The 144,179-nt window shown below is 38.6% G+C and overlaps 3 protein-coding genes across 4 annotated transcripts; 1 reads left to right on the forward strand and 2 right to left on the reverse strand.

The window, feature by feature from the left end:
• Positions 1-5,482: 5,482 nt before the first annotated feature.
• Positions 5,483-15,752, reverse strand: LOC128368932 (noelin-3-like). Its single transcript, XM_053329858.1, has 6 exons — positions 15,684-15,752; positions 12,389-12,532; positions 10,833-10,988; positions 8,528-8,747; positions 7,395-7,501; positions 5,483-6,160 (listed from the first exon to the last, which is right to left on the reverse strand). The coding sequence occupies exons 1-6, from the start codon at positions 15,750-15,752 to the stop codon at positions 5,483-5,485; spliced, it is 1,374 nt and encodes a 457-aa protein (XP_053185833.1).
• Positions 15,753-24,094: 8,342 nt separating this feature from the next.
• Positions 24,095-107,428, reverse strand: LOC128368593 (collagen alpha-1(XI) chain-like). The gene is made up of 67 exons (XM_053329441.1): positions 107,205-107,428; positions 101,437-101,601; positions 98,406-98,619; positions 97,072-97,234; positions 87,677-87,805; positions 83,859-83,948; positions 83,451-83,549; positions 80,700-80,996; positions 79,494-79,559; positions 78,507-78,548; positions 78,071-78,133; positions 75,429-75,503; positions 74,784-74,867; positions 73,470-73,526; positions 72,741-72,794; positions 72,510-72,563; positions 72,094-72,147; positions 71,903-71,956; positions 71,090-71,143; positions 70,913-70,957; positions 70,057-70,110; positions 69,911-69,955; positions 67,116-67,169; positions 66,150-66,194; positions 65,711-65,764; positions 65,572-65,616; positions 64,702-64,755; positions 64,563-64,607; positions 63,606-63,659; positions 63,395-63,502; positions 61,926-61,979; positions 59,452-59,505; positions 57,922-57,966; positions 57,556-57,609; positions 57,257-57,301; positions 56,828-56,881; positions 56,624-56,677; positions 55,539-55,592; positions 54,949-55,056; positions 54,081-54,170; positions 51,590-51,643; positions 48,086-48,193; positions 47,891-47,998; positions 47,136-47,189; positions 46,598-46,651; positions 42,644-42,751; positions 39,735-39,788; positions 39,085-39,138; positions 38,926-38,979; positions 38,613-38,666; positions 35,667-35,774; positions 35,439-35,492; positions 35,203-35,256; positions 34,760-34,813; positions 31,665-31,718; positions 29,576-29,683; positions 29,248-29,301; positions 28,825-28,878; positions 28,124-28,231; positions 27,699-27,752; positions 27,572-27,607; positions 27,412-27,465; positions 26,944-27,205; positions 26,650-26,762; positions 26,242-26,310; positions 25,805-26,038; positions 24,095-24,970 (listed from the first exon to the last, which is right to left on the reverse strand). The coding sequence occupies exons 1-67, from the start codon at positions 107,317-107,319 to the stop codon at positions 24,824-24,826; spliced, it is 5,463 nt and encodes a 1,820-aa protein (XP_053185416.1). The 5' UTR covers positions 107,320-107,428; the 3' UTR covers positions 24,095-24,823.
• A 29,675-nt stretch (positions 107,429-137,103) lies between these two features.
• Positions 137,104-141,990, forward strand: amy2a (amylase alpha 2A). 2 transcript variants are annotated; one of them, XM_053329437.1, is made up of 10 exons: positions 137,104-137,134; positions 137,634-137,808; positions 138,208-138,354; positions 138,776-138,973; positions 139,217-139,447; positions 140,232-140,365; positions 140,563-140,785; positions 140,891-141,012; positions 141,315-141,440; positions 141,761-141,990. In XM_053329437.1, exons 2-10 carry the CDS (start codon positions 137,641-137,643, stop codon positions 141,948-141,950), a joined length of 1,539 nt encoding a protein of 512 aa, XP_053185412.1. In that variant the 5' UTR covers positions 137,104-137,134; positions 137,634-137,640; the 3' UTR covers positions 141,951-141,990. The 2 variants fall into 2 exon arrangements, with proteins under 2 accessions (XP_053185412.1, XP_053185414.1); XM_053329439.1 differs by having other exon boundaries at positions 137,105-137,143.
• Positions 141,991-144,179: the final 2,189 nt, after the last annotated feature.

The following is a 144,179-nucleotide window of genomic DNA, read 5'->3' on the forward strand; positions in this document are numbered from 1 at the left end:
AAACCACATAAAGTGAACAGGATCATCTGCAGATTCTATACCTGATATGTTATGATCCACTAAAATTAGTCAAAATATTAGATGACTAAATCCTGTTTTTGTTATGTTTGCCACCATCTTGACTGGACACACCTGACAGAGATTCTTAACTCTATTAAGTGCACTCATCTTGTTTTTTAATTTACAAAAAAATACTTTTAACTAATTTAATCATTAATACCCTATGCACATGTTTATTGTTTGAGTTGACACCACTGGAAACAAATTGAAAAATTCAGGTACAACACATATTGTGTTATGTCAGCTGACAACCAGCATACCATACCCTTCCTATCTTTAGCGATTTGCCAGTCTTTGAAAAACCAATTACTCACCCTGTATGTTTATGTGCGCAATTATTGAAAAGGTTCCTTTACCCAAGCCCCCACATGTTTTTCTACACTGTCTGTGTGTACCGTGGAGAGGCTTTTTACATTAAAACAACTCACACTGAGCTTTTATTTGTAATGCTCCCTGCATGTTGTCTGTCGTATTCTTATCTGGTTCATGTTGTTATACTGTATCTCCATAGGAACCATTTACAAGAGTAAAGCCCGAGTCAAACTGTATCACCATTTGTTTAAATGTTATGTGATTCCAACAGCAATTCACCGAAAGTTATTACTGTCAAAGGGAAGTAATATGCTTTGTTTTTGGTAGATTTATCCCCCCCCCCCCCCCCCCCACCACCACCAAAATAAATACATAAATGAATGAATAAAAACAAAAATCAACAGCAACTGATTTTTGAGGCAGCAGAAACAAGCAGAGTGAACACAACACTTACAATCATCTCGTTTTAAGCTGATATGTTGAAGTTGTTGGCAAACAGTTGCTTATTTACACATTTGTCAGCTACTGAGCAACATTTTCATTCATTTAGAGTCGTGTTTCTATCCATGTGATGAATGAAAGCGAATATTCACCCTCTTTTAACTCAGTTTCAGGTCTCTGTCAATTATATCTGGCCTTCTGCTCCATACTCACCAGCTAGTTGCTAATTGTGTCTGTTTGTCATTTGGTGTACACTGGGTTTTTAGAGCTTTTTATCTGAAAAGAAAAAGGACACTATGAGAGCAGTGAGAGTGAACCAAAACAGTAAAGTTGTGGGCTGGAAGGCTAAATAATGAGATGTCCAGTCAAAACTTGAGTATTAACTTATGTAGAAATGCTCCATGCAAGTTATAAGTCAGTTCAGTCTGCTCTGAATGCTTCTTTTGTGACATTTGTTTTAATACCTACTACCACACTAGTTTATTTTGTGGTGGATTTCAATGACCTGACCAATCAGTACAGAGTGGTTTCCTCTAGAAAGGAGGGTTAAAAATGACAGGAGCTGAAACGGCCTGTTTCAGACAGAGGCTGAACTGAGGGGCTACATAAAGGGCCAATGTGAGTTAAATAAGAAGTTTTTGAACTTTAAATCATCAATCAGATATTACAGTTGAGTCTGGTAATTTGTATTATATATCCACCCTAAAAGTTTAACTCCAAGAGATCAGCCTCCTGCTTCATCAGGACTGTATGGATTAGGTACGGTCAAGGGTTAGATTAAAATGGCCTCAGTGGATTTTAAGTATATGCAGAACGATAAGTAACATCAATTTTTCAACTGTGTCCCGATTTGAAATGAAGATTAGATGAGTACTTATATAGTTAACATATGGCGTTTATTTTAACACTGCCATTTAAATTTCTTCTGAACTGATGGTCTAGTTTTACAGAAGTTTACTGGTAGTTCCCCGTGGACTGTGGGACTGCACATACATTCGTGGATCCACATAAAAATTGCACATTATTTTGTTCACCCAAGTAACAAAATAAAAGACAGAGTGAGTTTGCTTCACTGAATCAGGCACACTAATGATGAAACTGGATGTCGGCTGTGACAAAAAACAGTGGGTTGTGGTTCATTTAGCTCAAGTTGGAGCTCCAGGTGGTGGTATTGGATTTATTTCCTGCAGGGGATTAAGAGAAGTAGGAGTACCACCTCCCTCTATAGTACAACTGTTATGTTGTAAGATGTGAAGTTCTTGTAATTTCAGAAATATAAAAACAAGAATGAATGCCTCTCAATGCTCTAAAAAAAGAATATGATTTGATACATAGAGAGGGGCTTGACATAGGTGCCCTCCATGGATCAATATCTCAAGAGATCCATGCTGTGTTACCTAAGGCATGGAGTTGCTGTTGCTGGTTGTCTGACCTTTCAGATGCTCCCAGTCTGGCTGACCTGCATTGATCTGACCTGGACAAGAGTTTCAACACCCGGCCTGTCAGAGATTGAGCTGTGGGTGGCCAGTGCTCCTACCAGTGCATATCACTGTTTCCTATAAGTGTTCATGTGCATGCATATGTGCCTGTGGTGTAGGGGGCTCTCTTTGTCCAACACTGACAGTTACCTCAGTGCATGTAGCAGAGGACGGCTAGAAAAGTGCTCAAGGACATCACACATACACCGTGCAATCACACCTTCTTGCCACCGCTCCTTACTGAGTCAACAAGCACATGATTCAACAGACCGTCACTGTGAAAGGTGTGAATCCTAACAAGGTATGTTTAGTTTGTATTTAATTGTTAAACCCTGTGATCATGGCATTAAATCTAGTGGGGAGATTTCACTTGTCACATTTGTTTGCATTAGTTATTTGTCACATCACTTGGCCCCCAGACAAAGTTTACAGTATTATGGAAACAAGGATTTATTTTAGGCTACATTAAATTGCTTGGAAACATGAATATTTTTACACTGTAGAAATATCTGCCTCCCTCATTAACCTTGTGTTTGCATCTCAATTAACAATGCTATTCTCGGATTCCAATGTATTTACAAGTGGCTGTCTAGAGGCTATTCATCTGTCATCTGGCTAATCGCTCATCTTGCAATAATTATGTTTATTTTGGAACAGATACAATGAGATAAGGAGTGAGATAATTATTTTATATCAACTGAACTTGATTTAACTGGAGTATTTTACAGAATCATGTGATGTAAAAACCTACATTATGTCTGCTTGTTGGGTTTTATTCACAGGTATTTCAGTTTTCATCTGGCTGAGTTATGAGGTTAGTCAGCTTATCAGTCATTTACAGGCTCCAAAGTAAATGTGTAACTTGTCTTTTTGGTCTGGGAGCCTGTGGTTAATGGTGCTAGTCTCAGGGAGTGGGGGTTATCATCTTTTATATGAGTTTGGACTCTTTTGTGGTTCCTCTATCAACTCATGATGGACTGTGAAGAAGTAGAAGAATGAATGGATAGCTTTGGGTTCCAACTGCTCTATTAAGTTGTAAGAAGAAAACTTCTCAAACAACATATAATCTGCTGAAAGCTGATTTTCAGTTCAGTAATATTTAGTCACAAACATTTTGAATAAAGGTAGCTTTGCAAATGCTTTTAGCTGTTCTGATGTCAATATTCAAATTGGTAGTATTTTTAGTTGATAAATACAACATCCACTTACTATAAACTCCATCACTCAACACTCTTCTGACCGACTGTAAAATAAGTTTATTTTGTGTTTGCTTACTGCCAATGCTGTCTACTCCCATCAGTACAGGAGTAGAGACTACCACATATACAGATAAATAATCTACATTGCATGTTATTTTATTGGAATAGTAATTACTGATCCATTACTGTGTAATTAGCATGTTGACATAGCTGGTGGAGTGGAGGTGATGCTATTATCTTAATCTGGAATGCAAATCGTACTGTAGCCGTAGTTGTCTCATAAAAGTCAAATATGTCCCTTAAGTAGCTCATGTTGGAACGTAAAATACAAGTACTTTATTTCCCCTGAGTACAGCACTTGAGTAAATGTCTTTGTTACATTCCACCATTATCCATTATCATATCATATCATATTATAGTTTGATGTTCATGGAAAAAAAGCCATATCAATTGTCACAACTCAGTAACAAATAAACCAAATGTATAAAGCTTTTATGAGCTACTGTCGTCAAATACAAAGCAATAATTACAGCTTAAAGACGCTATCCTCCTCCTCACTGAAAGCAACAGGGAAAATGGAAAATATCTCATAATGTGATGAAAGCACTAAAAAAGAATTACAGTGAAATAAAATACGTACGAGTTATTGCAGAAAATGAGGGAAGAAACTGAACTTTGGAACTGCTTCCTTTTAACGGTTAATAAAATAAATCCATCCTGGCATAAAAGCATTGCTGCACTCACGTCTGTCTGTGAGGAGTGAAGTGACATTGCATAAAACTATGATGCAACACCACATTACTTTTCATTGTTTCCTTTCAATTGCAGGAGAACCTCTTGATCAAACAGGTGATTTTTCAACCGAACTGTTTAAAACTGATAAAGCAAACACACAGAACTCCAGCTTAATGAAAACAATACTTTTATTTTTGATTATGTATACCTTTTTATTTACACAAACGAATGCTTCATAAAGTCATCTACTGTTGTCTGTATAAATGGATCTTTACCATTAACATAGCTAGAGAGGAGAATGGGATGTTGTGCAAATACAAAATACACAGATATACAGTTACAGTAAAAATGCTATTAAGGATAGCCAACATTCATGCACGAGAGCTGTTATGAGAGCTGTACTGCACTGAATAAGGCATACAAACTGTTGCTGAAGATACCAAAAAGCTATCATCTCAAAGTACTAAATTAAACGCAACCAGATTTGCTGTTTGCTTAAACACTTTGACTTAGTACACAAAGATATCCCCGTGACCTGGATGACTGAGAATCTTCATAGACAGGAAAAAAAAAAGTACAAGTTAGTACAGTAACTATACAGGTGCATTATGGTTCACAACATTTCTCATTGTCTTGTACAAGGTCAAGTGCAAAAAACTTTTGAAAGAAAAAAAAAAAGATAAATTGAAATCTAAATGGAGGCAGTGAAAGGCAGGAATAAATTAGCAGATGGTGATGAATAAATGGCAAGGAAAGAATGGAAACAAAATGAACAATTAGTGAACACAGTAAAATATGAATAAATTACAGGGCATGAATAAATGTAATCCTGAATGAGAAAACCATTATAAATATGAAGACTTAATTTCTGAAAAGCTTTCATTTTAGAGAAAAAAAGGGGGAGCTGCAGAAATGACTGGAAGTTCAGAGTTAAACAAGTGAAAGTGCCATTATTTAGTCCAAAATGTGTTACCTGCATTACGCTTCAAAAATGCACCCAATCTGTTTTATTCTTTTCTGTCGTCTATTTTAAAAGAGGTGTCACTTTGCCAAATTGTGAATATCTCAATTAAAAAACTCTGCAGATGAAAACAGAAAAATAGTGAGATGTCAGTAAATGAAATAATATAAAATGGACAAATCAGGAAAAATAAATAAATAATTAAAATTTATAAGAACATTCAGGCGCAATAATCCATTTTTTTTTTTTTTTTTACCATATTTTCATTTTTTTTTTCATGTGTATGTTCCTCCCATTTAAGAGTCATCCTCAGTTTTAATGATGTGGAAAAGAGTAACATTAAACAGGACCTGGTGGCCGTTGTTCCAGCCGTAGAGGGCGCGGTCCCTGGCGTTGTAGTCCAACATAGACATGTGGAAGTACTGGTTATGAAAGGGAATGTCTGTGTACTCATAAGTGGAGGTTTTAGTGGAGTAAGCGTAGTACACCTTGGCGCCGGTCAGATGGGAGTTAGTGATGTAGAGCGTCCCACAGATCATAAAAGACTCACCGGCGTTCCTCTTTGAGTATTCTGTGTTCCACGTGCTGAGGATCTGGAGCGTGTCCGGATTCAGCTGGCTGATGACGATGTTCCCAGCATTCTGGTTGGTAGCGTACACAGCCCACAGGCCAAGCTCGTCCGCCATCAGGTCAATGTCAGAGAAGCCTCCCCAGGTGTAGGGGTATACGTTATGGAAGCCTGCTGACTCCAGGGCTCTCTGAGTGACCACACGGCCCGTCTCGAAGCTGTACCTCACCATGATGTTGCTCTGCATCTTGTTGTAGTACAGAGAGCCGTTATACACCACGTGGTTGGTGCCGGCCCATTTGAAAGGCAGGTTGTAGGTTCTTGACTCGACTCCTTCCACAAAATCCTCAATGGATTTATACTCTTTTACTATCTTGTTGTTGGTGTAGCTGTCCATATACCAAACCTGGAGGCAAATTAATACAAACAGACACAATTTTTGTTTGTTTGATGTCCAAAAAAAAGTGCCAGCTGCAAATTTGCTAGAAACTGAAACCTTTACGCATCTGATTATGGTTGAGAGTACAAAGATAATCTGCCTAATTACATGTAGAACACAAAAGGTGATCTATATGATTAGGTTTGAAATACATTGGTCACTAAAAATAAGATCACAGAGCACAGGAGTTCTGTAAAAGGGGAGCGATTTCTCTTATATATAAGGTAAGTCAGGGAGTAAGAGAAGGTGACATTGGCTGCTTTAGCAAGCAGAAATATGTTTCCTGGATTTATAATCTCAAAAGTTACGTCCAAGAGGAAGGAATTCTGATTTTTAGCATTGGAGAGTTATTATCTTCATATATTACTGTAATCATCCCTTATATCACTAAAAATAGGCAGCGAAGACGGAGACTGCTAGTTAAACAGCATATATGCATACAAGATATTTTCAAAGTGAGAAAACGTAGGCAGAGGACAAAAGTTATATAAAAAGTCAGGCATAAGTTTTTTTGTAATATTATTTACTGTGACTAGGTTTGTTTTACTTTAAGAGAAACGTATTTATTTATAGCATGTGGCACCGCTTGAGCACTTGGCCTCTGCATTTATTTTGTAATTCAAAAAATTGGCTTATTAAATGTTTACGAGGAAGGAAATGCATCAACACGTTTATTAGACCTCAATGATACATGTAATACAGTTTGGCCAGACACACTGTAAACAGAACTGTTCACGGGGCAACAAACTCATTTCTGTGACTCTGCTCTATGACTGTTTGTAAGGTAGCTTTTATTTTTTAAAGTAACACTTAAAGTACATTGGTATGTTTTATTTGTTATTGTTGTTTTAAAAATGCCGCATTCTTCAATGGCTGGACATTTATGTGTCTAGTTCTTGCTGGATCACTGACAAAGACTCAGCTTTTACCCATTTTGTAAATACTCAGTGTTGACTCATTTCTCCTATTCAGATAAAAACAAATCAACCTTAATATACACCATAATGTCCAATAGGCAACATCTAGTTTTATATTAACAGTTAGGTGTATGAAAAACTTTGTGTAAGTATGATGCTGCAATTCAACAGCATCTCTCCCTTCTGATGAACAGGAGGGAAGTAGTTATATGTAAATTATTTAAACCACTCCGTATTGCTTCAAAGTCTTGCAACATACACCAGAGCACATTAACTCAGCTCACCCTGTTGTCTTTGGGAGACGCCTGTGGGTCAGTCATCCAGGCTCCAAATCTGGTTCCTGAAGTCTTCACTGTCAGCGGCCCAGTGATCTTCATTAGCTTGCCACATGCTGCGAACACATCACACACTCTGGTCACATACTGCACACAGATTGCTCCCGTTCCAAATCATACAACCAACAGCCAATGTTATGATGTTGATACTGGGAGACATCTCAAAGAACTGGACTGTTTGTATCTGATAGTGGCCCATTTTTCAAATAACAAGAGGGGGCTACAAAGTTCTGGCTCTGGATGGTTTGTGGTCAGCATCTGGCCACTACCACATGCTTTTCTCTGCTGCCATAGGAAAAAGGGAAGACAACCTCAAAATATGCAAGACTAAAACTAGAAAACTCCCTTCTCATGTGTCAGACCTGGGTGAATATTTATCACACATGGTTTAATATTTTAAGTACTTGAGGTGCACTTAATTTATCCTCACCAGACACTTTAATTGTGCCAAGTGACAGTAAGCTATCACTTGCACACAAGCCTGCAAGTTCCCTATTAAGTATTTAGCTGCTATTTTACCAAATCAGTCAAAGCTCACGCACAGTGAATGCCTATGTGAAGTAATCATCTTGAGCTCAGTCAGAGTTGGAGCCACAAGCCATTAGCATTCATATGTTAGCTATTTACATTGACACTTTGACAGCCCCCATCACTGTTGACAACCTGGCAGTTGGCAAATTGGAGCTAGTTATACAAACCTTTATCAGAGGCAAAGCTGCTCTGAAGGCAGAAGTGATCTTATTAGCTGAGTTAAACCTCAAATGGGTGGAATGTAGGGCACCACACATTCATTGACAAACTGCAAAGGGCAAGGAAGGAATTAAAATATAAAGAGAAAAGATGACATAATCGTATCTATCACATCTTTGTATAAGCCTGGATTGTACATTTCGTGTAGACATTTGTTCTTTGGCTTTGCAAACAGTAGTTTTCTCAAGCCACTGACATTACTTCTGCCTCCGGTAGTAGCTCTGCTCTATATCTTTAAATGCCATTCTGCTGGTGGCTGCACCTCTGATCCATCTGATGTCGGGTAATCTAGGGTCACTGTGCCTGCGTGCCCTTTTCAGCAAAGGACTTACTGAGCTTGCTCATACAGTTTCGGAGCCGATTTTCCAGGTTTAGAACCCTCCGTTGCAGCTCCTCATAGTCATAGGCTCCCATCTCCTCCTGGATACCCATTAACACACCAGACAGGTTCCTGATCTCCTCTTTGAACTGGGAGATGAGCTTGGCATCTGTCTTGTACTGCTCCAGAACAGGGATCAGCGGCTGCAGGGACTCCATCTTTCCCTTTAGCTCCTGCAATACAACAGAGAATACTCCACTGCAGTAAGAACTGTCTTAACAAATCTCCCAGTCTGACAAAACAATTCAGTTTGTTGTCAATGCAGCAGTTTAAGGATGTTTTATGGTACGAGGAACCATCTTTAACTAAGACAGAATATGTGATTTAAGAAAACTGAAACAAATGATCTCCTCCCCTTAGCACTTTTTTTCTCATGTGACATTAAATTGAGGTTATATATCTAGTTATAGGACCAATACCAAAACCATAAGTACTGCAATACCTACATCTTCATATGGTAGTGGGTCAATACTTGATGAATATTAACAAAAGTCTCCCTCCATTATTTTGCACAACATGCAAGGTTTATTGCAGGAAAGTGCAAACAGAATTGAAAGAAAGTAGGACTCAAACACATTTCCCTTATGGATGCTAATAATGTAATGTCAGTGTCAAAAGTATCTTGTCCAAGCACTATTCGGTATCAAGTCCCAACAAAATGTACTGTATTACCCATTCATATCATCATCTCTTTAATATTGTGGTTCAGAAGTGTAATATCAGAATCTGGTATGTATCTATATTATATGAAGGCCAGAGAAACAGGTTTTGTGACAGGAATGGACAGTGGTAGTTAAAACATAACAAATAAGTGCATTTAACAAAAAAAAGGTTTGCAGTTTTTAGTTAAATGCACTCAATTCAAAACATATTAAAACAAATATAAACAAAAAATCATGTTATATTAATTACATTATTTCTAAAAATGTATAAGGAAACCATTTCCGCCCATTAGTAAATAAAATAAACAAAACAACACAATTGTTCTAACCTATCAGTCATATTTCAAAGGATATTCAAAGCATATTCAAAGGAGAGTCACATTCCCAAACAATCTTCATACTACATACTGGAGTATTTCAGGAAGTTCATCACAGCAGAAATTCTTGAGTTACTGATGAAGCAAACAAATGTGTAGAATGTACAAACATCTGCACATCCTACTAATGTTACCTGCACTGTTAAGGAGCTGGAAATATTGATTGACCTCTACCTCCACATAAGTCTTTGCCAATTGCTGGGAAATGATGCGCCATTGTGGCTGTCAACATGTCACACAACCATTTCAGACCTTGCTGCCATCTCTACACTTCACTGATAATAGTCAAATAAGCAAGAAGATGATAAGTTCTGGAAGATCCATCCATGGCTTGATATGTTTTACAAAAGATGCCTGGAGATTTTTATTCACTTTTCAAAGGTTTCTTTCTCATATAAAACAACTTTTTTCTTGTGCAGTTATATTTTGCTGCCCAGTGTTCATCTTTGGTTATTTCATCTAAATAACCTGATTCACTACAGTCTGAATCACCAGACTCACTTGACTGATATTGAGTTAAATATCATCAAATTAGTCAAATTAACTGAGCTGATCATCAATTTTCTTGCAAACATTTGTAAAACAAATCTGGAAAAAATGTTGTTAAACCTTTTGTTATAAGTCAAGTGTAGTCAGTCAAGTTAAAATGTAGCAGAAATTCAAATAAAAAGACAAATCTTTGTTACCACACAGATAAAGACAGACAGGCTGATTTATGTATAAATGAGGAATACATTTACGCCCATTGTGACATATATGTAACTTTTCAGATCTCTGACACTACAATTTTTTTTTTTTTGAAAAAAATGTCAGATTTGTGTTCTTTGTGTTATGTCCCTCATCATTTTCCTTGAAGGAAAAATGGGTCTGGGTTCTTATGGCTTAAAAGTGAACCACAGAGCTTGAGAAAGGCATTTACATGGTAAAGTTAGTAAACCATGCAACTATTCTCCTTGGTCACTAATGTTAAATGTACAGTGTTCTTTGACCATTAATATATGTAAAACACAGAGTGTTGACAATTCATGCAATCTGCTGCCTTAACCTTGTCAAGTTTTTAAGACATCTTGTCCATATCTGGGCAGTTATAGACCTGTATTGATCTTATTAGGACTGAATGTTTATCTATTCAGATGCTTCTCAGGTATCTTTAGAGGAGACATTTTCACAGGCTTCCCTGTGAAGTTTCTCACAGACTTAAACATCAAACAAAATATACCTGAAAGTTTTTGTTGACCAGCGTCTTCCTGTCCGATTCAATCTGTCGGAACTTTGACCGCAGTCCTTTGATCTGGCTCTCCATTCTCATGATATACTGAAAGTCCCTCTGCGTCCGCAGGTTCAGCACCTCGATTGACTGTGACATGTTCTGCACCTTTTGAAAAGAATGAAGCAGCGCAGCATTGATTTTTCCTTCCACCATAAGATTAGAATGTCCTCCATGTTCAGTCGCTCAGTAGCCTGCCATGCTTTAACTTCTCAAGGAACAAATCAAAATTTTGACCTCTGATGTGATTGTCTTTTAACCATTGATGTGTGAGCTGAATGGGTCTCTAAATGGATTTTACATGGTCATGGGACTGTGACAGGGCAGATTTCTTCCTTTCTTTTCTCTAGTTCTGTTTTCTCTCAGTTTTTAAAGCTTTTCATTTTATGAGTTCTCGTTCCAAACAAATTGCCGCATTTTTAAAAATGTGACAGATAAACTATTGAACTGGGGCTGTTTACATATTTCCCAGCCCAAGCAGGATTCATAGTAGATATGAGTCTCTCTCTCTGTGGTTTAACAAAAGCTCACTAGGTTTATGGGGCATCTGAACAAGAAGAAATGCAGTCCTTTCTCTCCTCTCTCTCTTTGGCTCTAACTGTAACCAACATTATTGGAGCACAGCACTAGCAAAGTGGCACAGCGCTCACACATTGTGTTCTGCATACTTTTATGGCTGTGGATGAGGGATCCTAAAATGGCCTTACTGAAGCCCTGAGGCAGCTTAGTACATTAGTGTCAAAGGCACTAGTGAATGACAGAGAACAGCCTTTGGCATATAACATTAAAATGTAGACTAAAGCAATCTTTCCTTACATGGCATGTTAATTGAGGAAGGCGACTCCAGCCCTGCGCTGTCTGTTTGCTGTTTGTAGATAATGCATTAAATGATTGTCATGTGGAGAAAACAAAACTATTTCATTTGGAATTAAATTTCATGTTTTTTTTTTACTCAAATTCACAATTTTGGACGGTTTATTCAAAGCTAATTGACTATGGAGATCCATTCAAAATGCATGCTTTTATATGAAAAACCCATGGTGGTGAAAAAGGTTTTTAAGAATCGTATACTTTCTGAAAGAGACAATATTTCTAACCAAATGCTTAAAGCCTGATAATCCTTGAAACCTTAGCAATAGCCTTGAATGGTTTGGTGCCAAAAACAGGGGCACTCCAGTTCTGTTAAGGTGAGGTGCGGAGTGCTCTCATCTTCACAAGCAGCCATTCAGCTGTTGTCATCCATGTAATGTATGCAGAAGTGGAAAATAGGGTTATGGACCTGGCTGGTGCAATCTCTCTGAGGATTAGGGCAACAAAGAAGCATGAATAATGATAGAAATCGATGTGATATGTCTTTATGAATTTAGGTGTGCACATGGAAAATGTCAGTTGCTTACAGTGGATGTGTGTATGCCAGAGACTGAGTGAGTGTGTGTGTGTGTGTGTGTGTGTGTGTGTGTGTGTGTGTGTGTGTGTGTTTTCAAATGTGTGTGGCTGTGTACGCAAACCTTCTCCAGGAGCTGGCGGAGCTGTCTGCCTTTGGCATCTCTGGAGCACAGATTCTGTTCAGGTGCCACCACTGTGCAGATACAACGCCCATCTGCATCCTGAGCTGAGCTGTATACCTGCCACCCTTCCTTTGGCCGGATGGTCTGGATGCAGAGACACAGGCACAGTTGTAAATATACAGCGCACACACACACACACACACACACACACACACACACACACACACACAGACATATGAAACAAATTAAATACTGATACTATCATGAAACTGCGGCAAACAGCTGTTGTGTTTTCTTATTTTTTCCTTGTGGGTCATCCATTCTTCTGCCTTATGCTCACAAAGCTTTGACACCAACCAATTTCACTGACTTATAAAAAACTCTTTGCTGGCTTTGGAGGAACAAAGTGCTTCTGCTGTAAGATATTCTTCCGCTCACAGTATACAGCCTCCAGTGAATTTCCTCTTCAACAATAAATAGTGTAACCCAACAGTTGAAATTCTTTTTTTTCTTCTCACTTGGTCCTTCACTGCCTTAAAGTCCTGCTGGGAGATGCAGATAAACCTGATTTGTAGAACCTTTATCCCATTCTTTATTGCATTCAATATGCTGCACAGCATTAGAGTATAAAGCTTAAAGAACATAAAGTTTTGCTTCATGAGCCAATGCAGCATATTTTAATGCAACACCATCAACTAATCTGAGAGTGTACACAGTAGAAACAGGTTTTGCTTCAAATACTGATCCAAGTGTGCTGAAGTGCTGGTAAAGTTGATGTCTATCAGACATACAAACAGCATACGTATTTGAGCAAAACTGCTGTTTACTGTCAGCATGGGATATTAACACAAGCCTCGAGCCAAATACTGGCAACCTTTGACAGCGGTTGCTACATTTCTCTGCACTGCCACTTTGGCACACAACCAGCTATTATCTGGAGTTTGTTTCACATTCTAAAACTGAATCTGGCTGGAGAATAACATGTACAACATGTGAACTTTGGTATCAACTAGCCTTTGCAGCTTGTGGATATAAAAGAGAAGTGCCCTATTTATAGGGCATCCTTTCCTTCTCCCATTCATCCTTGCCTGTCAGCAGGAACAGTTTAAAAAAGCGTTTGGAATCAGCCATGAAAGATCATGTCCCCTCTGAGCAGGCGAGGACATCACGCCGAGGAGAAAGCACAGACTTTGACTCATCATTTTCACTGACAGAGAGGCTTTTCTGCAGTCAACACCACAAATATCTGCTCAAACCATTAATTGATACTTTGCAATGTCAATTTCATTTTACCACTATCTTGCTTTTCAACACTTGCATCATGATTCTTTTGCCACATCTTATTTTCACCTTGCTATGTTCTCATCTTGAAGTCAAGAAATTAAAAAAAAAATCCCTTCTATACTACAATCTCCTGAGCTTTCATTCTTTTCCGAGCACAACTCTCTCATGTTGCCATTATCAGATTTTAAGAAAATTGTTTCAGGTACTATCAAAGCACTGCAGCCCCCAATCTCCACTTTAATATTGGTTGCTTGTAGAGTTTGTGATCTAGGAATTATTCTTCTAATGCCACAATAATAAATTGGTTTGGATGTGATTATTTAATAAATGCTGCAAAAAATACAATCATCTCAACTTTACAATAGATATATTAACATTCTACAGTATATACTACCTATGGACTATAATGATCAATTGCTTTTAATGAAGAATAGAACCAGACAAAAAAGCAGCGGTCGGAAAAGTGCTTTTGCATTGAAATATCAGGAGGTCATATGTGGTACACAGTAGCAGTCCAATAAATCAGTAGACTATGTGCAAAGCTTTTTACACCATGCATGGAGCTGCAGCCTGCCTCTCTCTTCCAGGGCATCAAAGCTAAATAGAATAAATGAGGGAAAAACACCCTCAACTCTTCTTTTGGTTATATTGCTTTGAAAGGCTCCTAATTCACTAATCTGTTAAAACGGTCTTTCTCTTCTGTCTCTTGAGTGACGCACATCCTTTCCCCCTCTTCTCACTTTCAATTTCCTCATATTAAAATGAATCTGTAACTCAGCCAAGCCAGATGCACTTTCCAGCTAGGCTTTTGTGAGGAACTCTGCACAAAGAGTTTTTCTCTCATTAAATAATTCAGACAGCTGGTTGCTCATTTGTTTTTCGGCTTTCACTTTGACTTCCTGGCCAGTCTGGAAGTAGTTTCAAGCATTGCCTTAGCCTGTAAACATATCCTGGTTTTATGGACAAACGAGCAACATTAATTCAGCACATCACTTTCAATCACAGCAAGGTGATAGTGTGTGAGGACACTGCTTTGCAATCAAGACACTGGCACGGGGATTTGTACTCTGCATGGGTGGGATGAACCTAATCGACCATTGTTCTTGTCCAAATGGCTTGGTGATCTGCAAGCTGCTCCCCCTAATGTGTGATAATGCTCTCCAAATGCATCCCCATTTCTGAAGCTTATATTGCCACGAAATGTTCCTTTAAAACATCACACATTTTAAAAACATAGGATGTGTAGCATGAAAAAGAAAAAGCACACAGTGTATCAGAAATGACTGGATGAATACAGTTAAAGTCAGTTTCCCAGAGTCAGTGAGAGAGAGAGAGAGAGAGGTAGAGATAGAGAGAGAGATAGAGAGAGAGAGAGAGAGAGAGAGAGAGAGAGAGAGAGAGATTTGCCAATATCAAGATGTTTAGTGCAGCTTCTTTTGTCTGGGAGGGGATATGGATATCATTCACAGCAGCAATGTTTTTCTTTTTTTCTTTTCTTTTGTTTCTTTTTTTCTTTTTTTTAAATAATGATTGAACTCTCCCTTAAAAGTGAGTTATATGCCTGGCAATACTCCAGGATCGATATCAGTGGTATGTGGTTGATGTAGGCAATAAACATGAGTGCTGTGAGTGTGCCTTTCCCCCCCACTAACCACTTTAAATTCAGTATTTCTAATCCAGATGATCTTTTCCAAACATTTTGGCATATCCGTCTTAATCATTTCCAGTATTGGAGTGTGTACAAGGCTATAGTGACAATAGCAAAGAATCAGCCAAACATGCAGTAAATGGTTGGACACTGAAATTACTCGTTTCTGTGTTGTTGGGCTTTCACCAACCACTGAGAAAAATGCTCCACCCTAATTAAAAAAAACCCATCGCCGATCACCTAAACTTTCCAACAGTGACATTACATGACAAAATGAGCTCGTGTTGAAGTTTATTCTGCGGTGGTGGGATCTTTTTTTGTGTGTGTGTGTGTGTGAGAGGAATGTGAAGGTAGTGAACTCACCACTGAAGGGCAGTATCCGAACAGAAGCAGAAACAGCAGCGGGTTCAGCACCACGGACAGCGTCCACATTCTGCCGGCTGCTACCTCCTCCTCGATGAGAACAGGAGAAAAAAAAATATCACGCAAGTTGGGCTCTCGCCACTGCGTCCACTACGCGCTGGTAAGAACCGTGGCTTTCCGGGGAGGAGGGCACATCCATCCACTCGTCCCTGTTACGCATGCCATGTGGGCAGCGGGGAGAAACCTCGTCACTGAAAGGAGGAAAAAGTTTGTGGGTATGCATGCAGCAGCGGAGGGGCGAAAATCCTCGCTGCGTTTATGTTATAGGGACTTTCTTCTTCACGGATATGACATCACCCAGCTGCCTCTCTTGACTTTTAATGAGTCCAGCTTGTTGTGTGTGAGGAGGATCCACTGGCAGCTGTGCGGTGACAAAAGTTGCAGCTGGCAGTATTCACCAGAAAAATAAGAGGCGTGAGATCAGAGCTACTGCTGCTGCTCCTGCTGCGTTTTTGTCCCTGAGTGCACGCGCACAGGGAGACTAAAAGAGAACGAGAGGATACTGTAATAGCAGCGCGCGCAAAAATACTTTCAGTTTAATAGAAGGACTACTGCAATGTTTAAAAGTGTAAATTGTGAGCTTTAAATTGTTCAGTTAAACTGCAAGGACAAACAAACAAAACGTCCATCTGTAAGTCACTGTGCTGTATGGAAGTCTATTTGCGTCAGGAAAAATAAACAAATGTTAAAAAAAAAGTTTGAATGTTGAAAATAAAAATACTCATGCCAAGTCAAATTGGAATTATTTAGTCAAAATATAAAAAAAGTCAATATTTTGACTCACTAAATCAAAATGAATTGAAATGCTACTGCCACCAGTGGCCATATGTTACACATTGGCAGGAGTCTGACCAATCAGAGCTCCTGACTCTGCTCTGTGGGCGGATTTTATTTTATTTTTAAACAACATATTTCTTACATATCTTACGATTAGAGAGAGCTGTTTTTAAATTATTGTAAATCAAAATAATTAGATTAATTTAATTAACTTTAAAATAGCCTTTTTATATCAATATATATAATATATATTAATCTTATATTTCGTATCTTCTATAATACTTTTTAAAATTATAATTATGCATGATTATATTGTATTTTAATAACTGTACAGCACTTTGGTCAACTGGGGTTGTTTTTTAATGTGCTTTACAAATAAATCTGACTTGACTTGACTTGTATAATTAAACACAGGAATCTATCATTATTTTCCTGGCACCCTTCAAGCTTGACACACTTCAGAATGACTCATAACTTTGTCAGTTTTGACAGGATCTCATCCTTAACATTCTGAGCACAATGTCACAGGTTCTGTTGTTAAAACTGGGTGGAAACAATTAGATATTCAAAAAACAATCATTGCAGAACCAGTCCAGAGTGTTTGGGGCAGCCCTGCAGTGATATGCAGTTCACTACAGAGGAGAATGGGGGGAAAGTATAATTTTGGGTAAGTCCTTGACAAAAGGTAAGGGGTGTAGGTTTGTTCTCACTGCCATTCAAGGCAGATTGTCTAAGATTGTATAGAACTAAGATTGTCTGGTATTGCAAGATAACATTAGTATTTTCAATTTGTCATTTTTAAAGGTTTACTTTTTCTTTTTGAGCACTTAAGTAGATTATCAACCTTATATATTTTACACTTGCATTTATTTTGTTTCACTAACCCCAAAGATAAATAGCTAAAGGCCTTGTTGTGGACAGTTTTCATTGGTACTACTTCTTTCTACTGAAGAAATATCTCCTATTAGATGTGTGAAATATTTCAGAGTTTCTGGATAAAGAAGTTACTGTGAGCACCACAAATTTAAATCAATAGATCTCCAAGCCTGGAGAATAAAAACCAAACCATCTGCATGGTTAGATACTTTACAATATGAGGTAAATGAAAAAAACGTATTTGATTTTTTTTTTGTATTTGAGTGAACTGACCCTTTAAATAGGGGAAACAAGACCCCATTACCAAGTAGAGGAATCTGAAATCTGTCATATTACTGCAACAAATGATGCAAAGCTTTCTGTGGCATAGTGCAGCTATAATGTTCCTCTCTGGCCAAAGCTATTAGTCATACTCTCATATGACAATATTTTCAGTGCTTAAAATAATTGAGACGTGGTATTAAATAATGTGTGGAATGCGCGTTATGCATACAAATAGAGTTCACACTTTGTGCAGGAGCAAGACACATGGCTGTTTATTCAGCTTTTATGCTCAAGCTGCTTCGCTTCAGCTGAGATTAATAAAACACCACTGGCAAATTTTTGTTTGAACATAAACCTTCAGATATTTTGTGTTGAAGTAAGACTGGAAATATATCTTTGAAAAAAGAAAAAGTGCCTGAGGCTGCTTAAGTTTGTCAATTATCTCATTTCTCAGCACCAGTGTTTTTAGCATTTGACGAAATGACGAATACTACACACAAACACTCAGGGGTGGTCGGGTAGAAATGAAATATCAGTAATATTACAAGTTTATATCCTGATAATGAAATGAAACCGGTCTATAAAAACACAATCCCTGTATAAAATTGTTTAGAAATTGTGCTGTCAAATTTAAAAACAGGGATGGCACTTTAGTGGATATCTCATTCTCTATTTTTTTTAACATTTTTCTCATCTTTGATATTTGCCTGGACAATCCCCCACCCAAAGAGCTCCTGACTTGGACCTGATCCATCACTCCTGTACTTGGATTGCCATTCAGACTTTCCCCTAGAGTTCCTTTCACAGGCTGCAGCAAGAGCATGTCCTTGACTACAGGAGTCACCTTCATCCCACTGGGAAGCCCTTCCACTTTTGTTGTCAGTCAACGTTTTCACCTTTTGCGAGGAAACTGGAACTGGTACTTTTCTTATTGTCTTTGTTTAGATAGTGTGAAAGCAGCAAAGGAATGTAAAAGCTCTCTCAGGTTAGGTAGAGGTGAGGTGGTCAACATTTTAGCTTTCTCTGGCTACTCTATGCAATGCTAATGTAAGCACAGCTGGTATGAACTGGAGACCTGAGGACTGAGGGTGTCTCCTGGGCCCCTTCAGATCAGCAGTCAGCAGCAGGTTGAGATGAGGTGATGTGTTGGGAAATGAAGCACCGTAGTGTTGGAGTGTTTCCCTGTGGAACTGTTTGGACAGGGAATACTTGAACTCAAGGAGTGTCTTTGACAGGAGGAGACAGAAGTTCCTTGGTGCACTTGAACAAAGGGTTTTTGTAAGCCTTGACCTGCCTTCCTGATGAGATTCTCTTGAGCAATAGTGGCTGCTTGCTTGCTTGCTTTGTGGCTCAATCCAGTTCAAATTGGTTATGACATATGATGAGTCCAGGGTATCCTTTGCAGTTCAAATACTCTTTCAAAATTGCTACAATGTATTTACTGAAGTGGTGAAAAAAAAATCAATAAACTACTGAAAAATGTTAATGCTGTAAACATAGCACCACTTTGTTGCTGTAGGAATTATTTTTCAAGAAAATATCAACAGAGAGAACAAGCAATTATGTTGCAACAAAAGAGACACCAGTCAATAATGTTCCCCTTCAAATAACTGAAAATTACATGGTTTGGGCCATTTTAAACAAGTAATTTTATCTTCCTTTATCCAGGAGTGTTCTTTTTTTCTCTTTTGCTCCAGTTACAAACTGTCACACCCGGGATCTTTAAAGTACAATGAAAAAGTTTTCTCTTAGTCTCAAAGCAGTTCTGCTGAAGCGGTTGGAAATATAAGTGCCTTTGTTGAGAGCGGCTTACTGACAGTTAGCTGCCCAGAATTTGCTCCCATGTGTCTCATATATGTTAAAGCAGCAGTTCTCGAAGTAAGGTCTGGGGACCACCAGGGGTCTCCTGTCACAATGACAAAATGTATGACTATTTTGGTCATGGGTTTCATACACTTTCTGTAATAAAACATCTAGCATCAAAAATTTTATCAGATGAGTGGGCCTGGCACAAAATCTTATCAAACAGGGTCTGTGGACTTATTTGTGTCAGTTTAGGCATCCTTGATGTGAAAGAGATGAGAACCACTGTGTTAAAGTACCACTATAAGAGCTCAATTTAAGACTATCCCGGCAATGGATGCTCATAATGAGGGGAATTTGTTGTCTCAATCTTGGTGGCACCAAGGAGAACAATTACTGCAAGATGAACTGGAACATGTTTGACAAAAACAATTTAAGATCATTGTTCACACACAGACCTCAAATGTTGGCAGAGAAAGGTTTCACAAATATTTTTTTACTCAAATAACAAAACACATTTTCAAGTCCTGAAGTAGCAGCTTGCATGTTGTAACTTTGATAAAAGGGCTCCTTGAATCATATTTCATTCTTTAGTTTCTTTGTTGTGCTATTGTTTTATTTTTACCTCAGTGCCACCTGCTGACTGTACAGAACCAAGCCAAAAACTCAACAGCAAATTTATGTTCACTTTGATGCTTAATGTATAACAGTTTTATTGCAGTTTTCCCCCAACTCTCATTTTAATGGCCTCAAATCCTCTAAATAAATCATTGCAGGTGGCCACAAAAAACCTAACTTCATTAGAAACTACACAATAGTCATATTGAGTTTCAAGACATGCCGTCTTACTGTATTTACTGTATCCCAACTGACTCACTGCACCATATTTATTAGATTTAAATTACATTTTGCTAGAAACAAAATAGTGTATATAAGTCAGTGTATGGTGTAAGTATAAAATGCTTCTGGTGAAACTGGAAGACACTTAATCATGTATATCAAGATTGTACAGGAAGATGTGGTGATTTTACTCACTTGACTTAAGTTTTTGTACTCAGTCCCTGAATGTTTTTATATACATGTATAGTAAAATCACCATGTTCATTAATGAGAAATGTTTCTGTCTCCTCTGCATGTAGGTATGTATGTGTGTGCATGTGCGGGTGCATGTGTGAGCTTCTTTGGACATTTCTTCTGATTTAAAACCACCCAAGTAAGGAGAACCACACAGTGAATTGTCCATTGCCTTACATTTGACTGTCTGTCTGTCTAAGTTAGTCCTCAGACAGAGTGGAAACTTTCCAGGGTGCTTTCTTGTCCTCTGCCTTAAGTCACGCTGTGATAGGGTGCAGCCCCTCATGACCCTGGAAAGGATTAAATTGGTAGAGAGAATTTAAAAGGATAGTGAAGAGAGACTTTGACACTTCCACAGTGTAGACAAAAGAAGAAAAAAGTCTTCTCCCCTTATTTTCGTTTCTTTGGAAATTGCCTCTCATCAGATGTGACTGTAGCCTACAGCAGCCCTGGAGAGGCATGTTAACCCGAGTGGTTGTCCCAACAGATCGGCTGTGACTAGCTAGGTTTAGGCAACTTTATGAGGCTGTAGTGAGCAAGCAACCTCCTTTGCTCCAGCAACATCTTCCTCTTACTGGACTGCAGCACTGCAGCTTGTTTACCTGTTTTTGTTTAGTAACAGCCATTTTAACCATTTTAATCTATCTATCTATCTATCTATCTATCTATCTATCTATCTATCTATCTATCTATCTATCTATCTATCTATCTATCTATCTATCTATCTATCTATCTATCTATCTATCTATCTATCTATCTATCTATCTATCTATCTATCTATCTATCTATCTATCTATCTATCTATCTATCTGTCTGTCTGTCTGTCTGTCTGTCTGTCTGTCTGTCTGTCTGTCTGTCTGTCTGTCTGTCTGTCTGTCTGTCTGTCTGTCTGTCTGTATATGTCTATCTATCTTCCATGGCTAAAACCAGGCAGCCCTCTATTACAGTAACTCAAAAAATGAAAGAAGAGAGCCAATCAGCCCTGGCAAAACTGTTGGGCACACATGACTTATTACTCACCACCATGTGCTTCCACTGAACAAACCATAATGACAGTATTCAGGTTTAAGAGGTTTTTTTACACAGAGAGCTCTACTGACAGATGAAATGATTCACGCAGCAAAGTGAAAACAGTTTGGGAATGTGTGCAGACAGCCAACGCTAAACAGACCTCACAAAAACTGTTTTTCTGCATGTAGGTTAACAGGTGGATAATGACACAAAGATTATGTGACGACAAAAAATAAATATAGATCTGTATCGATATGTAATGCAGTAATGTTGTATTGTGTTTTCTGTGCAACCAAGGTCTCAGAAAGTGAAGCTTCAATCATATGAGCAGAAAGCAGGTAGCAGACCTGTGTAAGGCACGCTGAGTCTCACCACAATAGGTGAAGTCCAATGGTTTTATATAAATGTGTCATGTTGTGCTGAACAATAAGCCATAAACACAATTAAAATGTTATGTTCATGACTGTGTTCAATAGCTGTTATTTCCTTTGTAATGTCCCTTTTGTTGAAATATGGATAGTCCTTTGTAAGGCTCTCTGTCACGACAACTTGACATTAGCAGTGCGGAACATACAGAGTGTGTAATGGCAGGCAACATTATGCTGTTACATTGACAAGTTAATAACACTGTGCCTGCCATGACATGTTTAAGACATTGTCGTGACAGATTTCTAGAGGAGTGACATTTTTGAACAATGGTCATAAACATATAAATCAACAGAGCTTTTTTTGTCCTTTAGTCAGTTTTTTTTGTTTTTATTTTTTTATTTTTCTAGGTGTCAGTTTAGAGAGTGGAGAAGGTCGTGCTCTGGGCCAAAAGTGAATATTACAAGTACTCCTCAGCAGACAGAGAAACAGTATATTTACAGTTTTGAGTATTTACCCACCAAATACAAGCATCTTAATGATTAAGTCATTTTGGGGGGTTTAATATCGCCCCGATTTTCTCTGAAATTGTACATAAAGCTTTTTAAAAAATGAATAAAATTGCATTCACCGTGCTACATGAAACTATCTTAGTTCTACTGTTTTTGATGTAATGGAGAATGACATGCACTGCTGTGTAACATCTATCTTGTAAAACCTATCCCATGGTTTACATGCTTCATTATCATAAATGTAATCTGGTCTTTCATACTTGCTGCAAACAAAACTGACAAACTCCCTGGGAAGAAAAGGTAATTACTCTGTGGGATTGTACTATGTCAACATTATGTGGATACTAAATTACAATCAATGTGATACCTGTAACCATTTCATCTCACAGGAAATTGAGTCAGGAATCACATATAACATATCAAATGTATACAAGCCCGCTCTTTGTCTTCATGTCGATACATTTGACTAAATTGATAAGGAAATGCCCCTGGAATGACACAACATGTTGATATAACTTGATAAGTGAGGTCTCAGATATGTGTATGTTTAGGTGGTTGGCTTGAGTCGAAACGAATGGTGACATGAAACTAAGAGGTAGCATGTACTTTCTGATTGTGTTAAATCAAGACCCAAAATAGAAAGTCAGTAATATATGATGATTCATCTGTAGACAGGGTAGCTCAACAAGGCAGTGGTGCAGCTAGGAAGCCAGAAACAGGCTGGGGAATATTGTTGTTCAATAGACATGCATTATGTGACCACCTTACATCACATTTTGGCTAAATACTTTCTATTGAATTATATCCCTCTATCATAGATGCAGCATAATCTATAAGTGAATGCAAACCATTGCAATGTGCATTTGGCAAAGCACCAAACATTTATTTCAGTTGTACATAGGTTGTAAACATACTGTAATTACACAGGTTTTGAAAGCGGCTCTGAAGTCTATTGCTATCATTGCTTTAAGATAAGGAGATGGAAATGCAAACAGATCTTGATCAAAGTCAAATCTGAGTCAGAGTAAGAAACTGGAAGAGATCACAGCTGGGCTCAGCAGAATCAATCACATGAACCCAAACACTCGGAACCACTAATCCTCCTAATCTTGAATTATCATGGCGAAGGAAAGTACTATGCATAAGGCAGCGCAGGGTAACAAAAAGAGCACGGATCATTTCTGCACTCAAATAGCCAACAATACAACCCAACATTTTTCAGAATCCAGTTTTAATATTTTTGAATGAACAATTCAAGGCACACGGAAACATTTTGTTCATTGTTACAAAGAAAAAAAATCAACAGGGCTTATTTGTGAATTTCTAAGGAAAAAAAAAACGAATTTAACAACACAAAAGTTTTTCTTTGTATGTTTGCCACAACAATTACTGTATACACTTAATGGTGTTATTAAGATAAGAACATGGTTTAAAAGCCAAATATGTCCACAATTTTGAAAGAAATTGAGGTATACCATTTGAATGAATGAAGTCTGTCTGGAAGAATAAGCCCTTTTCTCACAATATTTATATTACTATCTCATTTTCTATGGCTTAATTTCCTAATGGGCATATCAAAAAGTATGTCATGAAAAAAAGACACAATGCTTTTTGAGTTAGGTGTCATGTTCCAGTCAGTTTGTTCTCATAAAAGTCAAATACTGAAAGTTGTATTATTTACAAAAGGATTATTTTATACTTACAAATTGGAACTTTTGTAAAAATCTATGTACTGTACTGTTTTCAAAAGACAGGATCCCTCCTCTCTAAGATTGGTTTCTTAACAGATGTCAAACATATTTATATGATTTCTTTCTATATAGTTTACCAAATATTTACTTAAACTTTAAGAGCTGGGGGCACATGCAATTTTTTAGAGTGGATTCGGAAAGGAACAATATTGTACAAAATAATAATAATAATTACAGTTTTATCAAAAAGCAATTTAGCACCTTGAGTGTTTTGTGATTCTGCACAAAAGCACCTCTGTGGTTGTATTCAGAGCAGCACCTGGAGCAACCAGAGAAGGAGTCTTGGTGGGAGGGGAAGGACAAGGGAGGATGGGGCTTGGGGTGAGTGGATCCTCTCTCTGTTGCTGAAAGTACGCCACTTCCGCCACGGCATCAAATGTCCTTTTCCTGATGTCACTCTCGTTACTAAGTTAAAGTCATGTGATACTGGCCCTACAAGGGCGAGGAGTAGTTTCCCCTGGTCAGCGCTTTCATGACAGGGCCTGGGGGCACTCTTCTTCTCCGGGCTCGAGTGGATCTTCTTGGCAACAAGAGAAAACACAGGTTGCTCTTCGCAGGGAGAGAAGGTAAAGGTTGTCAGATCTCAGCATGTGGGTGTTAATATGTACCCTGTGACCCTGTCTTTCAGCGGGGAGTAGGGGCGTGTCTAGCCAAGGAAACAGACGGAGCCGACCTCAAAGCCAAACCTCTGGTTGGATTCCCCAAAGTCATTCAGCATGACGTCAATGATGGGCAACTGGTCGATGCGGGGAGTGTTGATCTCCATCACCGTCTTTGAATAGCCCTGCTTCACCTACAAACGGAAAGGGCAGATGAGAAGAAATGTATCTAGTAAGTTGGGAAGATGCCATATAAAAGGATTTATATGATAACCATTCAGAAAAGTGCAGATTTCCTCATATTTCATAAAATTTTATAATTACTTCTGAAATGTGAGAAATTGCTTCTTTTTACAGTTTTGTTTCATTGTAAATTGAAAAGTATTTTCTAGGTGCAGCAGCAGTTGTCTCAAAGCAATACTGTGTATCTTCAAATATACCAAGAAGTCCAACCTGCCATTTAATCAACCAAAATAAAACCAACTACCATCTACCACAGAAAACATCTAATACTCTAAATCTAGAAATTCTGATGAGGAAGTGTCAAGGCTTTTCTTAGCAAAAATCTGATTCTATACTTGATACCAAAACCCTGTTATTATGTTTAATGGTCTCTGTTTACCAAGTGGAGATTTACTCATCATTAAATTAAAAAACATAACCCTAACCCTTATGTGGTGATAAGTTATTCCATTTTTCAATTACTGACCAACAGGCGTAACTGTTGCTGAGCCAGCAGACTCACTAACTTTCTAACATAGGATCTGTTTAGATGAAAGAGTAAAAGGTCCCATAAAAAAAAGTTTTGGGACTATATACATTGTGATGGACTTCCAGTTTATATAGGTGAACATGTAATTGAAAGTCACAACAGATATTTCCCAACAGCTGATTGAGTCTTTACAATTTTAGACATTCCTTCCGTTGACAGTTTTAGCATAGTCTCCATATTTATGAGGATTATTAGGATTTCATGGGATTTAGACGAAATTTAATTGCAAACTGAAAGTTAGAAAATGTGTGTTTACCGAGCAGCCGTCCGTCAGCGGCTTGATGAAAGGATTATTGTCGTAAGACATCTCCTCATCATTGGAGCCCAGGAAGCGCAGCGCCTTGTCATAGTTGTCAGCCTTGGCGTCGTACCACGCCACAGACTGATGGCAAATATAGGTGAAGTTCTGCCGTGCAGAGGAGCTCAGCAGCTTCAGGAAGGTCATCTGCACTGTATTGATGGTGTTTTCTTCCATATCAACGTAGTTCAACTGTGGGCAGATGGAGAGAAACACAAATGGAGGGAGAAGGGGTTAGATGAAAGAAGAAGCATGGAAGGAAAAGGAAATAAGTTACAGGATAGGTAAATAAAGTGATGAGGTGAGAAGGATGAGGGAATGTGGAAAGAAAGAACAGACAAAAATAAAGGGGGTGAATGTCTGCTTGGAGATAATAAAGAAATAGGTTGACTTACAATTTTGCCACGTTTAAATTCACTGAACCATGAACCCGGAGCCTCCTTTGGCCAGTTGGATATTCTAACCTAGAGTAAAGAACAAACACATATTTCAACTAATGACAAATAGAGAGCTTTCAACATGTCACTATTGCACATATAAGTGTACACAGACATTTGTTACATATATGCAAATGCCTCCTACAGGGTTTTTAACCTCATTGAATGATCACAATAACTGAAGTTTACTTAAACAGAAGGCAAATTATTCTTCATTTTGTCAAAACAGTACACTGAATTATTTTCTGTGACAGTCACGCTCCATCTAACAGCATTTACTATCAAACAAACCTAAATAATTCGTTAGCAATAATAATATTAATGATAATAAGTGTCATCATCATTTGATTTAGGTCTTGTACTTACTCCCATGGATTTCTTATCTGGGTAGACGCATGTTTCTCCACCTGCTGTGAAGTTACAGAACACTTTTATGGAGTCTCCTATGCAGCCCTGGTTTGGATCAATCCAGTATTCACCTGGGAGAGAAACACAGCAATGAGATATAGCCAAGACTGTGGTATAAAACACTGCTTTGGCCACATGACCCACCCATATGTTTACAGTGTTTAAAGCACTACAAACGAAACATAGTGCTACTCTTTATGAATTCTGCCCCATTGTTAATACTACGAAGGTCAACACTGTCTCCGCCCCTACCATCTGGGAACTCAGGCTGGCTGAGATGCAGGTCATTGCAGGTCCTGGCAGGATTGTCTTGGGTGCCCAAGGGGAACTTCATGCGTTCAATGTCCTGTTTGAGGTTGTTGAGGGATCCGAAGACATCCCCCATTCCCTCCATACCCATGCCATCCATGCCGTAGTCTGCCAACGCCTCATCTCCCTGCATCTCTGTGTGCCGCCTGGTCTTTCTGGCAGACTGCTGCATGGGCAGTGGCTGGATGATGTCCCCAGGTGGACCCTGTAGCATGGAGGGGGAAGGTCATAGCCAAAGCAAATTATAGTTTAATGAGACAACATTCAGGGTAAAAGAGTTTACATGATCAGTACAGTATTTTCTAACCATAATGCCATTGTTAATCATTTAATAATTCTCATAAAGTACATAATCATAATATTTGGATTGATCTACTTAGATTGAACAAGTACAATGAACAATTAACTTACAGGTGGTCCAGGTGGTCCAATCAATCCAGAGTCTCCCTTCTGACCTGGTGAACCCTGATAGAAAACAAAACATCATGGACATAATTAAGAGACTTCTATGAATGACATAGTGCTGAATTAATGTTATCATAACACCAAACAGAACAGAAACATAACTTACATTTGATCCTTTAGAACCTTTCTGTCCGTGAGTACCCTGTTAAAAACCCAACACAAAGAGATGAACATTTAGAGACCAACAACAATTATGGTGTAATAGAGAGAGAAGAAGAAGAAGTGCAACTTACAGGAATACCAGGAGGACCAGGAGGACCGAGAGGACCTTGGAGACCACCAATACCCTTATAACAGACAAAACATTATGTCAGAATGCATCTTAAAGTAACAATTGGAGCTATTCCAATAAATCAGCTGGGGTGATATATAAAGTGCTATTAGCAAACTGCAGATATGTCAGTATATTCTTCAAAATAACTTAAGATTGAAGAAAAAAACATAGATATAGCTGATTTATTGTTGTCAGATTCTCAAATATTGATATCAATATTGTCATAAAAATATAGTGCAGGTCAGGGAAACAACCAATGTGGTAGTTTTAACTCCAGGGAAGCCACACTCATGATATATACATTTATGCAGAGGTATGACTTTATGAGATCCACATTCTTATGGAAACCATAGAGAGCATACACAGATACAAATTCTAACTTACAGGATCACCCTTGCCACCTCCAGAACCCTGAGGTCCAGGCAATCCTCTGTCTCCCTTCTCTCCAGGTTCACCAGGGGGTCCAATCAAACCAATTAGACCAGGATGACCCTGGAGGAGTAAGAGAAAAAAAAAACATTGTTATAAATTCCAAGGAAAAAATATTTGTACTAATTATCCATTTGACAACAAGTCATTTTCATATCTAGTAAAGTTTTATGTCACCATTTATTACCCTAAGAAAAGGAAGGCAGTGAAACAAATATGCAAATTCAGCTGCAACTTTATGCACAATGCCTGGCCAGATGACCTCAATACTTTCTTAGTTCTGCCTATAAATAATTAGTTTGTTTATAGTGGTCGTCATATTTAACAAAGGTGGTCTATCTCAGCACCTGCTGCTAGGCAGTTATGGCCATCTGCTTCTATCCCATTTGACTACTGCATGCTGGCATTAAACCAATGACCATTACAAAGATGATATTATTGGACTAATACATATTCATTCACTGCATTAAATCACTTTGTGAAAACTCCTCACAGAGCAAAACCTTTCTTCATCTCGCTGGGAGAGAGTGAACAAAGAGATAGAGGCAATAGGCCTAGATATTTGCTTACTTTGGAAGCTCCAGATAAGGTGCATAAGCAGATATGAGAAATACACAATAAAGCAATTTGAGATTAGCATCGTAATAATGTCTTGCCTTCTCTCCCTTGAATCCAGAGTCACCTTTCATACCGGGAAGTCCAGGGGGTCCCTGTGGAGGTAAAGAATCAGTTTGTCAAGCATAAATGACAGTGAAATGAATTCTGATTATTTTACAGACAGCCGTTCCAGGAAGGTGTATTCATGGTGACTCTTCTGTATCTACCCTGCAGAGGTATTGCATCAACTGCTATAAACACATTATCAGATCAAAAGCTGGTTTGTTGTACCATAAAAAGCATTCTCTCTAAGATGATCGATTAATACGTCATCTGATAGGTAAAGGGCATGAAACATACAGCTTTTTTAACAAGGTGTGGGCCAGCTGCAGCATCATACAGTTTGCACATTTTTTGATTTATTCAACAACTACATTTGTGACTGTGTTTTACTGGAGGGGAGTTGGAAGCATATGTCTTACAATAGGTCCAGGAGGTCCATCTTTTCCAGAGGCACCAGGGAGTCCTTGTTCACCCTGAAATGAAAGAAAATGTATTTGGTAAAAGGCTGAGACATGAGATAGAAGTCTATATTTTAGAGATACCGTAATTGCATTTCATGTAATGGCACACAAATCTATCTGTGGTGTTCAAGTTTTAATACAGATATAGTTTAATTATTTGTACTTTCTCAATAATATAATAATAAATTCATAAATCGTAATTTATTCACCACCTGAATTTCGGAGATATGTCATTGTTTTGAAAGCATAGACAGTGCCAGACATTCATCGTAAAACATGTACTCACAACAGGGCCAGGGATTCCACGCAGACCATCAGGACCAGGTTTTCCAGAGGGTCCCTGAGGTCCCACAGGTCCAGTTTTTCCAACAGGTCCCTCTGCTCCAGCTTCTCCCTGTAGAAAAAAGAAAATAACAATTGATCCCTTGCTACGGTCAATAGGACTTATGCAGTCCTGGATCAGTCCTGTATACGTGTTAGAATGAATGTCAAACATGTTTCTGCGCCAGTGACGACAAGACCTTTATCCAGCTTGATAATTGAAACAATCTTGTATCAGAAAGTCACATTGTTCAATATTCTGCAGTGTTTTCGTTAGGAAAAGGAAAAAAAAGAAAAAGAACGCAGATTGGAGGGATTTGAGGATTTGCAACATCCAAACAAATCAAATGTTACCAGATTTCATCAATTGTCCCACGAGAACAGTCAGTTTCTATGTATTGAAGTTCCAGAGATGTCATATCGACTAGGGTGATAGGAAGAAGGGATTAAATTGTTCTGACAACTAATTAGGCCTGGATTTGACACTCTAGGATCACCACACAGGCATTGTCTTGTCTCCATCAAATCAACTCTAATCCTTTACCTCAATGTGGATAGAATGTGTGTATGTGTGTGTGTGTCTGTAACAGTGTGTGTGCATGCCAGCGTGCGTTAACGCAAGATGGAGAACGATAAAGAACAAAAGCAAGACCGAGGCTATGTCTGAGATTTGTCAGGTTTTCTATTCATGCTTTTCTTTGAACCATCTGATTTGGAGACAAACTATTTCTACGGTTCACTGGTATAGTAACACTGACACAGGTTTGTTCTCTAAACTATAATTTCTATCAGCTGTAGTCAGTTAGACTACAGTCATGACAGACTGCACTGATTGCAGCCATTTTCTCTACACAGACTGAGTGTAATGACATTGACCTAGGTGAATTTACATTGTTTGAATATCTTGCTCTTGAACTAGCCGAATTATCAGTAGTCATCATTTCATTATACAGTATGTGAGAGTATTCATCACTGTTCCTACAAGTACTCTCAGAGCTGATGTCACTTGGTATCACTAGATATAATAGGTTAGTCCTAAATAGAGACCTGAATATTCATATTAATAAAACAGACGACTTCAAAGATATGGAGCCTCTAAATTTAGGATCGCTTTGAACACATCAAACATACAAATATTAACACCCTAGACTTAGTAATAACAAAAGGATTGAAGATTGTTTCAATAATCAAATTCCCTATTTCTGACCATCACTGTGTGCCAACCTAATCTTAACAAATTTTAGGTTAAAAAAAGATTCCTAGATGGCAAGGCTGCAACAAATGTTCTCTAATATTATGAGATCATTTGAGCCATAAAGTTATGACAGCTTTTTAAATAACATGGTTGAAAATTTCAACAATATCTGGCCATTTGCTTTTTAACACGACGCTCTAATAAAGGTTAAAAAGAGGCTGACTGACAGAATATCTCCACAGTTAAATAATAACATTGTTAATAATCTTCAAGTCCCACATTAACAAGGTGATAAAAACATCATTTGTCTACCTTGGAAACATAGCTAAAATACGACTGTTCATAAATCAAAAAGATGTTGTGAAATTAATTCATGCCTTCATTTCAAGCCGACTTGATTACTTTAATGCATTTTTTACTGGCCTCCCGAACAAAAAAAAAAAAAACACAGAGACATTAGCTCATTCAAAACGCTGCATCTTGGCTATTAACCTGAACAAGAGGAGAGAGCACATTAGTCCAGTTGCTCTGCACTGGCTGCCTGTAATATTTAGAGTTGACGTTAAAGTCCTTCTCCTTATTTACAAAGCCCTTAATGGGCTAGGCTGAAGCTACATCGCTAACTCCCTTGTTAACGTTTTGTCTTCAAGAGCACTCTTTATCTAGTGCTGGTTTATTGAAGGTTCCCAGTAACAGCTGCAATAAATACTAATGTATTTACTATTTGAATTGTTAAGGCCTTTCTTTTCTTCCATACTATTAACCAAATCCAATCCCAGCAAAAATCAGATCTACACATCAGTAGTTGATTGTTCTTTGTAAAGCACAAGCTAATGTTGAAACTTAAAAGTTGACTTACCTTGGATCCCTTTTCTCCTTGTCTGCCTTCCTGGCCTGCTTTACCAACAGGTCCCTGAGAAGAAACACAGTCAAATGTTACTTTCTTTTTTTTACATGAATATACAGATATATATAACTGGAATAGCTCTTTAACTAAAGCACCAGCAGCTTGTCATGTCACCTCAACCTTTTTAAGAGAACATGAAATAGATTATTATCCTCTATAAAGGGAAATATGATTATTATCTGACATGTGCTGACAGGAAGTAGTTTTTTACATACTAATTGTTCAGCTGATGCATAATCTGACCTTGAATCGTTTTAAAGAGAGAGGGTTGAGCAGGGCCAGACAACATCAGTAAGAGCAAATTGCCCTACATTCTCAACACATTGAGCTAAAAGCACATCAGCATTTTCACCAAACAGCCTTTGGTCAAAACCTTGTAAGTGGGCTGTCATTTGCCATTAGAAACCACAATCAAATAGACCAAACAAAAGCCACCAGTCTTCAATGTAGGTTATGAGCTCTGGCAACTGTGTATGTGCATTAGTGGATGTGTGTATGCGGGCATGTGTGTGTTCAACCGTGCGTGCTTGTGTGCTAATGTAGTCAAGCAGCCACATGCATCAATGAGCACCGAACCTGAGTCAATTTCCAAGAGATATTGGGAGAGAGACTAACTCAGAATTACCTTGGTGATTACCTTGGTGAAGGATGAAAAATCATATCACAAAGTCCATTAACATGAACATGGAACTGGGGTCTAATTTGCTCTGTAGCCTCTACTAGATACTATCCCTCAGAATACAAATTCTGTATCCAAAAAGTGGTTACCTTAACATCAAAATGTATGATCAATCTTTCAAGCCTGAATTATAATTCACACATAATTGTCACATAATTACCACGGAATTACATTGAAAACATGCAATGAGCATCCCTAGCACTTAACAAACATAGTTTAACATTTTTTGGCAGTGCAGCACCACAGCTATTTTTTTTAGACATTTTATCTCAGATATTGTTATCTCCCAAATCATCTTCATTTTCTGTCCAACAACCTGCAGGGTTGTATCTTCATGCAGGCTGTGTGGTCATGATAAGCTTGGAAATGAATGTGTTACAGCCACAACGGACTATTGTAATCACATTTTGAGATCTCTGTGTTGTGGAAAACTGTAATACAGATCTATTCACCATGTGGCTTCACTATCTAGTCCCTATCCATTAATGATCACAAACACAAAAAGTGTTTACGTATATTCTCATGACATATAAGAGTGCTATTTTATATCCATACGGTGTTTGCATTAAAGGTATACTATGCAGGATTTGTGTTTGTAAGTTGGTCCCTCCTCATCGGCTTGCCTAGAGCGAGCTGATACAAGAGCCAGGAAGGGAGAATGAGAGAGAGCAGCGCTGGTCGAGTGAGCTAGAAAGTGAATCAAGATAGCCTGCACTGGTGATGACAAAGCCGTAAATCAGATGAACAAAAGGTTATTTTCTGATTGTTTCATGGTGGTTACGTTTAAAGCACAAATACACATGTCCACAGCTCCTAATGTAGCCTTTGTCTCCTGTGCGCTGTGGCTCTTCATACATCCATGTAACAGAGACAGAGAGCAAAGTGGAGCAGAAGAGATGGAGACACTGATGATTACACCTATTGTCTGGGGGCTACACACCTATTGCCCAAAGGCTAATGCCCAGAAACATCTCAAACACAGAAAAATAATAAGTTAATACAGGCAGAGGGCAGCGTCTCTATAGATACATACACTGCCTCACACTTCTAGTGGGTTGCAAGTGATGATTGAGAGGGATCATTTTTGTAAGAGTCTATACATTCCTTTTAAGAAAAATCCTGCATAGTATGCTTTAAAGGATACAGCTTGTATTGTTTTTTTATTGTCAACATTTTCCATGAAAAGACCAACAACAGAACCAAAAATCTGTCTCTTAATACTTCTTTAATACTTATGTGTCTGTGACTCTTAAGCCCAGACCCTTTTTTCCTACTGAATATGTATACAACATAAAAAATAGATCAAGGATATATGCTTTCATTGTTGTACTTTCAGTTTTTACAAATGACTCAGTAATTCCCCCAAACAGCAGTTGTTTTTAGGAAACATTACTTAAACAGGAGCAAATAGTGTGTTTTGTGGGGGAGCATTTTCAGCCACCAGTTTTGTGTGCTAACAAGTGTTTATACCACTAGGACAGTGTATGTGGGAATGACTTAAAATAAACTGCAGTGCCCATGTTCTTTGTAATGAAGATCCATGTCATCCAGTGCAACAGTGTGGCTCAGTGCTGTGTTATTAATAGTTTTTGGACAACAATGGAGCTGTGGTTCTCAGAGGAATAAGATATGTCAACTTTTGCTACAGTAGCAATGCTTGTTAGTAGGATCAATTGTTGGTTTTATTCTTTTCAAGGGATTTGTTGATAATAAGAAAAATGTAAAGGACAGCCTTTAATACATGGAGATAACAGCCGAGTCTTCTGTGGTGGACAAGTTAGGCTTTACTCAGCAGCATCTTTGCTGAAGTACACAAATAGGATGAACTGACTTTAAATATCAGTCTCTTTCCTGTCTTGCCATGATGCTCCAGGCTTTCATTCGGTACATTAATGATGTGCTTTATTGCTAATTGTAAAACATTATTACTGTAAATGGAAGGGATCGTTAAAGTGCTACGCTAGTGAAATGAAATAATCTCAGCTCAAGTTTGATGTGACAGAAAGGGCATCCAGTGCCAGACATTTGTGTGACAACTTAATTTTCTGACATTAGCAGCAGCAGCAGTCAAATTGCTTTCACATTACTGAAAGTCACATCACAATATGTCAATATTCTTATACAGGATGATCTGTAGCTGCAATTACAGGCTATTCTAGACACTCAGCAAAACTAATGGGCATTCTTTCCTGTCACACACGTGTATATTAATATTAATGAAATCTAAACATGTGATCATGCATGTGAGTCACCCTGTAGTGGGTGTTAGCTTGGAGCCTATATGATCATTGTGAATCTTAACATAGAGAACATCTCATGAGCTTAAAAGAAGTATCATCACATCTATCATTTTTGAAAATGTACTCACCCTTTTGCCAGGAGGTCCAGGTACTCCAGACTCACCAGATGGACCTGAAGGGCCCTAAATTAGAGGAGACAGAACACTTGAATCTACTTCATGTAAAATGAAGAGTTTTGTTGCATAATGAGATATCTCTACATCTGTAAAAAGTGATCAATTTTCACAGAATGGACATGGATCCTCAGACTCTCCTAAAACATTGTAGCTTAATTGTAAGCATTATCTATTTTGGCAGCACTGAATTTAAAATATACAGTAAAAAAGGTGTTTTTATATGAAAATATTACACCCATACGTATATATATATATATATATAATATTCTGGGAGGGAATAACCTGCTCTATTCTCCTGCATCATTGTTAATGGGAAATTGCTCTTATAGCAGAATGTGACTGGCTAATATTCTTCATTTGTTCACTTTCACAACTTCGAATGATGTAAGACTTACAGGTTGACCTGCTTCTCCATCATCTCCTTTGTCACCTGGTAAACCGTCAAGACCCTAAACAAAATACACAAATTGACATATTGAATTTAATTCAAAATAAGCATTTAATCTTTCTATGCAAAATGAGAAAAGAATGACACATAAAAATAGAAAAGAAATTATACAAATATTTAGTTTCATAAACAGTATAATATCCTAGACATGATATCACAACATCAGATAAAAGTAGCACTTACAGCAGCACCAGGCTCACCAGGGGGACCAGGGTCTCCTGGGAAGCCAACAGGACCCTGCAGAGAGATTGAGACAGTGAGAAGACTGAGCTTGACTCAGATATTTGACACCATGTCACAACAGCTCTGGCAGCAAACAGCTTGACTGAGAAATATGACAAAGTGATGCTGTTGCTGACAGCTCTAATAATGCATAAGTCACAGCTGTGTTTGTCACTGGTGCTGACTTACAGGGTTACCCTTGGGACCGTCATCTCCAGAGGGTCCGCGGCCACCGGGGGGTCCAGCAGCTCCAGGTGGGCCGCTTTCTCCCTTCTCTCCAGTCTCTCCTTTGGGGCCCTGGGAAAAAATGCATCACAAACTTGTCAGCATGAAGACCACATAAGGGCAGTCCATGCCACTTTGACAATAGCATGCTAAACTAAGGCACAAGGCTGTCACACCAGCTTGCATCGAAACGTGCACCAAATGGGTTGAAAGACCTCTAAGCATGGCTCTGACATCAGACAAAAGGAACTAGAATTAACCTTCAAGATTAGTTATCAGATCATTTGTTCTTGGGTTTCTAAATTAAAGGTGCTGCTTTGATTGCACTGATTGTTCTGTGTTAAAAGACTCTGCCTCAGACATTTATGAACTCACTGACACTGCCATTTCTGACACTTTTTGAGGATACAATTATTTCTAAGAAGCATGTCAAAGTCTACCCTAATAACAAGCCATGGGCTACTAAATCTACTAAATGTGCTAGATAGAAAATATAGGACCCTCCTTAAAGGTGACGAGGCAGAAAAAAGAGTTAAAAAGAGGTCAGAGTGGAAATGAAGAGGGTCAAGTTACAATATAAAAATACGTTAGAGGAAAATTTTAAGCTGCAACAATTTGAATGCAGCATGGGACGGAAGAGATTATATCACAGGAAGACTTATTTTATTGTTCAGATGGGCTTTGTGAGGTGCTCTGTTATATATTTAGGAGGTCTCTGGAGCAGGGAAAGGTTCAAAAGTTATGGAAGTTATGGAGTCCATTGTTGTCCCGGTGGCTAAAAGTGGAACCCCTAAGGAGCTAAATGACTTCAGACCAGTGGCATTGACATCACTGGTCATGAAAGGCTGGTTTTCATTTCAAAGGCTGGTCAAAAGGGAACTGTTGGATATGGTGGAGCAGGCTCTGGATGCCGTGCAGTTTTCATATGCGGCTGGGATAAGCGTAGAGGATGCCTCAGTCACATTCCTGTATAAACACCAAGAATGTCCTGACACTCATGCCATACTTTTTTATTTCTAATCTGTATTTAATACTATCCAGCCACATGTTTTGGCTAGGAAATTGCTTTTTGATTTTAATCTTGATGTAAATTTTGTGGGCTGGGTCTCAGAGGGTGAATGGCTTTCTGTCAGATGGGGGCCCTGTTCCACTGGCTCTCCTCAGGGCTGTGTCCTGTCCCCTTTGTGGTACAGTCTTTACACCAATGACTGTAGCAGCCAGCATAGGGACAGGCACATCCTGAAATCTGCTGATGATACAGTTATCATCAGCCTGCTTCACTGCTTCATAAAGATGAATCTGAGCATGGCTCGGTGGTAGATGAGTTTGTCAAATGGTTAGATGAGGCCGTTCTCCAATTAAATGCCACAAAGACCAAGAACATGATCATTGATTTTAGAAGGAAATCATCCGACCCATCATCACAGACCTTCATCAAATGAATGGGCATCGAATTTGTAGAACACTATAAATATCTTGGAAATTGATAAAACCCTGAAGTTTGATGCCAATTTTAATGTGGTTTGTATGGAGGGACTGCAGTGTTTGTACTTCCTTAAGAGGTGATTTTTTTATGTACAAGTAATTTATTGAATCCATTCTTACTTTTACTATGATTGGTTGGTATGGTAACCTGAACAGTTTGAAACTCTTCCCTCAGGCCGTATATTTGGACTACTATGGCTCTAATGCAATGGGATTAAAACCTCCTTTGTTCCTTATGCAATAACTCTGTTTAGGTTGATCATGTAATGCAGCATTTTAGAGATAGTTTTATGTTCTGTATATTGTATGTACAGGAAACATATTTTGTTCTTTTTATTTTTGAACTCATGTTGTTTTTTGTTGTTGTTTTTTTAAATCTTATGTTTCTGACTGTAAGCCATGTTCCCCGTCTGAGATACTGTAGCACAGTGACTGAACTGGTCTGGGTTTCTTTTTAAATTCATATTTTGTTCCACTAAATTTTTACACTAAACCTCATTATTACAACATAATCTTCATTCTAGTTCTACCAGAAGCAGTGTCTTAAAGTGCTGGCTATGTCTCAGAGCAGCCGTTGAAGCATAATTACAAGCACAGACTCGTTAGTTGGCCCATTAGAGCAGAGCGCTTCTCTTGTCGATGCCAGCACAGCACCTTTGAAATTGACCTCGATCTGACAGTGGGTCTATCTGTCACTGTAAACAGATACGTGGCAGCAGATGGATACGTCAATACAATCTGATGGACTCAGGCTCAAGGAGGGTGACTGGTCTATACCCATAAATATGGTGGGGCCTTCCTGGTTTGCACAACCAATGTCTACTACTTAGCCTGGATTGATGGTACTGCTCTGATTTGAGATTCAGGATGTCTACTGTGAATACTTTATCTTGATTTATACCATTGAAAAGTAAATAGCAATGAGGTTATTGTGGGCAGATGTATGCTGCATTATGAAAATGATGTAGATCAGTGCAGGTGAATCCCTGTTAAATGAGAACAGCCCATCAAAACATATTTCAAACAACAGAATGTCACTGTAAACAAATTTTATGCTGTTGTGATACTTTTGTCACATGAAATAACTCATGAAATATTTTGACTTTTGCTCTCACAGCAACCCCATACACGAGGTTAGATTAATGACACCACCACAGCGGAGGTGTCCAAATGCAACTGAGCTAATTATCTGTTGACAAGCCCTCAGGCTGCTAGCTTTGCTGCACATCACCCTAAAGTGATATGGAGGTAAAGTTTAGACAGCTACAATTAATCAAAGGTTGAACAGTACACAAGTATACACCGTTGTTTTGAGTTTATACTACTCTCTATGTAGATTTTATACATGGTTTACACATATACATATCAGCACTTTTGTTTTTCTGAATAAAAATGCAATCTGATTTAGTATGTTACTATACTTACTCCGGTACCATGCTCTCCCGGTGGTCCTGGGTTGCCAGCCTCGCCGTTTTCTCCCTTTCGTATGACAATGAAAATGTAGGTTAATATGTGAAAATGTCGATTACACTACTGATAGTAAACAGGCCCTAACTCTGGTTCCAGTTTGCAATTTGTCTTCTGCTTTCATTTCAAATACACAAATCTTTTAAAGCTATATGTAGACGTACAAAAGTACAGTGTCCCTAAGAGGCAGAGAAACAATTTCTGTGGCAAAAAAATCACCAATGAAAAGGAATGTTGAAATCATGTGGATGTGTTTGGATCTGGTTCTTACCTTCTCACCAACACCTCCCATTGCACCAATACCACCTGGAGGACCTTGAGCTCCCTGTAGGAAAAACACAGAGTCCTTAGTTAGGGAATATCCATTCAAAAAGTGTAAAACAATACTGAAGCCTTGTCAAAAAGAAAGAACTCAATCAATCACACTTACGCTGGCTCCACTAGAACCCTGAGGACCTCGGGGGCCAGGAGGACCAGGTGGACCCTGTCAACAGACATGGAAGTTATGTTAAGTATAGTGCAGAGTCACAGACTTTCTTAACATGTTGCAGGGGGCATATTCAATTAATCATGCATTTAAAACTGTAAAAATAACAACATGTTAAAGCATCAGCTGCTATCATGTTGAGTTCACCTACATACGACAGTACAGCACAGAATACAAGCTATATTTGATCGTATGGGAAACAGGTGTACAATACATGTGCAAGCTGTGAGCCAAAGTCAAACAGGTACTGTAAGAACTAGTCTCTTACAATATCTGGATGTAATACTCATTTTTTCTGACTACTGAACTCATATCCAAGTGCTATACTGAGAACATTTTTGTTGTAGTCTAACTGTAGTGCACATTTTCGAAATTATTGTTGAATAACAGAAAAAGTTTTCGCTAAAATGTTTGTATCAATACATTTTCCAAAGGCTTCAAATACATCTGCCAAGTGACTGGTGGAGTTGCCAAACTCATCCACTGACTAAAACTTGAGAACAATCAGCACAATTTCCCACCTCACTGGGTTGTACGTGAAAACAATACGAATCACTGTAACAGAGAGAAGTCACAGAGAGAGGTACACTCACCATTGCTCCGACATCTCCATTCTCTCCCTTCTCACCAGGAGGGCCGGGCAAACCCTGAGAAGAAGGCAAATATACTTTAGAACAAAGAGAAAGGTCATGTGAAGTACCACCTGAGACAAAACTGCACATTAGAAAATCCACTGACAGAAGTATGAATACATTTTTGCTGCTCATTAACAGGTAGTTTCAAATGATGTGTATTTGAATAGTGAGCTTTAGGATGTGATGTGATGGAGAACGCATTAATACAACCGGAACCCCAGAGTGTAAACACACAATTAGTCAAAAAGGACGCCTATTGTAATTAAAGGGTATGGGAGGCTTGGGTATAATCAGCCTGTGTAAATTACAGGATGGAAGCTCCATCCATCTACGTCCATGGGAAAGTGGAAACAAAGGGGACAGCGCAGGCAATGTGTATTATCCAGTTTTGGGATTCAATCATGCTTGACTAAAACAGTTTGAATACAACTTGGGAAGGTCTATCTGCAATGAAAATGAAGGAGCTCTCACTCGCTATTGTTGCTTATTGTCTATCTGCATAATTACAGTTATTATTTGTTGTGTTAGTTAAACTTGGATGATGGAGCATGCATAATCAATAAGTGGGTGGAAAGCAGGAGTAATGATAAGTTACCGTAAAGCCAGAATGACACGGATATCGATCACTGAAATCACATATGTGTAATTTCAGCCCATTTTGTTGATTTACTATACCTTTGTGAAGGCAGAGAAGGCTAATTTATAACAGATTCTGTTTGGGACTTCAGTCATAGTAATGAAGCATGTGGGTAGTAAGAATGTAAAAATAAATAAAGCAACTTTTTTCATAAATAATGTTTAGATGTGACAGCATCTTGATGAATGATGGGTGTGTTAAGCTTGTTTGTAAAATTTAATGGATTAGAAGGCTTTAAAAAAAAAGTGTGTAATGAGTAGCATTAACATACGGTACATAAACACACACAACTACCCCGTGGCACACATATCAGAGCAAATCAATAAATGTTTACTTATGATTAGATTTTCCCTCAACTTTTCTACACTAGCCTTGAACAATGAAAACACTCTGGTATAATCAAATCTGATATTTACTCTCCTGCATGTCCACATCTTAACCTCTTAATCGGAGGAATTCATTCACTCAGCGAGGACTCCAATATTCCGCGGCAAACACAGCCCCAAATGATGGAAGGCTTTCAAACCGAAGCCATTCATTCCCTATAGTCAAAAATCATTAATGCTACAGATAATTGCATTGAAGAGCTGAGCTCGCAGTGACTGCTGCCATCTATTGAAGGGCAGCTTAGCCAAACATAATTAAAAGAGTGGAGATGGAGTGCATTATGCCCAATTAAAAGCCAATTGCACTTAATAACAACGTTATCTGGCCCTATTGACCAGCGGGGCTTTGCTCTAATTTCATCCTTAGTGAGTCCTTGGATAATTGACTTTGAGATATTCTAAAGTGCGCTGTTTCTTTATTCATTGCCACCAAAGCAAGTTTCTTCAACTTCAGCTCATTGGCTTAAATGATCCAATGCTTTGCCCTTTTGCCCCTCTTTCATTCTGTTTTGAGTCAAAGATAGTTGAATAGAGCAAAGTAGTGATGGACAATAGTAAAGCGTATACTTAATCTTAGTGTTACATCCTTAAGGGATGATTTTCTTTAAGCCAAACATCTGCTAAAAACACACACACATACTATTATTATCTTGTAACTTCTGCTGAACACCAACATCTGTGGCCACAGCCATGAGATAATAGCACTGTATATACTAAATACTAAAATATGTAAAAGTAGCACAAGAAGGGGTCATCAAGTTGGTGAACTGACTCAGTAATGTCAGTTAAACAGATACATTTACCTAAACTTTGCTAACACTGGCAAATATTTGCTACCATAATATAGGTTGCATTATAAATCCATTAGTGTACTGGATCATTTTATTCATTATCATTTCAACTTTTCATTTGTATGATGAAGAATGTGTTATTTCTTCCTTCAAAGATACACAGTCACACTTAAATAAGAAACATGTTTTCTATTCTGTGGACATGATTCCAAGGAGAACCTTTGCATGAATTGGCTAACTAATACAAAATGTAAAATAAGACAAATAGCTGCAGACTAATGTTTGTTAGGGTGGAAAATTAAACTGCTTGTCATTTATCAATAAAATGTTACACAAAGCAAATGTGTCCATATATGTGTCCAAGCAGCCTTGAACAAAGGCCTGACTTCCTACAGTAGCTAGATTCAGAGGGTCCAATTTGCTCTAAATGCATATTGGGTACAGTATGTGTGCTATGTAATATGTGTATTATAAAAACAAGAGACAAATGCATGCAGTATGTACTATATATGAATTAATGCACCTAAACAAATACAGGATACCAAAGCAGCTGGTCTCTTATTAGGGCCTGGGAGCACTGCAGGGGAGCGGTTTACTGCATGATAATGATGTAGTCTGAGTGGAAAACCAATGGCAGTCTCCCCTACCATTAACACCACGGCAAAATGCCAAATGCAAAATGTTAGCAATGGTGATGGATTTTTAGCAATGTCTATGCTAAGGGAAGTCCTTGAGGGGGAAAAAAGCATTATTTGCCCAAGAGTAATACAAAGTGTTATTAGGAGCCGAGGCTGCATTAATAAATTATGCTCTGTTTTGATGTAATGTAAATGATGTAAGGAGAGATGAAATGCTGTCGGTTTAAAGGGTGTGGAGGAACTCATACTGCTCTGGCTGGCTTTGACAGAGGGAAAGTGATGTGCATACCTACTATGCTGCTTTCAACACGATCATATTGTCATAAGTTCAGAGCATAATAGAAAGAGAATCATCATGTGCATCTAAAGGAGTCTGTGCAAAGTGTATGTGTGTGCAGATTTGGTGTAAACTTACCTGCAGTCCTATGGGTCCTGGTAGACCAGGGAATCCTCTGGGTCCTTCATCTCCTTTCTGGCCAAACATACCCTGCTGTCCTCTCGGTCCAGACTCACCATCGCTTCCCTGTGGGAGGTCAAAGTTCATTAAATCCAAACATCTTTATTTTGATCCCCATTAGCCAGAGCTTCAGCGAACGCTAGACCACAAACATTCATATCTACGTGGATTTTCTCTTATGGGATTGCTTCACCCTCTTAATCCTTTTCAAGGTTATGGAGTATATCCAGGCTCATATGGTAGAGAGTGGGTCGATGCCCATATTCAAACATAGATTAGGGTAGACAGTTACCTTAAAGCCTTTTCTGAAGGTCATTTAATGGCAATTCGTCTTTCCATCAATTCACTACACCCACATATTTGTGCTCAGGGTCATGAGAGGGCTGGAGCTTTTCCCAGCATGCATCCTGGATAGGTCAACATTGTGTTTCAAGGCTAACTCATAAGCAGACGTTTGCACTCACAGGCCATTAAGAGTTTTGGCACATTTCACTGTGTATTGATAACAGAGTTCAGAGTCAAATCTGAAAGTCTTTTGACTGGGAAAGTACTTTGAGCATTCAGAGGAAAATTCATGGAAGACATTTAAACTAAAAAGTGAAAGGAACAAGGGAGAGATGATATCAATTTTATCATAAAGCAACAGTGTTAGCGACTGAGCCACATATTGCTGGGCTACCTGGGAAAACAGCTGCTTGTCTTCCAAGGCATCTCATTTGGAAACACAGGTTACAGTACAGTATAGCCACAGGGTTATGGTAAACAGTGTATGTGAAAGATGCTGACTTCATCTGTGAAGTCAGATGTGCACAAGGCAACAGAGGATAGAAAGGGGAGACTACAGGGAACGAGTGAAGTGCTGACAAACTGGGAGTTTTCAGTTCAAACGCATGTCAGCACTTGAAAGTGCTTGTGGAGCTTTAGCTAAGCCTTGGGACATGAAGGCAGCCTCAGGCACTGGTACTAAATGCAAAACAGTTAAGAGGGAAATGTTAGGTGATTACAGGTACTGTGAGTACAGATTTGGACTGTAGTCTTTGACAAGGTGGGCTAAAGTTTAGAAGGACTTCACTTGTCTTTACTTCACAAAAGTCACAAATCTGAATGCCCAACATGCTGCTTTGGGAGATCAGCATCAGTGATGTAACTGGATTTAGAGTGCTTGAACTTAAGTATCTTTTGTCATTCAAAGTAAATGCTTAGAATGTAAAGTATAATGTCCACAAATGGCCGATAAGATATATCATAAAAATGTTCACATATTCTGAAATACTTAAATAAATCTCTAAGAGAGAAGCAATTGCAAAAATGTTTGCATTCAACTCATGCCTAAGTTCTTAATAGAAAAAAAAGCTTTCACTGGGGAATTAGAGGTGAAGTTTTCAGACACGTTTTTGGAAAATATACTTATTTCCTGTCTTGTCAAGAGAGAATTGATATCATTAATATGCCTGTAGGCTATGGTAAATATGAAGCTACAGCCAGCAGCAACTTAGCTTAGTTTAGCACACTGGACACGGGTAAAAAAAAAAAAAAAAAAAAAAAGAGCCTACCTAACAATACCTGTATAAAAAGTGTAGTGTCACATATTGTCGTTGTGGTGATAAATTATGTGACAGTGTATTTCATGGCTAGGTGTAGAGTCATTGCTGGTTGTCAACCTTGCAGTAATAACTTTAGGTACATGGATTGTTCTTTACCTTTGGACTGAGCCAGGCTTTCTGTTTCTCCTATGTCAAGTCTTTGTGTTAAACTAAACTGACCTGCTGCTGGCTATATTTACTGTACAGGCATGACAGTGATACTGATCTTCTAATCCAACACTTGGCAAAAAAGCGAATATGTGTGTAAAGTAATCCTTTAATAAATAAGTCAATTTAAAACCCTAAAATGTTCTACAAAGAACTGTGAGTCTTGAGACTTCATCATTTTTGTATGGGCCTATCTGAAATAATGTGATTTAGAAAAAAACCCTTGTATTTTATTTTACCTACAGTATGGGGATCAGACATGTCAGACAAGGGCAAGTCACGAGTCACCTGCATTTTTTAGATTGACCACTAAACAAATGTGAGTGGCAAGTTCAGGAGTTTTTTTTCGTCACAACTTACAAAAATTCCAAAAAAGATTCTTCTTATAAAGTCTTTTTATTAAACATTACCTAATAAAAAAACTGTTGACTTACAGGATGCATGTTTATTGCATCCTGATTAAGCTCAATAGTGCTTTGCTATAGAGTATTTCATTCCAACAGTTTGACCTTAGTTGCATCTAGAAGACAATACCACTGGTAACTGAGCTGTTGTAAACATCGTTAAGGCTAAGTTGAAAAGGAAATTGGATCATTCATTTCCCCTACAAACACCTGCATTTTTTTTCTTCCACTTTTAGAGGTGGGGTAGATATAGTCAAAACTGATAGCAGCATTAGGATGTGCAATTATAAAGAGAGAGCAGACAATGTTGAAACTACACAGCATGAGTCAGAACTCTGTTATGAAGGTATGAATACACATGAGCAGACTGACTCACCAGGACAAACAACTGTTAAATAATTTGTTATTCAGCTTGGGTGCACTACCTGCTTGCGGCAATCCGTCTCACCAGTGCTATTTTAGCCCCCACAGAGCCCTGCAGATGCTGAATTTTTGCTAGAATGGTTGTTAAGGCCTGATAATTTACAGCAATGAGCTGTTAGTTGCCCTTAGGCCATCAGCTATTGTAGAAACAGGACTTTTCTTGTTGTGTTAATGAGATGGATGAGTAGAGGCTGGTCTGCAGAATACAAGACGGCACTTTCAGCTAAGTCTGGTGCTATTTGAGGTAAGACATGGAAATGATGGGTGGGTTGGCATACCATTGTAGGTTGTGAGACAGTAACAAGTTTAATTCTATATGTGAATGGTAATACTACTTTTTAACTGTAATAGCAATGTACCTCATGGCTCATTGTTAAAAAACTTTCTACTAAAGAAAAGGGTGTTAACAAGTGTGATGACATAACTCTTTGTGATGTCCCCTAATACTAATACGTTGCCTCAAGTAAAAGTCATGATTAAAATAAAATTTGTGTTACATTACGATGATAAAAGGATGGGGATTTTAAAACTAATGGGGACTGCAGCCAAAGGTATTTGGACTGCAGAGGCGGCACTAAAAAGCATTACTCCTTGCATAATTAGTCTCTGACCTGGCTGGGAAAAGTACTTAATTTTTGTCCGTCTGTAGAATAAAATGTTTTCTTAAATCAAAGCACCTTGTTGTAACAGGGGTCTCCGACTGTGTACCATTAAGAGCCAAGTCGACCAATCAAGCTCATTTAACTGATTATCACACCATTTGCCAGAAATGGTGAAGAGAAAATACATCAGTAAAGAGCTGGATCAGGTACACATTTCTCTTAATGAAACTTGGTAGAGATACAGATCAGATAACAGGGTGCAGACCAGAACCAGACATGATTCTGACACTTGATGATACAAATACAGTTTTAGCGAAGGCTAGTTGAAAAGCTCTTCCCACACACTTTCTTTCCTGTTCTCATTTCTGTTTTGAAGCATCGCCTCCACTGTCTTCATGAGGCCTTGAATTGTTGTAAATATTTCAAACTTGTGGGTGTTTTTTTTTCTGTGACAATCTAATTAAGTAACCAGGGGCCAACTAACAATTAGAATAACACACACACAATTTGAGACGATCTGAAAAGCTGTAAACAAATCATTTTTTAAAACTCACTATCCACCAAATCAAGGTCGCTTTTTTGAGAATGTAAAATTACAATTGGAGTAAATATTAGTGTGAAAGTTGTCATTTATGGGGCTAATTTACTTTCATTTATGACAACCATATAAATAAAAGTGAACTGAGAGAATATGATAATATTTCAAGGATGGCCAAAGGAAATCATACTCACAGCTGGACCGGGAGCACCAACAACTCCCTGAAGACCGCTTGGGCCTGGTGGACCCTGAAAGTACAGGGAACAAAGAGATATGCAGTCTGAGACAAGATATTCCTGCAGTTCCCATTTACACAAGGGAACAATGAAATTTAATGATAACAATAACACGCTGAGGCATCCTCACACAGACTGTCTAACTGAACATTTGTATATTTCATTTATTTTTTTCACATCTACTAAATGATGTCTTTGATGAAACCAAAGTCTATTGAAATTCAAATGTTTTAGATAAATACAGAGAACAAGTATTACTGAAAACTAAAAAAACTCATTTAACACACATAACAACACTTCAGTTAATATTATACATTCAGCAGACTGTTAAGGGCAAGATAACCTTAGATGAGTCATTGCTACCAAATAACCTGGGTTCTTTGATTTATTCAGATCATTTAAGAATTCAGCTCCTCAGTTGACCCAAGACTAGTATTCTTTGCTCAATTAGTTAAGATCATTATATAAAAAAGAGTATAGGAAAACAAAGACTTACAAATTCACCCTTGTCTCCTTTGTTCCCCTTCTGTCCAGGTCCGCCAACCTCTCCCTGTGGTACAATACAGCAAAACAGCAGAGCATCAACATCCCTCCATCTTAAAATATTTAGTCAAAGTCCAATATCTTAAAGTGTCACATTCGCCACAATTGAGCAGTAAATATTTCTAGAGAGATTCTAATTTGATTGGCCCACAAAGACCTTGGGCGAGTGTTTGCAATTAATTGATTGGTTCCCTGTTTATCCCATTGGCACTATGATTGATAAAATGGTCTGATAGGAGACGTGACTGGGATCAGAGAGTTGTTCTAATGTTTAAATGCATTCAGTGTATACTTCTTTTGTTTACTGAGTGCAACAATCTATTGTATCACTGATCATATTTTCTTGAGGCTAAACTAAAAAGAAATAGTTTGTGTTACATGTTGTGTTTTCTATATATGTGTACTGTTCATTATAACATCAATGTTTATATGACATTGGAATACATGTTTATTGTATGACAGACCACAGCCCAAAATAGCTGTGGTCTGTCATAAGCAATTACCAGGATGGTGTAGAGTTACTTTGATGGTACTTTGAGGCCTGAATCTGATCTCATTGGGGGAAAAAACATCTTTATAGATGTTGGATTACAACACTAAAGATGTTTCCATCAGTTTTTACCTTTTCACCAAGTGTAGTACTATGTTTTTGTTGAGTTTGAACAGGATTTCATTCTCTGAAGAAGATATTTAGATAGATATATTCACCTTGTCACCGTCCTCTCCAGGGGGACCCTGAGGACCAGCTGGACCAGGAAGACCAACAGGACCTTGGATGCCATCACGGCCTGCGGGACCCATGGGACCTTTCTCTCCCTAATCACAACAAGGATCACAATCATTAAGAAATGCTGCTTCACTGACAATCAAATTGTTGTTTTCCTCAAACCTAACAATACTCACAGGGCCACCCTTCTCTCCAGCAGGGCCAGGTGGTCCTTGGGGGCCATTGCGGCCTGTCAGACCAATGGGACCACCAGGGCCAGCAGCACCTCTTTCTCCAGGAGAACCCTGTTACCAGTGAACAAAGACCCATTAGTCATTGCAGCATTATGAGGAAGCTAACAAAAAAAGCCAATTTCCTGCAGAAAAATTCATGACGGACAAAGAAAGTGTGCTTGGATTAACTTAGTAAAAATCTATTTTTTTAATGAGTTCATCAAAAAGACTGCTCTAATCAAGACATTCTCAAGAAATACCTGTTTGAGAGACTATGGCCACTTTAATGTGAAGTATCTTTAATACAGTTGAATGGATAAGCCTAATTGTTCTCATTTTTAACCAATTTCCACAGAAAAAGACATTCATCCTCAATTCATGTAGCCAGTCAACCATACATTTCCCTCTATACAAAGACATTATTTACTGAACCATAATGTCTTTCGCAATGAGAATGTTAGAAATGGAGAAAATGTTTTTATTTTGTTTTTTATTTTTCAAATACTTTTTATTTAATTGCGTAAAAGGGCTATAAAAAGAGGAGTGCACTCAGTAGAGCACAGATCTCTTTATATTTTAGTTTTCTTATTTTGAATAGTGCAGTCTCAGTTTTCTTTAAGATGTATAAAATAGTGCAATGTTATGTAACCAACATCATGGGTTCACCTGTCTAAACTTAATAAGGAACCAATAATTAGGAAAATAAGTTAATTTCTCAATATAAACATGGCTATTTATTCAGAAGCTTTTGTTGTAACACACCACATGAAAGGAAACGCCTCCTTACCTCCCTATCAATCTACATATTCTCCAGTTCAAGATGAGACCAAACATTTCTATGATTGTCAGTTTTTGAGCCATGACAAAGGCCACAATGTGTCCTGCAACAGACTTGCTTTTAGCCTAGCCGATTGCCGGAGTTATAAATGTGCACAAACAATATAAGGCTATGGGTCCAGTAGACACACACGGATCCACCAACACACGGACACGTATGACCGAATGCATGATCTCCTTCTAGGCTTACATCTAGCAGAGATAATCATGTAACCGATGGTTGGTGTAACTTAAATATAATCATAAACGGATAATATTTTGACCCTGATGTCAGCTTCAATGATGAGATGACCTGTGCTGATGAACAAGCTCTTATCTAGCAGTAGTTATAGCAGGAATCAGCTGCTTTCATGCACTTTCCTCTGCCAAGGACTTATACAAGGTCTTGCCATTCTTTCTCACATCAATGTGTCTTATTACTCTGTTCTTTACTGTGCCCAGGTGGATGCTCATCCCTGTGTAGGTGGCCCAAATCACTTAAACTGTGATTACATCTTTGATCAGCAGGTCATTAGAGCATCCTCCCTCTCCTAACCAGGGAAGGTCTCCAGCTTCTTTCAAATAAAGCACATGCATTTGTACAAGCCAAAGATTCACCCTGATACACACACACACACACACACACACACACACACACACACACGCACACACACACACGGATTCAGCTGCTGATGTGAGCTGCCACCTGGCACTCATATGCCTGGCCCATTTCATGACAGACATTGCCTGTGACACACACAGCTCCAAACTGTCATCCCCAGCCTGCCAACCTGCCCGCCAGGACACTCACACACACACACACACACACACACACACACACACACACACACACACACACACACACACGTTTCTTTGACTCATAACACATTCTTTCTCTCTGTTTCCCTCCCTCTCATTTCATCCGTGCTTTTCTCCCACATACAATTCTTTGGCTAGAAATCAAAACTTCAACACAAAAACATGCAGACACACATCCAAAGTTTGTGACTCAACTTGTCGCATTCATCCTTTCTGTTTTTTTTGTTTTTTCTTCTCTGTGCTCTTCTTTTTGGTTTGCCTCTTTCAAACACACACATGAAATAGCAACACACACATGCAGCACTCACAGACTTTCCCACCGCACAACAGCAGCTCAATCTCTGGCAGAAAATCAATAGAGGAAAATATCAGATCTCTTGTGTGCGTGGGCATTGCTCACTGGCCTCTTTTTTAAGTAGTTTTTCAAACACTACCAAAACAGTCTATCACATGTTTTCAGCCAATGACTCACTTTCAAGCCAATTTAAGAAAACTATCTCATTTCGCTGTGGAAATGGTTTCACTCATTCAGAGAATGCCCCTCTTCTTGCTTTCATCATCTTTTCATCCGTGCTCTGCATATCCGCTGTCATCTAATCTGGTGTTGCTCTGTCGCTGGTGAGCAGGGGCAATTATCGGGAGCCCGCGTTTAACGCTTGAACAAAATGTCAGACAGTTCAAAGCTGCCTGTCAGTCAGCTTTCTGTACAGATTCACCGCTGGAGCTCCTGGGGCTTTTCATTGCATATATTGCTAACTGAGGGGCTCAGAGACAAAGGGAAGAAAAAATTGCTCCACTTATTTATGGATTATCCTGCCACTCCTGCTCCCTTTTAGGGCCCCAAACCATCTCAGAGTAAGTCGATTTGACACAGTACAGTATTTGAATGCGGCTATAATATTGAAGAGGATGCCCTTTGGAGTGGTTAAGGTGAATTAGTGATGCAGGAGATGCAACATAAGTACCTATAATCACACCCATAATCTGAGAAAAACATCCAAAAAGTATTACATGTGATATCAATTATCAAAAAAGTTTCCTTACATGTGGTGGTCATGCTTTTTTCTTTTAAAGAGTGAAAACAAGTTACAAACTTCTTCCTTCACTGCAACACCAGTTCCCACTAAATGTGAGTGGAAAACATCTGAGACTAATTTTGTTACTGTGGTGAAAGTAGTTGCTGTTCAATTAGGCAATTAAGCAATGATTAAACCATGCTTCAAACAATGTTTTTCAGCTCTCTTGTTAATTTCATACCTAAGAATACCCCTAGGCTGTTCTAAAAACAATATAAATCAAACTACATATTGCTTTTTCAAACACTGGTACACACATTCATAAGTCCCTTATTTTAAGCATCATTATAAAATTGAAATATTAATCTTCTGCTGAGCAATATAACAGTAAAACAACACCACAAACAATACATCTCAGTGTAAGAGGGGATTTTCATTTAGAAAAAATACTTGTGTGATCATAAATCTGCATATTGGCTTCTTCACACATGGAAACATAAATCCAAACAAAACAAAAGGAAAAAAAAGAAGTAGCCAACCAATCTTAATTAATAAATGGGGTTGCATAGGTTAACAAGACATTATTCTTTACGTCATATTTTATATCCATTCATAATAAACCTATACTGAATAAAATCTTGAGTTATACTTCTCTACCATCCTCTTCACTGCAGTTTGCATTGTGTGTGCTGCTGAATGACTGGAGAGTGGAGCTGCGCACAGCATGTGAAACTCCATTCTCCAAAAGCACAAGTCACTTTTCACTGCAATCTCTATGGCAGGAGAGATGGTGTAACCATAGTAACGGGCTACTTACGATAGGGCCAGGGGGACCCTGAGGCCCTTCTCCTCCCTTTAAGCCAGCTGGACCCTGAAAACAGAGAGGAAAGGGTTAGATCTTGTTCACTGTGGGCTGCCGCTCAATGCCATTCAAAGAGAAGTAATCACAGCTGTCAAATGGGTCTTTAAATGTTACTGTGTGTGCATATGTGTGTGTTGATGTGTGTATACCTGTGTATGAGAAGGCTTGGAAAAGAAAGGCAAACAGTAATAAGCAATTTGGGCAAAATGTGATGCATATACATTATTCTATTAAGCAGTGCTAATATCTGCTTAGTAATGATGTAAGGTGGTCCACTTCTTTGTTTTGACACTCAAGTAAAACTTAATGTGTATTGCATCTGCCCCAGATGCATGGGTAGGTGCATGGGTGGGATTTCAGTGGTGGGATTTGTTTAAAATCACTAAGCTCAGAAAAGAACTGATAGTGATGGATGGTGCACAGAAATACTCATTCATGAAGGAGCAATATACCAAAACATTTACTTTGGCTGCAGTTCAGCTCCACCAGAGAAATATTGGCTATTGCTTAATAAATTATGATTAACTTCTTATGTAAGCATATTTATATTATTAATGCAAAAGGAGCCATTAAATGATCTTCAATTGAAATGAAAAAGTAAAGGAATGACAAGGTCACAACTTTAGGTATAGTTCATCTATCTTTGGACACCTGTCATCTTTTTCGAGATCCTGGCCCTTGAATGGCAATGCCTGTGCTGAATCATAGCACCAGGAGAGGCTGAGATTGCATATGGAAAACACAGTTCACCAGAGGCAGTAAAGACTTTCATTATAATAACTAATTTACAGGCTCTGACAGAGCCAGGGGGTTGCAGAAGCTGCCAAGCAGGCTCTCCACCTCCCCAGCCTCCACATTTTACCATGGTGCATATACAAGGCTGGAAGGATCATTCTTACCGGACACACAAAAAGATATTTATTGGCTCGTATATAGTTACTGTGCCTTTACTCAAGACTGACAACATGAGAGAAGAATGTGTGTGTGTGCATGCAGGTATGGTTTTCTCTATGAGAGCATACCTATCCAAAAAACACCTTCCAAAAAACATGTGTGTATTTGCTTGCACACCGTGTCCATCTGTGTGCCTGCGCTCTCTCAGCAAACAGAATGACATTAACTTTTATGTTCTTGCTTATACAAAGGGTTTACACATACACGTATGTTTGTGTCAGTGTCTATGTGTGATTGGAAAGGATTACTTTAGTACAGGAGGCTGTTTGTTTGTGTACCGTGTGTGTGTGTGTGTGTGTGTGTACAGTACTGTAGGTGTGTGTGTGTGTGTGTGTGTGTGTGTGTGTGTGTGTGTGTGTGCGTGTCCGGTGTGTGTGCTGCTGTTATGAAGTAAAAGCCATCCATCTACACACATGAGACAAACATAACGGTGGTAATGAGTCTAAGCTGTGCTGTCGTGTGCTCTCTTAATGGTCAGCCTTGAAATGAGCTTCAACCACAGTCCCATGAGCTGATCCTCAGTCAGCCTCTAACCTTGAACTCATTCTCACCCACGCCAACGTCTTTTGAGAATTAATTTGGGTTACTCAGCAGACCTTGGTGTGATGTAATGTAGTCCAAAAGTTTGGGTTTTAATCAGAATCACAGGACTTTGACTCATTCTCTGATTGAAAACAACAGGAACTCCTATAAAGAAAAAGCATCTGCAACTACTGCAGCTCTAAATGCAGAATTCAAGGATACGAAGTTCCTAACTGTCAAGAAATCTCATGAAAAGACCAAAACCAACAATGCTTTAGTCCGTCTCTCTATGCAGCTTTAAGTAAAGGACCTGAATACTTCTTCCACCACTGGTATCCATATCCATATTAATGAAGGGACATGTCATGTCACCCAGTGCTACAGTGGGGCTCACTGATGTAGAAGTCTATGGCACAAAGAACAAGCTATATGAGCTACATAATACACATACAATACTTGTTAGTGGGATTAATTCATTGTTGTGTTTGGTCTTTTAATGGGATTAATATATCATAAGAGAATATAGGTTATTACTCGACATATACAGAAATCTGTGTATAATATTTCAGAAACATAAACAATATAGCTGCTTTCCTGCAAAATCTGACTGACTATACTGTTTTTATCAGATGTAAGCACTTGGACATCTAAATATTGTTTAACTAAATATGTCCAAATGTTCACATAAAGATGCCATCCGTGCATGCTGGACACAACCTTGCTGAAATAAATGATGATGAAATACATTAATATTGTAACTGGCTCAGTGCTTTCTATGACTTCTGGGTAAGCCAGTTCTACACCTTTTAGTCGGGTCCACTGCCAAGGCTGACATTTGGTTTAACAGCAGGTAGTTAGCCTGGTAATTGGGGTTTGGAGCTAAATTCAACAGGGTGTGTGCGCAGGATGTGGGATGACACACTTTTATGAGCACATGTGAGTGTTAATGCGTGGGTGGTCTGTTAGTTACCATGGCCCCTGGAAGACCTCTTGCCCCGTTGAAGCCCCTCAAGCCTTGAGGCCCTGGCTTTCCACCATGACCCTGGGGACCTGGATCACCCTACAGAAAGAGACAAAAAATAACATCCACTTATGTGACATCTGATATATCATCAGGTCATAATTAAACGTAGAATTGCTTTAGGTGAAAACAATGAACAAAGCTGAATCTGTGAAAACAACAGAGGAACGAGAAGAAAAACAATTACAGTGATTGATCTGTTTGATAAAAGCCTAAATTACACCCTATTATGTGGGTGCAGCAATTGATTAAGAAGTGGTGAAAAAGAAGCAATGTGCCAACTTTTAACAAACAATCATCAAAGGAATAATAAAGACTGGAAAACACCAGATATTAAACAAAGGCACCACGTCTAGTTTTTAATTGGTGTGCCGGTGTACTGTATCACTATAGTTTTCCTAAGCACTATCATCATCATCAAGAGTGTAAAACCGCAAAACCAAGACCCCCTGTTCAACTCTTCTACAAAAATATGTTCAATATTTAATCTTTTGAACCCATTCATTTTTAACAATAAGAGGGCTGTTTTGTTACAGCAGAAGTAAACTTCATTAAATCTTAAAGAGCTCCTAAGTAGAAAAAAACAACTCACATTTAAATTCCATGACATAACAGCACACACTGTTTTACAGCATAAAGATGTTATTACGTCACATAAACTTTCATTATAATGTAATTGTATCCTACTTTAGCCACAACTCAAAGTTATGGAAAAACAAAGAGGCTAGGAACTTATTCTACATAATGCAGCTTGTTATTCATGACCTGTACACTTTCAATTTGCAGCATACAAAAGCTATGAAAAATGCCTGCTTACCTTTCCACCTTCTTTTCCAGCAGATCCAGGTAAACCTTGCTCACCAGGTGGACCAGGAGAGCCTGGATGTCCTCGCTCACCACTAGGTCCTGTCTCTCCAGTTGGACCCTGCCAGGGACAACAAGGACACATTAGGATGAATGTACCATAAAAAATTCAGTTGACTCAAATGAGACCTAATATTGTAACAGTAGTGGTTCTTTTGGATTATAACACTATATGATACCTCACATTTGAGACAGTGCTGGTTAACAAAAACTTTTTTATCGACTTCTCCTGTTTTTCAGTACTGAATGGGAGCCTTAATGAGATGGAATAATTTATTTTCAGCCCACACTTCATTACTTTCTAAAGACAGGAGATCTCACTGAAGTCATCAAAATTCTAAAAGCTTTAAAAGAAAAAAAGAAAAAAGTGCATCTTCATTACAATCTGTGCATATGGGTATGGTTTTTCAGGATTCATCTGTGCAAACTTCAATTTAAGGCTCTCATGACTTTAGTCTCCAGCCTCCAACAATAGACACAGGATGTGTGAACAATTGGAGAGATGGAAGCAAACCATAATAGTAAAGTGAACTGCACATCTACCTGTGGTCCAACCACTCCTCCGGGTCCTGGAGGTCCTGTCTTTCCTTGGAAGCCCTGAGGGAGAAAACACAGATATTGTTGACTGTACACAAGGAGGGTTACATATTAATTATAGTACTGTCTACTTTTGCTGTGTGTAAGAGTCTAGAAAATCAGTACGAGCTATGTTGCACCGTAAGTTGTCAATATCTCTTGACAAAAAATAGTGTCCACTCTTTGTTGTTTCCTCTTCTTCAACATAGTAGCAATTTCAGTTATGTAGAACAGTCTATTTTCCTCTGGTTATAATGCGGAAATCATTGACATCTATACACCTCATTTAGTCTCAAACTAAACCTTCCAGAAAAGTTTGAAAGATTAATTCACTACAAAAAAGCAGTTTCCTTTGTGTCAGATTTTTTCTAGAAATACCTTACTTGAAAAGTCAGATAACTGCCTTTGTATCAATACAATTACACACTTGGTGAACAGAAATGTTAAACTCATACTGCACTGTAATTTCACCTGTTTTATAAACACATTTGTTTAAAAAATAAATCTAGCCAAATTTACTTGTTGTTCAGGTGGAAGTTTTTTATTGCATAACTTATCTGAGTTTAGCTTAATTAAATTCACTTTGGCATGAGTGTCACTGAAATATGTTTACAACAAAGAACAAACTATAAGGATTCCTTACTCTGAGAATGGAGCAAATGTTGGAAATGTGCATGACAAAATATCTCCTACTCTTCTAAAACAAGTTATTATGCTGTATAATGTATTGAAGTGAATGCCATCAAAGGTCCTTATGACTGGTGGCCCCATCAACTAATCTATAAAAAGTTTGGTTGACATACATGACCATTAACATTTGTGATGATGTACTAACTCAGCTATGCTGTATTGCAATGTCCATATTACATTTTCTGTTGCTTTCCCTTCCATCATAAGCACCCAACTGCTATTTCAGTTCGGTTGATTTTATTTTTTTTATAACCTATCTGAAAGGTTGAAAGACTGAGTGGGGAGTGAGTGGGCGATGAAGCATGATGTTCAGGGTCAAATGGCACGACACAACGTATTCATGAACGGAACTACCCACTCACCGTCTCTCCCCTCTGTCCTGGATGACCAGGCAGCCCATCTTTTCCTGGTGGGCCCTGAGGGTGAACAGGTAGAGAGTTCGTAAAAAAAAGACATCAGGCCATAACAGCATATTAATATTTAAAAAAAGCTTATGTGAAAAGTCTCAACATGGGCTTGTTAGGGAAGGTGGTTACACCATTTGCAGTCAGACAGCAGTTACTTACATTGGGTCCTTTGGGTCCCGGGAAGCCGACAGGTCCCTGTGGTCCTTGAGGTCCCTTTAATGAAAAGAAAATGAATGTAATGAATGAAGTGAGAGAAAAGTAGATGACAAACACAAAAAAACTTTAACAGGTAGGTAGAATTTAACTGGATTATAATGTAATCTTTTAATCCAGTTTATGTAAAATGTAAAAATGAGAAATGATTTTTCCTACAAATATTTTCAGCCAAATGTAGAGTAAAGTATACAAAACAAAAACTGTAATTGGTTATTTGCTGCAGCTAGAGAATATACACTGTTTGATCTAATTCTGAAAAAATGCCTGTAATTCACATTGAATTTTATTGAAGGACAAGGCATGCAACATACTCTATAGACTATAGTCAAACTGCTGCAACAGCCACTGACCAAAACAGAATGTCATACTAACCCTCTCTCCTGGTGGGCCGGGGGGTCCATCATTGCCTGAGGTGCCCTGAGGAGAAAGAATTGTCAGCTTTATCAAAACTGTCATAGTAGGAGGTGTGAGTAAAATATATGTAGAGCACTGACATGAGGGTCTTATAAGCAAGGGTGCACATTTATACTGCAACATGATTTGGAACTCAAGAATGTTTTATACACTATATGTGAGCATTTTACACCGCATGTATATATTCTATTCAAAATGTCTTTTCTCATGTTCACTCTGCAAAAATTCTAAAAGTCAAAAATGGACTTGGCTCTCACCTTTGCGCCTGGTTTTCCTGTTGGTCCTCTAGCGCCACGCCCACCACGTGGACCCTATATTCAAGATATGCAAAGCAATGTAGTATTCATGAGGAAAATTAATTCATTTTTTCACTATTTTGTTCCATATTTGAAAATGTAATAAAAAGTAGTAAGTAAAACCACAAGACAGAAATATAAAGGGCAGGTAATGTCTGGTGTCTTCCCTGCCCAACTCTACAATTCCCCATCCAGTGCATATCCCCATCAACAGACAAGAAAATAAGCCCATACACAAACACACAAAGGAGAGGTATTTCATTTGAACACAATAAATCATTTATGTATAGGGCTCGGGCTGAGTAAGCAGACAGCTGAATTGCCTACCGTTGGGCCACGTTGCCCTCTAGGACCAGGTTTGCCAGCGATTCCCTAAGAAAGAAAAACAAAATCTTTGATTAATGGAAAAATCATCAGTAAGTTCTTTTTTCATAACTTTCCACAGGGTTAAGCTTCAGCAATTCAATTATAACAAATACACTCAAACAATCACACATACTGAAGGGCTTTGAGACGGGGATAAAATAGAACCATCTGAACATCTTTGGACAAAAATAAATAATCAAATTGCTGTGGTAAGTGGTTACCCAAAGGCACTTGACAGCTTGAATTACCTGTCAGTCCTAGCACACCGTGGCCAGGGGTGTCTGCCTCTCAATGTCTGTCTGAGAGCGGAGACAAGCTTGTCTCCTCAATAACCCTCCCTACCATTGCCTCTTTCGCCTCTAACCCTATTATCTGTAACCATTTTTTTAACTAGACTCACTCTATGGTTATGTTCACACAGTTGAATACATGTCAGTACTCCCTCAAGAGCTAAATCGTGATTACACCACATCCAAAATAGGGCTGGGCAATATCAACAAAATCAAACATCACAATATTTTTGCCCAAATATCTTGATATTGAAATTGCCATAATATTTAGGGAGATGACTAATGGCCTTTTAAACCAGGACAACTAACCATATCCCTAATCCAAAAGTATTTGGATAACTCTGTCCTTTTGTCTTGGTTTGTTTTTCATGGTTTGGGCTCGCCCTGTAATTCCAGTTAAAGGAAAACTTATTGCTACAGCATTCAATACTTTGGACAATGATTCCCTTCCAACATTGTGACAACAGTTTAACGTGATACTGTGGTATAAAAACAGGTGGTTTTCTGAGTTTGGTGTTTAAGAATTTGACTGGCCTGAACAGAGCTCTGAACTCATCCCACCCAACACCTTTGGGATGAACTGGAATGTCAGAGCTTATTGCCTAATATCAAATGCCCAACCACAGTAATGCTCTTGTGGCCAAATTGGAACAATCCCTGCAGTCAGGCTCCAAAGCCTTTCCCAGGAGAGTGGAAGCTTTTTACAGCAGCATATCAATACCCGTGGTTTGGAAATGACAATGTACAACAATCAGATGTAGGTGTTATTTTCTAGTGTATTCCCATACACAAGTTTGTTAGAAAAACAAGGATACACATCTTCTACAACTGAAGTCAATTATTTATGAGCCAACTTTAATGCTGACACAGTTGATTCCTGAAGCGTGTACTTTCACAGTACAGTACATGATATGATTCACATTCTCTGTAGGCTATTTTACAAATGATTGACATGAATTTTAAACTGAAACTTAATAGCTTTTTTTTTTTTTTTTTTTAGATTTCCAGTGACACTCAAACCAGCATCATCTTAGTAACATTGTGTGACTGCTACTATAGACTTGTTGGCTATCTAAGACACACACTGGCCATCCTCTGACCATCCTGTATTGAAGTACTCTAAAATTTCAACAGTCAAAGCCCTCAGTGACTGAGTGTAATGTCTTTAATAGGAGGTAGAATAATGAAGTTTGTAGCTCACCCTTGTTCCTTTCTCGCCATTCGCCCCAGGGAATCCATTGAAGCCATTGGAGCCCTGCAAGGTAAGTGAAAAGAAAGTGTGAGATAGAGAGAGGCAGGGATGGGACAGAATAGAGTTGGAGGGTTTCAAATAAAACCATAGTTTCTGTCCACTAACAATTAGTAATTAATGTAGAAACTGTGAATTTCTTCAACATAGAAAAAAATTCCACACTATCCAGCAGATTGTTATCATAGGGCAACAGATTATAATTTTTTGGATCTACATAAATAAATGAGCATCAAAGGAGCCTAAAGGGAAAGTCTCCTCCTCCTCACCACTTAAGAGACTTTCTGACAATGGACACACAGAGGTGCTGTTATATTGTTAGCACAGTTAAGAAGCAAAATAGGAAGATAAAACAAGGTAGTGGGAGCAAATAAAAACAAAGGAAGAGGAAACAGCAGATCCCCTTTGATAACCATCAGCAATTTAGTTATTGGGCTTTCTCAGGCTGTGCCCTCTGATAGTGGTGATGGTGCCAGTCAAACAAATACTAGAAGGGCAATCACTGTTGGATGAAAAAAGCACCAAGCAGCTTACCAATACAGCCTCACTTTATGGAGAATTAGGTAGGATAAATATATATTTAAACAATTTCAGTTAAACATTTATTTGTCTCAGACACGCAGCAAGGTCATGTGCATGTTTGGGTGTTTAAAACACTCTGTGATGCAATGCACATCTATAGTGCTCATTACTGTCCACATGCATATGTATAGTGTGGATAATACTGTGCAGTATAAGCAAGGGCACCACAACAAGGCAGCGTGGGCAGAATTGCAAGAGGTAAACAGCCCAACATTGTGGAGACAGCAGGAAGGAAGATCTATGCTGCTTAATTTGTTTTTCACAGAGGTGCAGTTATGGTAAACTGAAAGGAGAGCTGGTACTGGACAAGCCTGACTTGCACCACAGAGATAAGACAGTCCACTGAAGCTTTTGCAAATGGCATCCAGAATTAACAGTGTGGGAAAGCTGTTAACAGAGAATGATGGGGTGCAGCAGCCAAAAACACAGGCAGTGGAGACTCATATACAGGCTGATCGAAGGGGGATAACAGTTGCAAACAGGCCAGGACTTTGACACTGAACCTACTTCTGAAAACTGTGTGACATTTTATAACATTAATGGCACTGTACAAATGTGATAATGGGCTTTTTAAAATTATATTTCAAATACTTTAACACACAGTAAAAATCAGTTGATCAGTGAATCCATTTCAGAAAAAAAGGTATATTAAGTTTGTATCAAATATAAATACAACATCTTTAAAATTATATAGAATTTGATACATGAAATAATCCTCAATATATGTTACCATGGATGGCGTTATACTTTGTTTGAACTTAGAGTGGGTGTTATGTATTTTGAATGTCGGATATCCTCAGCTTTTTTTAAGAGGAAAAAACTCTTCCAATACAGACAATTCAAAGGAAACTGTGGCACTGTTTATACAACACCAAAGTCAGGATGTCTTTATTGTCTTTCCAAAAAAATGCTTTTTGAAGCATATAGAGTCTAAAAATGGTTTGATTCTGGACTCCACTGGGAATGTCTGTGGGCAGCCTTAAAATTATGTATCGGTATAAGCAAAAGAGTATTCTTGTTTTTGCTATAACTACACATTTATGACACTGATTGCACTTGTGACAAGTTTTATTCAAAAGAATCCCCAGTTAATTCACTGTGAAAGAGTTGCTTACAAATTACTGGGATAAACAGATTGGAATTGTGACTCTCATCTCATTTAATTTGTGTCTCTCCGACTTGTGTAATTTGTGCAGGTCGCTTATTAATTTGTGGGCCATGCTCAGCTAAGATCCTGCTGACATTACCAGACAGAGCAGGAGAGTTGCCTATCGGGATGTTGTGAGAGTAGGTGTATCTGACCCATCATATCAGTGCCAAGCTGTCAGTGCTGACAGCAGCAGAGTGGAACCAGCTGCAGCAGCACATCTTGATAGTGGAGCTGTGGCACAGTGGTCAGCTCTACAGTGCAAGGAATGTGTGAATGTTAGATGCTGACTAGAAGCGGCTGACTTTAAGGAGTAAGGACAGCTGATGACTCCAGTAGGTGACCATGCCACTTAGGTGTCCTATAAGAGTTGTGGTGTGAGTACAGTCAAAGTCTGCTTGGGTTTGTGTTTGTTGGTGCAAGTGTTAGTCAGCAAATCATTAGACAGACAGACGTGGATAGAAGGTCATGAAGACACTGAGAAAATCATTACAAATATACAGTTAATATTCAAATACTGTATGTACACACATGCAGATAATGTAATGCATAATGATAAGGCAGTGTAGTAAGCAAACAAATAGACTGGGCAAACTGTGTGGGCAAACTTCTCCTCTGCTGATTTACCCTTGACCTGAACACCCACAGTGGGGTTATGTATTGATCAGAAGAGTACATTATTACACTCATCAAATACCTTGGGACCTTGTCTTCCAGGGTATCCAGGCAATCCAGGGACTCCAAGTTTTCCCTAAAAAGGAGAAAAGAAAAACATAACAAAGATGTTGAATTCTCATTGTGTCACCAGAGACTGTGTGTGAGACTGCAGTAAAATTCACAGCACTGCAAAAAAGCAATAAAGTTATAACCATAAAGTTTGACTTCTGGTTTGGGATATATTGTAATACCATGTTAATGAATATGAGATCATCTGTGCAGAGACTTTTTTTATTCACAGAGACATGTGAATTCACTTTGATCCATTTCGGTTGTTTTGCATGGTGTATGGTCATTAAGAAGTACACTCAATCTGATGTAACTGTCTACTGTGCTACAGATATATGTAGATAGATACATTCATGGACATATTAAGACACCTTTCTGTGGCATATCAGGTCAAACATCATTACCTGATTACCTTTTAATTTCTTATAATACAACAATTCCGATTTTTTAAATTTGTACTTTGACTGTTGCACTCATTGTAAGCAACTCAGGATGAAGATGTCAGCAAAATGTGAAATGTGTTAATGATACAGCAATAAATGTATTAAAATGGACTTTAATGATGACAGGCTGCACGCACAGCAGGTGAGATTACTTCAACTGTGTTTCAAATTATGATTTCAGTTTCACTAAAATGCATGAAATAACCAACTTTAGATCTGCTAGTAATAATTCTTAAGTCTCCCATGTGACAAGATTTATAATCTTTTGCAGCCAGTCATATGTATAATCACTAATATTAAACATTTTCTTATTGGACCATTACTATATTTTTACAATGCAAGCTAATTGTTGCCACAAAAAATGTTGATCCAAGGTTATCTGTCTAACACAAAAACAAGATATCAAAATATCAAATTAAAATTCGACTGAAGCATTCATCATTTCTATTCAGAGAGGTCAGTTATATCTCCACCGTTTAATTTGAACTGCAAAGGTCTTGTTGTAACCTTTAATGCTAATTTGTCAGAGTATAAATACTACAGCAGTGCTGTGAACCAACATACTCAGAGATCAAAGCACTGTGCAGAAATGTTGGCAACATAAGCCAATTTAAAATTGGACTGTTGTAGAGTTGAGAGGATGTGGAGAAAATCTAAACTTCAAGATGATCAGGACAGCTACAAAACTACAGGCCTGTGTCTTTCCAGTTCATTTCATTAAAGACATCTGCAATTGGACCTCTCTTAAAGAGCAGCCTTGCTCCTGGTCTGGTTTTTAATCCAACCAGAGCACTGAATCAGCCATTGTATTCCTGCATCTATTTATATATGTGTATTTATATGTGTTTAACCTTTAATCAATGCAAAGTAAAATTGTATCTTCATGAAATGATTCTATTGTATACACAATTAAACTTGAACTTGAGTAAGACAAAAGAACACATTTATCAAAAGTAGAATCCACTTCTTACAATTTTTGGTGATATTGATTATTTACCTTCTCCCCAGCTGATCCCATGGGACCAGATTCTCCGTTGGGTCCAGACTTGCCCTTGGGGCCCTCAGGGCCGTCCTCTCCTCTGACTCCCAGTACTCCAACCTCACCCTAGATGCAAAGTAAACAGATGAAACCCGTGTTGTTTTATTTACTACCCTAACACTTTCTGCAGCTGCATATATCAGTATTCTCTTTCAAGATGATGACTCACCTTGTCACCCTTTAGACCCATGTCACCTTTAAAGCCAGGGAATCCATCCTCTCCCTGAAGATGACAAAGATTTAAAAAAAGGTTTTATCCAGTATCACAGGGACAGAACTTCCAGTAAAATAGTTCACATCTGAAGTATTTTAAATAGCAAAAAGCAAGCAGAAATACGGATTGATCATGTATATAACAAAATCATAGTGAAAGTTTAGCATGGCAGTTTCACTGTTGGCTGAAGTTTAAAGGATCCTCAGGAAATATTAATATTGCCACCTAGTGGCCACTTAAATGAAACTTTGACAAAAGCAGTTTTGAAGTTAGGTTGCTGTCTGTCTTTCTTTGTGTGTTGGTCTACTGACATCTGGTGGTTCAAATCCAGAATGCAGTTTGCAATCTTTCCCAAGGTCCTGCAAGGTTTATGACTACTGTGTTCTCTACACACTTATACACGCTTATGCCAATTTTCTGACTTATTTTACTATATCTTGGTCATTTATAGAATGAATTGTGATCAGCATATATCCTAACATGCAACCTTAGGATTAGTGGATACTTTTCGTACAGGATTTCTTTTAAGACATAAGTAACAAAGTAGTTTTAACATGATCAGTATTTTCAGGTAATCCCTGTTTCTTGGCAGTTGAGTGGAAAATCTATTCAGTGGTACTGAAGTACCAACAGGAAAGCTCAGCAATCCAAAACGACAATGGCAACAGATCAGTCCCCACTGAAATTGCCCCACAAACAGCCTCATTCTAGTTTAATGTTCCATACTCCATTACAGCTCAGTGGCATGAGGACTTAACTGCCAAACTGATGGGCCTTTAATAGTTTTTCCACTTTGTGGATTCAAAAGAAACCTCATTTGAGAAGGAATTACAACTCTGATAGTCCATTTTTAGAGAAATTGACATCTGTCAACCATGTTGAGGAAGAGGAGTAGACTGGAAAGGTGTTTACCTTTTCTCCTTTGCCACCTTTAAGGCCTCTGATTCCCTCAGCACCCTGGAAAGAGTGGAGAATAAAGTCAGGATGAAATTCAGGGAAAATGGAAATTTATTATAGCAGTATTGTGCTGCATGACTAAGATAGTGCTCACTTTAACACCACGGGGCCCAGGGTAGCCGATGGATCCCATAGGACCAGAGGGACCCTAAAAAAAAGAAAGTTTCATCATGTGATTGTTGAAGTGACTATGCATCGGTCTTAACAGCATTTCCGCTGTATTAGATAATATTCTTTGGAGATATTTCCATTGATTTCCAATTAATTTCATTCCACAATGACCCCTCAAGGACATATTGGAAACAGGGATAAGACAAGACAAGAAAAACAAAATCAGATCAAATACTGGACGAATGCAATATAGTAGTAAATAAACAAGCCAACTCAAAACCCACTCTACTTGAATCTATCCATTATTTTTTTAACAAACTAAATTACTTAAAAATCTTTGCAGCTAAATTGGGTTAGTTAGGGTCTAAAACAAATAATTGTCTAATTGCAATAATTCTACTCAAGTATCTATTAACTTCACAATTACCATGTCTGAAAATAAACTAACTGCTATAAATTGTCTGCACTGCACACAAGCCAATATTTAAAAAGTCTATACTGACTATAAAAACAGTAATTTCCAAATACTTTACATTTATATCTATATCGGTGCCAGATCATTGTAGCTTTACACAGAGGATAACATAGTGACTTAAAAGAATGTGTATGCCAACCATTGTTTAGACAATTTACCTGATGATATCTAAATTGTGTGTTTATATCAAACCTCACCCTTTTGGCACACTAAGGAGACTAAACAGATCCTAAATTAACTTATTTACAAAAAGCGCCTGACCTGACCCAACCTTTTCCTTGTGCATAATAATTAATGCAATTTGAATATTTGACAACTTCTATTATTGGATGCTTCACTTCAAAATCCAAGATAATTAACATACAACATGATACTTACAGCTGCTCCTTTCTCGCCTGCAGGACCTTCTTTGCCTGGGTGACCCTATAAAATCAGTCAGAGAGATTCAGTTTATAAACAGCTGATTATATTGCCATTTTGACCGATTGACATGAAATTTAAAAGGTATGTTACTTACAGGAGGCCCATCAGCACCAGAGAGGCCAGCCAAACCTTGTTTACCATGAGGTCCCTACACAAAGATAACAATAGTTAAACAGGTATATGTAGATTGATAGATACATACATGGACATAATAAGATTGCCAAAAGTTCATCTGCTTTAAATATTACGAACTATTCACAAAATCTTAAATGGAATTCTTTCATTGGGATAGACTAAGTGTTTATGCAGGCACAGTCATAGATTATGTATTTGATGTGTGTGTTTATGACCATGTGTGTCCATCCCTTGGCTTCATTGCCATGCAGACGGGCTAGTAAAGGCTTACATATAGCTTAGACAGCAGTGTATCTGCAGAATCACTTATGAGGTCTTCACTGAAACATTCACTTATCGGGGTAGCAGAGTGGTGTGTGGGAGCACTCAAGAGGTGACTGTGTTTCCTCCATACTTACTTTTTCACCAGGAGGCCCGATTGGACCTTGAGGACCAACAAGACCCTGAAAGACAATAGAGATAGGTCTCTTATTAGAACAGTCAGCCAAATTTAGTTCAGGACTTTTTCCACAAGATATTCATATGACATTAAATGGTACATTAGGGAGAAAAGAGCTCCTGTTAAATCAATTTGGGAAGGTCTACATCTAATTTTTGTGGTGTGCTGTATTAGTGATTTGCTTATTTCGTAATATCTTCACCTTATCCCCTCTACAATTCTAGCCATTATTATTATAGCATAGCCACTTCACACTGATTGCTTAGATTAGTTCATTCAGTCACACATTTTTTTGAGCTTTCATCTTATGAGGAATAAAAGATTAAAAAAAAAAAAAAAAGGTTAAAAAAAGCATACTGTGGTATTTTTCTACGTGCCAAGGCATTAATTTGTCTCTAGCCAGGTATAACTAAAATGAACAAGTTATTTATTCAACCTGTATACCATCAGGATAGGTTCCTACTAATACTTTCCAGGGGAATGACGCCATCCTGTCCAGGCTGTGAGCGTCAGCAGTACTGAAAATCTTACCTGGCAGTGGTCATTTAGCCCTGGCTACAAAATTGGGTGTACTGTTTTGTATTAAAAATGACATCAAAATGGAATATTTTTTACTGTGCCACCAACTGGACAATATAATCAGGTTAAACACTATCAAATGCATACAATGTGTCTCATCCCAGCAGAACAGAAAGGAAGTTTTTCTTTGTCAACATTATCCAAGTTTGAAGTGCTCTTTGGAAAGGATGATGGAGCATGAAAAGGACAGATTGAAACAGGGAGAAAAAAGAAGAAGAAAGATGAAGAAATAGCAAAAGAGCAGAATTTGAGACAGAGAAACAGAAACACAGGGATCAGACACGGTTAGAAAACAGGGGCTTGTTACACAGAGACAGACAGAGAGAAAGAAAGGAAAGAAACTCACATGTGGGCCAGGCATACCCTGTTGCCCAGGAGGCCCTGGCTCTCCTGATGGACCCTGTACATAACAAAGAAAAAGAAGATGATGCAATTAATATTTCCAGTTGCTGCATTTGATTCCTTTCTATTCATTCTGTAGTAATAATTTAATATGTACCCTGAAAACAATAACAAACAACACTGCCAAAGAAACCTGATACATTTTAACGAATACATTAAAAAACACATTTAATTCATTTAAAATGGCAATAAATGGCAAAACTTACAAAGCAATTAGGTGCAACTTTTCTTTTGTTCCAATGGAAAAGATGTTAAGAATTATTTTTAAACAAATTAAACATTAAAAGAGTGGCACTGGGCGAGGTAAAATGCTGAGCTTTGGGTGACCTGGACTGTTCAATAAATTGGTAAAAGTAATTATATCCCACATGTGTCAAGAATGTGAAACAATTAGGTGCAAAAGTTGGGGAGAAATGTGATACACTGACTAACGAAGCAGAAATGTCAGTTTTCTGGTACTGAATTATTAAAAGTTATCTTTAGTTTCAATCATCCTACAATCTGGTAACTAGTCAAAGTTTGGCTATAAAATAGAGCTTTCTCTAAATACGCTCTGTGGGGCTACAGACCCATCTGGGTATGGATTAAGACATAAAGCTAACAGGAATGGTGGGTTGTTTTGTATCCTGCTGAGATTTAGTGTGTCACAAACCAAACTCATACAAAAACAGACAAGACCTCTGGGAAGGAGTCTGCTCCAGCTGTTACAACAAACACAAAATAAATGCCTGATTCACAGCATTTTGGGTTGTCTGGCCTGGGATTGTTAGCAAAGCCCTGAGTACAAAATGCAAAGCTGGGCATTCATCTAAGGATCAAATGAAGTCAATAAACACATTTGGGTTCTTCACTCCTTAAAGATATCTTAAAAAACATCCATAGGTTAAAGGCTTGTATGAGCACAATAGGGTTCACAAACCTCAACTATTGTGGATACTTAAAGGACCATTTTTCAGATTTCCAGCCTTATGTCTAGCTGTCCATATTAGGGATATAGTGTAAAAATGCCTGCCATTGTTGCCGATGTTGTCTCTGTCTCTGGGGTGCAGCTGAAAAACTTGTTATTCTTCAATCACCAATACAATCATTTGATGTTTATAGTGGTGTAGTTGGGGGCAAGGTAGAACTACAAGGATGGTCAAAGGTGGGTCTCCCAAAACTGTCTACCAAATCAGACACAAAAATATCATACTTGTAAATACTTTAAACTATCAGCATATTTGGAGAAAAACTAGTGTCATGATATGAGGCTGAATATGGTGTTGTGGGATCAGACACAACCGAGAGTAGAGAAGAAGAAGGCAAACACTGGCGCAACAGTACAGCTGCATCCTGACACACAAACTTCAGCTGAGTTTCTCCATGATTCAGCCAACAGCGAACCAAAGAATTTTGAGCCTCAGATCTTCAGAACAGAAAAGCTGAATCTAAAACAAACAAATTTGCTTTACAATATGATACTGGAGCAGAGATGTGGCAATACTATTACAGCTTGTGAGGCCAAATATAGTACTGTGGAAATCAGACACAACACAGAGTGGAGGAGAAAGTGACCACGGCATCAGCAGGAGCCACAAGAAGGGCGCTGTAGGCTTTGCAGCATTGAGGATCATTAGAGAGAATGGAGACAGAACAGAAAACTCCACCCTGAAACCTGACTTTGTTTTCTAAGAGAATATTATATCAGACTTTACCAGTTCTGAATACAGAGCAGCACAACAGTGAACACTTAGGTCCTGGTTTCTCAGTGTCCAAAATGAGTAAAAGAAAGTGTTTGCTTGCAGTTTTTCACATCGTTATCTAAAATTGTTTCCCAATCCAAGATTAAATGAAAACAGCAGACTGTGAGGTTTTTGACTACACTGGCAACATTCTGGCTTGCATGCAACTGTTGGTAAGTTTGCCATGATCTACAAACTGATTATTTGCACACCAGTATGGTATACCCAGAATCGGTGAGGAAAAACATGACATAGTACTTTGTCTCTGCTTACCAGTCACCGTAAACAAAACATTAGCGACAGATTGGACTAGATGCATTCTTGGCATTGCGGGATTCCCCCTGAAAAGCAATATAGGGAATCCAGTCTTTTTCTCAATTTTCTCTTGTCATAAGGCACTATTGTAGTTTCAAATATAAGTGCATATTTCTACAACATAGCTGACAAAGTTTTAAGAAATTATCATATTAACAGAAAGAAAATTTCCCTTTAAGTGCAATATATTGAGATCAATACTGAAGTGAAATTAATGAAAACCACAACCAATTTTCTATTGTTCTGTGTCCTTTAAACAGCTGCTTGTTTCTTCAGCCCAGTGACTCAGTGACCACAGACAATGTGTGGGCTTATTTAGCTGTCTTGACCAATCATCTGTTACCCTTATTCAACGCTCCCACTGGGACCCTCCGGAAAGCTGAATGCGTGATGGGACCATGCACAAACAGGATTTTCTGTTTCATCCCTTACTACAGCTGAAGGCAGCTTCATCATGGCCTCTTCCCTAAGCAGGCTTTGTAGTTTATGGAAAAGGTACGCAATCTTTGATAAGACACCCTGCCATCAACTACCATCTCTAATCAGCAAATAAGTTATGTACTCCATTGTTGTCATTCTGCCACAGGCAGGCAAAATAACTAATAATATTAGAATAATATTTTAGGTGGTCGTGACAAATGTTTGCATTTAATTTCAATGCCTCTCAAGCTAAATATATAAACACAAAAAACGTATTTCTCACCATGTTTCCTTTAGGACCAGCTTGCCCATCAAGTCCAGGAAGACCCTACAGGGATCAAAATTCCACAAAGAAAGTTGCAGTTTAATGGAGCTAGAATGAATATTATGAGTAGTATAAGCATTAAGTGATATGGGAGATGTACATACACGCTGTCCTGATGGACCTGCAGACCCTCTTGGGCCAAGCAAACCTCTAGGACCCTGTATATGAAGAAAATCATGATGTTGAGGAAGTTAATTTAAAAACTGCTTAAACATATAGCCAAACTATAATCTGTCTGAAAATGTGTGTTTTATTTAAAAATAGGAAATAAATGTCAAACACATAATATACTTTCCATTAGTTGCACTGAAAATCCTTAAAAGTGATGAGACTGGGGTATGTAAAATGCTGACCTCAAGTGGTCAGCTATAGTAACTGCAGGTGCAATTCAGGGAATGAGCATGAAAGTTGTTTCTTATCTCAACATCTCAGTTGAGAGTCACGCACTCTCAATCAGAGCAGTTGCTTTGCTCTTTCATCTCATGGACAGTGTATGATGAAATGCTGTGCAACAATTTCTTCAACTGGACAATGTTGTTTTGCATATGACAGGGAGCAAATCATTTCTCATGCAACTTTATGGTCCGTTTGAACTGAAACAGGCAGATTATGGCAGTTTCTCATGGGTAATGACAGAAAAACAAATTTCCCAGTCTCATTTTCTGTTCTAGTATTCAAAGCCATTCTGACTTGGCACAGTCATATTACAAATGCAATGGTCCTTGCAGACAGGAATGTTGTTACAGTTGCAAGAAGAGAGGAGGGCGTGTTCATTTAGGTAATTGCCGAAATGAATGTTAAAGTGTGTGTGTGTGTGGGGGGGGGGGGGGGCTGTAGCAGTAAAGGAGCAACATATAGTTGATATATTCATTTTATTCTTATCTTTGCCATGACGCTCTATAATCTGTACTTTAACAATCCTGTCTCATTATGTCAACAGATGACAATAAATTTACTTACACTCTCTCCAGCCACACCTCTCTGTCCAACCTGGCCGTCTTCACCCTTTGTGACAAAAAAAATAAAGAGTGAGTTACAAGGATAGAATGAGAAAGCTTGGATTATTCAGGAATGCAGAATATTTTTGAAGGCTGCTGAGAACAGGAGAGTATATTTTAGAGCTGGGGTACTACTTACTCTCTGGCCATCCTCTCCTGGAGGTCCTGGAGGACCTTGAGAGCCAAGTTCTCCCTGGAGAGGAAATATCACAGAAAAGACATATTAACAAAGAGAGGGAGTGGCAGCCACTCTAAAGTCCATAAGCTTGAACCCTGAAGCTAAGTGAGGAAAAAATCGCAAATCTTCACTTATGAAAAAAAATATGGTATGGGTCAAAAATTCAGGCAACATAAAGAGTAGATGTTAAAAAGAGGGCAACAAAACTGCCTTTAATCTAAGCATGTTCACCACAATTGGCATGGACCTACATGGTTTCCCTATTTATAGTTCCCTATAAGGATTTGCCTACCTCTGGTGACCCTGTAATTACTCAGTATAGGATAAGGAATGAAAGCATGTCTCGAAATACCCCTCTGTGATCTCTGTCCTCTCTCTTCTGACTCTCTACTCAGGCCCAAATTCCACAAACACCAAGCTCAGCACTCCTTCAGGCCTGGTTAAAGGCAGCCCAACTGGGTCTGGAGTCGGTCCCACCTCTTGTAACTGCGTCAAATGTCCTAATGAGTTCCACTGGTTTAGAATTCATATCTGTCAACACTTGTACATGAGACAGATGGGAGGTGGCCTTTGAACTACCAATCAGCCCTGATGCTGCATCAAAGACAGGAAGGCAGCAAGGACTGTGATCGATGAGTATTTGCGGCTAGAAATATGAGAGATTCTTATTTTTGGAAACAGATAACAGTCTTTAATGATGTTGTTGGTCCTCTGACCCTGATAGTTACCAAAAACCCTGATAGAAACCCAAAAATGTTCTCTCTTCATACTTACTCTGTGTCCTTTCTCTCCAGGAAGACCAGGGAGGCCGTCAAAACCTCGGTCGCCCTGAAACAGCACAGTAACAGTTTGGTTTATTAGTCATTATGGCAGGTTTCATTTTTTCCAACACAGGGCATCACAAAAAACATATCAAATGCAGCACACAGACACAGGACTTCTAGATAACATGATGTGTACTTTACCTTGGCCCCTGCCTCTCCTGGAATTCCTCGAGCACCATCAGCTCCATTACGACCCTGGAGGACACATGAAAATCATGTCAAGCTACATGGAAATCACATTAGAAAAAGATTTAATTATCTTGCATGGTTGTGCAGAATAAACACAGGGACAATGCTATCATCTTTCTAACTGGTTTATAGTTAAATAAACATGACTTTACGAATTTACACAACACAGAGAGACGATTATTGGGTGCAGCTGACTTATTTGAAATAGGGCCATGTTTTAAACTAGACAGGCGCCTGCCTTTGGGCACCGAAGCATTGATCCTTGCATTCTTATTAGCCTGAAATATTAGTAATAAATCATAAATAAACAATAACATTAAAGAGTATAACATTTCCTGGTTGGACCCAGTTTCAAAGTACCCTCTTACCCTCTTTCCTGCTTTTCCTGGGGGGCCAGTTGGTCCCTGAAGACCTCTGGGTCCCTATGGAAAAAAACATTAAAATGTTTGAATAAATAAAAAAAGATTGAACAATGAACATTAAAATATTATTCATGTTATCGTCTGTCTGTTTATGTTGTGATGTATTAAAGTTAAAGATTGGATGAAAGATGAAACATGTTCAACTTTATTCAAGAGACGTATATTGACACTTCTCACCTGTGGTCCAGAGTCCCCGCTGTCACCTTTAAGTCCCGGAGCACCAGGACCTCCCTATTGAAAAATATCAAGAAAGACACACAGAGTGAATGAATATGTCTTTACTGAAGCCAAATATTTTGTCATCCCATCTTTTGGCAGGGAAACCAGTATAATCTAGGTTGGACTACAACCCAATGCAAATCCAAACACACATAATGTAAGATTTCAAACTTGGATCATAAATATAGAACAGAGAGACCTCCTGGAGCATCTTTCCATGTGTCTAAACTCCCCCCCCCCCCCCCCCCCCCATCCAAGAAATACAGGATTGGTGTAACATTCATGTGTTGTTTGAGAAAGAAATAAAGCCTTGGCAGTGTACAAGACATGCTGACAAGACACAATACAATGTGTGTGAGATTATCCTGTAACTATAACAAATAACCTTTAATGTGTTAGAAAAGTATTTGTATTTGATTAAGGTTTGTTTTTTAAAAATAATTTTTTATATTCAATTTTCATATCAGGTATTGATGGTACAAAATCTAATTTCCTCACAGACAGATAGGGCAGAGGGAGAGGGCGATGTGTTGGCATGTACAAAAGATGTTTTGAGCTGAAGATTTAAGAGGAAGAAGCACTAATACCCGATTTTTTTTTTTATTAACTGTGAAATGAATGGACAGCAAGAGGATCAATGGTGTTTGTATGTCTGTGATTGTGGATTAGTGTTTGAAAGATACCCACCAAAGGACCAGATCTTCCTGCCATGCCTGCTGGCCCTGGAGGACCTCTCATAGTCAGCTGTGGATCAGAGAGAAACAACCCATAAAACACTGGTCACCAGCAGGGCTGACATTTCCACATGTTTGTACTCCTAGCACAAGGAATAATAACATATATTTTGCACAACTGCATACTTTAACATGATCTTTAAATCATCTGTTCTGGCCTGATGAAAAAAAACTTTTGATAGTTAGAAACTTTTCTTAATAAGTTGTCTTTAGTTTTATTTATGTTTTACAATCAGTATGGATTTTAAAAATTGCTATATATTGTCCATATAATAAAGCAGGGATTTGTTATACTTCAGTTCACACAATGTCATGAAACTAACTGGACTTAATACCAAAAGGGCTCTGCAAATAATAAAGCAAAGGCTAATAAAAAGCCCTCCATTTAATCTCTGGACAGCATGAAACCATACAGTGTGCAAACTTTACTTTGTTCTTGTTCACGGTTTACCACTTTGGTCTTTGTTCCTACTCATGGTTGACCACAGTGTAGTCCTGCCAAAAAAGTTGTCTGGAGTGTATTTGCAGCCTGATTACTGAATGGGTGAATTTGCTAATTCAAAGGAAAGCAATTCATGCTTTACACCGCACTAAAGATTCAATAAGACATATATATTGTATGTGCATTGTGGTTGTTAAGGTGCAGGGATGAGGAAAACAAATCAATACAGACGCACGGGTGAACACTTCCAGATTGTAAATACCTCTAAAAGAATAAGTTCAGCAATTTGTATCACTTATTCACTTTGTATTTAAAAAGAATTACAAGTTTTGACATTTTTCCCTTTTTCCTTCCTTTAAAGCCAAACCTCAGGAATAAAAGAAAATATAGAAAGGTGACAAGTGCTTTCTAGACATTACTTAACATGAGTTTTGGCAGCTCACCAGCTCCATAGAGTGTTGTGAATGTGTGAATGAGAAGTGTTTGTCTAGTACTTAATGATCTCCATGTGTTCCTCTATAGGTCACACCTTGCTTACAGCCACATAATTCAACCTATTTTTCAACAGTTCTATGGTTATCAGGATCACTGAGTGGGTGTGAACATCTGCTGTGGCTTTACATACAACGTAAGCTGCACAACTCAACTGTAAGACCCATATTTGGTAATCAGACAGTTTATTGGATAAGTGGGACTTGTGAATAGTGATTGGTTCATTTATTATTCACTACAGGTTCTGGATAATTTAAAAACAGTCCTTTTTCCTTTTTTCCTTTTTTTTCCCCCCAGAGAGAAAGATAGCAAAAAACAGACATTGGTACTTACTCTGGCCTGAGATAGGATTGCCTGAGCCTGAGCTTCTTGGGCAGTAACCACAGGTCCCTTGTGTGCCTCACCGCCAGCACGGAACTGTCAGCCACAAAACAAAAAGAAATATAATGAAAAACAAACTGACTTGTGCCTTTTTACAGAGTGAGACGTCTAATGGTCCCCCCAAGTGAGTGTGTTAAGTCTGTAAAGCTGTCACCACACACACAGACAGACAGACAGACAGACAGACAGACACACACACACACACACACACACACACACACACACACATACTGGTATACAAGCACTGGCAGCTCTCTCTGTCTCTCTCTCTCACACGCACACACACACACACACACACACACACACACACACACACACACACACACACACACACACACACACACGTATAAATATGTGTCACCAAGCCTTTCAAATCCTCAGTCACTGGTTCCACTCCATTGCACCGACTGACATTTACAAGGTAAGTGATTTGTAAACCAAAGAAAATAATGTTGAGATCTTTGGCCTACTGGTGATGCTATGAGGTAGTTTTACTAAATGAAGTGAGTTCATGGGCCAGTGCCTGAGATGAAGAGTGAATAGTATGTGACGGAAATAAGACAGCCCGGTGGGCTTGTGGAAAGCGGCTTGACTTACTGGAAGCATCAGAATGGTACCTGGAGGCCCAGGAACACCGTCTGAACCAGGAATTCCAGGACGTCCTGGAGGACCCTGGAGAATCAGTGGAGAAAGAGAGAGAGTGAGAGAGTGTTGTTTCTTTCAGTGAATGTGTAATGCAATAAGGACGGCTATGTAAGGTCAACAGCCACTCAATAAACAGAATCCCCATTAAGTACAATAATGCTTTTTTAAAAGGACTGATAGGATTTTGTTGAAAACAAATCACATCCTCAACGTTTTTAAGGGAAATGATTAACTATCATTTTGCTGACTTGTATGCCGGTACATAGCTCTGCTAGGAACAATTAATTAAATGTGGCTAAGCAAGCCATTTATTTTCCCACGAGATAATATTTATTTTGCTTCTCTATAATCCCCTGGAGGTTCAGTGCAAATTAAAAAGAGGAAGAACAAAAAGCACCTGATAACTGTAGTAACAAATAAGAGCACAAGTAACAGCGCAGAGACTGAGCAACTAATTTCTACGTAGCAAACCCATCTTTATCTATAATAATAATAATTTAAATGGGAGGGTACTTTGCTACAGTCTGCATTGTTGTTGCTCATTCCAAGCTACTAACTAATGCTTCTGAAAAGAAGCTGGCCTAGGAATATTGCCTTCAGGAAAGTACTGACTTTATTACAAGATTTAAAAAATCCACAGCCCAGTGAGGCTATGACGTTTATTGCATCACAGAAAATAAAATTGGTGGATGAATGAAGACAGAGTTTCGATATTTTTAGATCCTTACCACAAATGTGGAAAAATATTTGGCACAAGGACTCACTTTGCAGTTGCTATTTAAGGACATCGTCTCAGTCTACGCTCGTCAGACTCGGCTCTACGTTGTCAGATTTGGCTTAACTTTCATCGGTCTAGGCTATAATTTGTCAGGCACAGCTGTTTTTACTATCCTCATCTGTACCCTGGGCCTTCAGCTTAATGCTAACATCAGCATGCTAACACTAGTTAGGAATGTTTAGTGTGTTAGCATGTTAGTATTAAGTTCAAAATAGAGCCTGGGCTACGAAGAATTGGGTAATTAGTTTTAGATACATTTTGTCATGAACTAAAGTGTTTGTTGCAGCAGATGAAAAGTCAGGGGGGTATCCAAAGTCATTAAGATTTATCCTCTGGGGACCGTGACTGTCAGTACCAAATTTCATGGTCATCTATCCAATGATTGATGAGATATTTAAGTGACAGACCTGAGCCATCCCCTGAAGTGTGGCTTAAAACTCTTAAAAACAAACTGCATAAAAATTGTTTATACTGAATCATTAAATAATGAATTGACAGTTAAATTACAATGGAGACTAGATTTTGATTTAATAAAGACAAAAAATGTATCTTAAAGATCTAGGCTAAGTAGTACCCACTGTTTCCAGAGAAACCAGGATCTATTTAGCAGTCTTGTCATGTGAAGCATTGTCAGACTGCTGGCTCAAATTGATGCCATGTGTTTTGCGATCTGCCTTAACCCAGAGGTGGTAAATACTCTTCATGCATTGCATTTCCAGTAAGCATAACGGCATCTAGTGTTAATGACGCCTCTTTGCGGCTGGGAAACTTGTGTTTCAGGGGAAAGGAGGCAGACGGTTATCATGACAGAAATGAGCCGATCAAAAAATGAGTCCAGGCGGGTACTGCACAACAGAAAACCATAAGACTACAGAAATAAGTCACTTTTAATCCCTCTGTCCATCCTACGCAAGAGAGTTTCTCATGGGAGGAAATGAATGGAGGGGAGACAGACTTTAGACCAACAAAATATTTTCTAATCACTTTTACTCTGTTGAACAATGAGCCTTTTGTACTAGCGAGGTCTGCTGGTCATACTGTTTGTATATTTTTTGTCAGCAATTCAAGGGTTAACCCCCACAGACAGAATTGATGTGCTAAACGGGTGATGAAAGAGGGGTGGGGGGGCAATCACCACACTTGGGAAAAACAAGCTGAGATCCAGCCTTCTGGAGGGGACCGGCACTTTTTCTGTGTCATCAAATCAATCAAATAAATGAGTGGAATCCCACAGTGCTGGGAAAAAGGGTTTGGGGGAGTTTAGGCATCTGCATATTTTACAGCAAACTCTTTGAACAAATACTGTAGCATACCAACACAGCTGTTTCTCAGAACTTTTCTTTGTTGGTATATTGACAGTTTATGGGCATATCTCATTTCCCTGCACCCCTCCTTGCTAACCCCCTTCCCCCCTCCTGCTGCAGTAGCAAGCTGCATCCAATTGTTTTATCCATTCCATGGCATTGAAACTGTACTTCACAACTTTCCAATAAAGGGGAAGACAGCAGGATTACAAATGCAGGGGTGTTTATATATATGCTGACTCCTATTATTCCAGAATAAGATGAATGGCTAAAGATGGCTTAGCACTTCAGTATATTACGGCTCACTAAATGTGAACTATGGCTTTTTCTTGCTTGATATACAACTTATTCAGAATTGGAATAAATTGATGCAGATATGTTTTTTTATTTTTTTTATTTGGCTGTTAGGGGTATAATTAAAGTTTAAATGTGCATGATGAGTACAAAGTGGGTGACAGAGCTTCTCAGAAACAGTTGTAATCAGCTCTAAAATGAGGTCAGCCTCTACTCACCCTCTCACCAGGATCTCCTGTGGGACCTGAGGAACCCTGCAAACCTGGGGTACCAGGAAGACCCTGAAACCACACACGTACAGCATAGCATATTATATCCCAGAGTATTGCTAACCAGCATTCCAACCACAGTCAGTCTATCCAATACTTAACATGCATAGGCCAACAAAGACAGAAGCAAAGACATGGGTTCAAAAAGAAATAAGCCTCAAAATAAAATAGCCCCCAACCCCCCTTCTTACTCACTCTTGTGCTCACACAGACAGACACAGATGTACACACATTCACGCACAAATACACACTTTCACTGTCTCTCCCAACTCAAGCTTCACTGGCGATCAGGGTTGACGCTCTTTCCATAAAGACATTTTTTCCCTCTTTAGCTGTTCTCCATCTGTGGAAGGCAGACAGGAGTGTGGGAGAACGTGATACTCACTGCTTGGCCGGGGGCTCCTTGGGGTCCTTCTATAAGCATCCCCTGAAAAAGGAAAAAGTGGATACAGTAGCATTATAGGGCAGCCTGTAAATCCAAAGGCAATGGAGAATAGGGGGATGAAATGAAAGCCAGTGAGTACTGTGGGTTTGAGGTTTAGGAGTTTACTTATAGCTACAAGCAAGAGGTTAACAATAGCTCAGCTATCTGATACAGTATTTTAAAATGTGTGCGTGTGCGGTCAAAGATTTGGATGGTAGGCTGTGGTGGCAGTGATGGTATGGGAGGAGAGAAGTTAATTGAAGCTGCTATTTCAGTCAATTTTAGTCTGTAATGGTAAATTGTATAGAATTTTCTTCCAAAAAAACTTATGTTGTGGGGCATTTTGTGTAGATGGTGGTTGTTTTGTCTATGGCTATTAGAACTAGTTACATCTCATCTGGATGGATAGATCCGTTGTCATTGCTTCTGTTAAATAAATAAAAACTAAAATTAAGTTACACTGAAACTGCAAAAAATAAAGATACATAAACTACTGAAAAACAGATATCAAAGCATCCGGTTTAATAGTGTAAGATATTCACAAGAGAGAGATCTATTTTTTTTACTGTATCTGTCCAAGAGAATATAAAAAAGAAAACATATTCCCCAGAAAATATGCAGATCATCTGATCTAGCATTTTTATGGGCTCATATAAATCATTCTTTACAACTGTTGGAGAGTTTTAGTTGACAAGAAAGCCAATCAACATTCATTTTGAAATGTACCAAATAAATGTCAGACTGATGGCAAGCTAACCCACTAGCTATCTAGCAAGCAGTGATAGATAGATAGACAGATAGACACATAGATAGATAGATAGAGAGAGAGAGAGAGAGAGAGAGAGAGAGAGAGAGAGAGAGAGAGAGGTAGGTAGGTAGGCAGAAAGCTAAGCCTTCCTACTGAACGGTAAGTTTTATGATCAAAGAGCAGTAAAATACATCACTCACTGGTTCAATGACAGCAGGTTCACCCTTCTCTCCTTTTTCTCCCAGGTAACTCTGACCTCCAGTGACCTATGGACATAAGAAAAAGCAGGAGAGCTTTTTACATAGTGATAGGATCAATGATTAAGACAGAGCATTAATGGTTTGAAAGCCAAGAAATTTGACCAAAGAGCAGCAGATGCCCTATCCTGAAGGGTGTAACCCTTTTTATAGAGGTTGATTTACTTAAAATACCAACAAAACTTCTAAGAAAAGAATGCTGACTCATGTTCTGCATGCTTAAAAGGATTTCGTTAGCTAAGGCAAAACGCTGATTTTTTTTCAGCCTGTTGGAAAAATAAACCACAAGAATCATTTTGCAAGAAGCTATAATTTAGACTTTGGTCTGACTCCTATTTATTAAGCTTCCTTTAAGCCATTAACTGTAAAAAAAAAAAAAAAAAAGACCCCAACTGTGCACAAATGCAGGGGTCGTTACCTGACACTATCCATACAATGACTTCACATGAGAAGAATTCACAAACCACCTACAGCAGTGTGTCCAAAAAACCCATTAGATTGTACACTTTAGATCAGAAGAGGAACTGTTTTTGGGAAAGTCATGGAGTAGGGCTGCGGTGTCCTGGGATTGTGGGGTGGAGAGTTCTAATAGAGCGGTGGAGATTAACCCAGGGCAGACAGATCTCGAGCCAACATCCAGACAGAGACCATGTCACTTCCTGCCTCTGAGAATCTGGATCCTGAGGCAAGGAAGGAGCTGGAAACTAGCCACTACAGACACAGGCTCAGCAGATATTCCAGTCTGGTTTTAGATATTGATCTAAATGGATATGACAAACATTTGCTAGGACTTAGTTTGTCATCAGGTAATCCAAACAGATCATTGGTGGGATAACCAGGGAGAAGCTGTCTTTAATAAACAGCAGAGGTCATTGGGGTCAAGAGGTTATGGAGGGTGTGTCTGTGCTGACAGCTGGGTCGACATCTGTTTATCTGTAGGAGACTTAGATAGACAAGGTGTGTGTCTTTACTTGCTGGCGTATTTATGTTTGCTACATGTGCATGCAAGAATGCTCAAAGCTATAACTCGATACCGTTAGAAACAACAAACAAAACGGGTACCGCAAGCACCCCATCAAACAATACCACCAGCATCTTTTCCATTTTCCCACATTCCCAACCTCCATATTTCCATACCCCACCACTTACACTGCTTTGTCTGAAGTCTGTCTCTGCTGGTACACCAGGACCAAACGGCTCCTCATATGTCGAAGGTGTAGGCTTGGCGTCAGTGGTGCCGTAATCGCCATAGTCACCATAGTCATATGGCTTCTCTACAAACTCTTTGTTGTCATATTCCTTCAGGTCGTATTCCTTAAACTCATACACATTTGTGGCAGGATCCACCTTCTCTTGGGCGTCCACTGCGGCAGTATCCACAGCAACAGTGGGGTCCACCCCAACCTGTTCCACACCAGTGATGTAATCTTCAACCCCGTCGTAGTTCTGCGATCAATCCAGGCATCATTAAGAGGCAACAGGGGTTGTTAAGATGGGAAGGAACATGGAGGTTTGGTTAGTGAAATGAAACCATGTGAACAGCTTGTTTTTTATGACATGATTCACAGTAAAGCATTAGCCTTTAGCACTTTGGTGAACAAGGAAAGCATTATTGGTTCACCAACTGAGTTGAAATTTCCCTAATTAAGATTCAACATAGTTGTACACTATCATGTGTCTAATTTGGGACATCATCATTAAACTCAACATACGTGAAAGTCATTTGTTTCTGTTACTGTTATTAACATTAATATCATATGCTATAATTTATTTCTCCGCAAAGCACCATTTGGAATGTTCCAATATAGTGCATTTATGTTTTTAAAAGGTTAACAGTTAAATATGGCACTACATGACAACATAGAAAATACATTCATGCTGATGACAATATCCAGGATTAGTGGGGTACTTTAGAGAGCATAATCTTAAATACTTACATCTTTATTACATTCAAATGTAAATGTTTACTCACAAACATTTTTCAAGAACTACATAAGACCCAAAGAAGTGAAAACCAGTTGAGCACATTGCAAAACACAAAAGTAAATTTCACTTCATGGGATCTAATCATAGTCCAAGACATCTAAGCATACTTATAAGAGGCTAAATATTTTGTTAGAGTGCTTCCATGTTCTTAACAAGTAATGAATCAGGATTTTTTTTAAAGATTTCTATATAAAGGGTTTAAACTCAACTTTTAAAACACCAGTCCATTTCTCTTTCTCTTACTGTTAGATCTTATTATTACATATTACATTTACATTAGTGTAATGTGCATTTATTTTATATAATTACAAAAACTTTAATTCCACAATTGGGCATCTGACAACACTTATAGAATCTGCTGTAGTTTGAGCAAACTACTGCCAGCAGAGGTTATAGCGTCTACTATCAATTTTAAATAGTGACACCCAATGTAAAATGCCCAAAATAAAATGCAAATGTCTATACAGACTATAGAATATGACTTCAATTATTCACTGAAAACACAAAACACTGTAATTACAAGCATCTGTCAATAGCATTTCTTGTCTTGTTTCAGGTCTATGGACAGCATGACACTATGTCATTGTCTAAAACGTTGTCCAGTGCATTAAAGCCTTCAGTAATCAGACAAGTGTTCCAACATGGGATGGTATATAGTTAGTTTCCATTCGTAGCCCTCTGGCCTGTCTCTTTCAATGAACATATCTCAAGCTGAGTGTAGCTACATTGTCCACCTCAAGGTACATCACAATTCAGTCGGCAGACATTTATTTGGCAAAGCATACAGCCATATTGTTTTAGTTTAACCCCCAAATGTTCCTCATTATGTTGTGTTTTATGTGATGGTTTAGCACAAATTAGGACAGGATCTGCCAAACTCAGGATATTGCAGAAACATAGGGGATGTGTCTGTCTACTGATTTTCCATTGGTTACAGTTCATTAAATGACAAAGTTTTCGTGCTTCGGTCTTTATCCAGGCTCTATGTGATGGAGTCGATTTCTCATGGAAATCAAGATGGGGGAAAGCACTTTTATCTTAGTCAGACATTGGGTTTCAACTTTCAATGAAGTTAATAAAAATATGTTTTTGTTGGTGGTGAAGCTTAACAATTTTGATTTTGAAATAATTCTATTCAGATAAAATTTCAAAACAGTAATTTAAAACTAGGAATTTGGATGTTAGGGCCAAGTCAGCTGATGCACAAATCAGTGTTTGCCATGGGACAGCTTTGAACTAAGTGGCAACAACCACGGCTTGGAATTTAAGCCAATGTGGAAGTCTCTTAAGGTGCAATGCCACTGATGGTCGCTATGTGCTGGCTCCAAAAAATCCCTGGCTCCAATAGACTCCCATTCAAAAAGCATCAACTTCTCTCTAGAGAGTCAGTAATTTTTTTCATTATCATCTTAATTGCTAAATTTAAGCCCTGGAGATCATTTTGGAAATGATTGCTCGATTAATACGATATAAAGACAAATATTAGCTTTGATACTGTATCTTCCATGTGGGCATTAACAGCTGTAATTGACAGCTGGCTCACCTGCTGCTTTGCCCAGCTCCAGGACTCACACTGATTCAGACTATTTTTGAGTATTTCGGTAAGTTTAATGTTACTTGATAAAGATACCTGCCATGTTAGTTAGCTAAAGTTAGCACAGGTATTGCCATTTGGTGTTTGAAGTAAATTAGTGTTACTGTAGCTTGTGTCCAAGGTAGTGGATCGTATTTCACCCTCTTTCTACTTATTTGGAAGGTCCTGGCCCCAAACAGAAAAGATGGCACTGACCATAAGCAGCAATTCAAACTGTCTCCAATGCAAACCAATAGGTGACATTAAGATTTGTTATGTCCATCTTTATATACAGTATATTTTCAGTTTGGAAATAAATATATGTATATGTGAAAAGTTACCTGGCCTTGTCCTGCATTGTCTGTGGGGGTTTCAGGCTGATTTCCGTCCACTGTGGTGTAGTCATACTCACCCGTGTAGTAGTCCCCACCCACATTTGTCTGAAATTGGAGCAGGCACAGCACACAAAATAAAGTATTACTGATTTGACAAAGGTAAATATTTATTCAATGTTGTTATATCATTATCCTTAGCACCTTTTGGTGCACCTATTTTAAGGTGTATTTGGAAAATACAGCATATATTAAACTGAGATCAAAACAGACAAATATGACATCAAAATAGACTATTAAATCAACAGAGAACGATAGGGCAAGGAAAGACGTAAAGGTTGACCACAAGAAATCACGTGCTGGTACATGTGTTATTCATGACAACAGCCATGATAACTATATTAGAAGAGGTGTTACCTCAGTGTTGGCTCCTTCAGTTGGGGGAATGTCAGTGGCTACCCCTCCTTCACTGTATTCATAGGGCTCACCATAATCATAGTTAGTGTACTGTAAGGAAAAGGGACGGGGGGAAATCAGTCAGTCAGTGCAATCATGTAAATAAGGCAGCACCATGTCTCAGAGACATATTGTACATTATTTACATGGCATGTAAGTGCATGTCATCCTCAAACCAGTTTAAACCAAATGTAATCATCAAATAATTACAATAATATGTGTTATTATTATGTGTTGTCATGCTATTTTAGAAATAACATGGTCAAATGATGAAGGGGAAAATATCACATCCATATGAGCAATTTAAATATGGATGAATACAGCGTTCCTTGATGCTTCCTCTCCCAGCCTCACCCTATGAGTGTCAAATGACCCCATGAGAGATTCATGTCCATAACCAAGCAAACAGCAAGTAAGATTCTTGTTTGCTTCCAACATGTTAGAGGGTTAATGTGATGCCAGTGAAAACATGTCTCCACTTCATACTTTGTATGCCAACAATGGCCTGCAGCTGTCATTAATGGGCCAATTAAAACAGAAATCTGTTTTCCTGACTTTTTGCAGGTTAGTAGATCATGTGGGAAACACAGAAAACAGTAGCAGGGGGTAAAATAGTTGTTTTGAAAAATGGTAGGGCTTCAGTGAAAATAACATGTTCTCTCCTGTTCATTTCTAAAACAGTCCACAAGCTTGAATATTATGTTTTGGTTTATGTATACTTCAGAAATAATTTCAACATGACAGGTCACACCACACAATGACATAAGCCTGAGGCTAATACTCCTTGTTGCTTTCAACAAGGGCCATTAGCTCTATTGACATTTGTTGGGGACTGCCCACAACCGATATTGATTATACAATTTAGCTAACTTATCCCTTTATTTAAAATTTTAGAGTCTTCCCAATCAGCCTATTTCTTTAAGGTCTCCTAAAAAGACTAGTTTTACATTTTGTAAAATATATTTTTTATCCTTCCTTGCCCAGATTTGGATGAGAAGATCAATACTATTCTCATTTCTAAGCTAAATAAGAGGCTTGAGTCAAAGCTAAGCGGGTCACCTCCTGGCTCCAGCTTGATAGAGAGATATTAGATTGTCATTATTCCTGTCATTTTACTTTTACTTCCCCAAATATGGACCTATTCCTTTAAATGACTAATGCCAAGTGGCATTTATTGGTTCATTGCCCACAACTATTACGCAATTTGACCACTAAGGCCTGTGTCAAACACTTAAAATTCCTCCTGGTGAGCCTCTTTTCTGGAAGTTCTCAGACCACTGTCAAAATAGTGGGGAGGCAGATTAAGTTAACAGACCAGCCCATGATATGCATTGCTCGATCAGCACAGGAATAAATATTAGTCCCATGAACAACTGCTAAGCTCATAAAAATAATACAAGTTCCATGGCCTGCTGCAATGCTGGCCTGGCCTCCGTTCAGTGGCTGTGGCCCAGAGAGAGGTCACTCAAAAGAGAAGCCCTGGCCAGACCAGCTAGACTGACTGAGAAGGAAACAGAGAGAAAGAAAGGGTCAAGGAGAAAGACAGAGAAATATAGGGAATGAAGGAAGGATTTGTAAAGATTTATGGTGTCGAAGTGCTTGGCTGCGCTGAAGGTCTTCACCACAGATTTGGATGAAAGGCATAAATACTGAAGTGTGCTCATAAAAAAGCCCCCTCCTGCATCACGCTCTCTTCCTCTTTTAACGCAGCTGTGGACATGTGGCTGACAACTGCAAGACGGCGTGCTTTAGGTCAAAGAGCATCTTCAGACGATAAGGTCAAAGCCACGCTCCACGCTTTTGAAAAACTGTAGATGTTTAGTTAAATATGTACTAAGGGATCTCGATCAGTTAAAAACAAACTGTTTGTGCAGTTTATGTAATCTGGAGGAAATATTTTCAATTCTCAGAGAGTAAATAATTCTACAAAATATTGGGTTGGAATGTAGGAAGAACATTCCTGTTATAACTGTACAAGGACTGACAATGAGTAAACCAGATTTACAATGTTCATGAAACCAAAATGCTCCCTACTGTCTGTTTAGAATTGACAAGCTCCTTGTTTTGGCGCTTGAGAGTAACTAGAAGATGAAGCTATATTTTCCAGGACTGGTACCCACTGTACAGCCAATATTTTCAAATAGGGGTCCGGCTCCTGATTTTTCGTGAAGCAACGATCTCAAGTCTGCTTTTCCAGGTACTGGGAGTCTAGCTGGGGAAGGAAAAGCTTAAATTTCCCTGGGAGTCTGGGCAGAGCCTGCAGAACTCGTTAGTGATATAAATCACGGGGCCACTCCAAAGTGGGCTCAGACTTCGTGGCAGGGAAAAGGGAAAAGTTTCCAGTGTGAGCTCATCAGTTATTTAGTGAAATACTGAAGGAAAATGTCAGTCTACTGAAAGGTTTGAACGAGCAAAGTAACAAAAAATGAAAAAGAAAAAAGAAAAATGAGGCTCTGACATAAAGCACTGTATTTCAATTGAAAGATTTGACTAAAGAGGCTACAAGTGATGTTTTGGAGCCGGTGGCAATAAAATGCAAATTTCAGAGGATGAATTCAAACTCTCAAATGTGTTTTGATATGTCAGCATGTTTCCATCAGTAAAACACAGAGTAAAGAAAGAGACAGATTAGAGTTGCCGTAGAAGCTGCCTGTCTCTGTCAAAGTACTTATGCCTTGAGGAAGTGTTTGTTATAACATTTAAGGATCACAGAATATTGTAGTTCTTTTTTCTCTTCTTTTTTTTGGCAGTTGGAAACGTATTACTATTAGCTGTCACAGACCTTAGTTTATGTTACAAGTGTGTTAAAGGAAAAATGTTCAAAACAAGTTAGGAGAAATGTGATGAGTTTAACTGTTGGATCTCAAGTAACACCTACCCCCCACCAAGTCCCCTGCACTGAAAAGCATCATATATTTGCCTTTCCCTCCTCTTTCAAACCATACTAGCCTCCTTTTTTACAATCTGAACTGAAGTTAAAACTGACCTTTGTAAAGAAATGAGTAAATATATATTGCTGATGTTTGCTTTGACTTATGTACAGATTTGGTCATAGATTTGAGTACCAAAAAGAGAAAAAAAAGTTTATATAGTCTTCATTTTGACAACAATACCTGGCTAACCTAGCTCAGCCTAGCTTGCAGGCTTAACACTTTCCAGATTTTTAACATTAGAAAGGGGGGGGGGGGGGGCGTATCTTGCATCAAAGATCCTTGGCTATTCTGTATGATGCTCTCTAGCAAATAGCACAGTTGACAGCTCATCTCCTAACAACAATAGCTTCCAAGTGTTGGAAACCCGATGCCCTTGGAAACACCCAACCATAGGTTTTAAATCTTAGATGCTGCTTTCAAAAATAGAGAGTTTCATTATTATTTATATTCTTTTACACAAATGTCTTTTTTTATATAGTTATATTTAATTTTCATCAACTCAAGGGGATTGGGTTGGTCACACATTTTATTCTCTTAGTTCATCTTTTGCTTCCCAAATTTTTACAAACTACACCCAAGTCTGAAGGTCTTTTCACAACGCCTGTTATCCTTCAGAAATATCCAGCTACCATATTTTCTTCCTTGTTGTTTCCCTCCCTCCTGTCCTCACTACAACTATTCCTCCCTCCTATCCTCTCCTGAGTCCAAACAACTCTAAACCCTCCCTACTTCCCCTTCCCTGTCCCAGCTAAACTTTCCCTCCTTCCCTCCCTCCGGACAATTACTCCTCCCTCATAGTGTCAATAAGTCTCCCACAGTTTGCCTTCGTCCCCTCAAGATACTGACCTCGTCCTCAGGCTCCTGAGCCTGTGGGGTGTCGTGGTGGTTGGGGGTTTCACAGTCAGGGCTGTAGTGTTCACAGTAGTCATAGGCTGCTCTGGGGTCTTCCACTATCAGCAGCTGCTGGATGTCACCCTGGAAGAAGAAGGAGAAGAAAAACAGCCTGTCAGCAGAATATAGAGTCTCTGTGAATTCCCATGTCAAATTTTTTCTTTTATCCTCAATGTTCTTCCACATAGAAGCCTCATCGATAATTTATGATACTATAGGTCTATGTTATAGCCAGCAATTTTATTCATTTCAACTTAGTTTCTGAGAAATCATGTTTTTCCAGTTTGGTTTGGCAAAATACTCAAAATACTACAATACCCAGGAGTCTCAACCACTCTTGATTTTGAAGAGAAGAAACTCAGAGGCACGGATTAAAACTGCAGCCAATACAGAACACTTTGTTATTGTTACTGACAACAAAGGCCCACAGCATAGTAGCTAAATTCATGCAAAATTGATCCAGAATTCAAGTTGGCTGACTTAACCTTATCAGGTTTCAACAACGCTTAATCTTCATCTTTCACACACTTTTAGCCGTAACACATACACCAGACTTTTAGGCTGTTTAAGTAATTTGATATGATTTAAAAGCTCCTCAGGAGTCAGTTGACCTCATTCCTTACATTTCATCTTTTATATACACAGGGAACAGGTACACAAACCTAGGAAGTACTTCAACTGCAAATCATATCCCATATCCATGCTGAAAATGAATGAAACTAACACCTGAATGCTGGACACCCAAAATAACTTTACCTACCTTACAACCTTACAATCTCCAATCTCCACAATTTCTCCAGAGAACACGCTTTTTTAAAATTTTCATTAGCACAAATAGAAACCAAATGTTAATATCCTTGAAGTATGCACCTTCTTCCTGACTACAACAGCTTTGCACCAATGTGGTGATAATAAAATGTGACCACAAAACAAGGAGGATGTTGTTCAGTTCTAGAGGCTGTCTCCTGACTATTAATTACATATAACTTTATGGAATAAATCAAGGCTTTAGGGGAGTCTGTAAGCTTTTAAAAGAGAACTATTGTACAGTCCCCTCACTCAGCCATTAGGGACGGCAAGTCCCCTTACACAGCAGATAAATAACCAAGGTCTGTACTTATCTGAGGCCGTCTGTTTTTCATGAGCTTTTGGAAAAGGAAATTAGATCCCCACTCCGAACCCTTCCATCAGCCAAAGGCTCTTTTTCCATGATCGTCTCCTAAGGAATTTCTAAACCAAGAACTACTATACCACTGATACGCATGATGTTATCTATACCCATCAACCATACGGGTACCTCAGCTGACCTGCATCTACCTCTAACGGTGCTTTGACAAGCCTTTCGAAAATACACCTGGAATAAGTTAAAAAGAGGACAAATAAATGGGGAAAATGAGTGTTGCGCGCAGGTGAAAGGAGGCCACGATCACGGTGGCCCCTAAAGAGGAAGCGCATACATGCAGATTGCATTAAATTACAGGAGGCAACATCTGTACAAGCTTAGACCTCTGGAACACATTAGATATTCACTGCCTCCTGCTCCTATCATACTGACCAGTAAATCTCAACAGGGTTTTGAGACGACAACCAGGAAATATAAACATGCTAACATTTTACATATAAGCTGAGAGATGGATGTTCAGTAAGCTTCAGTTTACCCACTGTGGTACTTTATGAGTTGTGCCATTAATAAATAAGTCTATATTGGTTATCACTCACTCGTGGAGCCCTACCTCACACAAGAAAACATTTTTCTAGGCATGAATTGTTCAACATAATAAAGGTGTTCCATTACTATTTACATGATGTTGAAATTTAGACTAGACTGACTGTAGGTAGATGAGGCCTTGTTTTTCTGAGCTTGTGGTTCTTTACAGGACTCTACACTCCAGAGGATCTTGGCGTAAAACACATGTCAGATAAGAAAAGCTCTAGCTCCCAAAGGTAACATGAAAGAAGTTTGAAAACTACACATTTGTTCAAACCAATAACGACTAAAGCTGATGTTTTTTGCTGTTGTTGTCATAAAGTCATAGGATAGGACTTGCAGGAAGTATTAAAAAGGTGATAAAAAAAGGAACCAACAAATGCACTCTATTAACCTCTCTCTCACATATATGATCATGCTGATCATCAACATCATACTGTAGCCTCTATAATATCCTTAAATAATTATACCCTGTATCCTTAATACTGGACTGGGTATTTCAAGATTATTCAAATGGACTAAGTTTCTTTTGCTCAGGTGCTGGACAGTAAATGTTAAAGTGATCTTGTGACTGAAAGTTTGACAGTTTAAACCTCTAACCAGCTAAATAGAGTATAAAAACTACAATAACAGCCATTCAGCCACGGTATACTGTGTTTTTTATACCTTAGCTCAAATAGTTTCAAGCAGTTGGTGTCAGAAATTGAGAAGAATACATTCAGGACAGCAAGATGTCTTTCTTTCCAACAGCCTGCTTCCTCCTTTGTGTCTTCTTCTGTGTGTATTTTTATGTGTTTACTTTATTTATATTCTGTAAGAAAATACATAGTGTAGTTCAAGAAAAAAAAAGTATGTGGAGAAGACATCCAGGAGAATCCAAGAATGTCATACAGGGCTTCGGGGCTTCTTAAGAGACCACACACACACGGACCATTCATAAAGCAATCACTCTGATACTCCCAGATTGGCTTCTCCCACACCGTTTCCCGTCTCTTCTTTTAACCCTGTGCGAATCCTTGTCTGCGGTTTGGTGCTTTTGTTGATGTTAGTGTCTGGATCGTATTGTGCATCTCTCTGGCATCTGTTGAGGTTCCTACTCAGAATTCCAGGAACGATCTAGACCAATGCCCTAACCCTGCTCAGAGTTGGCAAAGACACAAGGGAATAAATCATCTAAATCATCTGTCTAGACTACACTGTAATTGATTTATTAATGGGTCTGAGTATAATGCGCATATGTGTGTGTGTAAATACAGCTCACCTCAACAAGTGAACCTTCATTTAAGACTGCAACCACAACCATTCAACAGAAAAAAGTACATAAAAGGACAATCTGATAAGCATGAGAATCAGACGGATCAAATACAAGAGAGGACTGAATCATCAAAAACCTTCCTTACATCTACATTTCACCCATACCCACACCCTCAGAGTATGCAAAGCTGCATTGGGTTTTTTTCTAAAGACCATAAAGTAAACACAAGAGTAGTGGAAATAAGCACACCACTGTTTGTTCCTCCGGCGTGCAGTCTCACATCTGATTTTAAGCTCAGAAATGTGAAACAGCAGGCAGACACCATTGGATTTTCCCTGGGCTAGGTGACCCTGATGTCTGCCATGAAGAGTATCCTTTACCAACTGGGAACAGAAGTCACTTAAGGAAATGACAGTGGGATGATTACCTAGCAGTGGGAAGTATAAAACAAGGCATCAGTACACCATAAAATGTGTCCTTGGCATCACATTGTTAGCAGGACGTCAATTACGAGCTGCTGAATGCAACTGAGAAGAATAGGTGTATAGGGGTATTGTGATGGAGGACTTTACAGGCATGCATTACCTCATTTACAAGAAACAAGCATGTGGCTGACCTCAAAAATCAAGATGTTCATTAGCTTTGATTAGACACAGGTAGCTCCTGCTGGTACCATATCAAAGATGGCAGGAGGCCTTGAGTTGGACTAATCTTTAAGTAATTAATTTCTAACTGTATCTACTTTAGAGTGTCAGTTTTTATATGGGTGTCAGGCTCATTTTTGGCCTTTAAGACATTTTGCCTAGACTAAAGCCTCAAAGACAGACCTTCGTTTAAGGCTGTGGTTAGATCTCAATTCCTTTGCTTGCATCTGCAGAGTCCAGTTAATGCTGCTATCTTACCCATGACTCTAACACATGGTTCTTTAGAAAAAAAAGCATTTAACTGGTAGACTTTGTTTTGGCCAGTACAAATCCTCAGGAAAATGTGCCTGTGAGGCTTAAAAGATGCAGCAGTAGTTTTGCATTTGGTACATATTCAAAGGGCATAGCTGAATTTCCCTTGAATATTCCCATGCCTGTGCTGTATTTAAAGTAGATATGTCAAAATCAGAAGAAATTACAAACTTGTGAATCTCAGCAGTTTGAGCTTCAGCAGGAAGTCTTAAGAAGTTAAAGCCAGGATTTTAAAACTGAAATGATTTTCACTTGGAAATACATTCAATTTCCTCTACACTAGAACTGAAACAATTACAGACATAGGTCAATCGCAAGTCTATTTGACAACTATTTTGATAACAGATTCAACATTTTTGTTGTTTTCAACAAAAAAGGCCAAAGTTTTGAACTTCTCAAATGTGAGAATTTGCTGCTTTTCACTGTTTCATATTATTCTAAATGTAATAAATCTGGATTTTTGACTGTTGATCAGACAAAACAAGTCACTAAAGACATCCCCTTGGGCTAAGGAAATTATACTGGTAATTTTTAAACATGAATTTCTGACTTTTTATAGCGAGAATATGAACTCAATGAACTGAGAAAATGGCAGATTAATCACAAATAAAAATGAGGCCACTTTGTAGGGTTGCTCTACACTACATACAAATTATATGTATTTTCCACTAATGCCTGCAGAACAACATGAAAGCGTGTAATTATGTGGTTGAAAGGTTATTGTCTTGTTGGCCAGGTGCTTCAGGTCACTTTTCCTTGAGGAACAGCTGGGGGATATTAAAGCACCTGGAACACACATTTGGAAATATGCCCAAAGCATCTGCAGTCTGACCCAGTAAAACTCAAATTCATATAATGCAGAGGTTTTCAAAAAGTATGCCAAAATCACAAATTATAAGTCTGTGTGATCACTTTCTACTCTATTTCATTGCTAATAAAGAGACTAGATGCATACCAGACAAGAAGAGTTCATCTGGGTTTGAATGATGAATGTGCACTGTCTCAAATGGGTCTAAAATATATTTTTTACACTTTTACTTTGAGAATAGAGACCTAACCCTGACCCTAACCCTAACCACTAACCCTAACCACTAACCCCTAACCCCTAACCCTAACCCTAACCTTTCCAGATTACTTAGTGCAATATACAGCCCTTTTTTGTGTGATTTTATTTAACCAAAGAAAAAGATCAAATGCAAACTGACAATATCTATGTGACCTGCCCGTGACACTGAAACTCCCCTGGTATCATCAGCCAGATGTAGCCAGCTCAGAGGCCTTGCAGAATAGTTCTGCTCAAATGAACCGTTTTTTAGGTTTTACTCTTGCACATGTTTTTGCTTTTCAAGTGTATATTGTGCAAACTTGCAGGATCTTTTGTAGCCATAGCTTACTTCTGTATTTTCCTTATTTTATCTTGTGCACCTACCTCTACACACACTTGACACACTTATCATCTAAAAAGCCTGCTGTTCCAAACTCTGGGAGGGGAGCACAATGAACAAATAGACAGATGGAATTTCAAAACTGTACAAGGACAACAATTAACCAAGAAGCAGAGAAGAGGAAAATGTGTAATACTCTCCAGATTTCTCCCAGCTTTTATCAAATGCAGCCTTTGTGGTCAGTGCAGGGATAGGGTTTCTTTTCAAGCACTGAGGGCATACAAATGTCTTGCACCCTTCGAATATTAAAACATTTCTTCTGCCAGTAGCTCACAAAACTGTTGAACTGTTTGAACCATCTGCTTTCTTGTCTGCCTGCCCTTTATTCACTTCTCTCTCTCTCTTTCTCTCCCACTCCCTTTCCCTGCTCTGCTCTTTTCCGTCAGCAAAAGTTAAGAATCACCATGGGTCCATATACTTCCTGGCTGTGCTGAGGCCATTTAGCAAGGGTCATGTGTTTGGTCACAAGCACAAGGGGCAAGAGGGTCAGATGCAGGTATAATTTGAAAAAAAGGGGCAGTGTAGGAAATAACTGGGATTAAAAGGGCAAATTGGATCTTTAAGATCTTTTCAGGGCTTTCTTTTTTTTCTTACGTCACTGGAACCATAGGGGGTATACCTCCATGCTGTATAAGACCTGGAGTGACCACACCAGGAGGCTTTCAAAGGTCTCATTCACAAAGGTCTCAATCACAGACATCCCAAAATCTGTTTGCTTGTAGAAAATACATGTTGAAAATATCACATATACGGTGCCTGAAAGCTTTCTTAGTAACAGTAACACAAATAAAAATATGAATTAATTGCCATATTCCCATTACACAACCATAATCAAAACATTTTGTGACAGGTACTGGCGGATGCAAAGTGGCTGAGACAGCTGAGAAACAGTCAGACGTTTATCTTCCTGCCAACTCAACATAAACAATAATTCAATTTAAGGCCTAGAGCCCATCAGAGCCTTGTTAGATTCTTCTGCCAAAGACTGTCCTGCTTGAGGGGCAGCGTTTTGGAAAAGCCGAGTAAGCAGTAATGACAGACACATAAACAATCTATCTTTGCCTCTTTCTCCTTTTCTCTCCTACTCACACACACACGCACACACATGCATGTACTTTTATGCATGCATGCACATACATATCAACACACATGTGAAACAAATAATCCAACTTTTGGTGTAAAGCCTGAAAAATGGATTTGCATATAAATGAGAGCGGGAGATCATTTGACTTCACATATCTTGTGGCATTTATTTAAAGGAAGAAAAAAGAGAAGAAAGGGAAAAAAGGCATTTGGAGGCCCGGTCAGTGAGCATATCTCTTAAACAGCTGTGCAATCTGAGCCAAGACTAAGCACACACTGATCATATTTTCCCCTAGCATTCACTCTCCCCTGTGCTTCCAGTTTTGACACCTGCTTATGCAATCTACTGCAGTAAGGTAGCCATGTGCTCACAGCTAAAAGCAGTTTTAAAAAGCAGCTCACAGCAAACCTCAGTAATTAAACTTAGGAATTTATCATTTGTAAAAGATATGGTTAACTGCCTCTTGTTGGACCCATTTTCCAAAGTAACTCGTAATCTGACTAATAGTTGCCAATATGTCTTGTACTTCACCATCTGGTAACCACTAGATCATTCAGAAGAGCTTATTTACCCAACACCTAACACAATGAGGCTTTCTTTGAACCTGAAGAATCACTGTTTAAAAAAAGCTGTTGATTTATACCATGCAATTCATACATTAGACACTGTGGAAAAACTGGTCTCAATAATCTAATTGCAGATGTCAGTGATGATTTCATAATGTGTCTATCTAGATAATATAGCCAGCAGTTTTCCTAAAGTTTCCACAGACTCTAAGACATACCGATTATAGTATACATCCAGAAGAGTAGATGTAGAATATATGCCAAAGTATAATCACATAAGTAACAAATCCTAAACCAAACACATGGCTTTCATCTACTTTTGCAAATGTAGTTATATCTATGAGAATATACAGTACAATATCTGACCAAGTCCCCCATGGCCATTACTAATTTTTGCCATTAGCTATGCAGTTCACCTCCAAGTAGCCAGTCTGCAATCACCAAATCTAAGTTTATTAAACTTGAAGTGGAAATACTTACAGTTTAAGATATGGCTGAATGTCTTGCAAGGCCGCCCCAGCATAGCTATTGTGTCATACACTGATTAAAAAAACACTGTGTAATGTGCAAATACCCTCAATCCTTGGAACAATAGGAATCATTTTCTCTTTCTCTTCAGGTTTATAAAAAGAGAACAAAACAAATTACCCGGTAATTCGACATCATTTAGTGTAATATATGTTCAAACAAAGAACACTCAAATAGGCCAAATGGCTGGTCTTAAATCTGCATTAAAAATAGAAAAAGCTTGTTGGAAATACTGTGCTACTTTTATCCTCTCCACTCCACTCTCAATTACGTTAATGGCGATCCCCGCTCTAATCACTATGGCTTCCACCCACTGCATTCTTTACTGTTTATAATCTTATCAAACTAATTTACAATGGTTGTGTGCTGAGTAGTTGCCAAATAAACAAATATATTGCAATGAACCTCATTGGCTCTCCTTATTATGACCTCTACTTGTCAATATATTTAACCTCCATATCTATCAATGTGATCGGCTTGCCAAAAACCTGTCAGTGAAGAGAAAGCAGGATCCCATTTTCAAGTGGATCCTCTGTGGAAAGTCCTTTCTGACCCAGAGGCAAACATTTTGCAGGCTGTTCTACTTAGCAAGCATTCCACATGCAGACATCAAAGAGAGGCTATTGTCTTCTGTGTTAGCATTCAACTCACATTTTCCACTGAGCTCAGAGTTACCTGTGCTAAACCTGGTAGCTTGGAGCTCCATCTCACAAGTGCCACCTCAGGAATATGCTGAAATCAGCTACCAAGTCGAGGCAAACATTCCTGCATCTAAAACAACACACTGTACAATATGAACAACTGAGGCTTATTAGAACTCAGTCTTTCTTCTATTAAGTCAACTATTCAAACAAACCCAACCAGTGTTGAAAGAAAAGAACACTGAATAACACACTGTGCAAGCAGCCTTTCCACAGACATTGCTCTTGCCAAGTACACAAAGCCAATATTGTTGTTCTGGCCAATAAAATTCACCATTTACTGTATGCTCAAGTTAATGAAAGACAAATAAAATGTCTGGCCTTAAAGCGTTTGGTCTTAAAGTATTAGACACTAAAATTGTCCCCTTTCACAATAGTAAATGAGATTCATTGAGAATGAGATTCACAATATGCTTTCAATTACATCCATACTGAACCAGAATGGACAAATCACTGGCATCACTGGTAAGCTTTCCAAACTCCTTCAAAACATAATCACTTCAATCTAGGGGTGAATGTATGCATTATTTTAGTGGAAAATGTAGCTGTATAAATGATGGAGACAGCTTGAAACAGATGTTTACCACAGATTTCCATGTCAGAGTTTAATTGCACTGTAAAAATGTCTATAGCTTCACAAGAATATCACATACAAAACCTTTGAAGGTAATAGCAGCAATAATGTAGCCAATCTAACCATGAAGTCTACTGAAGTCTTTTTCAGCCTACGAAAGCATCAATGCTAAAGGAATAGCTCAACATTTTCTAGCTGAGGTGAGGTTAGCATGAAGACTGGAGGTAGTGGGAAACAGCGAGCCTGGCTCTCTCCAAACTTTGAAAATACAGTACCTTTAAAGCTCATAGTTAACACATTGCATCTAATTTGTATAGTCAAACAGAAATGTAAAAATAAGCTTTTGTGCTTTTTTGGGGGAGTTGCATGGCGTAAAATTGTCTGAGCAAATCTAAGCTAATTGGTCTTTGGAAAGAAGCAGATACGTTTATTTCCAAAACTGTAGAGCAATTCCTTTAACAGCGCCAACACCGTAGCTGTCACAGGAAACCAGCCTAGCCCAGGTAATGAAGGATTCAATATGGCCGTCTTACCTCAAAGACTTCCTCATCAAGAATTCTGGTGCCAAAGACGGTAATGCCCTCCGTACTGATGATGGCGTGGTCGCTTCTGCCGAGCTTCCTGGTCACCTTCTTCTTACAGTCAACAATCATGGTGACTTTGTCTTTCTCCACGCTGATAGCGACACGATGCCATCTGTAAAGCAGATCAGAGATCAAAGGTCATTAATACAACCACTTCAACTCAAGACAATTACTAGTGTTGTAAAAGAACAGTATGACTAATATGGAAATACACTTATTCTCTTTCGTGCAGAGATTTGACATTTCCACACTTATATTTGTACACTAATTATGACGCTACTACCAACAGCTTAGCATAAAGACTAAAGCAAGGGGAGACAGTACGTCTAGCTCTGTCCGCCTACCAGCAACCATAAAACTCCTAAATAACACATTATATCTTGTTTGTTTAAAATTAAGGGTAGAGCCAGAGTAGTTGTTACACCCTGCTTCCAGTCTTTAAAATAAATTGAGCTTTTAGCGGCTAGCTGTAGTTCCATATTCAGAGTACAAACATCTGAATGGTATCAACCTTCTCATCCAAATCTCTGCAAGAACAGAGACAGCTGAAACACCACTGGGACTGTTGAGAGTTTACATTTCAGTGGTGTCCAAATGTACACAGTACAGCAATCTACATTTAGCAAATGTATAACTGAATGTGATTATTGTACCGAATATTTACACCATCATGTTTTTTTTCGGATACAATTCATGACAGACAAAACAACCACATATGGAATAATTTCAAAGCATTTCTGTTTGCATTTGTGCAAATGATTGATGGGGACATTTAACAATGATTTGAATCAGCGTCACGCAATTTATGAAGATCTTGCCCATTACTACATATCAGTATACCACTGCTGTAAATAATTGGAAAAGAAAAGGCAGTCATCAATTTACTGCCAGTAATTTATTTGCCATTACTGTCTGACTTGTTCCATATGGTAAAGACTGAACAAATAATGATGATAATAAATCCTCAGAGCGGTGTGTCAGTTCACCAGGCTAGGAGCACTAAATATATTTTCAGTACTTGAGTTTTTTTTTGTTTAGCATAAAATATAACCCATTAATCAAGATGAATTGCTCAAGATGAGCATCAAACTGTCTTATTGTGATCTTGAGTCAGTCAACAATGATTCACAACACACTTTTTTGAAGATTAAACTATGAAAAGTCAAAGTCAGTCTAGTACTTTGGGAGACAGAAATGCAAAGATCCAGGAGATATAAAAATGTGCCACCCACATCTGACCCCCAGTGTGTTCAAGCCCTTTTGAGAACCAGCCAGTCACTTACTTGCCATCAGCAAGGTTGATGGAGCGGAACTGAGGGTACTCCTCTGGGGAAGGCTTGCCATGCTGGTCCTCATACAGAAAGACGGGGACACGGCCCACCTCCACACCGAGCTGCTGGATGCCTTGCTTGTTGTACACAGACAGCAGGAAGGACTGGAGGCCAGCCTTGGGCTTGATGGTAAACAGGATGGAGAAATCTTCTGGGAAAACGCCTCCTGAAGGTAGAACAAGCAGCAGGCATGTATGTTGGTATGTTACCCAACCAGACAAACAAATACACAGTTACAAGAAACGGTAAATATACTTTTTTGTATAATCAACGTTTTACAGCAATGCTCTGCTTCAGATCTATACAATTATTACTACATGACTACAGCATTTGCAAACTACATTTAATTCAATAGACGATAGTCTAAACAATAGATGTTTGGTAGTAAACGGCTTTCGTGATCTCCTAAGATGTTGCAGAGAAGGTTTATTCCATATGTTCCTTCTTTAAAAAAACAACAACAAAAAAAACAAAAGATCAACATGTTCACTTTTGCTTTCTTACACTGAGTTGGACAAGAAGGTCGATGCCACTTGAATGTCTACTGCCAGTATTCAGTTGGCTTAGTCTGGCACATAATTCAACTAGAGTTCAACTATTATGTGTCATTTATACACTTAGGGGTTATCACTTACTTACAGATTAAAAAACAAACCTTAAGAGGTGCTAGTAGGCTGACTTTGTAACATTTTGACAAAGCTTTCCGATCTTAATGCTAGGCTAACACAAATGGTTGCTGGCAGTAGCTACATATTAAGCGTACAGTCAAACTAATACCTTAAGTTAAACATTACCATTCCTTTCTACCCCAATCATACTAAAAATTATAAAGTTATACTTCCTTGAAAGAAGACTATGTTAAACATAAAGTAACTTATAATGCAAGGCATTCATGTAACTGTATTTCACCTTCTGCCTTGTCTTTTACACAACAATTTTCAACTGATGTCATTACAAGGGCAATTGTATTGTAATGACTAAATTGAATAATAGCTGTAGTTTATTGGCTCTCTAACTCTCTTCTCATATTAAAGCCAGTCGTCTAGACAACTGGACCTGGAGACCTGTTTATTAAGGAAGCTAAAGTAGAACTTGGCAATGCCCTGAAAGGACTCAACGGTAGTGATGTAGCCACGCTGTTTTTTTTTTTATAAGGGCTGTAAATATAACAACACAAATATCATATGTAAAAAAAAAATTAAAAATAAAAAAAAGTATAAATTCCTCTGTTCCATGAAAAAATCAGTCATCCTCATCAAATAAAAGTCACATTATTATGACTGACGACATTTTAAAACGTTTGCTTTCATGGCAGCTCCAATGCTTCACCTCTCCAGCTTAATTATACTTTTCAAATTTCCGCTCCTAAAATCGTAAGGTGTTTGGGAAAATGAAGCCAGAAGTCACAGGAACTTACTTTCTATGGTAATACCTCAACTTATTTTGTACTTTGAAATTGAAAATGACAACAACACACTGTAAGGACTGGGACAATTAATTAACAGCACTCAGCTCCTACTAAATTTCAATTAACTATCTTATCATTTTAAGTTGAATAAGCTATACGGGGTCTCTTTTTACAGTTTGCCCCAGTAGGTCTCCTCTGGATGTGAACTTTATTGTTATATCGTAAGAGATTTATGCTTTAAGTACAACATGTCTCATTTTCTGGCAAGATATAGACAAAAAGGCAATTTGTATCTGTCCACAGCTCATTTGTTTTCTACAACCTTGATTAATGGCAGATTCATTAGATTAGATTGTCAGAGTAGCTGATGAATAGTTACAAGTGTAAGAAAGAAGCAAACCTCTGTCAAACAGCTTTTCTGTTTCTTTGAGTGGACTGTTTCCTAATGAAATAAATATGACTTTATTTTCATTATAGTTTTTTTTTCCTTTTTAAATAACAGCCGGGAAACAGACTTTGAGTCAGACATTACACACTCAATATGAAAACCCTGCTAAATTTCACTACATTTGCCAAACACAGCATTGAGTCAGCCAACAATCAAACTTCAGGAAAGACACTTTATTGACAAGATCAGTCCACAAAACATCAAACGAATTATTCCTCTCATTGATTTACTGTAATAAACTCTGGGATTATCCGAATATGAAATAACAAAAATCTGGTGTTGTTCTTTGTACTTGAGTCGTGCGTTTACATGACATACACCATGTGTTGAGTGACTTTCCCCTTTGGGCTATCGGATCCCACTAAAACACCAATGCATTGTTGGGCGTCTTCTAGAAAATAATTGCTGAACGTCTGCACTGCATTTTAGAAGACAGGTGTTTGTAGTGAAGGCTTTCATTGTAGCTATATATGACATCATTTTAGCAATTTTATTGTGAAATAGAGATATCTTTAAGATGTTTCTATTTTGCTGTTAAGTGGATCAAGACGGTAAACAAAAGAATCAGTTTGACTTTCATCCAAACAATTATTTGTTTGAGGAGGCATCTTTTTTTAAAAGCTGGGTACTGTAGCACTTTTTATAATGAGATTATCATGTTGATGTGTTAAAGCTGTGTTTTAGAGGTTTAGTGAAAGTGCATCACTGTGCCAAGTTTGAGTAAAAGCACATCCTCTCTAGCTCAGATCCCTCCATTTCACCAAATTGTTCCAATTAAAAATCGATTAAACATGTATATTCTGTAAGTAAAAACCCAATCTTCAGGAAATAACAACACAAATGCAAACTGCCTCTAAAAGAGCAACAGGAAAGCAGTCTTCATGCTTTTTGGTTTAAAGCTTAACAAACAATGATGAGCTAGCACATACTGTGTGCAGTTTATTTACATCTGAACAAATAGCTAATTAAGTTATTTTCTCATCAAACAAATTGACCTACCACAAAGCTGCCTGGTTTAATTTCAATGAGAAGTTCCCACTCACATGAATGAGAAAGTGTGTCCAAACTTTTGTCTTGTACTGCATATGCTGATCATCTGTGGGATATATTGTAAGGAGTTAGGTTACCTGGAAAGAGCTGTTGGGTTGGAGCGCTGATCTGAGCCTTTTTTCCCACTCGGTAAGCAATGTCGGGTTTGGATCCCCTCCGGACTGTGCAGAAGCCTGTTGTTTTTCGTACTCCTTCAGGAGAGCTCTTGAAGTCTAGCGCTTTCAGTACATCCACTGGTTCAGCTGGGGAGTTAGAACAAAGAATTGATTGTATTACTTAATGATACTTGTGCAGCCAAATTATATAACATTTGCATAACAGTTATCTCTCTAGGAGAGCGCATTTGACCAAAGCGTCTGTGTTGAGTCAGTGTTTCCCAAATGTGGAATCTCTTTGGGTGGTACATCCAAACTGCATTCTTCCCACCCAAAATATGTTTGGTATTTTGTTTTTTTATGTTTCATATTTTTGTAACCACGGCCCAGGGGACGTCATTGTCAGTCTCTTAGTCAGTCAGTCCACTAATTAGGTCCAGACTGAAATATCTCAATAATTAGGCTATTAGATGGAACGCCATGGAATTTTGGTTCAAACTTTTATGTCCCTCTCAGGGTGACTTGCAATAACTCTGGTTAATAAATGGTGATCTCTTGACCTTTCCATCAGCTTCAGTTGTGCATGGTGTTTTGTGGTAAATAGTGAATGTAAGCATGCTAACACACTTTGCAAATGCAGCCCAAAATGTAGATTGTTTGACAGGATGCTGCATTCATGTGCAGCAGTATAGATCAAAAAGATAACTTGCCTAATCAGAAGTCAGATTATAATGTAATGATCTTTCACAACCATCACTTAAATATCTGAGCAATTCCAGTCTACTGGAAACACAACCTTTTCTAAGTAAAAGATTAACCCTTAATTGACTGCTTAAGCTGCATTGTATTTTTAATTTACTATAAATTCAATTCAATTTGAAATACTGAAAACATACATCATTAAAATATAAATGAATACAGTAAAACAAAGATGATGTAGGGCTCTGTGTGATTAGAGAAGAACATTTATTGTAATATATTATTACTGAATACTTAGTAAAAGCTGCATATATTTTACAGAGCATTGTAAGCATATTTCAAAAAAGTTCACAGCAATCCTAATAGGACCTGGCATTTTGATGATAAGTCAACAATTACCCCCTTTGCCTACTCAGGGCTTGTTGGCCAAATCTGTCAGTTCAACCAGTTGTTCGTTTATGAGCTGCCTTGGCAGAGGAGCAGTAAAAATGTTAGGAACCACTCAGCAGACATCATTTCCCCCCCAAACCTCCCCACCTCCACAATCACCCCCACAGCCAAAAGCCACAGCATCTATGGGATGATAAAACTCTTTGCTGCTGATCACTGGGTCTTTGGAATAAGGAGATCACAGAGGGGGGCACTTTACAAGCTTCTTAACACTACTAGGCTCTTTTCTATCAATGGACTTGGAACTCAGGGGTGAAACTACTGTGCAATACAGTCGTAAACACTCATTTCTTCCCCCTCCTGCAATTGTCTAAGTACCTTCATTCCTGAGACTCATGACTAAAACTTTATACTCTTTTTTGTGTCTGTGTCTTTCCCCCTCTTTAAGCATTTTTTCTCTTAAACCTCTATCTCCCCCATTCCCTCCGGCACATCATTAGTCACCGTGTGATTATGGGGAATTTAGGAAGCCTAATAAGGTATGTTTTAAGGCTAGTGTACTGTATAAACAGGAGTGTTGATGTACAGTAGAACATCATTTGAGATTTAATTGCATGTCTGCCTGAGGCTGCATTTGCTTAATAATATAAAGTTAGACAAAGCTATTAATTAGAGGTCAGTATGCTGTGATGGATAGATGTGTATACAGAGCAGTGCTGAAAAAAGTGCATGTTTGAACAAATCTTTTCATTCTGACTCATTTGTCTTTTCAGACAGTCAAGAGGCAGGATGTGTCTTCTTCAAAGACCCAGCAATGATAAACAATGTCTGAATGGCCAGCTTAAAATCTCACTGGGGAGATAAAGCCTTTAAGGAAAGGCAGATAACAGGCTTTATTTTAAATCTCCCTTCCTATAAAAAAATGGAGATTCATGTGTTTGATACTGGCAAGAAAACATTGTGGGAAAATTATTTAAAGGGATCAGACAGAAGCTTTCCTTTGGTTCACATTGCAGGATATATTCTCAGCTGCTGCTTAATACTCCATAAAACTGTGTGAATCAGGAAGAGAGTTAAGTCAAGACACATAGATGAACCATAAAAGCAGAGACTAGTGGAAAAATATAATTTAGAGTAATATAATGCACAGGAATACAGTGTAATAACCTTTTTTTTGCTTCAGATATATGACTTTTCCAGTAATGGAAGAACCATATGTTTTTTATTTTCATACAAAATGTAGACCCTAAAGTGTGTTGCTCTATGCTTTTCTAACAAGCTTCTATTGACATTTGAACATTTTTCCACAGTCAAAGATAAAGAAATGTTATAATACAAAAATATCCGCCTGTTTAAATTTTCTGTTTTTCTCAGTCATATGGCACGTGAAGACAGGAAGTGCTGATTGTGCTGTTCCTGCTCACTTTCAGTTACCAGGAGAGGGTCTGGTGGGTGGAGCTTTAAATCCACATGCTGAACCCATTATGGTGCTGGCACCACTCCCTATACCCCCCTAACTAAAACATACATGAGACTAAACTGAGAAGGCCCCCATCCCTGTAGCTACTTCTCCTGTGACCAGAAAAATAACAGTGTGAGTGGTGAATCAAGCTTGCCTGATTCCAGCACATGCTCTGGGATTCTGTCTCAAGTTTTAGCTCATTTGAAGTTTGCAGATCGGCCCTTTAACTGATGGAAAGGACTGGCTCAATTTGGCTGATATATGTCCGGATCATCTGACACCACAGTTCATAGAATAAAATTGTTGAGAGTATAAAGCATCAAGAAAACACCACTCCTGAGAAATCAAGCAAAGCAGAAAGTTTTAGTCCCACAATAACTTTAGGAGTAAGCGCTTTGAGTGGTCATAACAACTAGAAAAGCGCTATATAAGTACAGCCCATCAACCACTTTATCAACTGAGGTGGAGGTGGAGTAAAATTAGGCTTTATGACAGACATCGCACAAAGAGCAATTTAAAAGACCCGGACTGACTAAGAGACAAACAGAATAAAATACGCATGGGAGATACAAAATGCCAAGTATTAAACCTCACACCAAATGCCTCATAAAAAGGAAAATAGTCTGTGGCTCTTCTGAATATTGTCCCAAGTACAGAGCTACTGGTTCTTGAAAAAAAGAAAAGCTTGGACTAAAGGTCTCTTTGTGAGTTTCAGAATGCCTTTCTGCATTACTGCATACCTCAAGGCCTCATATATTCCAGATGTGCTGAATTGGCCAGGAACCCCCACCCCCACCACCTCCACCACCACTACCCGCACCCCTGACTCTTCAGCCCCTCTCCTTCCACAGTCATCACTTCACAGAAGCCCTGAAAAACAGGCAATATCCCATAACCATTAAAGACCCAAAATGAGTAGGCATAGCTTTTTAAAAGCAATTCAGCCTCACAGCTTTGAGCCAGCATGCTATGCTTTCAACATATGCTGAAAAAATATTCCTCTTACACCCATAAGAAGGAATAGAGCATATTTTAATGATAAGGATGGAAACCACAAAAGGGAGAAGACAGTTCTTTCGTGCGAAAGTTATCACAGCAGCTCCAGACTATACACAGCCATGTCTAAGGGGTAATTTGTCAGTCTCTCTGATTTTTAATGACACATCTTCCTGACTGCTGTCGGGGACTTGTGATATACTATCTGCCGTGTTAACAAGCTACTAACATGACAAAGGACTGTGATTTCCCCTGAGGCTGTAAAACATGTAGTGACATGAGATACCTCTGTTAAAATCATTTAAGAAATTTCACCAGCAGACCCTGACACATTAAAATACCATTTTCAGCTCTATAGGAAAAGTTTCCAGCACTCTCTGTCTCATAACTCATCAGAGCCATACAGTCTGATGTTTAAGTTTGGAGTTGTTAAATCCACGACATTCTGATTTAATGTCTCTGTGGCTCTGTGGTTGTGCAGCAGCATCTTGGGATGTCTTGTCGGTCTTTTTCGTGTCACTGCCATCTACTGAGAATTGGCAGCATAGACAGCAATTAAAGTGCGTTGGAAAGGCTGTAAATGTTTGCTAGCACATCATGCAATTATGGTTAGTTTAAACAGTCAGAATGAAGAAAGATGGGCGATGGGCAAACCATGCCACTGTGGTATTGACTTTCATGATCTTTTCATTTTTGGGGAGCAATTGCCCTTCTGCTGGATGATTTCTTTATGTGTCATGTACAGTACTCTCAAACAATGTTTGGTGATTTTGTAAAACAGAATCCTGATAGCAAGTATGTTTGGACAGATTGCTGAGAAATAACCTGTTTTTGACAGCATTATGGCTTTGCTACTACAAATGAAATATCTTAACCACAAATACTAAGCATCCAGTAGACACACACAAATTTGTCCTGGCTAAAGCTAAAGTACAGTATGGATGTCTGTAAGACTTCAGAGACAAAGAAAAATTCTTCAAAGTAAGAATTAGTTAATGTGATCCACATATGTGGTATTAAAGCAGAGAAAATACTTTTTTTTCCATCTACGCCCCTTTCTTGGACCTAGTTGGAGCACGGATAATGTGGAAAGATGGTGGTCCTTCTGGCCAGAATATGAATTTAACTCCCATGATTCCACAGAGTTATGTGTAGTGCATTATATAAATTATCCGAAAATTCATAATCAAATATATGAGTTTAATATTCCACTGGGAAACCATCTTGACAGCTGTCAAATTGTGATATCTGAAGGCAAGCCACAGCCTATCAGAGAAAAAGCACAAGAGCCAGCAAGTGATGCCTATTGTGAACTGGATTTCACCACTAGGTACTTGGACTACTCCACTGATATCATGGTCAGACTGTACAACTTTATGCGTCTGTGGGCTGAAAGTTACACCACCAAACGCCGTGCGTAAAAGTTCTGCGTAAAAACGTGACGCTTTCTAGTAGTAATATCAAGTGGTGAAGTGAACTCCAATATACAAAGTTTTTTTTGTTTTTTTTGTTATCTTATCCTCCGAAATTGCACAATAGAAATCACAGAGGCAACAAGTGCAATCATTACTCGCTGGTCATTTATACGCAGACGCTTTGCGCGGACCATCAGTATCAGAGTAAATCAACATTATCATTCCTCTCCTAGCTGACCACACCTGGATTACAGACTTCACTTACTACTAAGAGAGAGGAAACTAGAGAGCAGCATCTCCGTCTGCCTGTGCCAAGAATAAACATCATCAACTCTGAATTTAGACACATTAAACATAAATATGTATAGTTGAAGATGTGTTTGTTTGTTTGTTTGTTTGTTTTGTTGTGTTTTTTTTTTTTTACTTGGTTCTTAAAAAAGCTTACAAACACAACCGGCGTCACAACCGACTACTGCTTGGTCATATGATATAGGCTAGATTTGGTGCCAACAAACTATTAACTATTAACATCATCATAAGATACATTTCTTCGAATATTAAAAAGTATTAAACCCTTCTGTTGGGGATAAGGGGTCTACTCAGCAACTGAAAAGGTGTGTAAATTGAGTTAAGGTGGGTTTGATTTGCCAGTGACTGGCAATCAGTGGCATTTAATTTTATAGGCACCTAATCCTACCGGCACTTATGGTCAGGCTGCCAGCTCTTTAACTGCCAGGATGTACTGGAGGTGGCACAGTGACTGCGGAGGGTAACATGCATCTTCTTACCTGCTCTGACATTGGCAGCTTGTAGAATTAAAATTAGTGTGACTAGAGCGGTTAGCGTTGAATCCCATAGCCATCTTTTCGTTTTCCACCTGGTGGCCCACCTTTGCATCTCCATGGTGAGCGCCCGTAGCTGTACAATAAACGGGCGACTTTTAATCAAATTCGGTCCCTTCCACAAATCCACAAGAGTGTGCTTATACTACAGCGCCATGTGTGAAAGTATACCGATGCCTCTCACAGCCAGACTGGGCCCTTCAGATCCGCTCCCCCTTAAGCCCAGATCTCAGACTGATGGTAAAAGGGCTTTCATGAAAAAAAGCGCAAACCACTCGGCTCCCTGAGAGTTGCGCACAGTCAGGAGGCTGGACAAACGCCTCAAGAGTGAACCTGAACCGACTGTAATACTGACACTGGAAAATCCTCCGTTCATCAAATCACCAGTCGGGAAAGTTGTCTCGGGACCCGCCCCCTGTGCTTTGCAAGAGGTCTGAACAGCATCAGGCGAAGCATCACTACATCCCAGTTGCCTACAACTTAATTACAGGACACAGTACTGTATCCTAGATAAGTAGCCTTCTAGAAACGACAACCCTTGAAGCACCGAAGAACACACGTATTCATCATGTTAAATAAGGTACAATAATGTAGATAAAAATAAGTGCCTTATTTTCACAAAAAAAGTGGGCTTTGAGCATATGATAGAGAGGGAGAGGGCACTTATCCAAACTAAATGCAACTAAATACAAAATAAGTGCTGAGGTGGAGCTGTTATTTTAGTTTTCCTGAAAGAGTAAGAATGTGAGATGGGAGCCTGAATAGTTCAACATGGGCCAATAGCTAAGATAAAAACCTCAGTAGCCAAAACAAAATGTTTTCCAGACTATAGGAGTTTCCTCAAGAAGCTTCTTTTTTTTTTGGACAGCAGAACTCCTGAAGCCTGAAAATAATTAATGGTTAAAGATGACTGGATGACTGGAACAAAGAATGGAAGCACAGGTGGTAGCTATAGAGTCCCCCACTTGATTTGGTTTTCCTTGTGTACCAATGAAAGACGGATTTAACAGTGCAATGGCAATCTTCACCACACAAACCCAAACCACATTTTGGAAAATTGGTCTGCGTTTATGTGTTTTATCACAAACAGAAATTAGAACCATAGGCTAAACAGATAAAATATATTAAGGTAAATATGTAGTTCAACATTGTGCAGGTGTGGCTGATAAATAATAGTTTGAATAATACAAAGGTAATATGGATTAAGTATAAAAAATACAGGATTAATGGCTATGTGCCTGGAATTTCTTTCAAAAGAAGGTAATATCCTGTTGTGCGTGCAAGTGTGGCTTTGATTAGATGTTTTGGATTTGGGTATGTGCACGAATACTGGTGTGATTTATTGGGGCCACGCAACTTTTAAAATCTTCACTCTTTTGGAGAAATTGTGCAGCAATTGTGTATTTAAACACGTTCACATCTGGTTGCAGCTCTGTAAAACCACAACCTTCTACTGTTGGCCACTGGACAAGAAAATGTCTTGCTCATGAGCACTTTGGCAACAGCTGCTTTTTCATCCTTTGACAACATGACTTTCCCACCTGATTGGGAATATGAACTGGCAGTACCTTTCAGTTTTATAGCCAACAAATTTCTCTGAAATGGAGTACTGATAAATATAACAATGTGTGATCAAGACAAACTTAAAGTATCATTGGGGTTGAAAGTGTTAAACAAAAGTTTGACTCTCAGACTTGGATCAAATGCATTGGAGGAAATTACCCATTAAATGGCATTATGCTTTTTCCACGCTAGTGGTGTGGCAGAATAACAATGTGGATTGTATTGTCATGCTGTCGGTCTGTCCACCATTTTGGGCCAGTCTGAAATAACAACTGTTTGATGGACTGCCATAAAATTTGGTACAGATATCCATGGTGCCCAGATGACGAATTCTACTAACTTTAACCTAGGTGATCCTTTTTCACTTTTCCTCTAGTGCCACCATGAGGTACATATTTGTATTTTTTTGTGAGATGTCTTGAATGATTTCATGAAATTTGGTCCAATCATTCATGTCCCCCTCAGGATGAACTGTGATATTGTAATATTGTCATTTATTGTAATTGAGTTATTCTTTAGGTTTACATGGGGCAGCATCATTAGGATCTAGCTTTTAATTTATCCAGGACCTTTTTACTTTTTGCAAGTTTTGGAACAAATGCTTGCTAACAGTGATCTTTTGCTTTTTTTCAAAGGCAAAAAAAGTTATGTACATTTATCATACAGGTTTCTGCATGGACAAAAAGGAATAAAATCAGCATACACATGGGTGTGTAGCAAACATCAATAAATGTGCTTTGCTGTTTTAAAGCACTTTAATTAAAAAAAGAGGAAAATGAATGAATAGCAACAGCTAATTTTCTTTCTGTACTATGTACATTTTTAAACTAGGAGGGAGAAGACATGTAAAATAACTTTAGTTAGACTACACTATCTACGGAACATCACCATGTTAGCATTTTTATGCTGTTAGCTTGCTGACGTTAGCAATTTGCTTAAAGCACCCCTGTTGTAAGTCCTGGTAGCCACATGGCAGACATCCGTGGTTTGATTCCATCTTCACAGACCTTTGTTACAGGTCATACCTCTCTCTCTACCCTTGTTTCCTGTCTCTTTCAAAGTATCCCTTTGCCTAAGTGCAGCTTCGCAGAGCCGCAAGCATGGTTGTAAACCTTTAATCTTGTTTCCAATCATATTTTTAAAGGAAATAAAAGCAGACTCTCTTTAACTCTTTAAAATGTTAAATAGAAATAATGAGCTCCATGGCTAATTTTCTGATGATGCACTGTATTGTTTGCATTATTTATTCATTACCTGATGACCTTGCTTGCTCAGCAGTAAAAAAAAGTTTCTTGAAAGCAGCCTGTCTGCTCAAATTGGGTTTCTGGCATATGGTTGGCTCTTTTTGTTATTTTATTTCGACTTGTTTGGCAGAAAATGTCAGAACCTCTTGTTCATGTTGCTTCCTGGGACTGTGGCCCAAAATGTTTGGTTTAATTTGAGGAGTCCTCCTGCGTTGGCAGAGCGCAAATCTGAACAACCAACTAAAGTCTTAAGTTTCTTTTCAAACAGGACTCGGACAGCTGACAAAATGTACTGACAGACATCCAAAAACGCCTTATAGATTGTTTTTGGGGACAGTCTACAATTTTCAGGGAGACTTGATTTTAGAGCTACCCTCTTTGTAGTTGGAAGCATATGATTACAACTGATGCATTCACTACCAATGTGTACCAAGATGACATTGTATAATTATTCTATAATAAGTCTCTACTCCATACACAGTTCAACCCAGTGCAGCTATAAAAACAAAAATGTCTCAAAAATGTTACCCAGTGGCTTTGTTTTTCTATTGGAGGCAGCTTTTAATCAGAGTGCTTTTAAGTTTTCAGAGAAAAAAATTTCATGCTGCTTTTCCAGAAACAGTAGACTGACTCACCTCTCTGCACATTTATAATCGTTCCAGTTTGTTAGTTTTACCTAATCAATAAAAGTTCTCTCAAATGCATGACATACCAGTTTTCTGTACACGTGTGTACACTTATTGTGATTTGTAATGCTTATGAAGCACTCTTGAATTGCATTCTTCTAACTAAACCTACAGCCGCATTTCTTCATACCACTCAGTATGATACCTCTTGATGACTGTGGAAAAAACTCATGTGCTTCCTCATAGCAATTCAGTGAGCACTCAGAGTTACTCCTTGCTTGGGTCAAACCCTTTGAATCTGCCCACTGCACTAAGTTGACTGATTTTTGGGGTTTAATGAGTTGACAGTTCTGTCTGATATCAGGCAAAGTTACTTTACGTGAATGACAGGGAGCGCTTGAACCCATGTCTCTGGTTGAATGATGATACCCTTCATCAAACAACTGCAGTTAGAACAAAGTCACAACCAGCTCCTCTGAACTCAGACGTCCCCTACTAGATCATAAGTACATGTAACCTCAAGAGCTCCTCGTTACTATGAATTATACAGCTAGAAGGCAGTGTGTGGCGGCGGCCTGGGGGTTGGAGAGGGATGCAAACTAGACACTGCAGACCGCATAACCACAGAGTGGAATGTATGTTTGTCTGGGCATGCTTATTATAGGTGCATGTGGTACCCAGACAGCCTCACCTAGTGGGAGTTTGTTAGAAAGTGGAAAGGTGTATTCTCACTTTCAAATTTCTTTCAGATTTCCTGCTTTGATACTGCAAAGTCATCCCTTTGTTATAGTGCACTAGACAGGACTAGGAGAGAAGCAAGACACACCACCACTGATTAAACAAACAGTTCAATCTGTGTATTACATCAGATTTTATTCAACATTTAAGCTATTTACCAGAAATTAAAACTCACATTTATAATACAGGTATCTTTTCTAAACAGTACATTCTCTGTTCTTTGTGTTTCCAGAAATCAAAAAAAGAAAAAAAAATCATCTGAGATACACAGACTAAGAAAAAGTCCTGGAGGTTTGAGTCGGTTGAACACATCAATAAAGGTTTACTCTAAAGGTTGTACTTATACGCACTTGCCAATTAGCACAAACCACAGAGTACATCTGAGCCTGACAAAAATGTCATTCATTTTGCTGGTATTTGGTCATAAACCAAAGTATTGGGCAAATTAAAATTTTTACCTTGTGATGACAGAAGAGGGAAAATATTACAATTCAACCCAAGGGGGAGATGAATGAGATCAGATATTGCAGTACTCAACCACCAAGTGTACCAGAAGAGTGACATAGATGAAAAGAGGCCATATTTTCATGTTTCGTGTCAAACTTGTGTGATGGATGCCTTTCTCTTCAGCAGTGAACAGAGAGTGTTATGGCAAGTTAAGTGGAGAGTTCTGTGATAATCTAAACATGCCCCAAGCATCTCATATTTCATGAACTAAAGTCTCCCTGAGCCCTGTCTCCAGCCGTCAGCAGTAAAAACTGATAGTGAAGAAGGACTGGCTGACGCTGAATGTGGAGACCTACAAACAGAGTGAGGCACAGACTAAATCTATTGCTTGGTCATGTCCTGTTATCATACTTGGGATAAAAAAATTAAGGATGTCAAATAGGCCAGTTTACTTGAGAGCTACTTCAACTTTAAACTAGAAGGAACAAATCAAACAGATAAATCCAAGTGGAGACAGAAGAAATCCAAATGATGAGAGGAGACAAGAGAATAGAAAAGACAAAAGGAGCAAAAAAATAAAAAGACGAAGCAGAGAACTTGGCAAATGAAGACACATTGTTCGCTTCAGATGACGATAACTTGAACTGAACTCATGAACCTTATTTAGATTTAGTGCACTCTGGGAGTTGCTGTTTTCATAGACCATGGATGTTCCTCATTACTCTGTTTGTTGTGGTCAAGCATAAATCTCTGTGTCATCTTTCTTAGAGAGAATCTGGTTTCACACTGACATTTGTACAATAGCAATTGTTTTGAATGAAAATATTCTCACAAATATACTTGTGTGTGTCGATGAAGATCAGTCTTTAAAGAGGGATGGGTTTTGGGAGTTAGGCATAGTCTTTGGAGGTAAACAGTAAATCAAAAAATTGGTTAAATCATCGCATGTGAATGCAGCTCAGCAATATACAGTATTCCTCAGAGCTGCATAAATCGGTATTTCTTACTTTCAAAAATGACTACATAACACACAAACTATGAGCTTATGTTGAGGTCTTTAGTTTCTTCGATCAAAAAAGACTATAACTCAAACTAAGAGGTTATTGAGTTCTTTAGTTCCTTCTATGAAATTGTTTTGGTTTTTACAATCTGCAAATGTGCATGGTTCAATCTCATTGTCCTCAATAACTAGGCTATAATGTATAATAGCAATCAGCAACTGTCAGCAAATCATCACTGATAAACCTACTGTACACTACCTGCCCAACACCAAATGTCTCACAGACAGAAGCTACAGTTAGCAACTAGCTAGTGAAAGTTAGCCACTAGCTATAACACTTAATGAGCTAAAGACCCAGGAAATATTAGACTTACATTCTTCAATGGTCAGAACCCCAATTGGATAGTACAAGTCAAGTAGGAAATTGTATATACAACAGCTAATATGTTACCTATAAGTTACAGCTGTGTGTCTGTTAGCTTAGTATAGAATGGTAAATGGACTGTACTTATATAGCACTTTTCTAGTCGTCATGACCACTCAAAGCACTTTTACACTACGTCTCATTCACCCACTGATCGCAGGGGCTACCACGCAGGGTGCCAACCTGCTCATCAGAGGGAAACTAAACTAACATCGACATGTGGAATGGGAGTCGGGAATCGAACCGCTCGACCACTACCTCCTGAGCCACAGTCGCCCCCATAGAGTGTAGACTATATCACCTACTGGCTAAAAATCGATTAGGATATGTTAATATTTTACTCTCAATACATTACTTATGTGCCCAAATGCACATTGAAAGCATTAACAGTGGAGTCTCTTAACATAACTTTGGTGGAGATGGGGAACAAAATCCATAGCCCTAGTTCAATTCAAAAATTCTTTCACAAGTTCAACCAAAGACATATGAGGTTAGCACATTCAAGTGAATATTTTCCAAGGACTTGAGCTATGACTCAGCACAGAAACAGTCCTTGGAAGGGAATTTGTTACTCCTTCAGTGTACAAATGGGTATGTTAATGTATCAAAGGTAACCTACAGAGTTGAACAAAGTTACTGTGTCATTCACTGATTCTCATCAAACTACAGTGTTTGTATTCTTTAGGTTTAAAGCTTTAAAGCTGGGATAGGCAGTTTTCTGGAAAAGGCAAAAAACCATCAGAATTTGAAAATACAGCCCTCTTCCTGCAGTTCCTACCCCTCCCCCTCTCTATCCTAAGCCCCTCCCACCGGACGAGCACTTGCATATGCACGTGCTTTATACACGCATGCAACTCAACAGTTTAACAAGTTACTACTGCAGTCACTCTCACACACAACAGAAAGCGCTGATGCCAGACAAGCAGTGGGACACTGACACAAAAGTTTAACAGTTTACTACAGCACTCACTAACACACAACAGAAACCCTGGAGAGCAGGCGAGCAGTGAGATACTGACGGATAGGAAGTGACGGGACTGTATGAGTTGCAGAACGAAAGAAAAAAAGATGAGAATATCAACAGAAAGCAGACCGAAAAGCAACGTGCGATCATTGGACTATTGCCTGTAGTGCAGGGGAAACTGGACAGTGCATAATCAGACAACAGCGCCGCAAAGACTTTCAGTGGAAATGAACTCAGCTCGTTTTGGAGGCAGCGGCGAAAGAGCTGAGGAGTGCCTGCAGATAGGCAGGTAGGTATACAGGCAGGTAGACCATCCAATCATTTCATGCAGACAAAATGAAATGATTAGGATGGATTTTTACAGACACTTTATTTTTTGATTGCTGTCAGGATACAAGGAGAACAAAAATACTTCTAAATTAAATTGCTTAGCCTCCCTTTAATAAAAGTGGTCGTGTTGTCCTTCCTTCTTCATAAAACACTGGCAAAGATCATTTCTACTTGTGTTGTATTAAGTATTTTGAAACCTGCATTGTTTATATCCATGTTTACAGTCTTCTTGTTTCCTGCCTTGGTGCCAAGGTTCTACAGTTTGTGGCAAATTATTGCCACAAACTGTCAATCAGTATAATAGCATGAAAGTAGCAGCAGGAATTTGTATAGCGTCACACACACATGCTCATCAGGGTTTATGTGCACCCTCGTTTGCACGCACAACACTCTAATAAAACCAACACCCACTTATCAAAATATTACTCTTAATGCTACCGGTACTCATAATCCCCACAGAGTACCTTTAAACTTGAACAAATGTGGAACTGTCCTGTAAGCTTGTTCAAGGTTGGTGGTAATGCTGTGACATTCTTTCCACCCTTTTGCTGAGGACTGACAGATACTCATGCAGGAATAAGAGTTCATGCTGGAGTGAAAGGCCATTGCTCACAGTCTAGTGACTAAGCAAATGTCCGTTGGTTAACTTTTTATTGCACCAGGTATATTCCTTCTGACATCTTAATGAGTGGGTACGCATACAGGGTTTCCAGTCATAAAAGCAGTCACTCAGGAGACTCCTTTTTTTTCAACCAGCCATCAGCCTTTTAAGATAACAGCTACACACAAATACATATAGGCACATTTACTGAGCCCAGCTGTGTGCAGAGCCCAGCTGTGTGCATCTCAGTATTTGGCTAATTTAGCGTGTTTTTAGCAGTCCTTAAAGCTGTTTGGACACATACTCTCACAAACTCTTAAAGAGGATTCCTACATTACTGGACTTAGTACTGGGAATAAAACCAGTTACCATTTGAGTCCCAGGTGTCTTCTCAAATAAGGCTTAAAACCTGCCTCGGCCTGTCATGTTATTCCCATGAATGGGTGGCCACGATTTTTATTATGTGAATAAATAAGAGGAAAGTATGATGCAAATGAATGAAACCGAGAGTAGGAACACTGCTTCAACTAATAAATCAACATCTGAAGCTTCAGCTAAACTGGCAGACTGTGGACTATTTATCAAGCAATTGGAGGATTTCATAAATCAACATATCATTTACTCTGCACAAGGAAGTTTAATACGAGAAAAACAAAGATTATGACTGACCCTATGTGACTAGTGATCAAGAGATGATTAATAAGAATCTCTGTATTTCTATGTCGGCAATGAAAACATTAATTAACATTTACATTAATTTCAATGTAGAGATTTTTAGCCATGTTAGCAACTATGGCTCAGTGTCAACCACTGGATAGATTACCATGAAATTTGATACAGACATTAATGTTCCCCTCAGGATGAACTTTTGGTCATCTCTTGAACATTTTATCTACCGTGAAAAACCACAAGTTCAAGATGTTTATTTGTCCAATACTTGATATTATTTGATCAAACTATTCCCATCAGCTGCAACCAATTAGCTAATATTAGCATGCAAACATGCTAAACTACGATGGTAAAAGTTATACCTACAAAACATCAGCACGTTAACATACTGACATTATTTATTTATCTGAAAGCATTGCTGTGCCCAAGTAGCCTACAGCTTCAAAGATTTACTAGCATGGTCCATGACCTTGTTTCATTTATTTAATTTAATGAATAACTGTCAAACTATTACCTTTGAACATTGTGACATGTTGTTGGACTTCTTTGATTTATTTATTTATTTATTTTCCAGATCAATCTTGATTTATCCTCCATGTCAATACAGAAGTCCAAATAAGAATGAAATAGAATAGACTTAAAAAAGAAGTTGTGGGTCCTGGTGGAAGCAAGACTTGGAGCTGTCAGCTAAAGAAGTTTTTTAAATATGAAGAATTTAAATCGTGACTTGGCTTCCAAATTACACACCCTGGATCACATGTGTATCTGCTTAGTCACATCTAGATGGACTGTCCAACTGTGTAAGGAAAATGTTGCAGATCGAGGATCAAGTTGCTGAAATAATACTCGCACTTTTTATGATCCTGGCACAAAGCCTTTCTACTAATCTTACTGTTACTGCAATCAGTTGATTAGTGTTCATCTAATCTTAGCTCATTTGGATGTTGTGTGTCATAAATGGATACGGGTAATAAAAGCTATCAAATATTCTAGTACAATCCAATGCCAAAATTGTGATTTCTTGCATTGGAGGAAATTTGTGGCCAGAAGACAAAGTCACTGTACTTTGAAAGCAAAAGAGTAACTAAAACAAAAACCTCATTGGCTTCACTCCTTGATTATGCCTGTGTGTATGCTCCCATGGAAGGCCAAAGAGACAACTGTGGCTGGAGATATGGAAAAACAGATGACGTAGATTATAGAGTACTGCAATCATATCACCCACAACACTGGGAATATGAATGGGCCATTTTGTTCCACTTGCAATGAGGCCCTGAATGTATCTACCATTGATGGAACTGTAACCATGCTTTGTTTGAGTAAAGTACCATAAAATCTGGTCGATGAGTAATTTCGGTAGATATCTTACATCAAAGTGATTCATCTTGTGCCCATTTATGTATTTGCCACGTCTTGATTGTTAACAGTATTCAAACTGACAGAGTGGAAAAGGCACAAACAGTAGCAGCAGCAGCACGCTATTTTCCATGTTCATCACCTCCCACAGTGTATGGATTGGGTGATTTCCAGCATGGTGGTTTGGGTTACAGTTACCAGCAGCTGGATGGAGCGTTGTTTCCACGGTGCCTGTAAGCTGCGGTGCCTATGCGTCCCTCCACAAGCTTCTGAAACACGCCAATCCAAAGCTTCTTAAACACAGAACTGGGATGGAAAAGTGTAGAGGAGGAACCATATGAGTTTTCCATTAGTCAAAAGTTTTTTTTTTCTTCTGTTCATTGCACAGTTTGGTTGATGATAGAAGCAGCAGTACCTTATTATATGAAAGGTATTCAATATTTCTTCAAACAACAATACTAAATGATCTGTAAACTTAAACCAACAGCAAGAAAGAAAAACATAAAATAGTACCACTTTTAAGTTGATTTGGTGAACTAGTGAGCAAACGGTTGCCTCTGTCAGACTCACACACAGACCAACATTAGCATTCATTTAGATGTATTTGTATTCCCCCTAATGATTGTGAGTCTAAGATTCACACTTCAAAGGGCTGTGGTTGGCTCTCCACCAACTCCCGATGGAAATATCTGCCTCTTTAGTTGCTAAATTCTCCACTATGTTCACCAGTTAGTTGCCAACTTGGTGCTCTCAGTGGGCTTGTTGAGTTCACTGAGCTCTGTTGAAAACAGTTGACTGCTGCTTCTGAAAATGATGAAAGTGGTGAAATCGAACCAAAACAGGAAAATTACGGGAGTCAAAACTAAATCAAGTTGAAAGACTGTAAAAGTTCATAGAGATGCAGGAAACAGCAGAATGGGGTGATAATTTCTGTGGGTTCAGCAACAACAACAAGCAACTCCTTTCATCTAGAAGCAGTCATGTGATCCATTGTTTATATAATATAACGAAAGAAAATACTGATTATATCTGCTTTAAATAAAGTTATTCATGACTTATTCATGTCTTAATTATTTCATCCCACTTCAACTTTTCTTGCTCTGAATATTCTACCCTCATTAATAGAGGTTGGCACCAGTCTATTTTTCTAGGTCCAACATCTGGCTGTCAAAGAAAGCCAAATCCTGGCTGCAAGGAAAGGAAGCTGCTGGGTGGACCTGCAATAACATAAAAGACCATTATTAACATTTCTGAGTGACGTTGATCCACTGCCTTTTCCATTGGATGAACTTACACTTCTTTGAGAGGAGACTCAAACATGGAGGTGGCAGAGCAGCTGGGTTTACATTTGAAGAAACAACTTTCTTTTGGTCTCAAATGGATAATGCCATAACACATCACTGACAAGTGATGCTGCAGCAAAACCTCATGGTTGCTACAGATCAGTGGAGTCCCGCCTGCTAAAATATTCAAGTACTTAGTGTGATTGTTTATGTATCAGTGGAGGGTGGAGGGAGTGGAAGTGTGCATGTGTCTGTATTTGTGTGTGTATACGTGCATGATTGCTGCCTGTGCACCCGCGTAAAGCTGATATGGAGAGGAGCGTGTCTGGAATCATTTAAACAGAGTCAGAACACATTCTCGCATGTGGAATCATTCCTCCCAATAGGAGTGTCATTGTTTCCAAAGACAGCTTTGCTTTCACCATGATTCAGGTAGCATTTTTTCCTATATATTTCATTTTTCCTGTCAGTCGTACAGGTCCCCACAAAAATGCTGGGAATGAATCTGTAAGAAGTTATGACTGTTCTGATAGGAGAATTCTGTGACCCAGTTTGGATAGACTGAAATACGTAAATGCAATGTGTAATTGCTTCATAGGTTATGGATAGATTTTGATACTTGATATTTGACGCTTTTTGTGAAGAGCATGAAGAGTGGAAAACACAGGAAACAGAAAAACTTCAACATATTTAGTCAGCAAAGTAGATGAATACAGATCCTTTCCGGGTCATTTAAAGGATGAGGCTGGTGTTACTTCATAATGTCAACATCCTCTTAAAAGACAAAAAACAATTATGTGTTATTCACAACCTCAGGGGGCTTTACAATCTGTACAGCAACACAACATCCTTTATCCTCAGACCCTTGATTCAAATAAGGAAAAACCCCCTAAAAACCCTTTCAGACAGAAAAAACAGAAGAAACCTTAAGAGGAGAAATGGAGGAGGGATCCCTCTTCTAGTACAGACAGACATTTAATAGATGTGTGTTAAAATAGACCAAGAAAGCAAAATTACTGAAATTCAGCATGGATAAACAGGATAACATTTTAAAAAAGCAGGTCACAAATATATAGTTTTATTTTTCAAAAGCTCAGTAATTTCTTAAAGTAGCTGGGCACAGTCATGTTTTTAACAAACATTACTTAAAAATGCAGATTGTAGAATTTAGTGGCATTTAGTCCAACAGACTTTACAGAAATGGAATATATTATCCATAAGTATGTTTTAATAGTGTATAATCACCTGAAAATAAAAATCTTTTGTTTTCGTTACCTTTGAATGAGCCATTTATATCTTCATAAGGAGTGAGTCCTCTTCCATACACCCTTGGAGGGGAGCAGTGAGGGGAGTGAGGGCAAGGGTTTCAATCTGCAACGTCACCAGTAGATGCCACATAGTAAACTGTACATACATTTGTTGTTTTCAGCATTGGATTAATACACATTTGGTGTCATATAGTGTATAGGATAGTGTATATGGGAATGACTTAAAATAAACTCTGATGGCCTATTCATTGCAATGAGGGAAAATATCTGTCAGTGCAACAGTGTGCACTTGTTGTATTTTAATAGTTTTTGGATAACTGAAGTGTACAGCACAGAGCAATAAACTGTATTAGGTATTAGCTACACAGAAAAGTACTTAGTAGTATTATTTCATTGTTGGTTTGGGTATTTCATGTGATTTGTTGTCAGTGTCAGTGAGATATTGGTTAAAGCCTGCAGCTCTAAAGCAAAAATGCCCTCTTGTAACAAATATAAAGCTGTCCAAAGTCTTTATAAATTTTGATTTACGCTCAAAGTCATCGTAATACTTGCATAGTTACTACCCACATGGTCTATTTCTGGGCCAGTATAAGATAGGAGAGTTTCCCCTGATACTATGTTAGGTCCAGTAATAAAAGAACATTATACTAACTATTCAATAAAGAAAATATGCCTTTTATTTTAAAACCCCAAAATAATGTCTCTTGGATCTCAAAGCTGCTTTGAAGCCTGACAACCTAAAGCACCAGTTAGTGGCCTTGAGGTCTGGTCTGAGAGCTTCAGTAAGAGGTTGGTGACTCATGCCATTCAGATGTATGGCTCTCCTTGTGGTGGCACAGGCGGCCAGCCACATAGTTGACTGTGGTGAAGGCCACTGGAGGCAGCACTGGAATAGAAGTTTATTACTGGCCATCAAGTTAAGCCCTGCTCACCAAATTGATACCTTGGAACAAATATAACGTAGAAAATCACATATACGCATAAACTGTGAGGCAAATGCACACCCATGCACTACAAGATTTGAAATGCACACAGCACACACGTACACACAGAGAGAAGCTAAAGACTATACTTTGAAAGTTCCTGTTTAGGTGTAAGTGGGTGAGAAATGTGGGCACATACTTCAGTCTCTAAGAAAAGCTATAGTTCAGTGAGGAGAGAAGCTTAAAATAAGGTTCAAGATTGAAGGTTTTCAAAAGATTGGGATGAGCAAAGAGGAGGTCTTTTGTACGCACAACAAAAGAGACAAAAGTTGTATATTTGTGAAGGAACCTTCTTACTTTTATTTGTCATATATGACATAATTCATCCTGGAGAGACAATTTTCAGTTTTTCAGGGAGAAAAAAAGGATTTCAAGCATTTCATAGGTTTCGTAGAAAGTGGTTACTCCTTTGACAAATGTATCAATTGGCCCCTTCAGCCTGTGATCATCTCAGTATAATTGAAGACATGATGTCACATCAATGGCTTTTAGCTGCAGTTATGTTACAGAGACTGCTGTTACCCACATTTCCCAATACTAGGTGGTTTTGTGAGACAAGCTCCAGATATGTGCTACACACACACTTAATAATGATCTGGGCTCAGGCTTGGTTCCAGACATTTGGCTTAAACTTGATCACACTCAATAAAGAAGCAAATACAACTGACTCATAGACCACTTTTATTGCACCGTTCAGCACTCAGATAACACAGAAGTAATGATAAGCTGAAGTCTGATTTGTGTTAGAGAATGTGTGAAGTTTTGCACAATTCAGACTCAGATAGACAACAGACCCAACTATAAATGTTGGGTGATAGCCTGCCTCTTCAAAATATTTCCGTTAAGTTATTTTGTGTTGTGCTTGGCCCATTGTAGTGTATTGTTGAAGAGGTGTGCTGCCAGCATTGTCTGTTTGCTTCTGGACTGCAGTGGTGCAAGAAGTATTTAGACCTAAGGTTGTCAAAAGTATCACCCTGTTTTCGATACCACATATTTCAAACAATATGATCGATAGCACTGAAGCTGTAAGAGAAAACAGATCTACAATCAGACTTTCTACCCACCCAAGGCTACACAGATGAAACAACGGGGAATGAAATCAACTGGTCCTCAATCTGTGGCTGTTACAGCATCAAACCCACCATGTGACGTGTTAGCCAAGTTTCATTTAGAAAAAAGAAAAAAAAAAGATCTGATTTTGTGTGCCTTGGACTTTTTTTCTTTTTGCCATGGTATCAAAAAAGTTATCAAGAATCATTTTTTTATTCTAGTAATGTATCTAAGTTTAAAATACCGGTATCGTGACAACTTTATTTCGATCACGATGTTAAAATATCAAATGTAAAAGTATCACAGTGGAGGCAGACTGCCCCCTGTTGGCTCTTTCTATATATTATATAACTGGATATTTATGAAATTGCACACGTTTAAAATTTTAATATTGTAGCTTGTCAGGTGAAACTATTTTCATTAATATTCAAATATTTTTATTGAATTTTCAGTTACATGGATTGTGGGGGGTTAAGCATCAGGGTTATCCAGTGGCTGCCACACGTTATAACATTTCTTAGTACAGCCTTGAGAGGAGAATCTCAATTTCTCTAGCTTTAAATAGGCCAGTACTTCCTCAAGCCAGCGTTTATGTGTTAGGTGAAGCTAATTTTAGACATTTTCAATACAGAGTATTTTTATGTTTGTTTGTTTTTTACATACCAGAGGAAATTAATTGGTTTCTGCCACTGGAGGGCTGTGCATAAGGAAATATATAAAAGTATTCCAATGCAAACACTGTAACGCACATATAAATAGAGTTAGAGAGAGTGTATTGTATTCACCATTGTTCATGTTTTTCCTTTACCCACTATATTTTTTCTCTGTGCCCTAGCACTATAAATGTATTCCAGATTTCATGCCAACAAAGCAAAGTGAAAGTGAAATTGAAATTGAGAGAAAAACAGGGAGAAATATCAGGCCAAAGCTTCTCTGTGAGTTTTAAGAGAGTCAATAAATTACTGCCCACTTCCAGGCTTGCACTGATGGACTCACTGGGCACAAGCTTAGCTATTTGCTTCCCCCTGCTTGATGAGGAGATCTTAAATTGCAACCAAGGATTTTCTAATTATCGGTTTGTTTGCTGAGCTGTTTGGCTCACATTCAGCAAATCCTTAGAGAGACCCCTAGTGTTGGAAACTTACAAGTGCACTCACTGCCTGGCCTAAAGTGTACTGAGTGTTTATGTTGTGTGTGGTGGTCCCCACTGATTATGATGTGTTTTGGGATGAGCAGATAACAGACAGAAAAGAGACACCCGGGGACAGGTTTGACAGGGTGATACTCGTTTAGCTGTAAACTCTCACAACTCTGGAGTTTTTAATTTGATTTGGCAGGAAGCGGCTCTTTCCAGAAAGTCTCATGGAAGTCCTCCAAAATTAACTTCCTGGATATTCTGCAGGGCCTCTATGTCTACATCCATTCTCCTACCCAAATGGTTTTCTCGCCAACAGTGATGATGTGTGTATGTGTTTGTAAGTGCATTTGCCAGGGTATTATAGGATATATAGAAATCTGTTACAAAAATAGGAAAATGAGAGAGAAAGGAAACAGTAGTGGAAGGTGGAAGAAACTATGAGCACCAAGAACAGTGAGAGGGTTTCTTTAGTCACAAGATTAAGCTGACAACATCAATACTGCATGTGGGTGCATATTTAGCAGTTTGTTTTGTGCTTTTAATAAATATTAAAAAAACACTGTCTGGTTGAAATAGCCACAACAAATAATTACATGGGCTAGCACCATCATATTTCTCTGCTTTTTTACAACCATGCATCCCATCAAAGACGCTTGGAGGAAGGTTGAAGCTCAGGAGAGACCGTGCCTTTGCAGTTGTAGCCCCCAAACTGTGGAACAAGTTGCCTCACTGAAAGTTGTCTGTCTTCATCTCTTACACTAGTCTTTGTATTTTTCTTTGTGAGTTTTGATTGGTCAGCAACAGTTTGGACAACTGCTAAATTTGCTTTATAAATAAATTTGACTTGACTTTACAGCTGGCATACAGGTGTGGAGGGATGACGTGTATCTAAAAACTCAACTGCGAATTTATTAGCTCAGCAAATCCTGTTTTCAGCATTATGAAAATGTATTTTTCAGATAGTCCAACTGATTTTTGATGGTCTATGTACCATAAGGAGTGATTGAAAATGTAATTCTTTACTTTATCTGAAGAACTAAATCACAAAATTTGGCATAGAAAGTAATTTAAAGTAAAGATATACATTTTCTATTAATGAAAACTGGTAAATCAAAAGGATACTACTTTGAAATACACACAGATGACAAGTTAAAAACAAACCAACATAAACCAAATTAAGGGAAGATCAACATTAAGTGTACTCGTATTATGGTGTTGCCATTTAGTCTCTGTTTCTTTATTCATTTTTCCTTCCCTTTAACTTGTCATTGGTCTGTATGAAGATAGTTGTACTTCCTACATCCATGACTCCTTCTAGTATCAGTGTAGTTTACTTTCAAGCAACAGGGTTTCACTAATTCCTCATAAAACTGGGTTAAGTGTATTACAATGTGGAGAAGGGATGTGCTTCATTACTCCACCCCCTTGTCTCTCCGTCTGTCTCTTTCTCTCCCCCCTCCATCCTCCCCTCTTCCTCCCTCTTCCTCCCTCTTCCTCTCTCTCTCGCTGAGAAAGAGGGCATTGTTTCTTAATTAATACACCATGTGCTCAGAGCACACAGTACTGAAGCAAGTGAAACGTATGAAAGATTAATAGCTGAAGATATCCCCTACACTGGTTGTCAAGTAGGAGTTACATGTATTTACACTTTTAAATTTCCTGTAGTTTTTTGTGTTATAGGGAATGTGAATTGCTGATATACACTTTTGAAGTTAAGTGCTGGGTTTTCGTTTCTAATATGCGGACTGTGAGAGATTTAAACTTATTAAATAAGACTGATTTGAAATCATAAAAACTGCACTTTCATTTTTTTACACCTTAAAATGCCATAACTCAGCATGAGTGGTTCAAGGTTTAATTAATTCTGTCTGTGTCATAAAAGCTTTGTAAAACCAAACTAACTTATTGACCTACTCTCCAGTCCACCACAATTTTGTGTATGTGTGTGTGTGTGTGTGTGTGTGTGTGTGTGTGTGTGTGTGTGTGTGTGTGTGTGTGTGTGTGTGTGTGTGTGTGTGTGTGTGCCAGTGCCTTGCAGAGACGTAGTGCTTGGCTACTGTTATGGCAGTGAGTACAGAGACGCAGCCATTTGAAGACAGGAACTTGGACTGATCATGCAGATCGTGGACTACACAGTTTACGACTGAAAACAAATAAAGTCTGCAGAGAACAAACGACGGTTGCTCCGAATGTTTATACAAAATCTCATTAGTGTCAGATCAGGGCGAGATTTGCAGCCAACCTCTTGCCTCTCAGTGCCAAATATACAACCTGTGATTATTCGTTTTTAAAATACAAGCCTGAGACCTACAGCGCTGCTTCTTCACCTTTAAAGACTCTTGGCTATTTTTTCTTGAGGGTAAGGATAGGAGTGTTTTAAGAGATGATTTCAGTACTATAATGCTACCTCCTGTGCCACAGACAGACATCTGTCCCGCACATTGCTGCAGTTAAGCGAGGATGTGCTTCAGCTGGAGAGCATTTTGAGGTGCTGCTTGGTTGCCAATTAAATGTCCTATATTTCTATTCACAAAAATTATTATTCTATAACAGCAGTGGCCCCTCACTCTCACTTTAGGTTTAGTGAACTCTGGTGTTTGTTGGAATGGCTAATCTAAGAAAAACTAGAGATAACCTACAGAGTGAGATTGGAGTGATATTGGAGGACATGTCTGGGCTGGTGAGCTGAGGCAAGACTCCAGCACGGGTTTGATAAAAGCGAGGCTGATATCGTGTTATTTGAAAGATGCCTGCCTGCTCTACCCCCTCACCAAGCCTCCTCTCATCTTCCTCCCTTCTTGCGCTAGAGGAGCAGAGCACTGGAAAACAAAGGAAACTCTCTATATCTTAAAGCCAGCAGTGATATCATGGAAAAGGCTGACAGTCAGTCAGGTGTGGGACAGAGTCAGAGGGATTACTGCCGCTCTCTTGAAAATTCACAGATCTTTTTTTAGCAAGGCTGATTTATCTTTCACTTGCTATCATATGGAATTCATTCTGTGTAGTCCTCTTAAATGTTATATAAATAGTTCACAAAATCCATAATATGGTTTCATCATGACTTAGTGTATATGCTATTGCATTTCTTAGAAATATGATGAATTACTTGATGAGGGAATCACAGAAAACTAAGCAGAGGTGAATTTTTGTCTACCCCAAAGGTCATCAGCTGAAACTCTGCACCCTTAAACTTCCTGTTATTGTAGCATAAAAGGTAACAAATGTATAAGGTGGAGAAACTACAAACATTTCAGAAGCAAACCATTCAGGGGAGCTCGGGAATTTTCCTCACAGTAAAACTGTTGCTCAGCTTATGACCATGAAAGCAAAGCTCTCATTTCCCGCTGACTACTGTGAAAGAGGATCATAAAATTGACTCCATCTGTAATTTTATGGTGAACTCCGTCACCAGCAACTCGACAGCATTCCTTCTATTAAGTTCCATCAAAAGTCACTCAAGGCATACGTTGCTTTGGGATGCATGCTGTGGGAATTAACTTGGTCTGTTCATGGGAAGCTGTCTCACATACAAATCTCTTTTAGACTTTAAATCAAGTCAAGTTTTGTTCACTGCAAATCATGGTATTTGAAACCATATCATTATGATTCCATGACTGGAGCTCATGCTAAACTATTGAGACAAATCTTTTTGTTTCCTCTGAAGTCCTGAAATAAGAGCTGATTATTCAATTAACAATCAGTTTTAGTAACCGATTAATTGTTTTGAATATGAAGATGGGAGTAGGCTACTATTCGGTCCAACGTGAAAACAGTTTAAACTGTCCTCTGTGGCTCTGGAGGGAGTTTTCTAAAGTCTGAGAAAACCATCCCGATGATTTGGGCTGCATTTCAAACTGAGTGTGCGTTTAAAGGTGCAGGTGCTCTAATGAAAAAATGTAAGTGATCGTATCATTGGAAATGTAAGACTCACTGTTTTTGGATCGTGGCTCATTCTAGGGAATAAAAGTCAGGATATTGCAGCCTCTGTTGCTTCCATTTCGACATTTATTTATTTATTTGTTTATTTGTCTTGCTTCCATGATCCAAAATTTTATTGCAATGCAATAGACCCTTTCATGGAACATTTTGACATATGACATTTTGTCAAAGCAGAAACAGTACATGTGTGAATGATACATTAATGATGGCTCCATTACATTCATCACCCCAATAAGCTTTTCTGTTTGTTATGTTATGTTGTTGTTATTTTTTTTAACTGCTGATTAGCTGCTAAATACTCCACTTTCTTCAGTAGCTAGTAGCTAACTTTGTTTGCTGTTTGGTGCTGAAGTGTAAAGTGGGCTCTTAGGGCTGGGACACAGGTTGCGTCAGCGGTGTGTGTGCATCTTGGAACCTCTTCTTTTTCATTTTGCCGCCCATGTTAACAGATTGGAGCAGCCACAAAGTCTGCTGTTTGCATCACCTAGACAGTTGGGATCTTTTTTTCTGTGTGACTCGCACAGTTCTCAGCAAAAATAGAGCGTGATTGACAAAATACTTGCAATATTACACATTTCACTGTAGTTTTAACGTCTATATGTATAGAATATGTCATAGATATGAAGAAACACCACTGTGGGTCAGCCTGCATGGTGCACACCAGGGCAGGGAGCCTTTCTGGCAGGGAACTCTGAGCTTTTTTTTTCAATTCCTCCGCTTTCTGTGATATTAGTTCAAACTGGGACTTTTGCCTATTGTTTTACCTGATTCCAGACGGAGATTAGGTGTTGATTTATTTGTTGTCAGTTTCCCTCCTGAAAATGAGTTTGAAGGTTTATTGTGTCACACAATTGTGTGTTTGACTCATTTGAGGAACTTGGTTTCATCTGGAGGGCTTTTCTACACTTGAAGTGGTGACAGCGGGGGCTTAACTAGTGAATATAATCAATATAATTAAAAAAACCTGCCCTATGTGAGAAGTGTGTGTGGCTGACACAGAAGTAGTCCCAACTAGACAAATGCCAAAAAGAAAGTCGCTTTTACCTCATATATTGTTTATTTTTCACAACTGACCACACACTGCTTAACCTCAACTAAAATAAAATTTATAATGCAATTATATGAAACATTTTGTTATTGATGGCCGTTATCAAAGTCAAACTCTATGTATAAAGAATGGGCTGGCAGCAGTTTAGTGATGCACATGCATTGCTGAGGTAGAGGTATCCAGTGGGGACCAAGCATTGAGTGTCTGTGGCCCAGGAGATAGATCGTCCACTAAATGGAGGATCAATGCGTGCAGTCCACTTGTCGAAGTGTCCTTGGGCAAGATACTGAACCCCAAATTGCTTCTGATGGCTGTGCCAGCACCCTACATGGTAGCTTGTGTGGGTGTGTGAATGTGGCTTGTAGTGTGAAACAGCTTTGAGTGGTTGGAAGACTAGAAAGACACTATACAGATGTAGTCCATTTACTACTGCAGCAAAAGACAACAGTGATGAGGACAGTGAGAGTAATGTTGCAGGCTGTCAAACTGTAAACAAAGACACTGAAACACTCTCTAGCTGAGTGAGGACTCAGTTGGGTGATAATTCCCTGTGAATTTGTTATTACGAGCTTAGTTGTCATTACACATTGTCATTTGATTCACTGTCAACATTAAATGGAAAGGAATGTGACAAATAAAATTGAGGGTTCTCAGTTTTTCTCTATTTCATATCACGACAAATGTAATTTGTCTGGCCTGTCAACTGTTGCTTAGACAAAAGAAGCAATTGTACAACACCATGGGCTCTGGGTACTTATTATGTTTTCTTTTCCTTTTGGAGATTTTAAACAAAAAATGAATCAATAATATTATGAAATCGTCTGATTATGAAGATTAAGTGTACCCACAATGCTTTAAATACCAGATTACGTTAATTGCTTTAATTCACAGAGAGAGGTAAGACTCTCCGACATGAATAGTTTGGGAAACACTGTGATGTATATGGTTTAAGGATTACAGTCTACATATTTCTTTAATGTGTCAGTATGAGAGGCATGTTTCTCTACAGGAACCTGCGGATGAAAAAAAAGTGTCTTCTCAGACTGCATGGAGAGCATGTGTGTGTGTGAGAAAGGGAAGGAGAGAGACTGTCTGATTCGATGACTTGTCTAAAAATGCAAAGGTGTTTGAGTTTATGTCTGCAAATTTGTGTGTGTGTATGTGTGCACGCTCACATTTGTGTGTGTGTGTGTGTGTGCGTTTCAGAGCGTGAACCTCTCCTGAGGGACTTCCGCTGCTGCTGTTATTCTTTGCAGTGAGATGGAAAGCTTTTCCCAACATCTGCACAACATATCATCATGGCAAAAAAAAAAAAAAAAAAGAAAATGTGGAGGATACTGGGCTGAAACTTTCCATTGGAAGAGCTCGTGTGGATTTCACTTTATAGGACTTTTTCCTCTCTGGTATGCCTTGCTGAGTTAAGGAAACCTGAAAAGATCCCAAAAAGCGTTTCATTTATTGAAATGTTTAAAACTGTAGAGGGAAAAATGTGGTGACACACTTCTTGTCAGAGCAAGAAACACTTGTTAGTACACTTGATGGCATTACTGGGATCGTTAAAAAGCCATGCAAAGTCAAGGGCAGTAAATTTTTGCAGTACCCAGTGAAGCGACAAATGCTTTACATCTGACTATTACCGGACCATAAATGTGGTTAGAGTTTTCATTTGACACCTTTTCATCCAATATAGTGTGAATCTTAATATTTCCAGCAAAGATGTAGGAAGTGAGTGCTGCAGCCTTGTGTTAAATATAAGTCTACTTGCTTTGTGTCTGCAGTACCACTTAAAATAGTCTATTTGAACTCTGTAGAATACAATATATCATTGCTATTATCCAGTATGCCATGTGCTATCTGTTTGCCCACAGCTCTTAAGCCTTGAAGGGCTGCAGCAGTGTCCTGAGGTGTAAGAAGACGAGTAACATACAGCCATGTATCCTTTCCCCTACATCCCTTTTTTCCTTTACGGTTTTACTACCCCCTCTTTTTCCACTGACTCCCTCTGTGGTTTTCCTCATTTGCCCTGAACTACAGCAGCACCCCCTTAGCGATGCCTTGCACTCACTTTTCTCCCACTTTCTTCATTTATCCTCGACCACAACACTGCACACTCACTCCGCATTCCTTTCTTTCCACCTCTCTTTAACTCTTTCTCTTCTCTCTAAACGTGACACCACATACCTTAGCTTTTCTTTTAATCTCTCTCCCATTCTTCTTCACTTTGTCTCTTTCCCCTCTCTTCAGTTAGTCATCCCTCTCTCTCCCCTTGAGTTATGACTCTTACAATTTCCCATGACAGAACCAAGGGTGGGAATCAAATGACTGGCTTCTCTCCCTTCACCTGGGCTCCAAGCTGGAGCTCTGAAAGAAAGCTTTGTCCCCCCAAACCCTTCATCGCCTCTGGAGGTATGTCCTGTGTTGTCCATACAGGAGGAACTGGAATTCTTGGGGCCCACGGGAAAATGTGAGCGAGTAAAGGCCTTAACTCTCACCCTGACATCTCCTCCCACAGAGAATGCTGCGTCATAAGGGTGAAAAGGTGCAAACGTCATACCAGTAACTCAAAAGGAACCTTAATGGTGCAGTGTTACAGAAATAAATTTGACCTGACTTTTAGGGGTGAAAATTGCAAAAATAAACTATTTTACGTCTTGTTCTGACCTAAAGTAAAACATCAGATGAATTTAAGTGTGATAACTTACCCAGCTGCTTTGCTTTTACTATCCCAAGTTTTTTTAAAGCCTGTGAGAGTGTACAGTACTTGTCTGCTTTTTGTTTGGACTATTACAGCAGCTTCAAACAACCCTTGACATCAGTACTGCTGTGTGCAGGTCATCACAACCTAAAAACAAAACCTGCACACTGTAAAATTAGATCTTTATCCCTTTAGTCCTTACATGTCAACACTCACATTCTGCACAAAAATGAGCCAGTGAGTGTTTCCACCAGAGAGATGTCAGGGCCCCTTCATTTTTACATGCCTGTGACCCACAGTCTCACTGGGAGGAGTGACCCGGAACGAAACCCAGTAAGGCAGGTCAGATGTCTGTTTGACACACTCTCCACAGGGGGGACGGGAGGGGCAGGAAGGGGGTCAGATAATAAGCAGGTGGGATGAGGTATGAGACATACCAGGCCTTATTAACAAAAACTTCAACACACACAAACCTGCAGTCAATATGGCATTTATTGCCTTTTTTATACAAGGCACCCGCAGTGTCACAAGTACATAGCTGTTTTTGTTGTTTGTTGAGGGCACTGAACCCTCTAACTATGTCTCTGCCACTTACTGAGCAGCAATGCAAGATGAAGCCTAATGAAAAAAAACAATAAAGCTGATATTCAGTTATGGAGCAAGAATCCAATAAAAGTCTTGCATTCAAAATGTTATTCAAGTAAAATTATAAGTATTTTCAGCAATAAAGTATCAAAACTAAAAGTACTGATTATGTAGAACAATGCCTTTCAGAGCAACCCAGTTTCACATCAAAATGTTTAATAGCTATGTTGGTCCGCTGCATAAAACAAATTGGTTTCACAATAATGGCTAAAATTGTGAGATGCCTGTGTTTCTTTTTATTTTTCTTTGGCTTATTCTCTATTGGCCTGCATTCATGTCAAATTTCTGTCTGCAAAAACAGAACAATTCTTTTTATTCTCTGTGAAAATACAATGTTTTAAGAATTGTGTATTTTGTTTTGATTGCATTTTTATCAGAAGAAATCTAGAAATAGGCTATAATTTTTTTCATTATCTTTTACAGTCTCTTTAAATTAAATTAAAGGGTACGGTCTGGACCTGGTCTATGTGAACAGTGCCCTCAGATAACCTTTGTTGTGATTTGGTGCTATATAAGATTGATTGACTGATTGATTGATATGTTTGTCAGTTATTATGAAGATTTTTTCAGACGGTCTATTATTGCTATGGATGCTGCAATAGCTTAAACTATGTAGTTGCATGTTGTATGAATTATTGTTTATGTGTTGTGTTATTATCTGATCTGTTATGTTTTTTGTGTTATGTCATGTAACTGTTTGATGATGTTCTCTCAATAAAAATAGAAATAAAATGATGATTTTAGATCATCCCAGGGATGCATTTGATTTGAAATTCCTGCTCAGAAGTATTTTCTTCACCATCACTGTATTAAGGTTTTCTTTTAGTGCAGTGCCTTAAATGTGACAGTGTTTACATCAAACAGCTTGTGCTGCATTTAGACACAGACCTGAATGGCTTGCTGTTGTTTCTTTATTCCACGATTAGTTCTGGCTTCTGAGTGTGAAAACTGAAACCAATCCATAAGCGCCTTAAACCTGCATATGGCCATCAGGGGGCGAATGGTGTCCAATTGTATAGAAGTTTTTAGGAAAATGACCCTCACTTGATTTATTACCTTAGTAAACACCTCTCTAATGAGTTTATGGTGTCAATCACAAGCAAGTCTATTTATTAAAAGTTTTGTGTGTACAAATTTGACACTGCACGATTTTGGTTCGACGAGTGATCCACAAATTTTGATTGATTTGAACAGGTGAAAAAATACCCTACTTTGTAATTTTCCTGTAGCTATGGGTTGGGATGGGTCGGACACGTGGACTGTGGGTTTAGAGTGCAACTATTTTTAAAATGTAATTTTTGCAAACATAACATTTTAGTAACACAACAATATGCCCGTAATTCAAGTTGATAAACGCCTTTTTAAATCATGTTGTTTATTCGTGCATGCGTCCTCCCAGAACTTTCTGCTTTCATTTTAAAATCATATTTGCAGTGCAGCCCTATGAGTTGAGAAAAAAATAGCAAGTGGAGATTTTTTTTTTTTTTTTTTTTTTTGGATCAGATGTAGCATACTGATTTTAATTAGGGTGCAGGTCAGGTTTTGGTTCTATTTAAAGCTGGTCTGGTTGGGTATGGAATTATTTAATTAGTGATGCTGTCGGATAACAGGTCGGTGCGGTTTTAAGCACAGATGGGAATGGGCGGATGCAGGTTTACAAAATGGGATCTGTTCAGGACTCTGCCCAGCAATACACTCATTGAATGTGAAGTTGATCAGATGTTTTCAAGACATGCAAAACACACATACAGACATACATTAATACAGACAGACAGATAGAAAGAGATGCCTTGCTATCAACATACACAGTTCAATAGCAATAAATTATTAGCACTACGGATGTAATCCCATCTTCGACCACAATGTGAATTTCAATGTCAAAGTGGCGCTGTCCGTATTTCCACTCGTTGACTCTAAAGGCAGAAGAAGAAACAGACGCAACGTTGTTTACGAGGTTTTTAAAAAAAAAATGTTTCTGAACGTGCCTAGGACATCCTGCACTAAGTCTTGAACGTACATACAAAGTTTAGTTCACGGTACACAGTTCAGTAGTAGAGTTAACCTTTTGCACGTCATTCACGCTACGGATGTAATCCCACTTCTGACCACACTGTGAGTTACAATAGCAGAGCGGCGCTGTCCGTATTTCCACTCGTTGATTCTACAGGCAGAAGAAGAAGCAAATAAGGTTGTTTATGAGATATTTTTTTAATATATCTCTCGAGAGACGCTTATTCAAACAACTTCACCATTGGCACAGCACTTCCTTTGGTTCCCAGCTGTACATCTGCCAGGTATGAAATAGATTGGATTAATAGTTTTTGAGATATGTGATGCAAAGGACAAACATACAGAGACAGACAGACAGGCATCATATTCTTTGCTCTATATTTAGATATGATATCTTTAACATTTCTCTACACCAACACACTACAGTCTCCTTGATTACTTAACAATGTGATAGATTAATGTCAAGGCAATCAGCTTTACTTATTTCTCCTTTGATTATTTACATATTTATTTATTTTCAGTTTTAGCAGAAAGTAGGTAAAAGAAGAGCACTGTCTTGTAGGCCAACTTGTCCCAGAGTTAGATTACTGTTTTGGGTTGCCTGCCATCAGAAGGATTAACTTAATTTCAAACAGGTATCCAAACCACTGTCTCTGATTGGAAAAGGGTGCTTTATGGCCTGTGATTGTGAAATGTGAGGTTGCTCATTTAATTTTATATAAGAATATATGGCTGGAGATATCCAATAAAGTACCCCAATGTTGTTGTTTGTTTGTTTGTGTGTGTGTGTGTGTGTGTGTGTGTGTGTGTGTGTGTGTGACAGCTTTACAGATTTAACACACTCACTTGGGGGGACAATTTAAAAAAAAATTGTGTTTCTGTTATTTGTGTTGAGTGTGCATCATATCTTATACCATGGCCATACAAACAGGTTGAAGACAGGGTTATCAGACTGGACTTTACTTTTCAGATCCCTCGTTTAATCCCTGCACTCGTCACTTTCATGTATTTAATCAATCTTCACTTTAGATTGTGCATTGCATTCAGCCTCCACTGATACACAATTTAATTATTTGTGCACATGTCAAATTTAATTTAATTTAATTTTTCATAAACTTATCTTTGTATGTTTGCATTGGGTAATAAAAGAGATGCTGATCCTGACTGATTGGGCTAGGTCATGCTGACATAAAATCCCAAATCCAGGAAGCATAAAGATTAAAAATCTCTAGAGTTGTGTAAATAGTAGCCTGGCTTATGCATGCATTGGTATTTGACAACCTGGGAATGAGAATTAATTGGTCTTTTTAGCCCAAACCCTAACACTTCAATCCCACCGGCTACATTTGCATTGAGTTTCAGCTCTAACGCAATTTTGTTCCATCCTCCACATGTTCCCTTTCCCCACCAGGTGCATTTCAGAAGTGGAGCATTTTGACTGCAGTCATGCCATCTACTTTTTAGATTAAGTTGCACTGCCACTACCTTGAAGTTGTCAAAACCTGTACTGTATCATGATTTTCTCCACATTTCCATGACATATCAATGTGAATTACTTGAATTAGTATTTAAAAGGAATCATATTTACATACCACATGTTATTATTCTTAATTTACTATACTTAATTGAGGAGTTCAGGAAATAATACAAACCAAAAAAGAGAAGAGAAAAAAACATTGTTATAGGACATGAGGTTCACACAAAATAATGTATGTGTATGCTGTACTGTATACAGTACATTTTCAATGAAGCAGTTTCTCTCTAGAACTATTGGGGGAGCTATTGTTATATGAAAGCACATACCATCATAACCATGCTGCCCAGGGTTATAGCATAACAGTACACATAGGAGGAGCAAGTCCTTTAGGACAGTCAATATCATCCAAAATGTATGCAGACATAAGCTCAATAATTGTACAAGACATACTGTAGTAGTCAGTGGTGTGAGACATGCCAGCAATTAACACAATACAGTAGTGCCTTACAGCAATCACAGACAATTAATCTGTCTTCCTGTGTAATTCAGCACTCAGTGCTTAATAATTGCTGCAGACATTCATCAAAGGTGGCATAAATGCAATTTAATGCATTTTTTAATGAGTATCTGCATGGTTCAGGGTAGTTACTATACTATTAAGTAGTTATAACAACTAAGAAAAGAATTGATTAATGGAAATATAACCTGTGGTCTATAAACATGATCCTCCAATTACTAACTTAAACCTCTTTTCTTGGATTTTCTGTACACAAAGCATCCTGCCACAATGGTTTCTTTATGTGGGTCTCAAGCCCAGCAAACCTACCACAAGATGAATCAAAAGGGTCGTCAAATAATTATAAGGGTAAGAAACCATAATAATCTAAATTCCTAATTTACAATTTTTCTCTAATCTTTGCTTTTGTCTTGTGAAATACTCAGGTTTTGCCACTTCAGGATTTACAAAATGGCTCAAATGAAGCCGTCTTAGAAGGGAAAATCATATTCATTCATTCATTCATATTTTGTGGTCACTACTGCTGTATAACATGTGGAATTATGTAAACTGACCAGTTTAAATTACCCCTAAATTTGCATCCTAACTTGTTTATTATTAAATATTTAATATAGATATTTATAATATGCTTCTGTACACACAGACAAACTTTCTAAAGTCACGTAACTATATTCAGTGATTTACTGTAAATATATAGAGTATGCTACTAGAAACCTATTTCCTGAGTCAACACACTGGCAGCATGACCCTTTACCCACTTAACTAAGTTTAAGGTCAGCTTGAAGCCCCTCATGGGAAAATACTAGTGTTTTGACAGGACTGGTTTAGTAAACGTGTTTTACATAACCCATTTGACCTCCAACCTGTTTCACAGATAAGAAAACTTATCTGTATTGGTTAAACTAGATGCACAGCAGATAACAACACTGTAAGTTATACCAGGACTTGGCATGTTCTGTAACTGCTGCACCTCCAGCGCTTTTTGCCTATGATAACATCAGTAATACTGACAACTGACGAGGAACTGACCATAAAACATTACACTAAGAATATTTGGCACATGTTGTAACTGATACTTGAAAACACTTATTCATATGTTGAAATGAATATCACATGTAAAAAAAATAAACATTTACTTTTTTAGAGAAATACATATAATAATATATGTCTAATGTCCATAGACAAAAAAAATCCAATGTCAGGGTTAACATAAAATGTGAGATTGAAATAAAAATATTTCCACATTGGAAATACTGTAATAGATAGACGTCTTATTGCCCAATTCATGTCAAGGACAGTCGCTTTATGAGATGAACACCCACATGTACTTAATTGTATCACTGTTTTAATTTTGGAAAAGTAAGGGGTGATGACTGTGTTTACTTTTCCACACTTCCGACAGAACTTTGGCACGTAACCCAAAAACAAACAGGCATGCACAAGCACACACAAGCACGTATGCACACACACACACACACACACACATACACACAAACACTTATGCACACATACACACATGCACACACACACACACACACAAACACACTCACACACACAAAGAAAATCTTATACCAAATTTAAAGGAATCATTTACCTGCGTCAAAATTGATTTTAGGTCAGAATCAAAACATGCACGCACACGCTCACACAAAAACACACACATGCTTACACACACACACACACACACATATACTCAAAGGAAATCTTGTGCCAAAATTAAAATAATCATTTACCTGCCTAAAATTGATTTCTTTTGGCCGGAGTCTAAGTTTTGTAACTGAGGGTAAGTTTAAACTGGCTGTTGCAGCATCATGTTGCTATTGAACTGAACTACTAAAGCTGGTTAAATCAACTCTGACAGGTACTGACAGTAAGGCCTTTAAAGTACCATTCTTTTCTTTTTTTTATTTGTATGAGAGCAAGATGAAACAGTAAATCACTTATTACTGTAAAATAGGTTGGGATTTTTTAAGACAGCAGGCTATTGTTGCTGACTCCTTGAAGTTCATATTACTGCCTTACTGGTAAGATAAATGTGATACAGAGCTCAGTGAACTGCACAGATGATAGAATTCAGTACAACTACTGACATTTCAGAGAATATTATTTCAGTCTCTTTAAGCCGCTTGTTTTTAGAGACACAGTCCACACCTCTTGTTTTTCAGTGTTCAACATGTATGTGTTTGAAAGCATTTTCCCTCTGATAGTTTTGAAACAATGTAGACAACCATGAGAAAGATGCAGCTGTTAAACCTCCCTGGTGATATTTGCCATGCTCTCATTGGTCCAGGGGAGAGAGGAAATGTGTATAAATACTAATGTTGAGCAGCAGGTGAGTGTGGTTTTTCTCTCTCATCCAGGGAAAGCATGAAGGTCTTCATCCTCTTGGCTCTGTTCGGGCTCGGCCTGGCACAGCACAACCCCCAGACCAAACATGGTAGGACCGCTATCGTCCACCTGTTTGAGTGGAGGTGGGCGGACATTGCTGCAGAGTGTGAACGGTTTTTGGGTCCTAATGGCTTTGGTGGAGTTCAGGTATGTGTGGCTGAAAACACGTGAATATTATAGTCTAAATCAAGTGATTGAGGATAATCCCTCTTTTTCTATTTTACAATATTGTGTCTAAACTGCATATTTAAGATGCATAAAGCACTTCTTTTCACATGAGTGGTGTGATGAAAAAAAATCTATTGCTACTCTCTTTCATAGCCAGGGCTCATTATTTTTAAACAGATATAAAATACAAGTCTTGCCTTGTAATCAGAATATACAATCTATTAAGAGGATTTAAATAATCCCTCTTCAACCTTTCTTTTCTCCTTTAGACTGAACAAAATATAATGTAGGCTTTAACTGTATTCAGCACTGATCTTGTGTTTGCAACCGTTTCTTTATTTATAGTGATAATAAATCTTTTTCCTATGTGTCACTCAGATCTCCCCTCCAAATGAGCACATTGTGTTGAACAACCCCTGGAGACCTTGGTGGCAGAGATACCAACCGATCGGCTACAACCTGTGCTCCAGATCTGGCAATGAGAACGAGCTGAGAGACATGATCACCAGATGCAACAACGTTGGGGTAAACTACATTACGGCAGTGATTTAGTGAAAGGCATTAGAAGCTTTGTTCTATATTTGACAGCACCTCGTAAATCTAGAGCCTCGTACAAGACAAATACCATTACATAACACTTAAAGCTTTATACATCACTATCACTTTCTTTTTTCAATACCAGGGACCTGGCTTTTAAGAACGGAAGACATTTCTGAAAAATGAGCAATCATCTAATTAATTACTATTGCTATTTTTTTGTGAAGAGAAATACTATTCAGCTCCTAGGCCAACAACACTGCAGCAAATCAGTAGCCAGCAGTGCTGCTCTGACATATCCCTATGACCCTCCAGTGAACTTTAGATGCTAATCCGTGAAAGTGACAAAGTGACTGAAGGGAGGTGTTGATTAGTTGTGTTGCATTTACCATCCTGTATCCATCCATAGGTCAACATCTATGTGGATGCTATCATCAACCACATGTGCGGAGCCGGTGGCGGTGAAGGAACCCACTCTTCATGTGGTAGCTGGTTCAGCGCCAGCAAGAAGGATTTCCCCACTGTGCCCTTCACCCATTGGGACTTCAATGACCACAAATGCAAGACTGGCAGTGGCAATATTGAGAACTATGGTGATGCCAATCAGGTACTACATGGCACCAAGAAAAACTGATGGAACAGTAATTCATGTATTTTTTCCCTATTACATTTTCAGTTTTTGCACTACTTATTCACACCATTCAAGGATCCATTAAAAAAGCAGAAGCTCCCACATTAACTCACTACTCAACTACATTCATTCAGTCATTCTAGGAATCTAAACAACACCTCATGAATGGTCTAATATTCGCAACAGTTATAAACAAAAACTTCTCATTTACTGCTCCAGGTGCGTGACTGTCGTCTGGTTGGTCTGCTGGACCTCGCCCTGGAGAAAGATTACGTCAGGGGCAAGGTGGCTGACTTCATGAACAAGCTGATTGATATGGGTGTGGCTGGATTCAGAGTGGATGCCTGCAAGCACATGTGGCCCGGTGACCTGGCAGCTATCTACGGTCGTCTGCATAACCTCAACACCAAGTGGTTCCCTGGTGGTGCCAGACCCTTCATCTTCCAGGAGGTATTTTTTTTTAGATTGATTTTCAGACATGAAAAGGCAGAAGATTAAACGTAAGAATAATCTAGTCCCATTTAACATATAAACTGTGTCTTACAGTTTGTGTGTAGCCTAAACCTTCTATGTAATCAAGTTAAACTCAGACTACAACTGCATGAACTCACTTTTGTATTCAATATTCGATATTCTTGCTGAACCAAAATATCAGTGAATTTATCTGAAGTTTATTTTGCGGGAAAAAAAACATGCAAACACAAACTGCTGCCAGCAAAAATACTTTGCATTCAAAACTATGATTGGCCAAGTCCCAGCTGTAATCTGCATGTGATTGGATGAATAATAACTGCACACATAGCATCCATGTGTGAATGACCGACATTTTTCACTGATAGCGCAAAGCAACATTTGTCAGAGCTGTGGGAAAAAGAGCACAAAAATCAAGATGACAAACACAAACACATGCACACTGGAGCTGATGTTAATATCTCAGAAATCACTGGCAAGAAACTAATGCAATGGATGTTGAAGTTTACTATAAACTAAAGGAGCTTAAGTAAAAAAACAAAGACAGTAAGCTGCAAAAGCAGGCAGTAATCTTAGAAATAAGTATGCTCTGTCCTCACTAACAAGCTTAATGTTAAATAGCAGAAAGATTGTTGTTGTTACTGCTGAATCAAAAGCTTATTTGTTTTATTACCAATTCACAAATCACTCATGTGATACAATTCATCTAAACCATTGTTCTGTTGAATAGTATAAATTCATTATGTGTTGTTTTCCCCTTTAGGTTATTGATCTGGGAGGTGAGCCTATCACAACTGGACAGTACACACATCTGGGAAGGGTGACTGAGTTCAAATATAGTGCCAAACTGGGAACAGTCTTCAGAAAATGGAACGGCGAGAAGCTGTCTTACACCAGGTATGTGTGTATCTGTTGGTGTGCCTAAATCACATATCAAATTGATATATTTGAAGAGTTTAAGTGAAATAGCTACAATCCCACTTGTACCAAATGACTGAACAGGAAGGTTATTTTTGAAATTTACAGATGGTTACTTAACATATCCAATGTTTAGAAGTGGACTCCTAATTTGTAAATTGTATTCTTGTGTCCAGGTCCTGGGGAGAGGGATGGGGTTTCATGTCCAATGGCAATGCTGTAGTCTTTGTTGACAACCATGACAACCAGAGAGGCCATGGTGCTGGTGGTGCATCCATCCTCACCTTCTGGGATTCAAGGCTCTACAAGATGGCTGTTGGCTACATGCTGGCCCACCCTTACGGAGTAACCAGAGTTATGTCTAGCTTCCGCTGGAACCGCCACATTGTGAATGGAAAGGTATATTCTCTTGTAATTTAAAAAGAAACAGTTTGTAGTTTGTGTTAAATTCATATCGTAATTTATTGATAAATTCATACATGGACATCAATGATTATTTCCCAGGATCAGAATGACTGGATGGGACCTCCTAGCCATGGCGATGGATCTACCAAGCCTGTTCCCATCAATCCTGACCAGACTTGTGGAGACGGATGGGTGTGTGAGCACAGATGGCGTCAGATTAAGTGAGTCCTCAGAACCCCAGAGAGACAGAGAACTCCTGACCTCAAACACAGGACATCAGTCACTTCCTCTTGGTCTCATGCATCTAAAAACTACATTTTCTAGAATACTTGATTCCTAAAATACTGTCTATTGAAATGATGTAATCCATCTGCTGGCTATTAAAGACTACTGATTGCTTGGTAGTGACAATAAGGTTAATAATGAACAACCTGAGAACAACTCATAGTCTACACTCAGTTTTTTCTATCGAATTGACTCAATCACCTTACAATTATGTATTATACTTTCTATCTTCTATTAGGAACATGGTCATTTTCCGTAATGTGGTCAGCGGACAGCCTCATTCCAACTGGTGGGACAACCAGAGCAACCAGGTTGCCTTTGGACGTGGTAATCGTGGTTTCATCGTCTTTAACAATGATGACTGGTAAGGACTTGAACTCGAACTTGGACTGGCAAAACACAAACTGTTCCAACACATACATCAACAATGAACTGATCAACCACTGTAATCGATTGGCAATTACAAGTTGACAACTGATGATTGGCTTTCTGTGTTAGGATTTACTTTAATGAAAAACTTACTGACTTTTAAATTGCTTTTCACTAGTAGGTAGACACACAAAACATCTAGAAATGCCCCAGCAACCTTTTTCAATAGATTCAGAGGGCAAGATTGTGCAAAAAGATATTGGCATCATGCATCGGAGGCTTTTAAAACAATATACACCTTGTCTTCACCTTTAGGGACATGGATGTGACTCTGAACACTGGCATGCCCGGTGGCACCTACTGTGACGTCATTTCTGGCCAGAAGGAAGGAAGCAGGTGCACTGGGAAGCAGATCAATGTTGGTGGTGATGGCCGTGCCCACTTCAGGATTAGCAACAGAGATGAGGACCCCTTCGTTGCTATCCATGCTGAATCAAAGTTGTAAAAACTTACTGCACAACTTATAAATAAATTCTATTTTTCAACTTGAATTATTATTAGTTTGATTTTTTTTTACTGACATAATACACCATAATCTTTTTTACCCTACCATGTTGAAATGTTCAGATTTGATTTTTGCATACTGAGTAACCTCTGCAAGGTTTTAACAGACACACTCAGTTTTTAACAGATTCAAGTATCATATTCTGACCAGATTTAGCTACCAGATGGACAGATTTTCTGCATATGGGCAATTCAAGTATGTTGCCTTTCAAGTTGGCAAGTTTAGAGGGTATACATTAATGTCAATATCTCTTCATGACAACACAGACACAGATTGGTTCTTTGAAGCGGGTGTTCATTACTTGGGCACGTCTCGTTTATTTGATGCATTCAAGTTTAAGTCATTCCGTGAGAACTGTACTTGTACAGTACATAGCATGAAGACAAATTAAAATACAAAATGACGCTTGGCACAAACATTAAATAAAATGTATTTTGCAAGTTTAAAAAAAAACATCTTTGGCTGTTTGTCATGAAAAGTCCTTTTGACTGTCTGCTTTGGCTTCAGACATCAATAATTATAACTTCAAATGCAGCAGAGCTTTGTGAGGGGCATCGGCTCAACAGCACTTACACAATACAACCCCTCTCACATGCTGTAGCTGAATGAGAGGATCAGTCAACTGCACCACGGCTCTTTACAGTTTCGCCTACTTTTCTCTATGTTTTTATGTTTGAATGCATCAGTGGCATTATGTTAAATATTTGCACTACTGACTATGGTGAGTTCCACATATGATTATGTTACCTACATAGAAAAGTAAATTACTGAAACTTCTTAATCATTATTTTGCACCCTTTGGATACTACATTTTCCAAGATGGACCTAACACCAGGGGTTGCTGAACTACATGAGCTAAAAATGTTTCCCTGCTGCATAGATGGATAATTGTTGTTTCATTGGGTGTGATTCCAGGTTCAACAGATTTTGGGAAATGTATTAGAAAATGCTATAATTTATATATTTTAATTTGATAGTTTTGTGGTAAACATTATTTGACCCTTCCTGTTTAAAAAAATATATACCAAGTATTTCTCTCATTAGAGCCTCATGCAGACCACTTCAACATGTGGAGAAATCCAAAGCTTGACTGGCCTCCCTTAGTAGTTACAATTGCTAAGCTGTTCAGGGACATGGGGATGAATGACTAGAAAAGGGTTAAGTTGTTCAAATTAGATGTTGTCAAATTGCTTTTTAACATCACATTTTTTACATGGCCAGTGAGTGTTTTCAACAAAGCCTGTGACGCCTCTGGATGTCCTTCCTGCATTGTGTATTCGTCTCTTCCACTGGGACAGCTCCCTGCCATCACACTGCAGCCACTTCAGTTTCACCTGAGTGCAACGCTGGCATCCGTCATTAGGGCAGCGTAGGGGCCCAGAGGCCCGGCGAGACAAAACTCCATTCTTACTTCCTCCCTCTCTGTGCTGTCTTCCTGTCCCATCAACCCCCACTTTCTCCCTGTCTCCACCTTCCCAGCCCACCTACAGAGTTCAGCAGCAGCTCTGGAACGGTTATACTGGAGTGCCAGCCACCAGAGGTGAGACAGCAAAGGTGATGCCTGCCAGAACATTCAGCTCATCTCAGTTGTCATGGCAACGTGACCCACGAGTGAGAGAAAACCTGGGAAATTCTTCTATGCCTCATAGAAAGGAAAAACATAGCAAATGAATGACAAAGAAAGCCTTACTGTATTTACTTATGGATGGTGTAAACAATGGCAAGTCATGTGGTTTATGATGTGTGGCTTCATATTTCTCACAATTCACAGAGAGAAGTGTTAAACCACATGAGAGTGCCAGCAGTTTATTAGCACAAAAAAAAAGAAGGTCTCTGGAAGCGCTTGGAGCTTTGTAAATTGTGAGCCACTTTTCAGTTTTAAGTACTACACAGCAGGTGGTGAATCGTTGCTCACAAATTGTGTGAGAAAGTCAGAGTGACAGAGAGTGCAGGAAAAGGATAGACGGAGACCTTAACGTTGGACTAGCCTCAACATATTGCAACTGCTAAATTATTGACCCTCTCTCCATCTTTTAGTCCGGCAGCTGTGAGGGGCTGTACTTTCCGATTAGCTGCAGAGATGTCATCGTTGCAGACCGGGGTCCTGTCATCCTCACTGATGCCTTGTGACATGGCTGTCAACTGTGTCCCCATCCTGTTTCATATTTC

Source organism: Scomber japonicus, chromosome 12 (genome assembly GCF_027409825.1).
Source record: "Scomber japonicus isolate fScoJap1 chromosome 12, fScoJap1.pri, whole genome shotgun sequence".
Lineage (NCBI taxonomy): Eukaryota > Metazoa > Chordata > Actinopteri > Scombriformes > Scombridae > Scomber > Scomber japonicus.

Coding starts and splice junctions, on each gene's coding strand:
- LOC128368932 (XM_053329858.1), bottom strand. CDS start 15,752: ATGTGGACGCTGTCCGTGGTGCTGAACCCGCTGCTGTTTCTGCTTCTG. Junction 7,502..8,527: donor AAACTGTATGAGCAAGCTCA/GTAAGTCCTTTG, acceptor ATGTGTTCGCAG/CATGTGGCAAGCTAATGAAG. Junction 6,161..7,394: donor CGTCTCCCAAAGACAACAGG/GTGAGCTGAGTT, acceptor ATTTGCCTCCAG/GTTTGGTATATGGACAGCTA.
- LOC128368593 (XM_053329441.1), bottom strand. CDS start 107,319: ATGGAGATGCAAAGGTGGGCCACCAGGTGGAAAACGAAAAGATGGCTA. Junction 98,620..101,436: donor AACCCAACAGCTCTTTCCAG/GTAACCTAACTC, acceptor TTCTACCTTCAG/GAGGCGTTTTCCCAGAAGAT. Junction 26,763..26,943: donor CCAGCCTGAGTTCCCAGATG/GTAGGGGCGGAG, acceptor TTTCTCTCCCAG/GTGAATACTGGATTGATCCA.
- amy2a (XM_053329437.1), top strand. CDS start 137,641: ATGAAGGTCTTCATCCTCTTGGCTCTGTTCGGGCTCGGCCTGGCACAG. Junction 140,786..140,890: donor GCCACATTGTGAATGGAAAG/GTATATTCTCTT, acceptor ATTATTTCCCAG/GATCAGAATGACTGGATGGG. Junction 141,441..141,760: donor GTCTTTAACAATGATGACTG/GTAAGGACTTGA, acceptor CTTCACCTTTAG/GGACATGGATGTGACTCTGA.